Source organism: Terrapene carolina, unplaced genomic scaffold (genome assembly GCF_002925995.2).
Source record: "Terrapene carolina triunguis isolate 2854851 unplaced genomic scaffold, T_m_triunguis-2.0 Scaffold85, whole genome shotgun sequence".
In the NCBI taxonomy this organism is placed as follows: domain Eukaryota; kingdom Metazoa; phylum Chordata; order Testudines; family Emydidae; genus Terrapene; species Terrapene triunguis.
In genome coordinates, this window is record NW_020664436.1 from 59819739 (window position 1) to 59926738 (window position 107000).

The 107000-nt window shown below is 41.9% G+C and overlaps 2 protein-coding genes across 2 annotated transcripts; one reads left to right on the plus strand and one right to left on the minus strand.

Annotated features, from left to right (window-relative positions):
* Nucleotides 1–13975: 13975 nt before the first annotated feature.
* SERINC1 (serine incorporator 1) lies at nt 13976–37572 on the plus strand. The gene is made up of 10 exons (XM_024192615.3): nt 13976–14135; nt 20209–20370; nt 22067–22260; nt 27492–27571; nt 27757–27894; nt 29635–29804; nt 29932–30022; nt 32220–32361; nt 32461–32691; nt 36245–37572. Exons 1-10 carry the CDS (start codon nt 14097–14099, stop codon nt 36381–36383), a joined length of 1386 nt encoding a protein of 461 aa, XP_024048383.1. The 5' UTR covers nt 13976–14096; the 3' UTR covers nt 36384–37572.
* Nucleotides 37573–39364: 1792 nt separating this feature from the next.
* HSF2 (heat shock transcription factor 2) lies at nt 39365–82022 on the minus strand. Its single transcript, XM_024192613.3, has 13 exons — nt 81858–82022; nt 63737–63845; nt 63442–63569; nt 62478–62602; nt 56680–56755; nt 53457–53518; nt 53215–53299; nt 52371–52540; nt 50111–50380; nt 45449–45554; nt 43280–43333; nt 41916–41994; nt 39365–41474 (listed from the first exon to the last, which is right to left on the minus strand). The coding sequence occupies exons 1-13, from the start codon at nt 81969–81971 to the stop codon at nt 41185–41187; spliced, it is 1668 nt and encodes a 555-aa protein (XP_024048381.1). The 5' UTR covers nt 81972–82022; the 3' UTR covers nt 39365–41184.
* Nucleotides 82023–107000: the final 24978 nt, after the last annotated feature.

The window sequence follows — 107000 nt, forward strand, 5'->3', positions numbered from 1 at the left end:
GTCCCAGGACCCCTCCTCCTCTTTAGACCTTCCCTTCCCCATCACCCTCCCTGTTGATGATGTTTTTCATTTGACTCTCTCCTCTGATTGCTGTCTTTTAATAAAAGAATTGTTTGTTTGAAAGCAATCTTTATTCTATTATGTGAAAGCAAAAAGAGCACTGCAAAGCAACATACTATTATGTTAAGGCCACTTCTTGCATCATGTATCAGAGGGGTAGCCGTGTTAATCTGGATCTGTAAAAAGCAACAAAGAGTCCTGTGGCACCTTATAGACCAGGGGTCTCAAACTCAAATGACCACAAGGGCCACATGAGGATTAGTACATTGGCCCGAGGGCCGCATTACTGACACCTCCCCCGCGCTGCCCTTGGCCCCACCCCCACTCCACCCCTTCCATGAGGCCCTGCCCCTGCCCTGCCTCTTCCCACCCCTTCCCTGCCCCCATTCTAACCCCTTCCCCGAAATCCCCACCCCAACTCCACCCCCTCCCTGCCCCCAGAGGGTGCAGGAGAGGTGTGGGGTGCAGCAGGGGGTCAGGGCAGGGGTGAGGGGTGCAGGAGGGGTGCGGCAGGGGGCTCAGGGCAGTGGGTTGGGGTGCAGGAGGGGTGAGGCAGGGGGTCAGGGTGTAGGGTGTGGCAAGGTGCTCAGTGCAGGGGGTTCAGCTGCAGGAGAGGTTCAGGGGGCGGGCTCTGGCCCGGCACGCACTGGGGGCAGGGCAGCCTCCCTCCCTGCCTGCCCTGCCCTGCCCTGCCCTGCCCCCGCGCCGCTCTGGGAAGCGGCCGGAACCTGGGGGAGGAGGGGCGCAGGGGTGTGTGTGTGGCTGTTGCTTCAGGCACCGCCCCCAGCATCTCCCATTGGCTGGGAACGGGGAACCGCGGTCAATGGGAGCTGCTGGGGGCGGTTCCTGAAGCAACAGCCACACACACCCCCCTGCGCCCCTCCTCCCCCAGGTTCCGGCCGCTTCCCGGAGTGGCGCGGGGGCAGGGCAAGCAGGCAGGGAGCCTGCCCTGCCCCCGGTGCGCGTCGGGCCGGAGCCGCTCTAAGTAAACGCTAGGAGAGGGTGCGGGGGCCGCGAGGAGCTCGCAGGCCGCAGAAAATAACCTTGCGGGCCGCATGTTTGAGACCCCTGTTATAGACTATTGTCTGTTAGTCTATAAGGTGCCACAGGACTCTTTGTTGCTTCTTGCATCATGCGCACCAATCACCTCCTAGCATTACAAGCACTGCAATCCCGAGCATAGCAACAAATATTAGTAGCTTTCAGCTTCAAATTGCTGCCTAAAGGCATCCCTGATCCTCATGGCCCTGCGCTGTGCCCCTCTAATAGCCCTGGTTTCTGGCTGTTCAAACTCAGCCTCCAGGCACTGAGCCTCTGCGGTTCAGCTCTCAGTGAAGCTTTCACCCTTCCCTTCACAAATATTAGGGAGTGTACAGCATGCAGCTATAAGCATAGGAATATTGTCATCAGCCATGTCCAGCTTCTCATACAGGCATCGCCAGTGGGCTTTTAAATGGCCAAATGCACACTAAACAGTCATTCTGCACTTGCTCAGCCTGTTGTTGAACCGCTCCTTGTTGCTGTCAAGTTGCCCCATGTATGGCTTCATAAGCCATGACATTAAGGGGTAGACGAGGTCTCCCAGGCTCACAGTGGGCATTTTGACTTCCCCTGTGGTGATCTTCTGGTCTGGGAAGAAAGTCCCTGCTTGCAGCTTCCTGAACGGGCCAGTGTTCTGAAAGATGCGTGCATCATGCACCTTTCCGGACCAGCCTGCACTAATGTCTGTGCAACGCCCACGGTGATCCACAAGCACCTGAAGAACCATTGAGAAATACCCCTTGCAATTAATGTACTCGGTGGCTAGGTGGTCTGGTGCCAGATTTGGAATGTGCATGCCATCTATCGCCCCTCCACAGTTAGGGAAGCCCATTTGTGCAAAGCCATCTACAATGTCACGCACGTTGCCCAGAGTCATGGTCTTTCGGAGCAGGATGCTATTAATGGCCCTGCACACTTCTATCAACACGACTCCAGTGGTGGACTTTCCCACTCCGAACTGGTTAGCGACTGATCGGTAGCAGTCTGGAGTAGCCAGCTTCCACAGTGCAATAGCCAAGCACTTCTCCAACGGCAGGACAGCTCATTCTTGTGTCCTTGCACCGCAGGGCTGGGGCAAGCTCATCACACAGTCCCCTGAATGTGGCTTTCCTCATGTGAAAGTTCTGCAGCCACTGCTCGTCATCCCAGACGTGCATCACGATGTCATCCCACCACTCAGTGCTTGTTTCCCAAGACCAAAAGCAACATTCCACTATGGTCAGCACCTCTGTGAATACCACAAGCAATCTTGTGTCATAGCTACTTCGCGTGGCGAGATCAAGATCGCATTCCTCTTGCCTTTGCAGTTTAAGGAATAACTCTACTGCCACTCGTGATGTGTTGGTCAGAGCGAGCAGCATACTGGTTAGAAGTTTGGGATCCATTCCTGCAGCCCGAAAGAGGCGCACAGTACACAAACCATTGAAAGATGGTGCCAAATGTGGACAGAAGCACAGGGATTGCTGGCATGCAAAGCAATGCATCATGGGGCATTGGGACTGGACCCAGGATGCCCCGCAAACTCCTCCATGTTCCCACAAGTCTTAGCGGCAAAAGAGAAAGAGGTGTTCTGTGGGATAGTTGCCCAGAGCGCACCGCTCCACATAGCGCTGCAAGTGTGAACACACTATTGCACAGGCAGCTGTCAGTGTGAACACAAAACAGCCGTTTTCCTTCTGCACTCTCTGAGCAGTGCTGTAACTGCCGGCGCTGTAACTTTGCCAGTGTAGACGTTCCCTAACGCTCAATTGTTCCCAGCCCTGATCTGCAATTGGGAGAGGATGCAAGGAATCATTCCCTCTTCTCTGGCACAACAGCAGCCCTTGTACTCAAGGATTGCTCCACATTCATGCCACTACTACTGCTAGCCTTGCTAGAGCTGTGCAGAGCAGGCCCTCACAGATCCAAACTGCAGTAGTGGTACAGAAGCGATGTTCCTATCTGCTCCTGTAGGCATTTTGCCTTCCTGAAGATACAGGCAATGTAACTCCACATTGCCCCCTACTATTAGTTCTGCTGTAATGTAACAATTGGAACCCTTAATGCCTGTGAAAAGCTTTGGTATCCTCCAATGAAACATGCTATACAAGAGAATATTGGATGGTATTGTTAAACAACAAAGTTATTAAGTTACTTAAAGAAATTCCCTTTTAGCATTTAAAAACAAAGTAAAATATATTTTTATAGCGTTAATGCCAAGAATGTATTTATACACCTAACAGACATTAATCTAATAAACCCACTGAGAACTTCCTCTTCAACCATTACAGTAGAATGGTCCCTACCCTTTGGTGCCATGTCACTTCACCCAAAACAGCTACAGCAGTTGATGGCAAAATATTTTCTTCAGGACCTCTGAAAAATGAAATGAAAATATAAACAGGGGCCAGACCTCAGCTGGTGTAAATTGGCTTGGACTCTCTGTAACAGTTTTGTGTTTGTGTATGCATTTTTCAAGGTCTACTGTAAGAACCCAGTTTTAATAATCAACTGGCTCAGTAATCTACTATCCAGAAAACAGATTAACTCAAGCACCATCTGGTCCTGCTGCTTGCATATAACCTAGGTCTTAATTACGAGATGCAAAACTGAAAGGCCATTTAGTATTAAACTGTCTCCTTTGCAACTGGCCTATTAATCCATGGCTAAAAATAGCCAGATTCCCTGGCCTATTTTTAGATGAGACATTTAACTGCATATTTTTTGTCAAATAAAGAGCTAATTTCTATAAAAGATACAACTGATCTCACAGTACATGCTGCCTACTGCATACCAAATGCCAGATTCTCAGCTGGTGTAAATTGGCATATGTAGCTCCACTGATTTCAATAAAGTTATGTCAATTTGCACTAATGCAAACTATGTGTGTGCCTTGTACACACACACACATACACACACCTCTTTAACATCACTGCTGAGCTAACAATTTGAAATGACCAATTTAGTATTTTCCATTTTGATTTACACAAATTTGCTCACTGTTAGAAACTGAATGTGTCATGCAAACATTAATCAGCATATGGATTGCTTGCAAAATGTACTCTGCAAGCACTGTTGAATAATCAATATTTGTGATGCATTTCAGTCACCTGATTGGATGGGAGTAACTCATCAAATTGGGTTTCCAGAGCAAATATGAGTATAAATTTGAAATTCACTCTACAAATATTCTGCAGTATTGACTGAAGATTTTCTGTTTCGGCAAATTTTCTACTTAAAAATGTACATCTAGCTCATTGCCTACATCCCTGCCAGTAAACTTGCTCACTACGACATGCATAGAGAACAAACATGAGTGCAACCATACTTGATGTACGCCCCCCACCCCTTCCCCCGTGACATTCTCCAGGGCGAAGCCTTAGCTGCTGTGTCCCCTTAGCTCTGTAGCCTGGGACACTTTTTACATTGCTTTGCTAGTGAACAACAAACCTCTTCAGGTGCTGATCACTCAGTCGCCACCATGCAAAGTCAAAGTTTTCCCAGCTGAGTACATGAATGCTACGCCCAGTCATCCATGAATAGATACAGGGTTACACCCGAATAACCCTCAGTCACAGCCTTGCTCCCCAGAAATGTGCATCTTGCACCGTTCACTAGCCCACTGGACCCTACAAGCTCATAAATTAGTTTGTCATTCCAAAAAATGGTAATGCTGGTGAATTTCTGATTAGGCAGGTAATGGTCTTTTAGCACCTAGCTGGCATGTCAGTGTACCTTTGTCTTTGAGAAAATGGTCTGAGGTTGTGACCCAGAACTACAGCATATTTCAGTAACAATCATATAATAAAATCACATAGCTCCATATACAATGTTGAGACACACATTTTAAAAAGACAATGATGTTCAGTAGATTGTTTTCAAATGATACATCACAAGGCATACTTTGAACAAAATATATCACCATATAAAAGTGGTGAACCTGGGGTACAGGTGTCACATGGGTAGGGCCCTACCAAATTCATGGCCATGAAAAATGCATCATGAACCACGAAATCTGGTCTTTTGTGTGCTTTTACCCTATACTATACAGATTTCATGGGGGAGAGCAGCGTTTCTGAAACTGGGGGCCCTGACCCTAAAGGAAGTTACAGAGGAGTCACAAAGTTATTTTTGGGGGGTTGCACTATTGCCACCCTTACTTCTGCGCTACCTTCAGACCTGGGTGGCTGGAGAGCAGCAGCTGTTGGTCGGATGCCCAGCTCTAAAGGCAGCACCTCACCAGCATCAGGAATGCAGACGTAAGGGTGGCAATACCATACTATGCCATCCTTACTTCTGCGCTGCTGCTGGCAGCAGCTCTGCTTTCAGAGCTGGGATCTTGGCCAGTAGCTGCCACTCTCCAGCTGCCCAGATCTGAAGGCAGTGCCGCCGCCAGCAGCAGCACAGAAGTAAGGGCAGCAGTCCCACAAACCCCCTCCCCCCACAATAACCTTGTGGGACCCCAAATCTTTTTGGGGTCAGGACCCTTACAATTACAACACTGTGAAATTTCAGATTTAAATAGCTGAAATCATGAAATTTACAATTTTTAAAATCCTATGACCATGAAATTGACCAAAATGGACCGTGAATTTGTTGGGTCCTGCACGTGGGGTAGTCTGTGTCTCTCAAACCCCACAAAAGTGAGAACTAGGAAGTCATTTATAGCGCACATATGAAGGGCCAGATTCTGCCTTCACTTAACATGAAGGAGAAGGGGAGAACTTGTGAAACAACTGAATATCTACAGCATCAAGATGAAAACAATGGTTCCAATGCTAAGAGAAAGCTATACAGTACTGATTTAGCATGGCAGAACACTCTGATATTTTGTCAGTTGAGAAGAACATCATGCTATTAAACTGTGAAATATATTTCAAATGATGTTTAATTAAAATTTCCTTTCAGAACCTCTTGATGGCAACATCTATCTTGCTGAAAAAACAGCATGTTTTGTGATGGGTGGAAGCCCAATATAACAGACTGAAAAAACAGTTTCCATCAATTGTAGGTATGGTACTGATTATTTATTGGATTCTCAAAGCACAAATTGGAGTTATGCCCTTGAAAATCTCTCCTGTTGACATTAAATAACAGGTCAAATTCATTCCTGGCATAATTTCACTGGCATCAGTGGATTTACACCAAGGATGAATAATATAAACACAAAGGTTCAGATTGTTAAACCAGTAGCAAAGCAAAATGGGAACTGCCACAGATGATGTCCCTATCCACTAGACCATCCTTATGATTGCTGCAGAAATGCAAAATATTATTAAAACCAGTGGTTTGGCTTGGCTAAATAATGATAGTATGAATTAACATTGCTTTTAATAGCAGAGTCTTGTGCCAGCATTGAATCACATTCAAGTAAATGGGGCACCATGATGATGTCATAGTTTGTCATGAAAGTCATGACCATTAAACATTCAGTCTTAAAATTTCGTCATAGAATTGCATATACAGTAGAACCTCAGTTACGAACACCTAGGGAATGGAGGTTGTTCATAACTCTGAAATGTTTGTAATTCTGAATAAAATGTTATGTTCCTTTCAAAAGTTTATAATTGAACATTGACTTAGTACAGCTTGAAACTTTACTATGTAGAAAAAAACAATCTTAATTTAAATGAAACAAGCACAGAAACAGTTTCTTTATCTTGTCAATTTTTTTTGTAAACTTAAGTTTAACACAGTACTGTCCTGTATTTGTGTGGGGTTTTTCCTTTTTTTTTTTTTGATTGTTTTTTTGATCTTGTCTCTGCTGCTGCCTGATTGTGTACTTCAGGTTCCAAATGAGGGGTGCGGTTGACCGGTCAGTTCGTAACTCTGAGCTTCTACTGTACTTTCAATAAATCCTAGAAAATGTTCAAAAGAGCATTTGTAAAACAAAAGAAGTTTAATCAGAGAGAAGTTTCTTTAGTTACATTACGTCCCTCCCCCATTTCTTCTAACAGGCATTTCTTTCAATACTAATGTAATTCTAGGTCAGACTTTAAAAACACAGCATTTGAACTCATTTTAACTCTATAAATTTGCATCATGATTTCTTGTGTGCTCTACTTGAAACAAGAGCTTTAGTCTCTTATAATCCACTCCTCCCCCCACTATGAAGGCTTAATCCTGCATATCAATCTGTTGTCATGGAAATTATTGAATTACTACAAATGTTGGGATGAGTCTTCAATACAGGATCAAGCAAAAGGAAATGAGTTGCAGACAAGGAAGGTTCACTTAAATGTGGTTTAAATATAAGTAAGTGAACTATACAGGAGTATTGTACACACAAATTTATCCTAGAGAATATGTACTTATGGATTGCTTAAGGTGAAAAATCCCATCTTCAAATTGGCAATTGCAATTTAAATGCTGTCATCATAGTGCTGGCTCTTGTAGATGTTCCCATTTGTTACTTTACACTGACCTCTAGGGGACAGCATCCTCTGATATATTTCAGTGGCTATTTTTTATACATATAATATAGAATAGCATTGTAAAAGCTTTACTCCTTATTCATCAGGTTTGGAGTCAGGGAGAGTAATTTTTTCGATCTCAGAAACTTTACCCTGCTGCTTAGTAAGACACAGACACTGTTTTTATATGGATGTAAGAGAAATGTTGTATAATTACCTCAGCCAGTAAACCTCCTGCCACTTAAAACAACAAATTAATGAAGTTTGAGAACTCAGCTGCTGAGGGCAGGAACCAATTAATACATATATCAACTTCTTATGTAAATTATAAGGAAATGATGGCTTTTTTAACATTTAAGGGCCATATGTCCTAATAAGAAGGTGCAGAAAGAAAGCAACTCCGGAGAATCGCTAGCCTCTCCCTTTAGGGTTTCCATGTATTGATCCATCCTGACCAACTGTGAAAGTATCAAGGATACCATTCCTCTGGGGTCAGAGGCCTGCACCTGGCTGATTAGACCCATCTGCTGCACCTGAGAAAACAGCTGGACATTAATTGGCTGATGCTCATAAAAGAGGGCAACAGGAAGCAAAGGTGGGAGATAGTAATGTCTGTTGGAAAGTGGGGGGGCGGCGGGTGTCCAATTGACTGTTAGTGGAGCAACTGCAGTGAGGAATTGCTCCAGAAAACAAATGGACATCAGGGGGATGGTGTGAAGACAAGTCCTTTTATTACTGAGGCTCTGAGGTGAGAGTTAGGATGTTTTGGGTTGCTGAACTTACTGGTGTGAGGGACAGACTTGGAGAAGGGACTACTCAGCCTACACTGACTTTGAGGGAGGAATCTGTGAGGTTTTGATCTCTTTTGTTAAGAAGGCTTAAAACAAAAACTAACCCTGTTGGAAATTGCTTCTCTGGGCTCTAAGAGAGAGCTTCAGGCAGAATCACCTCAGGGAGTGAGCTGGCTCAGCAAGAGGAGGAGGGCACTATAAGATAGGTCCCAGTTTTTCACAGATGGTGCCTGAACAGGGATATGGCCTGAACTCTTCCATCAAGAAAAGCTAGAGAGGTGAATGACTAATGGTGAATCTCCTGCAGGTGGAGAATGAAAGGAACCACCAGTTCCAGGTGGCACTCCTGGGCATGCAGCAGCACCTGCAGGAAGCTGGCCAAGCATGACCAGGACAGTTTCAAGGAGAAATGGCCTACTTGCTCTCACAGCAACCACTGGGATATGGGAACAACCATGGAAGGGAGGCCTGCTCTGGAGCTTTACCCAGTCTTACCTTGACCAAGGTGGGTAGCATTATTGACCCAGAAGCTTACCTGACCATGTGCGAGCATGTCACCACCACAGTGGGCTGGGAGAGGAGGTCTTGGGGTGGTGCTACTAGCCTAGTACCTCACTGGAGAGGCCCAAGCAGCTGACCAGGCCCTGAGTGTGAATCAGGCACAAGTCTATACAATGTTAAAGGCCACCATCATGGACCACCTTGGCCTTTCTAAAGGCTTAATGAAAGAAATTTCAGTCAGAGCCATTCCTTAAGGCGGCATGCCCCTGGGCGGTAGCTCAGCAGTGCTGGGACCTGGCTACTCAATGGTTAAACCTAGAGGCTAAGACAGTGGCGGAGGTCATGGACAATATTGTTCTAGGAAAAAAACCTGCACATTTCCCCTATGGTGTTATAAACCTGGGTTCAATGGTTTTGTCCCACATCCACTGAGGAGGCAGCTGAGACAACTGAGAGGTTCTTGGAGGCTGAATTACCTAGGAGTGGGAAGGCTAGTGTCATGGTAGGCTGGCCACACTTAGAATGTTGGTGAGAGACAACCTACCAACCCAGTGAGGGTTGCTGTAATGGTCATCCTTGAACAACTGAAACTTTACCCTCATCAGAGGCCCATTGACAAAGAACAGGGGCCCTAAAGTCCCAGACTTTCAAGGGATCATCATCATCATCCTATGGTGAAAGGCCAGTGGTATATTATTGCTGTGGGCAACCTGGGCATATCCAACAGGAATGCCCTATGTTGGAATATTACTTCTTAGGATGCCTTTGACCAAATTGTGGAGAACCCAAACCAACCAACCAACAGAACTGACCCTGAGACCCTTTGTGGTCCTGTCCAAAAATAGGGCCAAACACAGTAGAGGGATTGATAGACCCGAGGTGTGGGTAAATTCTACTTCACCAGGACTTACTCACTCACAGCCCTGCATCCAGAGAAAGCCATTCAGATTTCCTGCATTTGTGGAGAAACTTCTACATACCCAATGGCTTCTGCCATTTTACAGGTAGCAGATCAGATAGGGCACCTCCGAGTAGGAGTGGCAGATCACCTATCTTGGCCAGTGACCCTGGGATGTAACTGGAAACATCTTTGGATGCTCCTGGCACGAGAATCAGTTCCCTCCATTCCCAGACCCTGTTCAGATGCAAGAAAAGAACCCCTCCCCCAAAAATGCCTCCCCATCACTCAGTCTGATCTTTTAGAAGTCTCATGAGGGTACCAGGGCTCACAAAAACAGCCAAAGAAATCTTGGAAGGGAGGACAAGCCTATGCGTGCTGGAGGCAACTCCATGGAGCCAGGAGAAAAATCTTCTGAAAGGGTAGACCCTAGGGAGGGAACATCCCAGCAATTGGTAGATTATCCCCCACACAAGGACACTGCAGAGCCCCTTCCCATTCTAGACTACAGCATCCTGAGCAACTGCTTTGATGTTGTAGCAGCTCAACCTGACAGTCAGATGCTCTGGGAATGTTTCAACCAATTCACCACAGTCAACAAGGTGGTCATATCTGTACACTCACCAGTTTCCCCACTTTGAATTATGGGATTAGATTTTATTTTTTTAACCAAGAAGAGAGACATCCCAAAACTAAAGAACCCAGTTTATCAACTCCTAGTCCCCAGGCCTGCCTGTTGGGAGCTCCTACAGCTAGCCCATGCTCTTGCCATGTCCAGACACTTACCTAAGGTGAAAACCTGAAAAAGATTGTTGGCCCAATTATTTTGGTCAGGGATAGATAAAGAAGTATCTGATTTTTGCTTATCATCCTTAACTGATATCCAAATATTGAAGCAGCCTAGTTGTATTGTGAGCTCTCTGGAAGAAAACACCACCCATAGCCAAGAGAGATCAGCTCCTATTGTCTCGCCTAAAGAAAACCCTTGAGTCATCAGTTTATCTATAAACAAATCTAGTGTTTTCCCTTGAACCATTGTATTTTTTCTACAAAAATCCCTACTCACCCTCCAGTAAGTGTTTTGATGCTTAGATCCAAAGTATGCATCAGTTCCACTGGGACTCCATCTTCTCCTGACTGATCGTGCTGGGGGCTCTGGCCTGTCTCCAGCACTCAGGACCCTCAGCTACCACCATCACCTGGGAACCCCGACCAGTTCAAGCTTCATGGAGTGGGTGAGATCCCTCTCTTTCTCTCTCTCTCTCTCTGTGTTTTTCTTTCTACCTTAGGTATTAACCTTTAATAATGCATTTTATGTTGGTTTAGCCCTCCTTGTGTAGTTATCACTATTATTCAATAAATAACTTGTATGGTTAAGTTGGTTGCTTCTCTCTCTTGCTGAACTTTACTCTTTTGTGTTTTTAGCTTCCCCCATTCACTCTACAGCAACATTTCTTTTACCTATGTTAAAGATCCCTGCAGCGCCCAAAATACTGTGAGGTTTGCTCATCAAGTAGGTTACTGCCAGTACAATTGTGATGTGAGAGTGGGGATAGGGACATGCTGAATCTGGGACTCATAAGGGTAACAGCTTGAAAGTGCTGCTTGACCCAGTCCATGGAGCCCAGGGGCATATAAGGGGTTAGCTTGACAGTTCTGATTGACCCGGTCCTCTCAGACTTGCTCTGTTAGTGTGTGTGTGTGTTCATCTGGCTCTGGGGTTGGAGAAACCCAGCCCTAGGGAACCTAGGTCCTGCAGGATAGCTCCGTTGGGAGGGGACTTTCAGAAGGGAGAAGCAGAGCTCCATATGAAAACACAAGTGACACAAGCAGTACATTGATAGAATTACAGAACCCCTCCCCCACCCCCCAGAAGAGTAATCTGAATAAATGAGCACACCCCAAAGTAATGGGCAAATCTGGTAACAGTCCATAGGCATCGAGATCAGTGATCTCTCGCTCACAGATCTTGACTATGCTGCTGATGTTGCTCTTTTAGTACAGAGCCCCAACAGGTTTCGTGAGGCACTCCAGCATATGGAGGAGGAGTCAGCTAAGATTGGTCTCCATGTTTCATGGTCAAAGACAAAACTGCAAAATCTAGGACTAGGTCCATCCGTGACTCCAGTCTCTTTGAACAATGAAACCATCAAACCAGTTTCCAGCTTTTGCTATCTGGGTTCTATACTTATCAGCTCCTCCAATTCTCACATGGAGGCTCTTCATCGGATTGGCATTGCAGCATCTGCCATGGTCCATTTACAACAGGTATGGAATCAACATCATCTTAGTACGACAACCAAATTCAGGATTTATTCGAGATGTATCCTTTCCGTACAGTTGTGAAACATGGACACTACACCGCTCAGACTGGACAAAGCTGGAGACAAAATGTCCACTTCATATATTGGGCTAAAGTGGAATGACTTCATCTGTAATGCAGATGTTTATGGTGGCTCAGGTCTACAGACTATTAGGGCCATTGTCCGCAGGTGGTGCCTTATGCTTTTTGGACATGTCGCAAGGATGCCACAAGACGTTCCAGCGAATGCCGTTCTCCAGGTGGCTTGTAACATCTGGGATAAAATTCCACTAAGCTAGGGGTGGAGGTGGCCCAGAGACAGAACCCCTATTACATGGGTTCATCAAGTCTGTTCCGATGTTGGACTCTCAGGCCATCAAAAAACTTTGTAGTTGTGCAGGAACGGACCAAATGGCAAATGATCACTACAGCCAACTGTCTGGCTAAGTTGAAAAAAGTAGTATTGCACAGCCCCGATTTCTCTCAAGAATTCATCCTACCGATGCCTCGCACGGTGCCATGGATGCAGTGCTATCCCAAACCTTCCATGTATAAGAGCACGCTATCCTTAATAAGTAGAAAACTCTTAGACCAGGAAACCTGGTACTCTGTCCTTGAGAAGGAATGCTTGTATACACTGGGCTGTAGAGGCACTGAGATACCACCTATATGTGGTAAGTGCCCTAGCAGGCCCATTCAAGATGGGTGAAAGTATAAGGGATACCATTCTTCTGGAGCCAGAGGCCTGCAGTTGGCTGGCTGATTAGTCTCACCTGCTGAATCAGAGAAATGAGCTGGAACTTAATTGGCAAATTCTCATAAAAGAGGGCAGCAGGAACAGGAGGGGGGAGATGACAATGCCATCCAGAAAGCTGAGGAGCCAGGCAATACAGGTGATATATTAAACCATATTCTTAGATTTTTAACACCAGAAAGGACCATAATGACCTCCTGCATAACACAGGCCATAGAACCTCACCCAATACTTTTTATTTGTTAGTTTTGTCTAGAGAAACATGCAACTATTCAGTAATCAATTTTTTTTTATTTTGGGGGAAAACCAAGTCACACAATGTTTATTCCCTATACAGTTCAGTACTCCGTGTTTCTAGATACTCTATTAAAAATTAAAAGATAATTCCTTCTCAACGTTTTTAACAATTAAGTAGGACAGATTTGACTTATCAATAATCAAAGAAATTTGACAAATACAAGGGTTGGTCATTTGCAGGTGCATGTAACATCAAATTTATGGTAACCAAGTATTTAACTCTGATTACAGATGAACAAACAAAGCATACACACAGTTGGGCCTTGATCCTACAGTGTGTTCGACAGTGGTGGATTTCTGGGCACATGGGGTGCTCACTGCAAGACTGGAACCTGTTTTCAATTTCCCATAACAAGAACTTCTCATGTTGTCTGAAATCAGGCTTCTCACTTTGGGCAATTTTCTTTTCCATTATTATCAATTAATTTCTCACCTGGTAGTAGGTGCTAGATGAGTGGCAGCTTAGGGAGAAGGGATAATGTCACCTCTGGTACCTGAAGGTAGGGAATAACCAGCTAGAGCAGGGCTGCTGGGCACACGTAGGAGACCGCACAGAGCTGTGCCAAGGGCAGGAACTCTCAGCTGCGGTTGATGGTTCCCTGGGATCCTCACCCCAAATTCCTCCCATATCACAGCCCACCCTCCTCCTGCAGCCCCAACCTCTTCCCAGAGCTCCTCCCCCTCTGCCCAAGCACCGCCCCTCGCTATGCCTTGCTCTGAAGCCCCGCCCTGCACAAAACTCCGCCCCTCGCTGGGGTTAGTTCTACTCTGAAGCCCGGCCCACTCCCCCGCCCACTCCTCTGAAGTCCCACCCCCTTGCGGCGCCCCTCCCGGCTCTGCACGCGATGCCCCGTCAACGCCTGCGCAGTGAGATTTCTCCTTCCGCGGAGCCTCTCGTTTTTAGTGGGTGACGCCTTCCGGAAGTGACGAATGCGCTAACGTCAAAGAGGCCGGAAGTGCCCGTCTGGAGGGTAAACAACAAGCTGACTGAGGAAGAAGCTGCGGGACTCGGGAGCCGCCTCCATCTTTAACGCGCCGGAGTCCGCCGCCCGCCTGGGAGATGGGGGGCGTCCTGGGCCTGTGCTCCATGGCGAGCTGGGTAACGTGGGGGCGGGTAGAGCGCGGTGTCTGGGCCCCGGCGCGGGGCGCGGTAATCCCCGGGCTCTGCGGGGGCCTCCAGTTCTGCCTCCGCGAGCCGCGCCTGGCCCCGAGCTCCCGCCCAATGGTCCCCACGGAGCCTTTGCCGGGGCTTTGCCCAGGCGGGATTTAATTCCCGAAAGCGGCGCTGCCGCCCCAGCGGAGCCGCGTGTCGCTGCAGGGCCGCGCTCCCTGCCTCGCCGTTACACTTCCCCTTCAGTCCTCCTCGTTACTCCGGATCGTCTCCCTCGCTGCCGCCCTCAACACAGGGAAACGGCTTAACTCGGCGCGTCAGGCTGGCCACATGCCGACCCCGTCGGCTTGGGTCTCAGCCTAAGTGCCCTGGCCGGTGATGCCGCTTGTCAGGAGATAGGAACATTTACTGCCCAGGAAAATGTGCTGGCTTTTCTTCAGATCTGCAAAAATAGTGAAAATGTAACTGATCCCAGTATTGAGTTTCACAGTGTTCTTCACCCTTACTGTGGGTACCCTGCAAAAATGCTACCTCCATCTTATTGAAATTAGACATGTCTAGTCTTTCCTCATGGCTCACTTAGCAGAAGCTGCATCCTCTGTAGCATCTTCTCTCTCACCAAGACACTTTGGTTACTGCAGCACAGTCTACAATGATGTCACCATCACACTGAGCATTGTTAGGTGCCAGAAATTAATCCTGATTACTTAAAAATATGCTACTTAAAAACAGCTCTACTTAAGACTTAAAAACTCAGTGGAAAAATACATGAACTATTACAACTCCTCTGCGTGGGAAAGATTTTTTTTCCCCTAAGATATCACCGGCTTGCTAATTATCTTGAAGTCAAGCTATGTACCACTGCAATTTAGTTGCTGTGCAAATAGGTAGAATAGGGAAAAAGAGCGGTTTTGGAGATCTTGGGTAAACATTTTTAAAAATCAATGGAACTTAGTGTCCTGAGTAACTTAGGTGCATTTAAAAAAAAATTTGCACCTTGTTTTGAATGAAATACCATTGGTTTTAAAAAAAAAATGTGATGTACAGAATTCCATTTCATTCTGAAAAAAGTAAATATATCTGCTAAGTTTAAAAATAAAGCTAATGAAAGTGAAGTGAGGGGAATACAGTAACTGTAATGAGATTCTTGTAGGACATTGGTTGTTGGTCGTTTAGTAAAATCCATTTACAATTAACTGATCTGCCATTAATTATCTCACTCATGCTTGCATGCGCAGCGCACTATCATGATGCAAAAATCAACAGTGGGTCTCCCTTATTCAGGATTAGTTAAGGAAAGTAGAAACTTTAATTTTCTAATTTCTTGTTAAATTGGTATGGTAATCATAGAATTGTTAAATTAATAAATGTAAGCTTTCTTGCTGATGTAGGTGTAAATATATTATGTTATATATACGTTATATATATTTCTAACGAGGCACAGAGATCCTTTTTAAGTGTGTGCAGTAGAAAAATGAAGTGTTAGAAAATATGTTAACTCACGTGTTAATGTGCTAAACAGCTTAGAGATGGTGACATGATTAGACATAGTCATGTTTAAAAATATGCTACGTGGTCCTGCTTAACCCTTGGGTAACACTGTTTTTAAAATGACTATATTGGCCGCTAATGGTGTTACTAACATAAATCATGCTTTAATTCAAATTTGCTAACAACTTATTTTCACAGTGTAGACTCAGCCTTTCTGACCTCTGAATTCTAGCTCTAACAAGGCCAGGATATTTAGATAAGTGTATGTAGAAAGTGACCCCTGTGCACTCTCTGCATGCAGTGTATGATGTCTTGTTAAAGTTACAGGGTTAGCTGTACCTCTCTCTGGTCTCTGTGAGACCTTTTGATGTCTTGCCTCCTGGTTTTTCCTCTCCTGTGGTAGAATCACAAATTTCTCCCACTTTTAGACCAAGTCTTGGGCTAGTGTACCCTGTGAATCAACCTGCTGACTAGCATGTCTGACTGAGGCCATGTCTAGACTTAGATTGACTCTGCTGTGATCGATGCAGCAGGGGTCAATTTAGCCGGTCTAATGAAGACCCACTGAATTGACCGCAGAGCGCTCTCTGGTCTACTCTGGTACTCACCTTAATCTTCTCGTTCCAGTAGAGTCAACGGGAGGGCATCTCCCTTTGACGCAGTGCGGTGTAGACACCGCAGTAAGTCGACCTAAGCTACGTCAACTCCAGCTACATTATTCACGTAGCTGGAGTAACGTAACATAGGTCAGCTTTCCCCAATAGTGTAGACAGGGCCTGAGTAAGAACGTGAGGCTCTCTCCTTCAGGAGCATGTGAATAGGTTAACCAGACAGCCTTTTAAACAAACGTATTGTTCAATCTTAACTGTAGGAACAAAGCATAACAAGAAGAAAATACTTTTAAAACAGTAAGCAGTCTGCATACATGTCTGTTACTTAAAGCCATACCATCCTCTTGTGGGTCCAAGACCTAACTTCTTCAGATATTTCAGCAGGTCCTGGATGTTTGTTTTTGTTCCTCTGAACAGCTCCCCAACAGTTGCCTCCCTCCTTAGAGAATCACTTTTTATCCATCCAGAGTTCTTTGGTCTCTTAGTTCCTGGGCTTTTTGGCCCTGCTGTCCAAAACCAGTTTGGTGGGCCTGAATGGGAGGTCAGTTCAGTTGTCTGGCCAATGGCTCTCCCATTGTCCTGGAACAAACCTCTGTGTTTGCTGAGGGAGAGTCATTGTTTCGCTTTCCTGTTAGTTTCACAACAGCCCTGTTGATTTAACCCAGATAGTCATATAGTAAACATCCCAATATTTAACTGCATATTGTCATATGGTAAACATTCCAATAACCAGATCAATATACAGTATACATAAATTGTTACAGAGCAGCTCCATGTCCACCACAATGACTAAATTGAGTTGTGACTGAGTTCACTTGAAGTACGGTAATTGCAGAATGAATCATAGCTGTGTGCAATGGACAAAAATTATTTTAATCCTAAATTTAGGGTATTCTTACTACATATCATAAAATGATGCAAATGGTAACGAGTTAGCTCATTTGTTGATACTTTCTTCCCAGTTATGAGTGGAATTCGGTACATGAAGCAGATACTTTGCCTGCTCAATTTGCACAAACACATTTACTTGCTAAAAACTGCTAATGGCCAATGAATTCCTTTTTGTTGTATTTCCCTGAAATAGAGTGGCCTTAAGAAGCAATTGTAATATAATCTCTTTATAAACACATAATTTGCATGTCTTCACTTTCAAGGCCCTTCACAGCCTATCCCTACCCTCCCTGTTTCCTCTTATTCAGTTTCGAAAGGTCGGCTCCCACTGCTGATTGACCAATGATGCCAACCTCCATTCCCTGCTTGTTAAATTTTCAAACAAGCACCTTCATAATTTCTCCCATGCTCCCTTTCACACTTGGGACGAGCTCAGCAGCAGCAGAGACACTCCCTGCTTCCCTTCCCTTCCCCCCCCCCCCCCCCCCCCCCCCAAGCAAGTACAGTACTTTGTTAAATGTAAACAACTAAAAAAGGGAAAGCAGCATTTTTCTTCTGCATAGTAAAGCTGTATTAAGTTAATGTTCAGTTGTAAACTTCTTGAAAGGACAACCAAAACATTTTGTTCAAAGTTATGAACATTTCAGAGTTATGAAAATATCCATTCCCAAGGTGCTCATAACTCTGAGATTCTACTGTAATGTGTATGAGTAGTGTGCTTAGGAATCTCTTGTTCTGTGATGTGCATGTGTAACTGCCATGGATGCAAGCATGAACAATGTCAGGACGTGATTTTTCAGAGTGAGGTTGTGGCCAAAAGTCACAATTTTAAAAAAAAGAAAGCATCTGCCTGTGTGATAGTCAGGCATTAGGACCCAGGGACCGAGAGAAAATTGTTCTTTATGTATGCTACTGTTTTACACTTTTGCATTCTTAGGAGCAAGCTGCAGCAGTCGCTTGAGCACTGAGTGAGTGACTTATGACAAAGGGTCCTAGTTTTCTGTGATAAAAAGCCCAAAATTCTCCAATTAAAATCAATTTTTGATTATCCGATCTGGCCCCAGTTCCAATTAGATCAGCTAAATGGAGTTCCACTGTAAATTTAAAGCACATTCAAAAATCAACCACAAGAAGTGGAGGTTGCACACAGTTGAATAAGTGACACTGGTACTTTCAGTAAAATTTAGTTAATCGTTAATGTTTTTATTTGTTCACAAAATGTGAAAACTAAAGATCTCTGTACAAACACACATTCCACTTTTTTCCATGGCAAATTGATTTCTAGGATCCCTGCTTATGACCCAGGGCTTCATCAGAGCAGTGATTCTTGCACAGATAGTCCCTGCAGCGAGACCCTAGCAACAGCTGGTGAAGCAATTCCTTCTCTGCCAAGCCCCCATTCGGCCCAGCAGCAGCCAAAAATCTTGGAAAAAGGATTCGGTGCAAATGACTCGGATATGGAAAAAATAATCTGGGTTATGGGTGTTGTTTGAGGAACAAGTTGGTTTTGGAGCATCATGTAGGGAAAGATTAAGATCTATGTTAGAGCATCAAGTGGTGGCTATATAGCTTAGGGTATGATAAACACTGGCTTATCATTGTTACCAGTCTGTTGCCTGCCATCCGTCCAAACACATCTTGAGATGTAGATTTTAGTGGAAAAATCTAGTGCAAAAGATTATTGCAGCCTTTTATGTGCGGAAGTGGAGGGGAAATGGACTAGGATTGTGCTCTCTAAGTGCTGTAACTCTCCTTCTGTGGCTTTATTTATACGCTGAAAGGTGTTTCTCTAGTAGAGTACTGTGATAGCTCTTGGCTGCTCCAACCTTGAAGAACAGCAAATACAGATGAAGAGGGTAAAAAAGATTGGGGATGACTACAAGACCACAGGAAACACTGAGCTAGCATTGAGTGATTCTGATATCGATAACCTAACATTTCCACTGAAAACTACATGACCACCAAAGTTTAGATATTAATCACCTGCCCGCACTACCTACCATAGAATAAAACAATAAGTTATTCCCTTTTAACTAAATTATGAAGAAAACTATATTTAAAAAGAAAATATCTTGGGGTGATCCATATTCCTTTCAATTGTTATCTGATTGACATTCACTTGTGCAGTCCCAACCACATTTAATGCAATCTGTGGGTGGGAGAACGCTGCTAAGAGACAAAATGTTATAGGTTTACAATGAAATAATACATATTTTCCTATTTAAGAGCAAACTGCATCCAGATGTGCTAGAGCAATGAGTGAGTTCTTTTGTCCTCAAATATAACACTTTCTCAAGATATCTGCAAAGGTAGAAAGGAATACTGTACAACTGAAAATACTTGCTAGATATGAACTAATTATATGTGTGTGTTCCATTTTTGTTTTAGTCTTGGATTTTTGAATCCTTATTGTGCAAGTTAATCAAGTAATTGGGAATTACCTGATGTGTCTTGGTTTGAATAGCTGCCAAACTCGGTCAATAAGCAATATTTTTTTAACAGAAGGATTGGACCATTTTATTTCTATTACAGAGGTGCTGAGAAATCTCAGTAACTGGCATGAATAGCTCTTAAACTTTAATGTACAGGCATATAGAAACTGACAGTCCTTCCCTAAAATATCTGAGAATATAAATAAAAAAAACCCTAGAACAGCAAAATGTTAAACAGATTTCACAGGCAGAGATTGCCTTAGCTAAATAAGAACTGACCATGGTGCAACATTTAGGGCTCCTTCTGCAGCAAAATAACCCCAAACCTGTGAACTTTCCCCCAGATAAGTTAACTAGTGTCCTTGGAAAACCAGAAGTAATCTGCCTTGTGCATTGATGCAGACTTTAACATTTGCAATGGTAGGTTTTAGGGTAGAAACCTAATTCCTTGGGACATGCACTGGGCTAGACAAAACAATGTAACATGCTATAGGGAATGATCTTGCATTGATAAGGAGGTGGGCTAGATTTTTCCATCACTAAAAATCCATACATCCTGCATAAATCTTTGAATAACGTAATAAACAGCTCATAATTGTTTAAAGTAAACTGTTCTATAATCTATCTTTCCTCCAGATACCATGTTTATGTGGCAGTGCCCCATGTCTGCTGTGCCGATGCTGCCCCAGTGGAAACAATTCCACCATAACTAGGCTGATTTATGCTTTCATCTTGCTCCTTGGAGTGAGTGTTGCCTGTGTCATGCTAATGCCAGGAATGGAGGAACAGCTGAAGAAGGTCATTATTTTTCTGCTTTCATGTTGTGCTAGAACAGATATTGCAAAATAGTTAACAGTCACATACTTTCATGGTGTCATGCTTCATGATGTGAAGTACTTGCATTGCTACTAGTAAACATGCTTGTAATATTATTTGGAGTCATCAGATAATCTTACAAGTTCTGTTTAAGTATAAGCAGCTGAATCTTGGAAGAAGGGCAGTGTTAACTGGTATGCAGTTGTCATATAAGCAGCGGCCTTCAGAAGTAAAGTTTAGTCTCTTGAATTACTACTTAGGTCCAAGAGCTGCTCCAACACAACACATTTGTATGTAGAATAATACATTTTCTGATTTAATTGTGTTCTACTTGCTAAATTTTAGCTTTTAAATCTGAGAATATATAAGGTGAAATCATTTTTCTTAGTGACACATTTTTCTTAGGTGACACATTTTTTGCTAATGGGAATCAGTAATTTGTACTGCAGTTAATTCAACTGATTAAAAGAATTGTGACTTTTCTAATATGGCTTGCTAGTCATGTATTGAACAGACTGCTGTAATTACTTCAGAGGTCCCCAAACTGGGACACCCCTCCCCCTGCTCCGGGGTGTGTGTGAAGGAACATCTGGGGGCATGGTGGGGCCCGGGCCAGCCCCCCCGGGGAATTGGGGAGGGAGCACCATTCAGCCCCGCTCCCGGCCCTGCACCTGGCCCCACCCCAGCCGCAGCCTGGCTGTGGCTCCATCCCCAGCCTTGGCTGTGGCCCCAGACCCACCCCTAGCTGCGACCCCAGCCTCAGCCTCCTTACTTCATCCATGTTGTGGATAGGGGTAAGGGGGGCGTGACCCTCAAAAGTTTGGGGACCACTGACCATTTAAATACTTAATCGATCCTAGTATCCTTCATTTTGTTGAATCTTAATTTTCCCAATTAAATGTTACACTCCTTAACCCACATCAGATGTGTATCTTGTGGTCTTGTCCTTTGTTAAAATCAAAGTGTTTGTAAATGCTCATTATGCTATGGGAGAGTAACCACTTTAGAACTTGGGGAAAGCCATTTTAACCACTTGGGAAAGATACAGTATGGCCTTGTAAAGTGTGGTTTACAGTACATCAGACTTTAAAGAGTTCTGGCTAATATCCTGATATGGACAGAAACAGACACTATCAGCTATATTTTTGTAGTTGTCCCTGGTACTTTACTCTTAATTGACTGCAGTGCCTTTTTGGAGGCTTTTATTTTTCGTGTGTCCAAATAGACCCAAGAATGTCTGCCTTTTGTTTTGTTTCATTACCATCATAATAGTTGTTGTCATCAGAAATGTACGTGACTCTGGGGCTGTTATTAGTGTTGTTTCAGACCAGCAAATGGAACTTAAGTTCCCTTGTGAGTCCCAAAAAATTGATGGTGGCTCAGTTGTGTTGTTTGAATTCTCTTGATTGTGTGTGTGTGTGATTTTTAGTAAGTTTGTTATATAATTTTAACCCACACATTAAATTAATTGTTTTTAAAGCAAACTTAATCTGTTTAGTGGACTACCTGTTTGCATAATTCATGCAGCTATGCAATGTTGTATTTTTAAGTGATGTATTGTGGTGTAAATAATTTTACAGAATTAAGTGATGTATATTTTTATTAATAAAATGAAAAATATGTATTTCTTCATCAGAAGCATCTAAGAGATCATTGAAACATTTTGTGTTAATCATAGATTCCTGGATTTTGTGATGGAGGGATTGGAACAACTATTCCTGGTGTGCATGGTCATGTGAATTGTGATGTCTTAGTCGGATACAAAGCAGTGTACCGTGTGTGCTTTGGTATGGCCATGTTCTTCCTTCTGTTCTCCTTGTTGATGATCAAAGTAAAGAGCAGCAATGATCCAAGAGCAGCAGTGCACAATGGGTAAGATATGAGAACAACAACTGTGACTGTTTGGTGTGTATGTATGATATAGTTATTTGTGAAAATAATAAGTATTAGGTAAACACTCCAGTGAGATCGACTGTGATATGAAAAAGGAATTCTTTAGCAGATGGAAGTATAATGCAGGCCAAATGAAAAATTTTAAGGAAGTGAGGGAGGAGGGAGATGAACGTGAACACACCCCTTCAGTTGTAAAAGCTTACTTTCAGAATTTGAATTACAGTTATGGAAGATCTGTAGGGGAGGGATAGCTCAGTGGTTTGAGTATTGGCCTGTTAACCCGGGGTTGTGAGTTCAATCCTTGAGGGGGCCGTTTAGGGATTTGGGGCAAAAATCTGTCTGGGGATTGGTCCTGCTTTGAGCAGGGGGTTGGACTAGATTGACCTCCTGAGGTCCCTTCCAACCCTGATATTCTATGATTCTGTTCAAAGTCGTCTTAAAATTAAAGTTGTTTCCACCCCGTTCAATAACAAGTCTGTTATTCTTCCTCTTCTTCCTTTTTTTGAGAGAAAAAATTATTTTGTACTTTTTGAACTTCCAGATGGTTTTCCCCCCATATTTTATTATATTCATATCTAGGATAACCTAACCAAACATAATTGTAAAATACTAGTTCTTTGAGAAGCTGGCTGATTCTATTGGAGGTCTTTCCATGTCTCCGCTTGTGCACAGTATAGTTGTTAAAACAGTGGAATCCAAACTGCTGTCATTGTCTTATGTGTTTTGAGCCATGTTCTAGTTTCTACAGTGCAAACTTTTAGCACCCATAGTGATAGCTGCTGAACAGAGTGTTTTCAAGATGTTTATATCGCAGAAGATGAAGATTCACCTGCTGTTACCCACAAAGAACCACATAATATGGAAAGAGTGATTCATTAAAATAGGAAAGACTTGGCAATCTCCAGGGATTGGCTGCTTGGGTTCTACTGAGCTCACTTTGACAATTTGGACTTCATTGTATAAATCTCCTGAAATTAATAAAGCTGTACAGAATTGCATTCCCATGCTGCAGGGGGAAAAGCAGTTTAGACAGACCACGACCACTTGTTTTTTTTGGTTCTTTAGATTTAAATAATAAAAAGACACTGTCAAGGCTGTATCCCCACTTTGAACTTTAGGGTACAAATGTAGGGGCCTGCGTGAAAACTTCTAAGCTTAACTACCAGCTTAGCTCTGGTCCCGCTGCCACCATTCTCACTGGATTCCCTCCCTGGGAAGCCTTGAGAAACCTCTCACCAATTCCCTGGTGAATACAGATCCAAACTCCTTGGATCTTAAACAAGGAGAAATTGACCCTTCCCCCCTCCTTCCTTTCACCAACTCCTGGTGAATACAGATCCAAACCCCCTTGGATCTTAAAACAAGGAGAAATCAATCAGGTTCTTAAAAAGAAGGCTTTTAATTAAAGAAAAAGGTAAAAATCATCTCTGTAAAATCAGTATGGAAAATAGCTTTACAGGGTAATCAAACTTAAAGAGCTCAGAGGACCCCCCTCTGTCTTAGGTTCAAAGTACAGCAAACAAAGATAAACACTCTGGTAAAAGGTACATTTACAAGTTGAGAAAACAAAGTAAATCTAAGACGCCTTGCCTGGTTTTTACTTACAATTTTGAAATGAGAGACTTGTTTAGAAAGATGGGGAGAACCTGGATTGATGTCTGGTCCCTCTCAGTCCCAAGAGCGAACAACCCCTTAAACAAAGGGCACAAAACAAAAGCCTTTCCCCCGCCAAGATTTGAAAGTATCTTGTCCCCTTATTGGTCCTTAGGGTCAGGTGTCAGCCAGGTTACCCGAGCTTCTTAACCCTTTACAGGTAAAAGGATTTGGAGTCTCTGTACACAGGAGAGCTGTTACCCTTCCCTTTATAGTTATGACAGACACCTATACAGGTTCTAGGTTCTATATTGTAAATGCAGTGGTCAGAGTAATACCCTCTGCATTAAAAAGCAAATATGAACAACAATGAGACATAAACAATAATTCAACTAAGCCAGCCATGTACAAAAATCTTTCTGCTTCCCATCATTCTTGGACCATATCCTCAAACCTCTCTAAAATAAATGGCTTTTGCAGCATGCCTTTTATATAAGCAAGAGGAGAAGAGGAGGAAGTATCCACCATGTCAGGTGATGATTTAGCATCTTTGATTTTGCATACTAATTATGGCAAACTCACACTGTGGTATAGGTACTTAGGAGTACCAACACCTGTTGCATCCCTTGAGCTGTTATCTTTCTTGCACATATATCATCTTCTGGCATGGATGAAATTGAAAAGGACACCTTTTAACAGTGCTTTTTTTTTTTTTTTTTAAAGCACTTTTCTTATTAAAAATATATACAAATTCTGCATGGTGTGAAACCTTTTAACCTAAGAGACCACTTCTCAAATAACCTGTTGTGGCAGATGTCTTTGTCCTGGAGGCTCATGTTGTCTGCTCCTGGGGCTGAAGTGTCAGATCAATTGCTGTCTCCTTTCAGTCCTACCACTGGAATTTACTCCTCTTGGTAGCCTGTCAGAGTTAGTCTAGCAAGATTCTGGGCACAAGACAAACATATCTAGAGGGTTTAACTGTTTTGTTATTACTGAAAAATTATGTAGTAATGTAGTTTTAAACATCTCTGCCAAAAGCAGTGGTGTCTTCAGTGGTACCCATTAAGGGTAGTTGCATGTAAATCATGTCTTTAATTTTGCAATTATGCATGTATCTTCAACAATGCTCTTTAAATCAGTGACAGCAAGACTGTACTGCAGAACAGAGACCTTGTATTTACCCATATATATCTGTCAATTTTTCCACACTTGTGTACAAGTTGGAACCATCAAACAATATCTAGTGGAACAGTTACTTTATTTGTGTAAATTCATAACTGCGAAATGAGTACTATCTCTGCAGTTCCTGTTTTTATCAGAGTAATCAAAACAAAAGGATAGCTCAGTGGTTTGAGCATTGGCCTGCTAAACCCAGGGTTGTGAGTTCAATCCTTGAAGGGGCCATTTAGGGAACTGGGGTAAAAATCTGTCTGGGGATTGGTCCTGATTTGAGCAGGGGGTTGAACTAGATGACCTCCCAAGGTCCCTTCCAACCCTAATATTCTATGAAAAGCCTACAGAACTCCAGCAGCCTCTGTGTAAACCAGCAGTAATCCTTGGAATGCTTAGCAATTTTAGATTGTAGGAATATAGTATTCTTCCCCAAAGTTAAACCAGGTAGGTACATATAGGTACTCTAAGCTTTTAGGTAATCTGAAAAGGATCTGGAATTAAGCATGTTATTTATACAAAGCTTGGACCTATTCTTCCTTTATTAAGGTTATTCTTCCAAGTTGTTGAGGAGGAAATCAAACTCCTCACATGGATACAGAAATTGGAACTAATGCATTATAGATTGTGTGATTAGTGCACTGAACCATCCAGATTTTAAAATAAGCTTTGCCTGCTTTTAAAACTCAAATAGAGCCCCTCTCCTTCTATGTGCTCCTCCCCCACTCAGTTTGATAATGTTAAAAAAAATCCCCCCCAAATTGAAATTTATTCCTCTATAGAACTGGATCATGTTCTCTCAAGCTGGGGTGTCAGAGAATCTCATCATGGAAAGGTGAAGAACAACTCAACTAGATTTTTACCTCTGATGTCATTGCTTTGTATGTGCATGTTGCTTTGTATGTGTTACTGGACATATACCTCTGTATTATTATTATTTATGTTACCATACTACTTAAGAACCCCAAGCATGGACCAGGATCCTATTATTTTGCTTTATCTTTTGAGCTATATTAATTTTTTATAGATGGAACTGGTAGTACTACCTATAGTTAAGGTTGCCGAACACTTCCTATTATAACAAACTGGAGACAGGATTTTATAACTTTGCCCAGCTTTGACTATTCAGACTGAAATTTTCCATGCTGGGTGTGTACCTGAGGCTGAATTTTTAAAGAAAATTTAGCAAAAGTGGTCAGCCAATTCTGAGAACAAGATTAGGGAAATACACACACACACACACAGGCAAAACAATGTGTTACAGCCATTTTGTTGAGAAGATCTAGTCCCTCCTTGCTTTGGAGTAGGGGCTTGGAATTTGGAGGGCAGTTTTCTATGTGGTTAGATGTACCTTTTGCTGTACCTGTGAAGGGGAAATACTGAAATATAGCTAAATTACAAGCCTTTCAAAAATCTGCTTGTGTATGCCCAGGAGAGACTTGCTGGTTTGGCAGCTAAATTCTTCAGATTCCATCTGCACTGAGCATGCTCCCTTCCACTCCAGGTCTGCAGGGGCTGAGAAGAACTCTCCCTATAGTTGCTATTGCTGGTTGTGGGCACAGAAACTGAGAGCAGGGAGACTTTCTGTCCTGGGAGCCAAGAGGGGAAGGGAACTGGAACTAAGGGCCATTTCGGGTGAAGACAGATTTCATGAGGTAGAGTGAGGGGATGATTGGAACTGGTTGGTCAGGGAGATTGGGTGGGGGGGATTGGGATGAGAAGCCTAGAGAGGGAGACGATCAATGGGAGCTGGTGGGGGGAGTGGGCCGCCAACATGGAGCCTATGGAGTAGAATAGAACTGTCTAGATTAGGAGTCTAGGAAACAAGTACAAAACATCCACTTTAGCAATTTAAGATTATAAAATGGCAAGACAATGTTAACCCCCCGCCCCTGCACCCCCGCCAAAACTGGCAGTGTATAAATAAAAAAAAAAACACCTTAAAAAAGGGAATCAAATAAAAGTGGATTTTTTTTTTTTAAATTAAAAACATTGTAATTTTTATCCACCCTGGATTCAACTCTATGGTACTATGGGTGGGGCATCAGAACAGGAGTTTGAACTGACATCACTCAGAAGCTGTGTATGTACCCTCGGGAGTAAGAACAAAAACTGCCTAGTCTAAACTTTTCCCTTCTTGATGCTTCTCTTTACCTCACTACAAAAGATACTTTAATTTAGTGAGCAGTATCTCCTGTGTCTTGCAGGAGTAGTTAATGAATACATTTCTCAGATGTGCACAAACAAGGAAGCAAAGATTATGTATTTGAAATGAAAGCTAAAATAGGCAAACTTTAAATCCTGTCATTTCAAATCATTAACTTTCATCTAAATTGTGCTCTTTTGAATGCTTATAAAATACATCAGTTATGTGAGCACAAACACAGATTAAAGTTTTTTTTACCCTAAATCCCTTGATGTCTTTTTGTTTTTGATTTCTTCTTTAGATTCTGGTTCTTCAAATTTGCTATAGCAGTAGCAATTAATGTTGGAGCTTTTTTCATCCCAGAGGGACCATTTACGACTGGTAAGATAGCACTGAATTACATCTTATTGTATGTGATGCAGTTATAACTTACTTTAAAATAAACCTCTTTAAATGTAGCTGCAAACCCTCTTTTTCACTATTGGTTTTTTTTCCCCCCTACCCCTAAGATTGAGCGGTAAAACTTCCATTGCTCTGAATGGATTGCATCTGATTTTTCTTTACAGTGTGGTTTTATGTCGGCATGGCTGGGGCCTTCTGCTTCATTCTTATTCAGCTGGTCTTGCTTATTGACTTTGCTCACTCTTGGAATGAATCTTGGGTTGAAAAAATGGAGGAAGGAAATTCAAGATGTTGGTATGCAGGTAACAGAACTTTTATACCATTTCGGTGTGCATTTTGAAAACCTAATGGAGGTGAGATGTACCAGTGTAGTATATAATGCCATTTTGCCAGGAATGTAATGTACAGAAGAGATTCTGCTTTCATAAACAGCATTTTCTCTCATTCCATAAATTCCAGCCCTATTGTTTATGCTATATCTGGATTTTTACCTGGTACCAAAAAAGTCTCAGTAATCAAATGTAACCTAAAATAAATCTACATTGTTGCAGAGGTTAATGTTAACTATTAAACTTTATAATGCTTTTTTAATTCACAAGCCTTGACTTTTAACACTTCACTGTTCTGTTTAGTGACTATAAAAATAAAGCAGGCTATAGCTGCTCCCTATAGATAACAAACATTATCATTAGAGTGACGAGATATCCCATTTTTATGTGGGCAGGAAGGGACAAGCTGCTTCCAGCCACAGGGGAGTGGGGTGGGGGGGAAGAGATGAGCTCTGCAAACACGGGCCAGGTCATCCCTCCCCCGCTCCCCTGTGGCTGGAAGCAGCGTTCCTTCCCTCCCGCACATTGCCAAAAGGCTGCTGCTGGCCACATTCTGGTGTGAACTCTAGCAGAAATCTGGAGGGGGGCATGTGACTCTGCGTGGTGCTGCCCACTCCCCCATCCCCCAGAGAGGTGTCCGGGAGTGTGGGTGTGTCACCTCTCCGTGTGTGTGTGTGTGTGTGTGTGTGTGTGTGTGTGTGTGTGTCCGTGTCCCCTCCCTGTGTGAACCCTAAGGCCTTAAAGATAAGGTAAATAAAAAAAAATCCAACTATGCAGTATTTCTTTTTAACACGGGCTCAGTCAACTTGATGTTAATTTGAACGTTTGTACTGCATAGTTTTGATTGATTACCGTTGATCTCACTTCAATATGAGTAATTTTACCAGGTGTCCTGTATTCAGCATAGAGAAATATGGTCACCCTAATTATCACAACTAATTTTTTTTTCTGTAAGATCTTTCCTTTTTGCCTATTTGGGTATGTATGGTGAGTGGGGCAAAATAGAGGAGACAGTTAAAATGACTGCACTGGAGTAATGAGATTGTAATAGGTGATCATAAAACTTATGATTTAGTTTATTTCAGGAGGCAAAAAATGGCCTAGTTGGCTAGTTTTCTGTTTGCCTGGCAAGTCTGCTTTTTGAAAATGTGATTTAACAGATTCTTGTAAACCTACATAATTCTACAAAAGATATGTTGAATAAGTGTATTGAGAAATAAGCTGCTTATAAATTCCTCTCCACATGTTCAGATTTTATTGATTTTTATTTGGGGACAGTGCTGTTAATTAAATTAAATGTAGATACATTGCTACAGGTTTGCCTCTCTTGCTTTAACCAACTCCTTGGTAAAGAAGCCTGTACAAATACCTAGTTGAAGTGTTGGAGCATAACTAAAGCCTCAAGTGTCTCATTGATCGTGGTATTTGTCTTTATGATAGTGCCTTGAGGCATCAGGCAGAATTGGGGCCCCATTGTGCTAGGTGCTATTCAAACAATTTAAAAAAATTATCCCTACCCTAAAGAATGTATCTAATTTAAATTTTTAAAACATTTTTCTTTAAGTTTCAGTGTTTTAAATGTGTCCATAACCATTATCTGATACAATTTTGTGGATTCTTAATATAGCAGCACAATCATAAAATATTCTTTAAAGCTAGTAACGTATCCTTCTTTTAAGCAAATTTAACTGTCTTGTTTGTCTCCCTTCACAGCTCTGCTGTCAGCTACGGCTCTAAATTACCTGCTGTCTCTGGTTGCTGTTGTCTTGTTTTATGTTTATTACACTCGTCCAGAAGACTGCTCCGAAAATAAGGCATTCATCAGTGTTAATATGTTGCTGTGTATTGGCGCCTCTGTAATGTCAATTCTGCCTAAGATCCAGGTATGCTATGTTATTCAGTGAATGTTTGGGTTTTTTAAAACCCAGAAGCATCTCTCTAGCTAACATTTTAACCGTGGACATTTTGTCAGCTGCCCAATTTAGTTTTCTCCATGTTTCTTGCATATAGGAATCTCAGCCAAGATCTGGTTTGTTGCAGTCCTCAGTGATCACAATTTATACAATGTATCTAACCTGGTCAGCTATGACCAATGAACCAGGTAAGCTTGGCAGACTTAATTTTTTTAAAAAAAAAAGGTTATATTCTTTGTAAAGATAAAGTAGCTTCTTTGTAAAGCTGTTCAAAATGGTAAATGACAGGAAGAAAATTCTAGACTAAGAAGAAAATATTCTCTATCATAGTCTTCTCTTCCTGCCTACATACACCAAAAGCCTTAACTTATATTTCTCATATATTCGGGGGACCCATTTCATAGAAATGTAAGGTTGGAATGGGTCCGTCCCTCTGCACTGAAGTAGGATAAAATATACCTACACCAATCTTCTCAGGTGTTTTTCTAACATATTCATAAATAGGGAGTCTTGGACTTCTCTAGGTAACTTTTTCTAGTACTTAACTATCCTTTACAGTTAGAAAGCTTTTCCTAAAACTGAATCTTCTTTGCTGCAAAGTAAGTACATATGTTGCCTTGTGGATTAAATAGTATATGAACATGTAATGAAAGACTATCATGCGTAAGGGCAGTTAAGATTGTTCAGGGCTTTTTCATTTCTCGACTTCCCGGAACTTCATTTTGCAACCTTAATGTTCTTTTAATGTGATGTGAAGGAAGGGAGAGCATGTATGGAATTTCCTAGTGTTCTTAAAAGAAAAACAAGAAACAAAAATTCTACCATGTTCAACTTTTGCTAGATAGCATTAAAACGCAGTATTGTGCAATATATATAGTCAGAGGCAGGACCCTTGTCTCAGTCCATGCACAACTTTCTATACCTTAGCTCCGAAGGAGTCTTATTTTCTTCAGTTTGTCTTCTTTCATATGTATCTATGCTTTATTGTGTGGAAGGATGCAGGACTCACTACAGATGTTCCTATTCTTTCTCTCAAAAAAACAGAGATCTTTGGCTAACTGTTAAGAGATCATATGACATCGTTTGTGTACATAGGAAAATTCTTTTAAAAACAAACCCAAACCTCTAGAACTTACATAAATTGCAAAATTTTACGAGAACACTAGATGGCCTCTCTCCCTGGTAAATTTTTAAGTTCCTACTTGGGTGCTACAGCTGTTTAAAAGAAGTGTCTTTTTTTATATTAATGGATAAATGCAGGGGGTTTATGCTCTTTTCAGTTTGAAACAACTGAACTCTGCTCAAACATTCAAAGATTCCACTGCAGAAAACAGATTTGAAAATCTGCCAAATATTAGCCTTCAGGGTAAAAGACAAACAAACAAAAAAACCCATGACTTTTTAGAATGTAAGGCTTATGCATCCTTAACTATAGGTATTACTTTATGCTTCATCTACGTTGGTGCCATTCGGAGACACTAGCCATGGGCTATAACTGCAATAATTACAGGAAAGTAGGAGCACATATTCACTTAGGTTTCTCTCTTCTGTGTTTTATCAGTGCTCACTGCAGTTTGGTAACTTAGTATATATAGTTGAGCTTTTAAAAACATTTATAGCATTCTTGCACGTAGCTTAAATCTTCAAAATGAGTGTATTTGAGGTAATACTGGTTAGTACTTATTGTGTAGTCTAAGGGCTAGTCTAAAAGAGCAGGAATGCGCACCACGAAAGTGTGATTTCTAAAGCGCACAAATAGATCTGTGTAGACCCTGCTGGCATGTATTAAAAGTTCCCTAGTGTGTTTTAACATAGTGTGACATAGTGTAAACATGTTAAAGTGCACTAGGGAACTTTTAATGCACGTCAGGAGGGTCTACACAGATCTATTAATGTTCTTGCACTTCAGAAATCGCACCCCCCCCTTAGCATACATGAATATTGCTGCTCTGTGTAAACAACCCCTAAATGACAGTCGTGTTTGGCTGCTGGTGGTGTAAAATTTTAGGAATTCTGAAGAAAATGCAGTGTATTTTTGCCACAGTTCAGTAAAGGAATGGAACAGGATCAGTAAAACACTTCATGCATCTTTTAAATGAAGAAACGTTAACTTCAGAATATTTCCTTCTCTCCTCTAACACCTATCTTGTATTGATGTGACATAATTATCACTAGCTTGCTTTACTTTTTTTTGTCCTATCCATGATCTTTAAGTCATTTTTTTGTTTCACAAAGTTCTGAACTTTCAAAACTTTTGCATTTACGTTGGACATGAAAATTCCTTGTATTACTGTGTGTTCAGTGTGGAAATAAAAATATTTTCCATAACCATTTATCCTGTTCTTGTTTTGTTTAATTTCTAATGTAATCTCCTTCCCAACTCAGAAAGGAAGTGCAATCCAAGCTTGCTGCGCATAATTGGCTACAACATCACCACCATTCCAAGCCAAGGTCAGGTTGTCCAGTGGTGGGATGCACAAGGAATTGTAGGACTTATTCTGTTTTTGCTGTGTGTTCTGTATTCAAGGTGAGATGAATTAATTGGGATTTAAGTGACTTGTGCTACTGCTAATAATCAGATTACTACAATTTTATTTTTATTTGTATTCATTCCCCTGAAATACAGCATCCGGACATCCAGTAACAGCCAGGTTAACAAACTGACGCTAACCAATGATGAATCAACACTGATAGAAGATGGGGTACCCAGAAGTGATGGCTCTTTGGATGATGGAGATGATAGCCACCGTGCTGTAGATAATGAAAGGGATGGAGTTACTTACAGTTATTCCTTCTTTCACTTCATGCTTTTCCTGGCCTCATTGTATATCATGATGACCCTTACCAACTGGTACAGGTACACACACTTGAGATGTTGTACTAGTAATGAATGCGCAAGATACTACAGTTTTTGGGATTCAAGTTATATTTTCAGATGTCTCAAAAGAGATGCATCCTTTAGTACATGTACCGGGTGTGACAGGAATTCTCAAGGGATAGCATTTATTGCTATGTATGAAATGAATTTGTAGCTAAAAACTAAGCTCTTATTTAATGGCAATGGTCCTCATTGTTAAGGGTGAGGTTCTGCCAACCTCAATTTAAGTGGAGTAGTCCCATTAGATCAATGGAACTTCTATTGGAGTAAGGTACTACCTGAATAAGGATGGTAGAGCCACATTTAACTTGTGACCAACTCACTGAGAGTTCATTATAACATATAGAAAACTATTAAAGGGTCTATTTTGAACAAAAGGAATTTTTTGTTTAAAAACAAACCAATTAAATTGTAGACCGTTATGTGGGATTATGGCTAAATGTTTGTCTTGGGTTTCACAGAATACTCAGAACTCAAAAAGGTGTGGGTGGGTGCGAGTGTTTAAAAAGAAAAAAGGAAAAACACAAACATACACAAACATAAATTTAATGCTAGGGAAAAGAGTAGGAAAAGAGACCGACAGAATCAGGAAGACTATAGATATCTGCACAGTGAAATAATTGTATGTATTCTGAAATTTCATTGCAAAGGGTGTGTGTGTGTGTGTGTGTGTGTGTGTGTGTGTGTGTGTATATATATATATATATATATACTTTTCTATTTATATAAATATAATTGTGAATTATGGGGCAGTAATTCCATCAACGGGATCGGCCAATATAATGTAGAAGCAATAACTAAGATTGTGCAAGAACAGCAAAGAGAAACTTAAAAAAAAAAAAATTCTAAAGAAAATAACTTGCAGTATAGTCCCACTCTGGATCTGTTGCTTCTGAGTCATTATGGGTTTGATTTGACTTACCCCAAAGTGTTCAGCATCTTTGGAACACCTTTTGAAAAGGGCAAAAGTCATCCTGCATGATTGTTGTTTCACAGCCAGTAAATACCATTCAGGTCTTGTCTGTCCACAAGTATGATCACAAGTTCCTTGCAGCTACATTTGCTTTTGTGCCTGGTTCATTTTTGCAGTTGTTTGACTAGCCTGTTGTGTTATCTTACACTCCACTGACATTCTTCAATTTTATTTCTAATTTTCTTAACTTAGATTTGAAAGCTGGGCTATGTTTGCCCCATGTGTCTAGACTGATGCACTGCTTCTGTTGATTTTCTATTTTTTATTGTTGCTGGTTGTTTTGTATTCTGTCTTGTTTCTTTGGAATTTTTTAGTTTAGGAAAGCTTCTGAGGGGTTTCAAAACGTAACTCAGTGTACAATTCGAAAATATCTGTACCTGACCAACATAACTGATATTATTTGCATCTTGAGGATGATAGAAAGTACACATGAAGATGTTGTCCCAGGCTGTCAATACCTTGGGCAAGCACTTTGCTGTCTTCCCTTGAAGTTTTTTCAGTAAATCTAAGTTGGCACTGAGTGCTTTGAAGAGTAAAGGAGACTAGCTTAATATGAGTTATCAAGAGCTTCCCATGAAGTGGTCTGTTTAAAACAGGCTTGTAGTGCCTTGAGGCATTTGAATGCTATTCTTAAGAGGAATCCGTCTGAATGGGATACCAAGACAGCTGATTCTTGCTACCTAGGAAATCAAAGTAGAATCTGGAGGTACTCCTCGGGTACTATTTCTTTTTCTCCACAAAGGAGAAGGAAGAAAAAGCTGACCCATCTTCAGGGGGCTTAAGGTTCCCACTTTTGTCCATAGGAATTCTAAGATTTTCATAGAAATTGGAAAGGTCAAATAACTCTAGGGCGGGTATCATGGGGTTTCTTGTAACTTTGATCCTCGAGGATCTGATATCCAAGCTCCTTTATCTAATCGTAGACCAGATGGTGCGGGTGTAGGATTGCACTCTGAATACAGCAGACTGCCACTTCCGAAGTACTGAGTGTAGCTGATGGGTGTTCTTTCCAACCTTCTAATGAGAGGCAAAGTAGAGAAAGTATTATCCAATTTCACTGTCTGTTTGGCATCCCTGGACCTTGCGGTTAGATGTTACCACCCAGAAGGTGGACTTATCTTTTTCAATTGGTGGTCTCAAAAACCTCTAACTACCTGCAATAGTGACTTTATAATAAGGTGGGTTTATAGTTATCATAGACTCTTGCCAGAAGGATTTTTCAGAATTTCACTCTAATCATTCCGTTAATTTTTTCATGTCTGTGCTGTTGAAACTCTTCACCATAAATGTTGATGTAAAAACACTTTTCTGATTAACTGTTGTGCACCTAGCCCCTAAATGTTCCAGCAGACAGGTTTTTTTTGACATTTTGTTGTTGAGAAAATGTCAGAGAACTGTATTTAAATAACTGGATGATGATATCCCTCATAATAGTTCTTCAGGTCTACAACTCCAAGATGGTGTAATGGCAAACTCAGTCAGAAGATGGTTGTTAGCCTCAGATCTCTTCCCATTCAGGAGATTTGTAGGGAAGCCGAATAGAGCTCTGTGCGCAGTTGACGTTTTGAAGTTTATTTGTAGTTTGTTTATAATTACAGGGATCAGATTCTTTATTTTTGAGACATCTTAATCTGAGACTATGCCTATTGTTCATTACAGTAATGCCAAGATATTATATTTGGCACATGGGGAAAGTTTATACTAGGTAACCACAAGAACATTGAACTGATACTAGGCTTTTAGGATATGTTCGCAAATCCTTTATCTGCGAATTTGCCTTGGCAAGGAATTGACTTCTATAATTAGTTGAAATTAATAATATGCTAACCTATAGGGTAAAGATACTCCAACATTATTAGTAAATATGGACAAGGGAGGCTGGGCATTTGTATGACTATTCATGACAGCCGCTCGCTCCCATAATAGGTGAGACCACCATGTAAGAGGGAGACCTGGACCATCAGACTTGTTTGGTATGCCAGGTTAGAGGGCTGGACCCCTGCCTCTTACCACCAGATCCCCAAGGGTGTAAATATATGATCTTATGTGTGAGGAATGGTTAAGATATCACCTTAATTATATTTTTGCTATCTTTTCATGTGGTTTGGAGCTTTTTTGTCTTTGCTAATTGAGCTAATAAAAGTAGTTACACTGTGGGTATAGCAAAGCTTTATCTCCGGTGTGCACGCCCAGGTTCCCAAATAGACATTGAACGTAATAACCCTGATTCTATAATGCTGATTCTTGAACTAAATCTTACAATCCCCCAGTTCTTTAAATCAGTAATAATCAATAACCACTAATGAATCAGTCTATGTTTGAAAGGAACAGGGAAAAAGCAGTTATTGGTAATGGAATTGTCATGCAGGCTTGCTTGTGCTTCCTGAAGAACAGGGAAGGTATTCTAGGGGTTTAAAACTTTGAGCTAAATCAAACCCAACCTATCATGAGCCTGAGGCACAGTGGTAATCTATTACACCAGTCTACCTTCAGAGAATAAAAATCACAGGTAAGTGACTCTCCCTGTAACTATCTTTTTTTTTTTCTTTTCTTTTTCAGTCCTGACTCTTCCTATGAGACGATGATTAGCAAATGGCCATCTGTCTGGGTGAAGATATCTTCCAGCTGGATTGGCATTGTGCTGTATGTGTGGACTCTAGTGGCTCCGCTGGTTCTTACAAACCGTGACTTCGACTGAGCTGTGCTTCTCCTTTGAACGCTTCAGTTCATTTCACCACTTGTTGAAACTAACAGTATTCCAGACTAAAATGCAGTTGTAAATATGTGCATGCTTGCTGCCCATGTAGTAGACCGTGCCTTGTTCTGCATGATTACCTTTAGATCATGTCCTCTTGCCATTTCACTAAATGACTTTTCTAGCCAAGCTCAGTGATTAATTACTATGCCATTGGTTTTCATAGGAGTACTTTAGGTTTAGTGCTGTGGGTGAGGTAGATGTAAAATCAGTCCATTTGTTGTATTCCCCTCCCTCCCCCAATGCTGTGAGTAGCAAAGGGTGCAAGAACAACTGGGTTGGAACTTTATTTAATTAGATGGAGTTAAAAACAAGGTTTTATAGGAGGAATTTTAAGCAAATTAGGGCTATTTTTGACAATTCGTGTTGCCTTGTTTTCAAAGTCAGCCTTCAGTAAGTATTGAGCATTTAGGTCAATTCAAACGGTGCATGTTACACTTCTGTCTGATATCTTGCAGCCTTTTGGCTCTGTCTTGTTTTCACTATGTAATATATATATAAATGTATTTAGCTTGAATGCTAAATTGAAGGAATTTGAACCTACACTTCTCTGAACATTCTCTTTGGAGCTAGTGTATTAGACATGCCCTATTGCTGACAAAAGGACACACAAAAAATAAACATGCTGTGAAGATTTGGCCCCAGGAGTCAAAGATGTATATTGTAAACCTGTGTCTTTAGAAAATACTTTAATACTTTATATATTGCTAAATTATACTCTGGCTCTAATCAAGCTGAGATGTTGCAGGGAAAGCAGTAAGCCTGTTTGCAAAGGATAATGAGGCACCGGCTGGGTGTGACAGCAAATGCTTATGATCAGAAGTTTGGAGAAAAAGGAGTACTGAAGTTAGTCATTAGAGACTTGCATTCTATAGCTGGCTTCTACAAAATTATTATTTAATCTTTAAGTTCAGGGTATTAGAAACTGATCTGTTTTAATATCTTATGGTACCTGTTTCTGCTGGTGTGGACATGTGCCTGGAAAATAGATGTGGGCATCAAGTTAACTAGTTGGGCTGATTTAAAAAAAAAAAAAAAAAACTTGTATACTTTTGTGCAATTCTTGAAAATTTTTAAATGCTATTGTGCTTGCTGCTTTATAATTAAATAAGCTGTGGTGTGTGTGTGTGTATGTATGTATGTATGTGTGCATGCTCTGCTGGTGGTTATGTTGAGACTGACAATCTCAGTGGGAGTGAACCCAGAGCTGTACTTCAGCAGTCATCATATAAACTACCCTATGGTGTTTCTACTGCTGTCTCATGTAGCTAATTCTTGTCTCATAAGTTTTATTTTAAATTGCTCAAACACATTGGCATAGGCTAAGTAAGACTGACTTGTTAGTCAGAGCCAGTGACATTTGGAGGCAGCTGAAGCCAATACTGTGTACAGTCATTTTGAACATATTACCTATTAATAAACAACTTCAAATAAAGATGTGGTTTTATTTTCTGATGGCTACAAATTAGTCAGGGGATGCAGTTTGTATTGAAGACTAAACTACTAGAGTAAAACAAGTGCTACAAACTGGTGTTTAGAAAGTTCATATCACCTGAAGAGCTTTTTCAACAGCAGGGTTCATGAGGGGTTCCACCCCTTTCCTGCCCCTAGTGTAGTGTGACTTGCACCCAATGGGGATAAACTGCTATAGTGCAAATTGCCTGCACTCAACATTTGGATGGGTGGTTAACTTCCTACCCCAGATAAGGCTATAGGCAGATGACACCATCTGACACTTGGTTTATAATGAAGTATGTGATTCAAGCTACAATTAACATTAAATAGTGGCAACAAACTGGGCTGCTGATTAAAGGAAGTATAAATAGAGCATTGTTAAAGCCTAACCCTTAATCATACAATGTTTAAGTCCTGAGCCACTGAAGACAGAAGCAAATGTCTTGACTCATGTTTCCTGTTATTAAACTATACTTATTGGGCTCATTTGGTTCCTTCTAGTACAGTTAGCAACAAAGGGGCAGAGCTCACTTTAATTTGGAATGACTTTTCAGTCTTTCCTTTACTGCTTCCAGGTTCAATACTCCTACCTAGCTTAATTAGCTAAGGGTTTTCTTCCCTGCACTAGTTACCTCAAGCTTTTTAGTTATACATTGAGTAATATTAAAGACATGAAAAGAACACCTGAGTTGCATTTCAGCCAGCTGTCTGTACCTTCACTACATTTGAATTAAATGTCATCTTGTACATCATCCCCTGAGGACAGGTGCCCAAACTTTGGTTTTAACCACTTCTGATGGTTTGTGAACTCAGTTCTTTAAATAGAAGGGATAGCATAAACACACCCAAAGTTAGGTGACCTTATGCAGGAGCAGTGAACAGCCTGAACACTGATCACTGTGAAAACTACTAAGCACATGCAGCTCTTCAACATGCCATGCCTAGTCTCTGGGTTGCAATGAACACTGCAGGTGGGGTTCTACCATATTTGGAGGAGGGGAATATATGTGTAATTAAAACAAATCTCTTAAATGGTCTAACCACCCTCAATATACCTTTCCATTCAATTGTTTCTTCTGGGACTGCCTTTCATTAGATACTCTAAGCCAGTGGTTCTCAAACTTTTGTACTGGTGACCCCTTTCACATAGCAAGCCTGAGTACAACCCCCCCTTATAAATTAAACACTAATATAAACACAATTATAAATGCTGGATGCAAAGTGGAATGTTGTGTGCTGTTGAAGAGCTACTTCCTTCAAACACAGAGGTGGCTGTATTTCAGTGGAGGCTGAAAACTTTCATGTGCATACTGGCTTCATATAGAGTCTCATAGTATTACAAACACCCATTGTTAGCTCAAATGCAGGTCTCTTGCCCCAGCAAGAGACTCAGTTCTCTACTCAGGCAAATATCCATTGACATCATGGGTTTGGGGTGGAGGCTGACAGCTTGTGACCTTCTCAGGGGTCCCAACCCCCACTCAGAACCACTGCTCTAAGCAGTATTTAGTGAAATTAACTTGATAAACTAGCAACTCAGCTGACCCATTAAGAATGTTTAAATAGCACATCTTTTCATGCCACAACATCAAAATTGTTTACTAGGTGAGTTCTCCTGTGGTACAACAGTACATATACCAAATAGGGGCACCCTCAACAGGTGAAGCCAGAGACCTACACAGCCAGTGGCCTCTGATAGTGAGGTGTGCTATATACTAAGCTGCTTCCATTTCAGCTGACTTATTTTTTGACTAGCTGAGAGGAAACTAAGTGCTATAAACTTTTATTTACCAGTAGGTCATAATGCATTAAGAGCACTTACTGTTATGCTTGCCAAAAGGTACTTGTTTGAATAGGATAATGCCTTCTGAATGAGTACACAGTAGTAGCTTTCTAGATACATTTTACAAATTCCATTAATGAAAATATACTCAGTTACTATGGTTACAGCTACACAGGGATAACCCCTCTCCCCATGGCTGGCCAAATCAGCTGACTCAGGCTCAGTGGAAGGTCCCAGAGCATAGGCTCCAGTCCAAACCCAATTTTTAGCCCTATGAGTTCAAGTCCACTGACCTGAGCCAACTCCAGCCATGCTATTTTATCCTTGAGCAGATGTACCCTACATCTACAATACATTTGTTTACTGGTGGTAGAGAAGATGAGTCAATGCACAAAAATTGGTGAGAATTCGAGATTTTTTTCTGCCTGATTCAAGTAGCTTGAAAACAGGTGTTTAACTGAAATGCTACAAGATCCCTACTTAACAGTGAACACAGTATTATCTGTATATAAAAACAGCATATTTCATGCTCAATGGTATCAAAACAACCTATTTTTATTACTATCTCAGCATGTTAATGTAGTAAAGTGTACATCTTTCACTTGATACATAGCTCATGTAGAGTCTGACCTGACCTCTTGAAATTTATCCTACCCAATTACTGGTTTTAAAAAAAATTGTTCTGAAACTGAAAACTAAGACTGTCTTTTATGGCATACACTAGCATGAATTAAAGTTACTTCATGTACAGTAGTTCATCTGAAAACATGTTCTAAGCATTGACTCAAAGTGTAGACAATGTAAAAGATGACCCCTAACAAAAGTCACACCTAGATAACATTTATTTTATCAAAGTGGATGGTTCAGGTTAGAACTCATGCATGCAAGTGGCTCCTGTCTTAATAAATAAAAGCTTCCATTTCTCTCCTGTCATGTATGATCACACTCACTGAAAACTAAGGCAGAACCAAAGAGTCAACTAGGTAACAGGCACTTTGTTCCCAATTCAACCAGAAAAAATACAGCTCAACTCAGGTCTTGATGCACCCCCTCCCCCCACCCAAAACGTTTTTTAAACAAAAGGTTGTAAAAATAGAAAACCAAAATACAGAAAACATTCAGAGTTCTACACAATACAGAGTTATTCTACTCAATCATACATAGAACCAAAAAGTCTAAGAGTGTAAAACAACGGTCATTCTGACATGAATTTTGATTACCTGGAATATTTTGTATTCTCTATAAATACCAAATATTTGACAGCAATTAAAAAGTTTGGTAACTTAGTTGCATATACCAAGTCATACTATGTCTATGATGTCTTGTATAAGTACACAACTACTTACACATATTCAAAGAGCAGTTTGTGGGAAGAAGGATAGGCGAGAGATTCCACAATAGCTGGTTATACTAACCGAAGTATTTACCAAAAAACCCAGAAAGATACCAAATGATATCCTAAATAAATAGTTCGTTTTGATGAATATATACAAAGTTCCTGCTATGTTAGTTATCCAAGAATGGCATATCTGTGTCCATGGGTGCAGGAGCAAGTTCACATAAATAAAACAGTGTGGCTTCACTAGCTTCCGCCTCAGTCAGTGGCTCCAGCCGCACTAACTTGCTTTGAGTTGGTTCAGGGTCCAGGCTGCTTTCCAGAAGCTCATCCACTTCTAAGGGTTTGTCTAGGGAGGACATGGTTTCAGATGTGGAATTTCCACCCTCAACAGTTGCACCTGGACTCCCATCAAGGAATGCAAGGAGTGGAAAGGCAGTGTATTGAATGAGCTGTTTATCTACAAGGGAAGAAAAATAATACTTCAGAAACTCACTATTAGTTTACATGCACAGTCCTAATTCCAAAAATTTTAGTGTACTTTTTACAAAGCAAACCACATTATAAAAATATTTTTGAACAAAAATGGTTACTTTTTAAAAAAATTGGGCATACTATTGAAGTGTTGCAAGAAGCAAAGTAAACAGTTTATTGTTCAGATTTGTCGGAAACACCAACATTAAATCAGTTTTGTCTTTGCATCTGGTGCAATGCAAATTCTTCACAGTTAACTATTTTGGTTCTTGTCATGTTATCAGCATGAAGCAATCAAGCAGATAAGACCTGACTCAGCAGGATCTTGTTTTAACAAGAACTTCACAACTTTTCCTCTTACATCTTTTCAGCTGAACAACTATGAAGCTCTTCCTGCAAAGAAAGCCATGCCATTCGCTGTACTAACCTGATTTGGGCTTAGAACTCTGTGTGTCCTGTGAAGCAGGCTGAGGTCCATTACTCTTTGTAGTTTCTATTCCTTTTGTCTCCAAATGAAAAAAGAAACTGAAGTCAAAACTTAATCTGAAATAGGCTTTAAAAAACCCAGTCTGCATAAGTAACAAAAAGGTAACAACTGACGAATCCTGACAAAGTCTAACTAACTATTAAAATAACCTGCACTAGCCTGTAAAAAGATGATGTTACAACTGTATGGCAACTATTCATGTGGCTTAATGGATGCCGGTCTAGAAAATAACATGAAGTGAAACAGTGGTACATCCAAGTAGGAACTGAGACAGATTAACATTTATGGAGGATTACTGTTCTACAGTTAGACCTCAAATCGGAGGAGCATTAGCTTCTCTTCTTGGTTCTGCTATAGGCGCTAGTTTCACTTTCCTCATCTTTAAAAATGTTTGCTGTTTCCCCTAGATACCATGGTGATAAGCATGGTATAAAACTTTTACCCACCCACCCCTCCCCCCAATTTGTGCTGTTATTCCCTTCCAGCTACAAAGCAGAATAGGAATAAATTCAACTGTAGTTTTTGCATCAAAATTAGAGGTTTCATTAAGAAAATATGAAAATGCTTTGTCACTTCAGTAATGGGCACAGCTATAGGACAAGTTGTTCACCAACCTCCAACTGTGGCCTTGGCTACACTTGTGAGTTACAGCGCAATAAAGCCACCCACAGCGCTGTACCTCACTCCCCGTACACACTGGCAAGGCACGTACAGCGCTGTCTCTCCCTGGCTACAGCGCTGCAGGTACTCCACCTCCACAAGAGGAATGAGAGATGCAGTGTAGTGGCTACAACTCCCGGGCGTCAGTGTGAACGAGGAGTTAACTTGCTGCGCTGTGATAATCCCCTTATCAAGTGGCCACTCTTTTCATTGTTGTGATCGGCTCCGGGAATGCGGAAGTGCCGTTTCAAAGCTCCATACCAGAGAGAAAAAGCAAACATTTTGCTGTTTGCTTTGAGTGAGTGAATGAGAAGCAGGGGGTGCAGGGGGGTCAGAACTTGCAAGGCAGCCTGCTGACACACAGCACCCCAAAACCCACTCTCGCCCCACACTCCCTGTCACACTCCACCCCCCACTTTTGAAAAGCACGTTGCAGCCACATGAATGCTCGGATAGTTGCCCATAATGCACCGCTCCCAATGCAGCTGCAAATGCTGCAAATGTGGCCACGCCAGTGCGGACAGACTGCAGCGCTTTCCCTACTCAGCTGTACAAAGGCGGGTTTAACTCACAGCGCTGTACAGCTGCAAGTGTAGCCATACCCTGTATTTGTATTTCTCGCTACTGTAGACTTTGGAACTTACTTTTGTATTACTGATATGATCTGTGGGATTCATCTGCACGGAGCTTGTAAAAAGCTGAACAAGACAAAACACAGTTTTAAAATTCCAAATGTTGGTATATACTAAGTATAGGTCACTAAATATATGGGTGTAAATATTTTACTATACTTTATTAATTGTTTATATTATAGGATCTGAGCAGGATTGGGTCCCCTTTTAAAAGTTTGCCATTTTGTGCAAAACGTTTGCTAAGGAAAAGCCTAATTGTGGAGAAGACCTGCTACGTTTTGAGACTGCAGGGCACTGGTAACGCCCACACCATGGCAACATCTGTACCATGTCTAGCTCAGAACATTGCTGTATGTTAGTCCTCCAGTTTCAGAAACACCAGATTCAGAAAAGTGTGAACTGCCACACAGTTGACCAGTTAAGAGAGAGGAATGATAGGTAAGAGAACTAAGGACCAGTGGACTGAAACTACAGTCACCTCATTCATTTGAATTATAAATGTGGCAAAAAAATTCCACTCTTCTCTCCCCCGCTGCTTAACTTTGAAACTTTTCATCTGGAAATTAAACCTATGAACAGTAACATAGAATTCACAATTGTACAACATCTGCCTGGGCATGCATAGGTTTTTCCCTGAACAGCACACTTTTCAATATATACGGGCGGGCACCAGCCACTAAAACTGGATCTCCAGTCCCCTTATTCCCTTCTGTTTCCTCCTCTCCAAGTGTGTCATTTTCAGGCACAATTTGGAACCATTAGAATACATACTCAGTTCAAAATTTTGTGGCCCAGAATACACTTGGCCCTTGAGCCTTGGGAGCCTGATAAAGACTCAGAGTCCCTGCTTCCCCATTTACGAAGCGGGTCCTAGAACAGTGGTTTTTTTCAAGCTTTTTTTCTGGCAACCCAGTTGAAGAAAATTGTTGATGCCCACGACCCAACGGAGCTGGGGATGAGGGCTGGGGCAGGAGGTTGGGATGCAGGAGGGGGTCAGGGCTCTGGGCTGCGAGCTCTGGGGGTGGGTCCAGGGATGAGGGGGTTTGGGTGCAGGAAAGGGCTCCAGGTTGGGGGAGGGGAGTGCTGAGGGCTGGGGATTGGGCCAAGGGCTTACCTCCGGCGGCTCCCGGTCAGCGGCGCAGCCAGCATGCAGTGGCAGGCTTCCCGCCTGTCCTGGCACCGCGGACCGCACTGCGCCCCAGAAGCAGCCAGCAGGTCTGGCTCTTAGACGGAGGCACACAAGTGGCTCCACGCAGCTCTTGCCTGCAAACACTGCCCCCCCAGCTCCCATTGGCCGGAGCCAGTGCTCAAGGCAAGGGCAGCGCATGAAGCTCTGTGGCCCCGCCTACGACCCGGACCTGCTGCTGGCCGCTTCTGGGGTGCAGTGTGGTGTCAGAACAGGTAGGGACTACTAGTTTTTACTGGCCGGCTGCCAGGGTCCCTGGGTGCTGAGCAAGGTGATCCAGTGCCTTGCATTCCACGACCCAGTACTGGGTTGCGACCCAAACTTTGAAAACCACTGTGCTAGAAAAATCTACCTCATGGATCAGGCCTGAAGCCAATCTTTGGTTCCCTTATCCACTTTTGGCCAACTTCATGGAAGTACACATGCAGTTCTAGTCAACAGCACCAGTTCTTCTACTAAACATACATAAATTGGTGTAGCAGTTAAAAGAGCGAGCACTTCAGGGGCATTTGAAGCATTACACCAGTACTGAAGCATGCACTACTCTTTGTGCTTCCTTCCGACCCCACCCCCCTTTTTTTGTTTTTTTTTTATATATAAAGGGAACAAAATTAACTGCCACATTTGTCCATGTGGCACAGCTAAAGTAATAAGCATCAGGAAATACAAGAGATTTCTACAGTAATACTAATTCGGCTATTTTGAAGACAGAACCTTTGCATAGCTGTTTCCTTGTTATAAAGGCTGTGTGTTAACATTTTTAGTATGCAATATACAGGATGAGCAATAAGACTAAATTATAACTCTAGAAATGTTTGAGTCTTCCGATTTTAAATTTTATAATTGTGCAGGCTTTATAAAAAGGTGCATGAACTTTTTGAATTAAAATTTTAAATTAAGCTTTAAGATATCCTCTTGAGAAGTGTGTATTTGCATCCTCAATGATCTTGTTCATTACAAAATAAAAAACAGAGGAAGTTGCTAGAAATACATACATCAACCAGAAGATCAGGGTCTATGCTGAACTGTCGTCCTGACAGCATGGCTTGGAAGTCCTCTAAACTGCAATCAATACTGTCAAGATAATCCAATAGCTCAACTCTGGAAGATTAGAAAAAAAAAAAAAAAAAAAAAAAAAAAAAAAAAGGGTTATGTGTTCAGAAATAGCCGCAACACTTCTCCTGACACGGTGAAAAAAAATCAAGTGAGGTGCAGGGTACCCCATGAAAGTCTGTTATAAAGATACTGTAGCGAGGCGGTGGGATACCCCACAGCCCCGCTGAGGGCCGAACCTCCCCTAATACCAACGTGGGCAGAGACACCGGGTTCAGCGCCCGCCCCTCAGAGGTCACGGCACCAACCCGGAAGTATAAAAGCCTGCCTGCAGAGCTCAGTGAAGCCCACGCCGGCGGAGAGAGCAGACGTCCTTGGCCGAGCTCCCGCTTGGGAAACAGCCGCAGGCCGCGACCGGCCTGCTGACTTACCAGGCCTGCCGAGCCTACCTCTCGCCCGGTACCCCGAGGAGGACTGGCCACGCCTGCCCCGTGCCAGCTACCCCGAGGAGGAGCCGAGCCTGCTCCGTGCCAGCTACCCCGAGGAGGAGCCGATGCTGGTGGAGAGCACCGAGGACAGTAGGACGGCCCAGGTACCATACAAGGGGAAGTGTGGAAGTAGCCCGGGGGCAGCCGACCCCAGTCTGGCTGCTACACTGCCAGAGCCGATGTCAGTGTGTTGCGGCCAGGATCCCCACTGACAGCAGCGAGTTTCCGCCGCTGCTAGGGCCCCGGGCTGGGACGCAGTGGAGTGGGAGGGCCTGCGTCCCCCCTGCCACCCACTCCTTGGGTGGCAGACTCCCCCTTTTCCCCTGGCCTAGAGGGCCTGGGCTGCTACAAACTCTGACCCAGCCCCTGCTTAAGGCTTGGGTTACTGACTGACTATTTGCTTGCTGCCCCGCCCTGACCTAGGGCCTGGGCTGCTATAGACATTGCCTCAGCCCCCGTGTAGCGAGGCGGTGGGATACCCCATAGCCCCGCTGAGGGCCGAACCCCGGCCGAGACTACTACAGATACAGAAACTTTACAATTCACCCGTTGGAATAGATATAGGCAACAGTACCATCATCACTGCTTGTTTAAAACTGCACTGGCAAGTGCTGACAGGATATTTCTCTCTGCCTGGTGTCAAACAGTTAAGAATGTCTGACAGGATTGTCAATTTATACATCTGAGATTCACAAATCAATTTTTTACATTGTGACAGCACAGGAAGGCAACAGGCTGTGACCCATTCACAAAGCTGCTGTCTCCACAATAAAGAAGAGCAGAATTCACTTTCGGTTAATTAGGATTATTTTTAAAGCTGGAAGTAGATCCTTTTATATTACAAGCTAACAGTACAAAATGAGTCAGATGGTTGCATATGGGGATGAAAAGGAAGAATGCACAAGTGATTCATAAGACAATTTAAAAAAAAACATTCCACCAGCACGTGCTGATTGCAACTAACATTGTAAATAAGTAAGTTATTTCCTCTGCTATACAATCTATACCCTAAAGACAAACAATGTAGTAGCCTTTAGCTTGTGTTTTAACTTAAACCATTTAAAAAAAACCCCCACCTTTAGAGTGCAATAATAAAAGTCTGTCAGAGGGCTTTAAAGAAAAAAAAAAAAAAAAAAAAAAGGGAGTTCATATCCAACAAAGGGTGAAAAAACAAAAACAAAAAAACCATCCTTAAGGTGACCTTGCAGGGAGGGAGGGACTGATTTTGTGCCCTTGCTTGATTTTTTTATGATACATTAAGAGGGCCTGAAAGAGCAAAATACACATTACAAAGATGTTTCACATTTAAAGATTCAGACTGTGTCTATCTAGGCTGGAAGGTTATGACCAGAGAACCAGTAAAATACCGTCATCACAAAAGTAAAGAAAGTGCAAATATAGCATTTGTAAAAAGGGAATCTTAGACTAAAACAAATAAGTTTTAAATGTCACCTATTTAACTGAAGTAACATTTTGGATAAAGGAAGTCTTTAATTTTAACAAACACCTCCACCGTTCAAATTAAGGTGAAAGAGGTAAATATCTTCAAGACCTCCCAAGAGCAGACCTCCAGCCAAAACAGGGAAGACCAGGATTCCTGATATTTCTATGATCAAACATATAGGACAATATTTAAAAATAGCTTTCAGGACTTCTTTATATATAGTATTCCGCATTTTCAGTTTTTAAACCACTTTTCACCAAGTTACCTTTTTTTTTTTTTTTTAAATTAAAGGAGTTCAGGTTTTACTGATTAACACATGTATCAATCCAATCCACTCAATTCTCCCTCCCTCCGGTACTTATTTTTGTTAAACACTAATGCTTTACACGATTGTTATGTCCTGCAGCTCTGAGATTGAAGCAGTTCTGCATGGTAAAACCCAGCACGCACACAGTGAAGGTCAGAAAAAACAATGTTAATATTGTGCTATTTCTTTGCATCTGTTTAGTGCGGCACTAAGTTTAAATAATCTATCCTCCACAGATAAAGAGAAGGTAAAAAAGGTAAACATAGGGTAAAAACAAAAATATATGCCTGAATATCAGTGCTTAGAAATTTTCAAGAAGAGTAAAGATGGAAGGGAAGAGGATGCATTGTGCTGCAAGGACTACAGTACTGAGGTCAGGGCTCATGCTGACAGAATAAAGGAGCATGTTGAAAGCGAACGACAAGAAGCTTAAAGAAAGTGAGCTTCCAGATAAACCGTCAATATCAGGAGCTTTCACCAAGGCTTCCATGAAAGAGAAGAGACAGCACAATTATGTCAATGAATTTGTGCATGCTCTTTGTTTCACTGGACAACCGCTGTTAATTGCAGAGGGGCCTGCTGGTGACTATCTGACAATACTGTCCACAGAAGCAAAAACCCTTCCTAATGCAGACAACCTCACTCGTAAGTATCTAAAAGAAAAATGACAATGCTTTAGTGTATAAACACATGGAATGAATTAATGGAAACGTGGTGTCTAGATTGATTTTTGACAAGTCTTCTGATGCTTTGGCCTATCCAATTCTTGGCTTTTTGTTTTTTTTATTTCACTGACATGTTTGAAATGTACCAACAAATGTGGGAAAATGTGGCCACAATAAACAGAGATTCTGCTTCCGACATGGCTAAGTTTGCATGGGAGATTAAACTCAATTGAAAACCGGAGCTGCTACGTATTGCCTGTCCTGCTCATCTGACTACCATTGTCCTGTCAGCAGCTACTGCTACTGAAGAAATGAAGGACGTGAAATCTTAGATCACTGGATTTGGGGCCATTTTCAAAAATGCGAACAAGCTGAAGACTTTGCTTTACATAGTGCGAAATGAGTGCAGAGCTGACTGCCGATTACCTACCCCTGCTGTACCACAGCGGTGGATGAGCTTGTGCTTCGCTGCTTGTCATGTAAATAACGTGTGGACTGTTCTAATGTGTCTTTAGATCATCCTGAGTTTGTTGGTTCTAAAGCAGACACACTGAAAAAACTGACCACCAGATTCTGTGCACCCAGGCAATGTTTGTTGTTGAAAACTTGGAATCACTGTGGGACACTCAGAAAACACTGGAGTTTTCTGCAACTACTGCCAACATGTTTGCTAATACAGATGTTTACTAGATCCTGACGATGAAAATCTCAGCTGAATTGAGCACAAAAGCTGCAGGAGAAACATACGGTGAAAAACCCTGCTGTTTCTGGAAATCCTTCTGATTCTGGAACACGAGAAAAATAAAAAAAGTTCAAAGCCTTCACAGTGCTCAGCGAGAACTGAGAGACGACCATGGCCCATAATTTGAACCCCGAAGTGTTTGGTGCCAAAGATTCTTTTTGGAATGTCATACAGGTGGTTGCACCCCTTTCTCAAGGTTAATTTTGCAATAGACTACGATCATTATGCCAGAGTGTTCCAGACATTTGCTACTAAAGATGACATTTCAAATCTGAAAGGGGACTTTACTACTGACATAAATGTGCCTACCCCTGACAGTGTGAAACTGGATGTACTGGCTTTTTGGAAAAAAGTCATCAAGACACTTCCCAACTTCAGCAAAGTGGCACGGTGAGCTTTGAGTGTGCCCCCTGGATATATTGATGAAGAGTGCTCATTTGCAAAGTTGGCCTACCTCCAAGACAGGAAGAGGCTCCACATGAGTGAGGATACTTCGAAGAAAATTATGTGAGCATGCCTAAACCAGGATTTCTGGAAAAACTACTAGTTCTGAGAAAAGCAAAAAGCATCTTTGTACATTTAAAAAGTTTCAGTTATACTGTAGTAAAATGTGCATATTATGAAAGGTTTTCTTGTTCTTGTTTTTCCCTTTCCCCAGATTTTTTTTGTTATTGTTTTTAAAAAAACAATTTCATCTCTGTTTTAATGTTTGGAAAATAAACACCCAAAAATTCCTGGAGTGTTTTTAAAAAAAAAAAAAAAAAAAAACACAACAAACTTGAAAATGTGGAACACTATTTATATACCATAAAGCAGCAAAAGAGCACAAACTCAATCTTTGAACAATCCATTGCAGGGCCTCTAAGAGTCTTTCAGTGAAAATAGTTAAAGAGGCAGTTGATATGAAGGTATCAACTTTAATTTAGTCAATTGTTTTAAAAGCATCAAAGCTACTCACTTTCCAAGAAGGTTGATGTTCTGTGAAATTACTCCATTCTCACTGAGTATGGAATCCATCATTGAGACAGGGTCTTCTGCAGTTAGAGTTGACTGGTTGTTCAGCTGAACAGCACTAGACATGAGGGGGCTTGCACTGTCACTGACAGGACTGAGGGGATCACTGGCTGGGATAGTGATTGGTTCGATATTTTTATCCCCTTGAATTACAGGGATGTTGTCATCCTCATTATCATCTTCTACAATTACAATATCAGGAGAATGACTACAGCTGCAATACATAAAACAGAGGGGTTAAACTCTGAAGAGGCAACAACTACCTCCTTCAAAGTCCTGCTGTAAGGATTAAATAGCTGCAAAGCACTTTGAATATGTAAATAGTGGCTAACTCTTTAGTTAAGGAATCTAGATTTCCATTTTAAGCCCCATTTTAACCTCTCACCATCTCCTCAAATTTTGATGGCAGTAACAAAAACATGTTTAAAATACAGTAAAAAGAATCTCAAGAAATTGGAAAAATGAAGATTAAGAAGCTAACAACCATCTTTAATCAAAAATACTTGGTTTTAAAGTTTCCCTGTTCTCTTACATTTTAATAAAACTTTCTCAGCAAAGTAGGTTAGAAGGACAATTCCAAGCTTCACATTCAGATGAAGCTTGTTAGGGGACAGTTATAGGGCATTTTCCAGGGATTAAATACTTCAAAATCATTATGGAATCTTAATTCTTATGGACTGGAACTAGAAAGGCTGAAGGTATCAGGCTAGACAAAGCCAGTTTTATTTTGAGTCATGCCTGTTTGCTACTATTTTCTGATTCTGGAGGATTAAGTTTTACAGGACCAGGAGAAAAACAAAACAAAAAAAACACTGAGAGGAACGCCAGTAGGTGGTTATGAGAGAAGGTGGGTACTAAGAATGGGAACTGAAGGGGCTGGTGAAGAAAAGCCAATCTTGTCATGGCTGATGAGCTTAATTAGGCTCAATGGGCAGTTTAAGCATTTAAGTCTCACAGATGCAAGGGCTAATAGGATCCTGGGAAGTGTACTCTTCTCCCCTTTTACTGCATTCTGATGCTCCCCTGGCCCTATGCAAAGGATCCCAGAAATGAAAAAACCCTGCCCCACAATTCTCACAATGCCCTTCTAGTACCCACAACTCATTATTATGCAGCAGGTCACAGACAATGAAACATCATTTCCCTCCATGATGCCAGGGAGAAAAACACAACTTTCACAAGTGTTTAAAGTATTAAGGAAATGCCACACTTTTAAATGGGTATTTTTTTAAAAGACTAATCTTCACTCTAAACTTACTGAATTTCTAATGCTCTTTTTAAATATAAAAAAAAAATCTTATTGTTGTAGTTTAAACCCTTAAATTACTGATGTATACTCCCACTTAATGTCATTTTTCTGTGGGGGGGTGAGGGGAGGAGTAAGCATCAATTTGCCAAAACCAAATCAGTGGTTTAAGTCTCAGACAACAAAATCTGGATTTCAAATCCATAAAGCATAAAATATACACTATTATGCAGTGTAAACCAAGGGTTACATTGGGAGACAATCCTTGAGCCAGAAGTACTGAGATTATCACCTGCTTGTACCTGAGAGTGTACTATAAAGATAGGTGTGGACAACAGGTAACGTATGTAGCACAGAATTAAGGAGTAAAATGGGGGGAATGTACACAAGACTCCTCTTGAACTATAGAACTGAGAAGGCTGGAGGACTTCCAGTCTCCAAAGGAAATCAATGATGGTGGCGGCTTGCAGTCAGCAAAAAATGACTGAAATGTTCAGAGGGCAACATTTACACTTGGCAGAGATAGCAGGACAGCTACCCTCAACAGCATTAAAAAAAAAAAAAAAAAAAAACATTAAACTAGGGGGGGTTCCAATCTTGTGCTAAGGAAGTAAAGACCAAGAAATGAGAATAGCGTACAGATGGCACTTCTAGAAAAGTAGTATATGCCCCAGTGATCCTTCATTTTTAAAAATATTTTATTTTAGCTGAATTCTCATCCTAGCCACACTAAGCTACAACTGCCAAATTGTCCTGTGAAGCCAGTGCAGAGGCCTGGAGTGCAAAGGATTTGCATATGTATAGTAACTTTCAGTAACTTGCTTCCTTTACTGAAATGGAATTATACAAGATATATCTCAACTGTATTGTGTAGATCTGAATTAGATTTTAAGGTTAGGATCTCCCTGTCTATACTGAACTGCTGAGTGCCCTCTGCACTCATACAAACATTTCTTACTTGGAAGAGTCTGACGTAGCATCCTCATTTGTTTCTGGAGTAATGGGAGCACTTTCTTCTTCACCCATAGTATTTTCTTCCTCACCAATATCATCAGTGACATCATAAATAATTATGTCATCTGAAATCTGCTCCCTCTGCTCCAGTCCCTCAGTTCTGCTGAGTGGTACCTGAGAATTATAAAAGCACAACTACTATAAAGAAAAAGAACCAAATTTCCAAACTAAAAATCAGACCCAAATACAACACTTCAATTAAGAGCCCTAACTGAATCCCTAATTTTTAAAAAAAGTTCTGGATATCCTAGGAAAACCCTTAAGACACAAGACACTTTTTCCACACAGATTTTTATTCATATTTTAATTATTTGGCATAAATAATTTTGTAACAGAATATTTAAACAATTAGGCATATAGCTGTACATTTTGCTGAGTGATGAATTTATTTTGGGAAAGTAGTTAAAGATGATTATAACAGTTATAATCCAACCAAGGATCAGACAGTGTAAAACAAAATAAGCCAAAAACCTTGGAGAGTGATACAAAAATATATCAGCACTGTAAAATCAACAAGAACAGTGTCACAACAGAAGCTGGAAATTTATACACACATTACAATGGAAACAGTTTAACTACCAATCCTAATCTGCCATTAAAGTAGTTCATTGGCATGCAGCTGCTATTCACTTCAAAACACTCTTCTCCCCCTCTTTTGCCTCACTTTTAGCTGATAAATACAGCACAACTACAGCCACTATAGGGCACTCCTGTTAATACTTGTTTACCTTTTTCCATCCCTCCAGTTGCCACATGAACAAATAATGTCCACTTCAAAATGAACTTACATGATGGTTTTTGTCAGCTGATTCTTTGACGATCTGCTGAAACATAGTGGACTTTGGAGGTCCATTGGTATTCAGAAGTAGTGGCCTAAATCAAAGGGAGGTGGGGGAGAAAAAGTCAGTTGCATGAACACTACTAAAGCATGAATAATGTTTCTAAAGAGAAAAACAGCCCAGCAAAAGAAACCTGTATTAGCTGGTTAACATTGACAACATTCCCCCCCCCCCCCCAATATTGTACTTACCGTTTACGTTTTAGACTCACTAGCTGGTTATTCTGCACCAGAGTAACAATGAACTGTACAATCTACAAGAAAAGGAAGATAAGTAAACACTACCATGCCAGGTTTTGTCAAAAAACAAAAACAAAACAACAATGGTAGCCCACAGCAGTACAAACTACAAAGTTTACCATACTTAGAATCACAGACTTACGAGGGACTGCAAAGGTCACCTAGCCTAACCTCCGGCCAAGATGCAGGATTTGTGTCTAAACCATCCAAGACAGATGGCTATCGAGCCTCCTTTTGAAAACCTCCAGTGAAGGAGCTTCCACAACCTCCCTAGGCAGTCTATTTCATTGTCTTACTGTTCTTACAGTTAGGAATTTTTTCCTGAGATTTAATCTAAATCTTCCACAAACAATTTCACAAGTTCACAGGAATGATCAGTGTTGTATAAAAGAGATCCCCACCAACAACAGGAAAGTGAGTATCTTACGGAACCACCCCCCAGTAAATGCTCTATAGGTACAACATGGCAGAAATGTGATCTCTGGATTTCAAGTTATTTTACAAGGTAGTTTCACATGAAATTTGTGAACTGGAGGTTGTCGAAGAAATTCCCAGCAAAAATATCTTCAGAAGAGAGAAGTTTTCTGTAACAAAAATGAACACAATTCACTGTCAAGTCCAAAAACCAAGAGATCCAGATGCCACATGGGAAAGAGTAAAAAAGTGAATGTTCTCTCAAATGCTCCAATATTTTACTACTCCCACAGAAACATGTGGTACAAAAAAGAAAACAGCCCAAATTTGCTCCATTTTCTGCTCTTTAAGAAACTTTTAAAATTTGCTATTTACAAAATATGTTCTTAAGAAAAGAAGCAAAACTATAAGAACATAAGAATGGCCCTACTGGGTCAGACTAAAGGTCCATTTAGCCCAGTATCCGGTCTTCCAACAGTGGCCAATGCCAGGTGCCCCAGTGGGAATGAACAGAACAGGTAATCAAGTGATCCATCCCCCGCTGCCCATTCCCAGCTTCCGGCAAACAAAGGCTAGGGACACCATTCCTGCCCATCCTAGCTAATAGCCATTGATGGACCTATCCTCCATGAACTTATCTTGTTTTTTTTTTTAACCCTGTTATGGTCTTGGCCTTCACAACATCCTCTGCTAAGGAGTTCCACAGATTGACTGTGCGTTGTGTGAAGAAATACTTCCTTTTATTTGTTTTAAACCTAATGCCTATTAATTTCTTTTGGTGACCCCTAGTTCTTGCATTATAAGTAGTAGTAAACCACACTTCCTTATCTACTTTCTCTACAACTGTCATGATTTTATAAACAATCATATCTCCCCTTAGCGGTCTCTTTTCCAACCTGAAAAGTCCCAGTCTTATTAATCTCTCCTCATACAGAAGCCGTTCCATACCCCTAATCATTTTTGTTGCCCTTTTCTGAACCTTTTCCAGTTCCAATATATCTTTTTTTGAGATGGGGCGACCACATCTGAACAGTAGTCAAGATGTGGGCATACCATGGATTTATATACAGGCAACATGATGATATTTTCTGTCCTATTATCTATCCCTTTCTTAATTATTCCCAGCATTCTGTTCGCTTTTTTGACTGCCGCTGCACATTGAGTGAATGTTTTCAGAGAACTATCCACAATAACTCCAAGATCTTTCTTGAGTGGGAACAGCTAATTTAGACCCCATCATTTTAAATGTTTAGTTTAAACATTAATGCTTTCCAATGTGCATTACTTTGCATTTATCAACATGAAATTTCATCTGCCATTTTGTTGCCCAGTCACCCAGTTTTGGGAGATCCTTTTGTAGCTCTTCGCAGTCTGCCTGGGTCTTAACTATCTTTAGTAATTTTGTATCATCTGCAAATTTTGCCACCTCACTGTTTACCCCCTTTTCCAGATCATTTATGAATATTTTGAACAGGAGTGGTCCCAGAACAGACCCTTGGGGGACACCACTATTTACCCCTCTCCATTCTGAAAACTGACCATTTATACCTACCCTCTGTTTCCTATCTTTTAACCAGTTACCAATCTATGAGAGCACTGTCCCTCTTATTCTGTGGCAGCTTACTTTGCGTAAGAGCCTTTGTTGAGGGACCTTGTCAAATGCTTTCTGAAAATCTAAGTACACTATATCCACTGGATCCCCTTGGTCCACTTGCTTGTTGACCCCCTCAAAGAATTCTAGTAGATTGGTGAGGCATTATTTCCCTTTACTAAAAATCATGTTGACTCTTCAACAAAATTATGTTCGTCTATATGTCTGACAATATTGTTCTTTATTATAGTTTCTACCAGTTAGCCTGGTACTGAAGTCAGGTTTACAGGCCTGTAATTGCCAGGATCACCTCTGGAGCCCTTTTAAAAACTTGGCATCACATTAGCTATCCTACAGTCATCTGGTACAGAAGCTGATTAAAATGGATAGGTTACAGACTACAGTTAGGCAACTGATATGCTGTAAAAATAGTCAAACAAAATACTTCGATAAAAGGATTAATGTATTTTAAAACTAAAATTTCGTAATTTAATATTTTAAAATAAAAGTTCAATAAACTATTTGCTTCTATATTCTACCTACCACCAAATCTACTGATCTTCCTCTACAAAAGCAAAAACCCTATTCCCTGAGACCTTGGAAAATCCTGTCCACCATTGTAGCTTTTTGAGTTGACAACTATGTTTTTAAATCTTTAACTACATACTATATGGCTTAATTCAAATTAACTTTTTAATTGTATTTCATTTTCAGCATCAACAAACCATGCCGTGTTGACATCAGCTAATAAGTGACCAAAAACATTACTTTGTTCCTAAAATGTATTTTAGAATTTAATCACTTGAAATGCTGCAAGTTATTCACACAGAATTCTGCTGGGGATTCTACCAATGGAGGCCATCTCCAAAACTGGGGAGGGAGGGAAGGAAGGAAGCCAATTTAGAGTTGCCCTGGAGAGGGTTTTCCTAGGAAAGTAAAGAGGCAAACATGATGTCATCCCTGTAATCCTTCCGTGTCTTTATACACTGCCACATGCTGAGTTAATGCTCATTTTACAAAGATTAAAAGATCTGGCTATTTTGAAGAAAACTAGATTTCACATAGCATAGTACTGAGGTAGTCAGAGTAAGGACAACATAAGTCATATGTGCACATAAAATATATCTAATCAGACAGAAGCAGCTGTATAATCCACAAATGAAGTCTTACCTTTCGAATAACCTGTTGCTGCTGCAAGTGTTTTGCTCTCAATTCTGCCACTTCCCTCCAAAGAGATTCATTTTCCCTGTTTCAACAAAAGTGATTTAGAAAGCTAAACTCAAACTTAAGAAGCCCTTATTTTTTGTGAAACTGTATTAATGTAATACAGGCTCAAAGACATTTCACAAAGCTATACATCCTTCCTATGAAGTACCATTGGCAGTAGCCTTGGAAGAAAGTTACATAGCACAGAACTAGGGTGACCACACAGCAAGTGTGAAAAATCGGGACAGGGTGGGAGGTAATAGGAGCCTATATAAGAAAAAGACCCAAAAGTTGGGACTGTCCCTATAAAATCGGGACATCTGGTCACCCTACACAGAACCCAAAGCAGCCCATGGGAATGGTCTGATTAGAGCTGGGCAAAATTTGAAAAAATAATTTGCCAGAAAATGCTATTTCGGTCAACAGGAAACTATTCACAAATCTGATGCAAATTACCCAAATAATTTCAGCCAGAAGCATGGGTGGCACCGATGCCTCTCCTGTAAATTTTAGCCTAGCAGTTAGGGCACTTGTCTGGGCTATTGGAGACCCCTCCAGTTCAGTTCCCCTTTCTGCCTGATGTGGATTAGGAATTTGAACTGCGGTGTGGAAGACCAGAGTAGAGTGCCCTAACCCCTGGGATACTGGACAACACGGAGTGGGCATGTCTCAACTCTCCTGTCAAAGCTGTTCCACTTTGTATAAGATACCTGAACAATCACCGGGCCAGAGACAGAGTGAGTATTCTATAGCCTGGAGGTCAGGGCACTCACATTGACGGGAGACCACGTACATGTCCCTGTTCCAATAATGAATTTATACACTGTGAAATAGCTTCAACAGGACAGACAGAGATCCACACCAGAATATGCAATAGCCTAGTGATAGAGCACTCTCCTGCAATACCCAAGACCCGGTTTCAAATTGCTTTTCCATATCAGGCTGAAGGGGAAATGAACCCATGTCTCCCAATCTTAGGTGAGTGCCCTAGCCACTGACAGCTAAAGGTTATGAGAGGCAATACCACCTTCCTCCTGTCATTCTAGCCCTTCTATTCCTTTGTTTTTATGCTAAAAGCTCCCTGGAAACCAAATGGTTCATTTCAGGACAAACACAATGTTTTATTCAACTCCAAACAAAATTTGCTGAGTTTTTCAATTTGCCAAAGTTTTTCTGGGAATTTTCAGATTCTGTTCAACCCTTTATTTCATTTCTTTGGAACTACCAGTGAACCAAAAAACAGATATCCTCCCTCATCAAATTATCTGAGTGCCTTCATTCCCTTCAGCTATTATTCTATAGTGTAATCTCTCCAAATTAATTATATCTTCAAAAGATTTAAAAAAAGAGTATGACGTCTGAGGGCTGGTCCACACTAAGCCCCCAGTTCGAACTAAGATACGCAACTTCAGCTACGTGAATAACGTAGCTGAAGTCGAAGTATCTTAGTTTGAACTTAAAGGTACCTAACGCGGGTCCACACACAGCAGGCAGGCTCCCCCGTCGACTCCGCCTACTCCTCTCGCGGAGCAGGATTACCGGCGTCGACAGCGAGCACTTCCGGGATCGATTTATCGTGTCTAGACAAGACGAGATAAATCGATCCCAGAAGATCGATTGCTTGCCGCCGAACCAGCGGGTAAGTATAGACAGCAGTCAAAGAGAATAAGAGCCCACATGAATATAAGCAGCTGTCTATCTCAAATTGCCAGTTTGCTGACTGGAATTTTACATTCACAGCCTGTGACCTGTCCATGACTTACTATGTACCCCTAACTAAAACTTGGGCTGGGGACCAGGGGTGCTTAGGGGGAGGGAGCGGGGAGAGAGACTGTCTGGGACTCCCGCAGGTGCTGGCCCGGAACCCCCACTGGTGATGGGGGAGGGGGCATTGGCGGGCTGGCAGGGGCTCTCTACCCAGCTCCGCATGTCCCTGCGGCTCCCAGCTAAAACAATCGCACTGTTAAACAATAGAAAACCATTTATTTAAATATTTTTTGATATTTTCTACATTTTCAAATATTTTTATTTCAATTACACCACAGAATACAAAGTGTACAGTGCTAACTTTACATTTATTTTTTTAAAATATTTGCATTGTAAAACAAAATAGTATTTTTCAATTCATCTAATTGAAGTACTGTAGTGCAATCTCTATCATGAAAGTTAAACTTACAAATTAGAATTATGTACAAAAAATAACTGCATTCAAAAATAAAACAATGTAAAACTTTAGAGCCTAGAAGGTCCCCTCAGTCCTAGTTCTTGTACAGCCAATCACTCAGACAAACAAGTTTGTTTACATTTGCAGGAAATAATGCTGCCCACTTCTTGTTTACAATGTCATCTGAAAGTGAGAATGGGGGTGTAGCAAGTTATTTACGTGCCAGATAAAGATTCACATGTCCCTTCATGCTTCAACCACGATTCCAGAGGACGTGTGTCCATGCTTATGACAGGTTCTGCTAGATAACAATCCAAAGCAGTGCAGACCGACATGTTCATTTTCATCATCTGACTCAGATGCCAGCAGCACAAGGTTGAGTTTCCTTTTTGGTGGTGCGGGTTCTGTAGTTTCCACATCAGAGTGTTGCGCTTTTAAGACTTTGTCCCTCTCAGGTTTTGGAAGGCACTTCAGATTCTTAAGCCTTGGGTCGACTGCTGTAGTGATCTTTAGAAATTTCACATTGGTACCTTCTTTGCATTTTGTCAAATCTGAAGTGAAAGTGTTCTTAAAATGAAGAACATGTGCTGGGTCACCATCTGAGACTGCTATAACATGAAATATATGGCAGAATGCGGGTAAAACAACAGGAAACATACAATTCTCCCCCAAGGAGTTCAGTCATAGATTTAATTAATGCATTATTTTTTGAACGAGCGTCGTCAGCATGAAAACATGTCCTCTGGAATGGTGGCCAAAGCATGAAGAGGTATAGAAATGTTTAGCCTATCTGACATGTAAATACCTTGCAATGCCAGCTACAAAAGTAGAATGTGAATGCCTGTTATCACTTTCAGGTGATGTAAATAAGAAGAGGACAGCATTATCTCCCATAAACGTAAACAAACTTGTTTCTCTTAGTGATTGGCTGAACAAGAAGTAGGACTGAGTGGACTTGTAGGCTCTAAAGTTTAACAGTTTTTTAATGCAGTTATGTAACAAAAAAAAATTGACATATGTAAATTGCACTTTCACGATAAAGAGATTATACTACAGTACTTGTATGAGGTGAACTGAAAAATACTATTTCTTTTATCTTTTACAGTACAAATACTTTAATAAAAAATATAAATGAGTACTGTACATTATGTATTGTGTTGTAATTGAAATTCATATATTTGAAAATGTAGAAAAATATTTAATACATCTCAAAAGGTATTCTACTGTTTAACAGTGTGATTAAAACTGCGATTAATAGCGATTAATTTTTTTAACTATTAAATAACTAAGAGATCAAAACAGATGCTAATGTTAGTGTTTTCACTATATATATCCTCTATGTAAGAGCTATAGTATTACATTGCATATACCCCTGAAATTACGTTTACATTATGTATACTCCAGTAATTAGCTAACCCTAGATTAAAGTGTGTGTTAATATGAAAATGTATTCAGGTGTTCAATTAATAAGAGCTAGTGAAATATCCTATTGTTTGCTGTTATACAAACATTTGCATGTATGTATAACTAACTAAATTACTAAGAGATCGTAATTCCCTCTGCAGTATCTGGCACTGGCCACTGTCCGAAGACAGGATACTGATCTTGTTCTGGATTTATGAACTTTGACTCACCTGTTATTCTATCTTACCTGCTTTAACCTCTCAATAACTCATTCTTAAAAAAAAAAAAAAAAAAAAAAAAAAAAAAAAAAAAAAAAAAAAAAAAGAGCTAATATACCTATAGTTAGTTTACTATAGAATTGGCTGCTAGCATTGTCTTTGGTGTAAGATCTGACATACCAACTGATTTGGGGTAAGTGACTGATCCTTTGTAATTGAGTAACCTGATGAGGTGTGATTTTTGGTTTATGTAACTTTTATCACTAAGTCCAGTTTGTCTGGGTGGCAAGGCTGGAGAGCGTAAGGGGACTGTCTAACTCCATGGTAAGACGGGTATAGTGATCCAGGAGTGCACATTTGTAGATTGGTGGTATGTTCTATAATTAGATTTCACCAGTTTGGAACGTCTGCCCTTGTTTTCTGACAGTCTGTCCTGAGATAGTCACTCTCAGTGATGAGCCACTCTAGAGAGGTGTCACTCACTGACATTAATAGGTGGCAGGTTTAAATAAAACATAAGGAAGAACTTCTTCACACAACGCACAATCAACCTGTAGAACTTGTTGCCAGGGGATGTTGTGAAGGCCAAAAGCATAACTGGGTTCAAAAAAGAATTAGATAAGTTCATGGAGGACAGGTCCACTAATGGCTATCAGGAAAGATGGTCAGGGATGCAACCCCACACTCTGGATGTCCCCAAGCCTCAGACTGCTAGAAGCTGGGACTCTAGATGACAGGGGATGGATCACTCGATAATTGCCCCGTTAATTCCCTCTGCAGTATCTGGCACTGGCCACTGTCCGAAGACAGGATACTGTGTTAGATGGACCATTCGTCTGACCCAGTATAGCCAGTCTTATTTTCTTAATTCCAAACAGAGCTATCCAAATCACTTTTGCCAATAATTTTTAGAGTGTAAATATCAGGTATTAAGAACTATAGTATTCCCACTCATGGTTGCTAGGGGTTTAGTAATTCTAATCTATTTTAATCTCTGTAGAAATTAACAGAAGCACCAATGACTAGTCTATTTAGAGTGAAAAGCTTTACTATTGCTAAACGGGTAGCTGAATCTTCTCAACTGTTTAAACCATAGTATCCAAATTCTAGCATGATACTAGGGGTCTCAGAAAAACTTCAGAAGGGTGTTCCGAGTCAAACTTTTTTTAAATCATCAGTAGAGCACATCTTTCTAGGAATTTAACAGTGGGGGAGTGAAATAAAAAAATTAAATAAATCACGTTCAAATAACTGGTAGGACTGTACCACAAAAATTTTGTTCCGTCTCCCAAACTGGAGCACCAGAATCACTACCTACAATATATCAGAGGGGTAGCCGTGTTAGTCTGAGTCTGTAAAAAGCAACAGAGGGTCCTGTGGCACCTTTAAGACTAACAGAAGTATTGGGAGCATAAGCTTTCGTGGGTAAGAACCTCACTTCCTCAGATGCATCTGAAGAAGTGAGGTTCTTACCCACGAAAGCTTATGCTCCCAATACTTCTGTTAGTCTTAAAGGTGCCACAGGACCCTCTGTTGCTTTTTACCTACAATATAAAACTTCATAACACTAATTTTCAAATCTTTTATTTTGAAGTCTGATTATTCATCTTAAGTATTTTAAAACTAATTATCAAGTTGTTTAATTGCCACTCTCAGACAACTGCTCAACCACCAACTCACATGGCTGATAAGTTGTGTACATTTTATTTCGGTAAAAATTCTATTTCCATTTAAACTCTCCTTCCCAAACATGAGAAATATTTAAATCTGATCTTTTTGCAAAAAAGAACTTTTATACACTGCAGCAGTGTATAAAATGCACAATCAAGCCCCAATGACACATGCAAAGAGTAGACTTTAAACACCAATGTCTTTCTTACTATATTTGCAACTTCAAACAGATCAAATTCATTTCCCTTAGTGTTATTTGTGAATATTAATGCAAGTTAACAGTACTCTCACAAAGTAATATTTACCTCTTTAAGGCAGACAGCCTGGATTCAATGGTCTCGTGTTTAATTTGCACCTTCTGAGCACTGTTTATGATTTTAGACAGGTCTTCCTGACGGATTTTATTTTCTTCAGGTCTTGAAGAGGAAACCTTTAAAAGTAAAATAACCCACTGATGCAATATGAAATTCTGAATGCTAAATGTTATTTCTCTCCTACTACTCAAAAGAAATTGGTATTTATAAAACAGGCTGGATAACCGGCACTAGAAATCACTCTTTTATTTATCCTGGAATGTCATCATATATATTTTAATAATTTCTACATCACTGGGCATGTTGAAAATTAAAATTGTAAAACTAGTATATATCTACAGTATATTCTCCCTTTTATCATACTTGACTTGTATTTAAAAAAAGTCAAAGGCTTATAAACACACAGTTCTATTCTACTCTATAGAGGTTCTTACATAGCACCGTCCAGTATCATATTAAGTGACATACATAACATCTTATCCTCTCCCCAGGGGAAGCGCTGCATGGTTTTTTAAAAAGTTAAGTAAACTGTGCTATATATTTATATTAGTGAATGCAAGATCAAAATAGTACGATTTGTAGTTGGAACAAAACAAAAACAAAACAAAAAAAGTACAACTGTTTAATAAAAAATTAAGAATAAATTTGTTTTGTAATTTTCTCACCCCTTCGGTGGGCTGCTGATTTATTATAATGAATAATAGTTAAGGAAAAATAAAAAACAGTGAATGACATATATATAAAAAACAAAAAAAAAAACAAAAAAGGGGGATTACTTGGAAGTGCAATTCGTTTCATTTTCTCTTTAAAAGTAAAATCCAAAATTCCTTTGTGACTACAGGCCTCTGTGTCAACAGTAGCCAGTTGTGACTGACTGACATGCCCACCCTATCTGTTCACAAGACTAGCTAAAAGCAGTCAATGCTCCATGTGTTTTGTATGACCTTTCACTCACCTTCCTTTTAATATGTTCCAACAAGTCATCACGGCCCTGCTTAAAGTATGGGTGCTGGAACTCCACAGGACCATCCCGTTCCAATTTGACAATACCAGAGTCAACGTGGACTACTTTACGGAAGCCATCTGAAAAACAGTTTAACCATGAAGAAAAGAAAACACTACAGAATTTAGAACTTTACTGCCGCAACCCCTCCCCCGCCCACATTTTTAAGGGTTGGGTGAAAAAAAAAAAAAAAGTAGGATATTCTTAAATAGTTTTTAAGAAAGATAGCTATGCTAAAAAAACTTACACATATTTAGCTGTCTCACAAAGCTCGCCATGTTGTTGTGCTTGAAGTACTTAGGAAGAATCTCTTTTGCAAATCTTTGTTCATCCAACACCAGGAAACTCTGGCCATTCTAAAATGAAGAGCACATTTTGTATTTAATTTTTAAAAATTTGTTTTTATTAAGGGGCACAATAGATACATAACATCTTATGAGAGGATATCCTTTCCCCCACATGACACTATGAACTTTACTATGCAAACTGCTGCATCATGAGTAAGGCTGATTTTGTCACAGATATTTTTAATAAAAGTCAGACAGGTCACGGGCAAAATAGAAACATTAATGGAAGCCATGACCTGTCCCTAACTTTTACTTAAAATATCCCTGACAAAATGGGGATCTGGGAATCCCCACACTACAAGTGGGGCAACTGCAGAGACTAGGAGCTGCCTGTAGCAGCTGGGGGCTGCGGGGTACCCCTGCAGCCTGCAGTTCCTGGCATCCCCCGCTGCTCACAGGGGCTGAGAGCTCCGGGGTTCCTGCTGTCTGTGGGGGCCAGGAGCTTGGGTTCCTCCACAGCAGCTTGGAGCTGCGCACCACCCGCAGCAACAGGGAGCTCTGGGGTTGGTCCTGGCAAAGGTGGCAGGGATACCCACAGCTTCCTGCCCTAGCGGTGGGGGACTCTGCAGCTCCTGACCACCATAGGCTGAAGTCACGGAGGCCGCTGGAAGTCACGGATTCCATGACTGCCCACCCTCCGTGACTAAATTAGAGCCTTAATCATGACTGCCTCTATGTATATGGATCCACCACTGCTGATAGGACCTGTAGCAGCCTCACACCACTCAAGGACAATGGGGAATACTTAAGATTAATGATAGTACTTAGACCATACAAGTTATGCTAAAAAAAAAAAAAAAAAAAAAAGGCAGCTACATATTTGGAAAACTAGTGTAATCTTACCCCTCTGCAGGGAATGGGGGAAGATAGGAACAGGACAAAAGAGGCCAAGGAAACAGGCGAGGTTTAAATAGTAAACCACAGAAACAGAGAGAGCCAGACAGGAAAAAAGTTGGAAAGAGAAAAGTCACACAAAACTGGAGAAGTGACTGCATGAGGGAGAGAACGATCAGCATGTAAGAGCCTGCCTGAGGCAGGGAACACCCTGCCTGCCTAGATAGCAATAGTTCCCCCCAAAAAAGAGCGAGCTAGCAAGACGCACTGTGTTAAGGATGTTTGTTGTTTTCTATTTAATCTGTACTCTCTCGTGCTTCATATGATTAACTATAAACGGCAAAAATTACTCCTGGGGGAATTCTGCACCAAAAAAGTTATAAATTCTGTGCACAATATTTTAAAATTCTGCATATTTTCTTTGTCAAAACAATAATATAATCACCCCAGTTTCAGGTTTTTTGGTAATTTATTTCAAGATACCCGTCAGCATGTATGTCTGTAACAATACAGACAAAAAGAAAGACTCAGGAAATTTTTTTTTGGCAAACGAACAGATTCCTTATGAGGCATATTAGTACAGAGCTCTAAGTAATTCATTTAAAATACAATACAGAAATATATTTCCTGCACCCCTCAGAAGCAGTGCAAAAGGCCTGGGGGAGTCAGGGGTAATGGAAGAGCTGAGGGAGAGGGAAGGAATCTGAAGGGTGGTTGGAAGTAATATAGAACAGGGTGGATTTGGGGGGGGGGGGGAGAAAGAGATTGTTAGGAAGTCTCCTCCATGCAGACCTTGGCTGACCCCTAATCTCTCCCATTCAGCTAGGCACATCTGCCTCAGTCCCTGTGTGGCCCTGCAGCCCCTTCTCTAACCCCCCCCCCCCACTAGCTCCCGAGCCCACATCCCAGTCTGTCCCCTCCACTAGCCCTTCTGAACCCCAGTCTGTGACACACACCCCCCCCAGCAGCTCCATGTGCCCTGCTCTGTCAGTCCGGTGCTTCCTCTCCTGGCTCCGCTGTGAGGAACACAGCCTCTCCAGCTAGCTGCCCTCTTTTCTGGTCCAACAGGAGCTCCTGGTCGGGGAAAGGTGTAACTGCAGCACCTCTCCAGCAGAATCTATATTCTGCAGAGAAAAAACAATCTGCAGGGGCCCTGAATTCTGCATGTGCACAGAATTGCCCCATGAGTAAAAAAATGTGTTAGACTTGGGCGAAGTGCCCGAGTGCAATAACTGCATCACAATCACTGTGTGCATCCAGAGAGAGAGAGAGAAACGGTTACCAGAAGCTTTCACTCCTCTGGCGTGGAGTTCTGGGAGAAGTTGTGTTTAGGTACAGGATTACCACTGAACCCAAGGGGACTAGGCAGCTGGCAGTGGGTTCCAGCTCTCAGAAGGAGTTGTTGGAGTGCAGGTTTGCCAATGGACTCTGAGATTGGGGCAGTGGCTAGACATCATTAAGGCTCTGGAAGTTAAAACACCTGGTGATCCATGGACACAGAGGCTTGGATTTCCTTTACAGCAAGCAAATGGGTGGCCAGCAACATGTGCCCAGCAGGATCTCTGACACCTGCTGAATATGAATAGAATCTAAAGTGATATCTTCCTGAGTGCACAGACAGTTATCTCCATTGTTTCTGCTGTTGCTCATAGCTTCCTCAAGCACCAGGAGAACAAATTACTATGATTTATCAGTTGCATTGCTCCAATATGGTTCAGCATAACTGTATAGAATCCTGTCAGTTTCATTTGCTGCTTGGGAAAGGCCTGGGAAGGAGTGAAGTCTTAGGGACCCTCTTCCTCATAGCAGCCAAGAGGTTCTGGATGGACAGAAAAGAGACCGAGAACTCTTTCTCCCCTCTAGTAGCTAGAAAAGGGTAGGAATTTCAAGTTTATCAAATACCAGTTAGCCAGAGACTAATGTAAAAGATGAAGCTGTTAAATCCAGGAACAGCAGTTTGGTAGCAATCTCTGCACTCATCATTTCCATGCAGCTGGGTGTGAGGGAGGCTAGTTTTCTCACCAGTACATTGATCCTGAACTTTGATGAAGACTTTGCTGTCACTGTCAGACCTTGTCTACAGTAGAGCATTCAGCTGTTTGTGCTTCAAATAACTGTACTGCACCAAGTGAGGCACAATGACTGAATGCATCCCAACTGATTACCTTAGTTGGTTTATTTTGCCCTTGCATACATCAGGCTTGCCCTCAATTTAAGATGCGGGCTGTCATCTTTGACAGATGTCATTGATGAAAGCTCCAGATGACAAGCCTCCACTTCTCAACACAAAAATCTCTGCAGCCAGGGTCCGTCCTAGCTTAATAGGGAGAATTGAGAGACCATTAGGAATATCATTTACCATATGTGGTTCCTCAGAATGGGATTTACAACTGGCAAATCACGAGAGGTTCCCCATCTAAGGGTACGACTATACTTACCTCCGGGTTTGGCGGTAAGCAATCGATCTTCTGGGATCGATTTATCACGTCTTGTCTAGATGCGATAAATCGATCCCGGAAGTGCTCGCCGTCGACACCGGTACTCCTGCTCCGCGAGAGGAGTACGCGGAGTCGACGGGGGAGCCTGCCTGAGTACCTTGTAGTTCGAACTAAGGTACTTCGACTTCAGCTACTTTATTCACGTAGCTGAAGTTGCGTATCTTAGTTTGAACTGGGGGGTTAGTGTGGACCAGCCCTAAGAAGTCACAGAGCTCAAATTTGGGGGCACGGCTGAGGGGCAGGGGACACTTTGCAAGGGTATGGCAGAAGGCAAAGCACAGTGTCATCACTGGCAGTGGACCTGAGGAACAGACCATGAGAAGAGACACTGGGGGCAGGAGGGGGCTTGGCTGAAAGGGACAGAGAAAGGACTCTTAGCTGGTGTAACTAAGGAGGTTCACTACCTGAGAGAGCTGTTAAAGATTACACTGACTAACAGGAACTGTGTCTATGGTGGCACTCAATCGGAGAGTCAGCTGATTGAACCACAATTCAGATCTCTACAAGTTCCAGGGTTACTTCCACCAATAGTTGCTCCCCTGAATCATTTAAAGAGCTTTTTATTCGGATGAAAAGCACACTTGAAATGATGGGAACAATTAGTGCTTAGACAGGTAAATTTCTCCTGTGTAGAAAAGGCCTTCTTTAGTATCCAGTTAGTAGGTGTCTGGAAAATTTTCCAAATCCCATTGAACCCACTGTACCTCAAAAGAAAAGTGATGTAAATATCAAAGCCTGAAACACAGCATACCAGATTTTATTCTCTACAGATCAATATCGCTACATCATATCAATGAAAATAGTCAGAACCAGAGGTTAACACAACTGTGACAATGTTGTTCTTCCATTGTTACAATAAGGGGAACAGGTATCTGTTGAAATTCACAACTATTAGTGCTGTAAAATGGGACATTAAATCAAAGGTCTGACTACTTATATCCCAATGTCTTTTTGATCAAATTCCAAATCTGATCATTAGTTTCTGCTTCGACAAACTGCCCTACACAGTTACAAATGAACAAGTTATTCTTCACTTCCAGGAAAAAATAACTAATGCAGTGTTATCTTACACTAGCTATTGTGTATCCATTTAAGAGAGGGAAGTATTGTATGTAATGTTTTAGGGATGAGTTGTACTGCATTTGGAATCCTCCTAGATAAAACATCCATTATGAATGTAAAGTGTCACAACAGTATTTCTGCTAAGAATAGAGGTCCTTAAGTTAAATTAAAACTAGACAACACTGAATGGTCAGTTAAAGCATTTAGAGTTTCCATTCTCAAACAAGGGAACTAATATTAAACAAAAAGCAAATTAACAAAAAAAAAAAAAAAATCAATTCACACCAGGTGGGATCTCCAACTCCTGTTTCTCCTACTGGAAGTTCTGGTGGAGACTATCAGTGATTCATATAATACCACAGCAAACTATATACTAAAAATCAACATTGTTTAAAGATGTTTCTGACACAGTATAAGTGCCTACAGCGCTCTATCATGAATAGGACTTGTATCTCAGTGGGAGATGACACCGTAATACTTCAGAGAGGGCCCATATAACTAGGACTAGCTGGATCAGCTTCCCTTTCAGAAAGCACTGGAAAGTTTCTGAGGCCTGGTCTACACTACATGGTTAGGTCGCCACAAGGCAGCTTACATCAACCTAGTTGTGCATGTGTCTATGCTCAAATTGCTCTCCCACCACTGTAAATTCCCCATTACGCCGACATAGTAACACCACCTCCCTGATCAGTGTACAGATATGATTGATATACATAGGCCTGGTCCACACTACCCCCCCACTTCGGACTAAGGTACGCAAATTCAGCTACGTTAATAATGTAGCTGAATTCGAAGTACCTTAGTCCGAACTTACCGCGGGTCCAGACGCTGCAGGCAGGCTCCCCCGTCGATGCCGCATACTCCTCTCGCTGAGCTGGAGTACCGGCGTCGACGGCGAGCACTTCCGGGATCGATCCGGGATTGATTTATCGCGTCTAGACAAGACGCGATAAATCGATCCCAGAACATCGATTGCCTGCTGTCGGACCCGGAGGTAAGTGTAGACGTACCCTTAGGTTGGTGGGAATGCAGACTCTGCATTACTTATTTCAACCCTAACTGTCCTCCAGCAACTGTCCCACAACTGACCTCTCTGGACATCATTTTTAATTCCTCTGGCCAGGGGTTACAGAGACCAGAAGCCCCCCTTCTAAAGCCCTGCAAATTTTTGAAATTCCTTTTCCTGATTGCCCAGCTTGGCGAGCACACCTAGCAGCTCTCCATGGTTACGTGCAACTGCCCAGCTGAACACGCCAGCTGCATGCTCCAGACACACTCCCGCCTGGAGAAGACAGGAAATATTGGCTCTCCTGGGCCTGTGGAAAGAAAAGGCTGTGCAGGCACAGCTCCAATCCAGCCTTAGAAATGTCAACACATACAAGCAGATTGTTCAGGGGATGCAGAAGGGCTACAAGAACAAGTAGCAGTGCCACTGCTCCTTGCTCTTCATGCGGCAGGCATAGCAGACAGCCAACAAATGATCCAGTGCCAAGCCGCAAACCTGCCACTTTTGCGAAGAGTGGCATGCCATAATCAGCGCAGACGTTCCCTCCCCCCGCCAAAAAAAATCCAACCCCAGCAGAACTGAGTATACCTCCGAGAAGCCCAAGTCACAAGCCCCAGCTGTGGACAGCAAGGAGGTGGTATATGGGGGACAGGTGACTGAGGGACCCAGCTGTGCAGCAAGACAGTCGGACCAGTTTTTGACTTCACCACAGTTCAGCCAGCAAGCCCGATGCAGGGGAAGGAACTTCAGGTAAATGTGTAGATACATTTTCAATTTCAGGGATGGCACCCCCCCAAAGTAGCAGGACACAATCTTTTGACTTTCCATTAATTTATTCATGCTACGAGAGCTAGTGCTACAACCGAGAGCTAGAGCTGCTATCTACTTTTCATTCCCCTCTAGGCAGGGAGGGGGGGGATGCTGAGCAGTTTATGTAGTGTAAAAATATCACTAGGAAGGACAAAAAGAATTTGAAAAACAGCTAGGCAAAGACTCAAAAATTAATAGCTTTTTTTTTTTTTTAATATAAAGTACTTCAGAAGCAGGAAGCCTGCTAAACAACCAGTGGGGCCACTGGACGATCAAGATGCTAAAGGAACACTCAAGGATGGTAAGGCCATTGCGGGGAAACTAAATGAATTTTTTGCATCTATCTTCCTGGCTGAGGATGTGAGGGAGATTCCCAAACCTGAGCCATTTGTCACCTAAAAAGAATCTGAGGACTTGTCTTCGATTGAGGTGTCATTACTGGAGGTTTTGGGTGACTACGATCTGTTCCAAAGAGTTCTGTAGGAACATATATGTGAAATTGCAGAACTACTAACTGTAGGTTGTAACCAATCATTCAAATTGGCTTCTGTACCAGATGACTGGAGGATAGCCAATGGGAGGCCAATTTTTAAAGAGGGCTCCAGAGGTGACCCCAGCAATTACAGGCCGTTAAGCCTGACTTCAGTACTGGGCAAACTGGCTGAAACTAAAGTAAAGGACAGAATTGTCAGTCACATAGATGAACCTAATTTGTTGGGGACTAGTCAAGGGAAATAATGCCTCAACAATCTACTAGAATTCTTTGAGGGGGTCAACAAGCATGTGGACAAGGGGGAATCCAGTGGATGTAGTGTACTTAGATTTTCAGAAAGCCTTTGACAAGGCCCCCTCACCAAAGGCTCTTAGGCAAAGTAAGCTGTCACGGGAAAAGAAGGAAGGTCCTCTCATGGATCAGTACCTGGTTAAAAGAGAGGAAACAAAGAGTAGGAATAAATGCTCAATTTTCAGAACGGAGAGAGGTAAATAGTGGTGTCCCCCAGGGGTCAGTACTACTCAACATTTTCATAAATGATCTGGAAAAAAGGGGTAAACAGTGAGGTAGCAAAATTTGCAGATGACATAAAACTACTCAAGATAGTTAAGTCCAAAGTAGACTGTGAAGAGCTACAAAAGGATCTCTCAGAACTGGGTGACTGGGCAACAAAATGGCACATAAAATTCAATGTTGATAAATGCAAAGTAATGCACATTGGAAAACATAATCCCAACTATACATACAAAATGATGGGGTCTAAATTAGCTGTTATAACTCAAGAAAGATCTTGGAGTCATTGAGTCTAGCTCTCTGAAAACATCCACTCAATGCGCAGCAGCAGTCAAAAAAGCTTACAATATTGGGGATCATTAAGAAAGGGATAGACAGAAAATATATTGCCTACCTAGAAATCCATGGTACGCCCACATCTACAGATGTGGGCGCCCCATCTCAAAAAAAAGATATATTTGGAATTGGAAAAGGTTCAGAAAAGGGCAACAAAAACTATTAGGGGTATGGAATGGCTTCCATAGGAGAAGAGACTAATAAGACTGGGAATTTTCAGCTTGGAAAAGAGATGACTAAGGCGTGTGTGTGGGGGATATGATAGAGGTCTATAAAATCATGACTGGGGTGGCATTATTAAGTGCCATTGCCCTATACTACTAGAATCATGCAACCGAGCAATTCCCTCATTTCCCTTTTCCCAGTGGGCCATACTCACCTCAGCTGGGGCAGTGACTGATGCTCCCCATCTATTTTAAACACTACATTCTCACTTCTGCTTGGGATTGCTTGTGGACAGCAAGGGGAGTAACTTAAGATTCTGAAGTCTTGCTTTCTGTAGTGAAATGGTACCTGTGTGTGTTTTACGTTCAGCTGCTGCCATTGCAGCCTTCGGGGTCTGCCCCTCCACACCCACAGAACACCCGAGCCAGACAAAGAGAAAAAAAGAAGACTACTTGGGATAATATGTTCCAGGAGATCCTGCAAGCCAGCGCTGCATAGGACCATGAGCACAGGGTCTGAAGGAGGAACACTGCTGACAGACTGGAGAAGGAAAGAGCAGAGAGGAGAAAGGCCCAAGAGTCCAAGCAGGAAAAGGAGAGGGAGATGCACCAGTATATAATGGGGCTTCTCAGGCAATCAGCACAGATGCTGCAGTCTGGTAGACCTGCAGGTTCAATAATCCTGAGCCTACCTTCCTCTGAAGCCCATTGAGAACTCAATATCAGAACCTCCCTACACTGCCCGCCCCACCATGCATACTCCACCCTGGGGGACGTTACAGACAATCTCAGTTTGACCCACACAGACTTGTGAAAGCCATGGTTGAAATGGACATGAAAATTCTTTCCCCTTCATAATTTCTGTTCTTAATGTATTAAGTTTTTAACATACTGTATTTATTTTAAAATTGCACAGGGTTTTTTTTTGCACTGATCGTTACAGAATAAAAAATTAATTATTTCCAAACAATATCAGAGGGGTAGCCGTGTTTGTTGCATTTTACAGATCCAGACTAAGAGTCCTGTGGCACCTTATAGACTAACAGATATATTGGAGCATAAGCTTTCGTGGATGAATACCCACTTCGTCAGACGCATGTGAGACGAAGTGGGTATTCACCCACGAAAGCTTATGCTCCAATACATCTATTAGTCTATAAGGTGCCACAGGACTCTGTTGCTTTTTCCAAACAATAGAATTTATTAGTTCAAAACATAAGCTGTGGAGTGCTCAGCAGTTCTAAAAGCAGCCAATTACCTGTTACTACACAATGTCATACAACTCATAGGATCATTCACAGACAACCTTAACAGGTGCACTGTCAATGTTATATTCCTTTACAGTAACCACCACAGGACTCCTCTCAGGCCACAAAAGAGCAGGGCCAGGTAGAGCCTACAACACCCCACACTATTCTTGCTCACTCTTAAAATGGTTTTTCAAAGCCTCCCTGAGCTCTTCTAATAGCCCTTGTATCTGGATGTTCAAATTCAGCAGATAGCTGTTCCACCTTGGCAGAAACTCCCCCTCTGCCCCTTGCTTCACATACATTATGCAGAATATAGCAAGCAGCAATAACCCCATTTGGATATTTTTCTCATTGAGGTCCAATCTTGTAAGTAAGCAATATCAGCGACCTTTCAAATGACCAAAAGCACATTCAACTGTCATTCTACACCCACTGAGCTGATAGCATCAGGGAATGATTCAACTATCAACTTCATGAGCCAAGGGGGTAAAGGGTAAGCTGGGTCTCCCAGGATCACTATTGACATTTCAACATTCCCAATAGTAATCTGGCGGTCAGGAAAGGAAGTCTATACTTGTAGCTTTTTGTAACAGTCCTGTGTTCTTAAAGCTGTAAGCATCAGGCACCTTCCCTGAGCAGCCCACACTGATGTCAGTGAAGAGGTCCCCTGCGATCCATCAGTGGTTGCATAATCATACAAAAGTAGCCCTTTCTGTTGAAGTACTCTGTGGCAAGGTGGTCTGGTGTCAAAATAGGGATATGCATCCCATCTATCACTCCACTGCAGTTCAGGAACCCCACTGCTACAAATCCATCTACTATGCCCTGCACATTGCCACTTACAGTCCTGCTTAGCAGGAAGTGATTAATTACCCTGCAGACTTACATCACAACGGCTCCCACGGTGGATTTCCTAACACCAAACGGATTTCTGACTGACTGGTGGCAATCTGGCATTGCAAGTGTCTATAGTATGATAGTCATTTGCTTCTCCACTGTCAAAGCAGCTCTCATTTTCGTGTCCCACTGCTGGAGCACTGGGGCAAGCTTGGCATACAGATCCAGGAATGTGGCCCTGAGAAACCAAAAGTTCTGCAGCCACTGATAGTCATCCCAAACCTGCATTACCACATGATCCCACCAATCAGTGCTTGTTTCTCAGGGCGAGAAACAGTGCTCCACCACCTGCAGCTGCTAAGTGAATGCCACCAACAACCTTGAACTGGTTCTCGCTATCTCCCACGACAATCTATCCCTTCAAGGGAATCATCATGTTCCTCACTGATTTGGTTCTTGTGGCTCTGCAAAGACTCCAGGATTGTGTGCCGTGTGCTTGCAATCCTCATGACAACAGTGCAGAGCTGTGCAGGCTCCACGATTCTGTCAGAGATGATGAACAAAGAGAAGGGACACACGGGTTTGTGGGATTTTGAAAAAAGGTACAAAAAACTGTGGGACACACAATATTATGCAATGGAGACAGCTGAAAACTGGGAAGTTATAAATTAATAAATAAATAAATTATAAATTAATGGAGATATCCTATCTCCTAGAACTGGAAGGGATCTTGAAAGGTCATCGAGTCCAGCCCCCTGCCTTCACTAGCAGGACCAAGTACTGATTTTGCCCCAGATCCCTAAGTGGCCCCCTCAAGGACTGAACTCACAACCCTGGGTTTAGCAGGCCAATGCTCAAACCACTGAGCTATCCCTCCCCCCCACGCCAGTCACCCCTGCACAACTTGTTTCGTCCCCATCATGCATTGCCAAAGCTTCCCAAAAGATGCACGCTGGATGGTGGCTAATTGCACAATGGTATACCTATCCATGGTGCACCGCACTCCGCATCGATACAAGCACTCTCGTGAGTATGTGCACTGTCAACACAAGGAGCAAAGTACGCATGCGCACAAGCCACATACTAACCGCGGCAGCTGTATGCTGATATAACTTAAGTTTACAACGCAGACGTGACCTAAGTTAAAATATTTGCTTAACAGTTGGCTTAACACCCATTAACAGAAAAATTACAGAACAGAAACATTTAAATTTTAAATACAGAGAGCCTGCCCTCAGTTGCATCATAAACTAGTAAATATGACCATGGACAAGTCAACGGGGCTCTAATCTTCCAGAGTGCTTCAACTTACTTAAATGAGACAACAAAATAAACTCATTTGTAAGAATGGCATCTTAACCTCTGTGACTGTTATCCCCTCTTTAAAACTGACATATTTACCTATCTTTGTAAAGTGCTTTAAACTCTATAGATTGAAAATGCTATGTAAATGCAAAACATTACTTAACTTTATGATCCACAGTAGAAAGAAATTTAGTGAAGCACAATATAGTTACCGCCCCATTCCTCTAGCAGAGGAGAAATGCTTGTCATAGTTACATTAGAGCATAAGAAAATAAGCATTGGTCTGACCCAGTATAGCCATTATCGGTCTAGCCCGGTAGTATCCTGTCTTCCAACGGGGTCCAGTGCCAGATGCTTCAGAGGGAATGAACAGAACAGGGCAATTTATCAGGTCATCCATCCTGTCATTCAGTCCCAGCTTCTGGCAGTCAGAGATTTAGGGACACATAGAGCATGGGGTTGTGTCCCCTGTGTGGCCATCATGGTCAACAGACATTGATGGACCTATCCTCCATGAACTTATCCAATTATTTTTTGAACCCAGTTATACCTTTGGCCTTCACAACATCCCCTGGCAATGAGTTCCACAGGTTGACGGTGTGTTGTGTGAAGTAGAACTTAGTAGTTTTAATCTTGCTGCCTATTACAGGTCTGTCTCATCTTACGCTGGGGTTACGTTCTGCGGTCAGCGCGTAAAGCGAAAACCGCGTATAGTCAAAATTACATTGAGTGTAATGGCAGGCGGAATCGCCCGCACTGCAGGAACAGTATTTAAATTGTTATTTCTCTTTTTTTTGTTTGTCTGTTTTTGCCAACAGCGTAAAGCTGAATTTGCACATGTTAAATGCGCGTAAGATGTGACAGACCTGCAATTTTACTGGGTGGCCCCTAGTTCTTGTATTATGTGAAGAGGTAATTAACACTTCCCCATCGTTTTCTCAATGCCACTCACAATTTTATAGACCTCTATCATAACCCGCCTTAGTCATCTCTTTTCTAAGCAGAACAGTCCCAGTCATTTAAAATCTCTCCTCACAGGGAAGCTGTTCCATACCCCAGCTCATTTTTGTTGCCTTTCTCTGTACCTTTTCGAATTCTAATTTACTTTATTGAGGTAAGGTGACCAGTACTCACAATATTCAAGGTGTGGGAGTACCACGAATTTATTTAGTGGTATTATATTTTCTGTCCTATCTATTCCTCTCCTAATGGTTCCTAGCACTACTAGCTTTTTCAACTGCTGCTGCACATTGAGCAGATGTCTTTAGAGAACTATCCATGATGACTCCAAGATCTCTTTCTTGAGCAGTTGCTAACCAGTAGTGAGTATTTTTAGACAGCATTTCTTGCTTTCTCGGTCATCACTAGTTTGTTCATGCTATAAGTTCACCTGTCCCAAATTGTTCCTACTGAAAACAAACCATCTCCTAAAAAAATCCATATGGTAATGTTAGAAGAGCTGGTCCAATGAGTCTTAGGCCTTGGCTACACTTGAGAGTTACAGCACTGTATAGCCACCCCCGTCCACACTGGCAAGGCATTTGCAGCGCTGTATCTCCGTGGTTGCAGCGCTGCATGTACTCCACCTCTCCGAGAGGAATAGCAAGTATTGCGCTGCCGCTGCAGTGCTGCGGCGCCAGTGTGGCCACCCAATGCGCTGTGAATGGCCTCCAGAATTATTCAGCAGTATCCCACAATGCCTGTTCTAGCCATGCTGGTCATCAGATCAAACTCTATTGCCCTGGCCTCAGGTAACCAACCATGTGACCCACCCTTTACATTCCCCGGGAATTTTAAAAATCCCCTTCCTGTTTGCTCAGCCTGGCGTGGCGTGGAGTGCTATCAGCGAATCTTTCCAGGTGACCATGCCTCCACGCGCCAACCGAGCCCCAGCATGGAGCAATGGCGAGTTGCTGGACCTCAGTGTTTGGGGGGAGGAAGCTGTACAGTCCCAGCTGCGCTCCAGCCGTAGGAATTACGATACCTTCGGGAAGGTATCAAAGGACATGATGGAAAGGGGCCATGACAGGGTCGCCCTGCAGTGCAGGATTAAAGTGAAGGAGCTGCGGAGTGCCTACCACAAAGCCCGTGACACAAACGGCCGCTCGGGTGCTCCCCCTGCGACCTGTCGATTCTACAAAGAGCTGGATGCAATACTTGGGGTTAACCCCACCTCCACTCCGAGCACCACCATGGACACTTCAGAACCGGTGGGGGAGGGGAGGGGAGGGGAGGAGGAGGAGGAGGAAGTAAACGGGAGTGATGGTGGTGGTGGGCCGGATGGAGACACCCCGGAATCCCTGGAGCCATGCAGCCAGGAGCTCTTCTCGAGCCAGGAGGAAGGTAGTCAGTCGCAGCAGCCGGTACTTGGTGGAGGACAAACAGAAGAGCAAGTTCCCGTTTTTTTTTTTTCGGGAAGGAATTTTTTCGGTGCGGGCTCTTTGGGAGAGGCGGGTTAGGCATGCATGCCTAGATGCGGAATAGTGCATTGATGTGGTTTATCACATCGCAGTAATCGGCCTCGGTAATCTCCTCGAATGTCTCATCCAGAACATGTGCAATGCGCTTGCACAGGTTTATCGGGAGAGCCACCGTGGTCCTTGTCCCAGCCAGGCTAACGTGTCCGCGCCACTGTGCCGCGAGGGGCGGGGGGACCATTGCTGCACACAGGCAAGCTGCATATGGGCCAGGGCGGAAGCCGTATTGCAGTAGAAGACCCTCCCTTGCTTCCCAGGTCACCCTCAGCAGCGAGATATCGTCCAGGACGAACTCCTGTGGAAAATGTTGGGACAGTGTTCAGCGTAGGCGTCCCCTGAAGCTGTTGGCTCTCCCCAAGGCACAGAAACCTAGAGGACAGTGCAGCCCTGAAACAATCAGTCCCCCTTACTCACCATTTTGAGGCTCCCGTGGGATAGGTGTGCTCTGTTTCGGATGGGAAAATTATGCTATTGTGTAGACCCTGTGTGTTTTCTACTCCTTAAGTGCGGGGGGAATCATTACTCTGTCTGGTATAAACAATGCTGCCTCTGTTAAATGTTGCATTTTGCCTATACAGCTGCATCAACCTTGAGACCTCAGACGTCCCTCTTATCGCCTGTTCAGAGGCTGCAAAGACTCAGGAAGAGACTGCGAAAAAGCAAAGAAGACATGCTGCAAGAAGTGATGCGGCAATCTATTAAAGAGAATGAGAAAGCACAGAACTGAGGGAGAGAGAAAGCAGGATCCGCCGGGAAAATGCACCGCGCACCGGCAACAAAGCACTGATCGGCTCATAAGCATCCTGGAGTGCCAAGCAGACGCTATCCAGGAGCTCATAGCCATGCAGAAAGAGGAGCAGTACCGCAAACGCCACCCCACCCCCCCACAGCCCTTGTCCCAAAACTCTTTCCGTTGTGCCCCACTGTCACCTCCAACCCACTTTCCCCAACTTCTGTGTTCTTCACGCCACTCGCTGCCTCCAACACCAGTATCTTCACCACCCAGCCCTGAAAACCATGACCCTTACCCTCTGCACTCAACCCCCATCACCATGCAGTATAGCTATCCTGAAGTGCAGCACTCCCTGCACAGCACATCAGACAGGACATACACGAATCTGTGATTGTACTGTTCCCCACTCCACCCCCTTGTTTCTTTTCAATAAATGGATTTTTTGGCTTTGAAAACATTCTTTATTATTGCATAAAGTAAGAGACTCCTTAGCCCAGGAAATAAACAGGCACTGCAAGTCTGCTTAGCAAACACTGATGCCTAAAGACTGGAACTACTGCACTTCACTCCCGTGCAGGGCACCAGATATCACTGCTGGTTTTCAGCCTCAAGTTGCTCCCTCAAGGCATCCCTAATCCTTGCAGCCCCGCGCTAGGCCCCTGTAACAGCCCTGCTCTCTGGCTGTGCAAATTCAGCCTCCAGGTGTTGAGCCTCAGAGGTCCATGCCTGAGTGAAGCTTTCACCCTTCCCTTCACAAATATTATGGAGGGCACAGCACGCAGATATAACCGCGGGGATGCTGTTTTCGGCCAAGTCCAGCTTCCCATACAGAGATCGCCAGCGGGCCTTTAAACGGCCAAAGGCACACTCCACAGTCATTCGGCACTGGCTCAGCTTGTAGTTGAACCGTTCCTTGCTGCTGTCAAGGCTCCCTGTGTAGGGTTTCATGAGCCACGGCATTAACGGGTAAGCGGGATCTCCAAGGATCACAATGGGCATTTCAACTTCCCCTACCGTGATCTTCCGCTCTGGGAAAAAGTCCCAGCCTGCATCTTCCTGAACAGCCAAGTGTTTCGAAAGATGCGGGCGTCATGCACCTTTCCGGGCCAGCCTGTGTTAATGTCAATGAAAAGCCCACGGTGATCCACAAGCGCCTGGAGAATCATAGAGAAATACCCCTTCCGATTAACGTACTCGGATCCTAGGTGGGGTGGTGCCAGAATAGGAATGTGCACCCCATCTATGGCCCCTCCACAGTTCGGGAACCCCATTTGTGCAAAGCCATCCACTATGTCCTGCACGTTACCCAGAGTCACGGTTCTTCTGAGTAGGGTGCGATTAATGGCCTTGCAAACTTGCATCAACACAATTCCAACGGTCGACTTTCCCACTCCAAACTGGTTTGCGACGACCGGTAGCTGTCTGGAGTTGCCAGCTTCCAGACTGCAATAGCCACCCGCTTCTCCACTGGCAGGGCAGCTCTCAATCTCGTGTCCTTGCGTCGCAGGGTGGGGGCAAGCTCCTCACACAGTCCCATGAAAGTTGCTTTTCTCATCTGAAAGTTCTGCAGCCACTGCTCGTCATCCCAGACTTCCATGACGATGTGATCCCACCACTCGGTGCTTGTTTCCCGAGCCCAAAAGCGGCGTTCCATGGTGCTGAGCATGGCCGTGAATGCCACAAGCAATTTCGTGTCGTACGCGTTACGCGGCTCAATAGCATCGTCGGACTCCTCACTCTCACTGTCACTTTAGATCTTAAGGAATAGTTCGACAGCCAAACGTGACGTGCTGGCGAGATAAGTCAGCATATGCCTCAGCAGTTCGGGCTCCATTTCCCGCAGACAGATCATGCTGCACAGAAACTGTTGAAAGATGGCGCCAAAGGTGGACGGAAACAAAGGGATTTCTGGGATGCGAAGCGATGCATCACGGGGCATTGGGACAGGACCCAGCATGCCCCGTACTTACGCCCCCTTCCCACAACCCACGGCGCCAGAATGGGAAGAGGTGCTCTGTGGGATAGCTGCCCATAATACACCACTCCCAATAGCGCTGCAATTGCCGCAAATGTGGCCATGACAGTGCGCTGGACAGCTGTCAGTGTGGACAGACTGCAGCACTTTCCCTACTCAGCTGCACGAAGTCAGGTTTAACTCACAGTGCTGTACATCTGCAAGTGTAACCAAGGCCTTAGTGGTAGGACTGGCAAAATGTAAAAGAACTTGAGAATAAAAGTGCTTACTGGTCCCTTAACACTCCTTTAACTCAGGGGTTCTCAAACTTAATTGCACTGTGACCCCCTTCTGACAACAAAAATTACTACACGACGGGGGGGGGGGGGAGGAAGAGATCAAAGCCTGAGCCCAGCCGCCCCAGGCCAAAGCCAGGGTAGTGGGAATCGGGCTTTGGCTTAAGCCCTGGGCTCCAGCAAGCCTAACACCAGCCCAGGTGACCCCATTAATGTGGGGTCCCAACCCACAGTTTGAGAACCGCTGCTTTAACTAAAGGGGAGCACCACCCTCATGTGATTTTTTTTTAAATTACACATCCTTCTAGTTCCTTCCTCTCATTGCCAACAAGCATCAACACTCGTATGCACTTATATGGATGACTGAAACTCTACATTTATTGATCACACACCAAAGACCATTTTCCAAGCTACTAGAGTTGACGATTATGTTTACATGTGGAAGAGATAGGACAACTAATTCCTACATCCTTATCAAGCTAAGGAGAAAAACACTTTATAAGAATAGATATTCAGTAAGTTTGTATAGGCAACCTCTCCTCCTGTGGTCCTACCCTCGCAACTGGAAGCAAAGGTGTGAATAAGCATCATCATATAATAAAATTAAAACTGCTATGGAGTAGGGACACGGAGAGAGAAAGACAGAAACCTGGAAACTCTCTAAGTTCCAGCTAAAAGTCTCTCACTAAAACATTTTAAGAAACCAAATCACCTTCAGACTCCAGTTGTGCCCCACCACCACCTATCCACCCCAGAAGAAGGCCACACAATCTCCTCTAAAAGCTCAGAGCCCCTCCCCGCCATTGTGTAGGCCACCCCTGAAAGCGGGAACCTGCTGATCTGGGGTAAGCAGCCCTTTCGTCTCCAGCCCCTCACCCCCCACCAAAACTTTAGCCTGTGGGGTGCGGGCAGGAGACTGAACCCGCTGCGGAGCGGAACTCTCCAACGCACACGCGGTGTAAATCTACTCCCTGAACAAGGCCAGGTCGGTGCCCAAAACCCAGAAACCCCCGCCCGTCCCCCGCCGAGCGGCGGCAGCTCGGGGCCGGGGAGAGGGAGCGGACACGCACGAGGAGTTTCTGGGTCACCGACAGGAAAGGAAGGGACCTGGCTTGAGGGAGGTTCCAGGTTTGGCCCCCCCGCGAGCGGGCAAGGCGCTGCGGGCCCCTCTGTGCTCGGGGCGGGGGCTCTCAGTCCAGCTACTCCTGGGGGCGGCGGCTCTGCCCCCCTCAGTGCAGGACGCACTAGGCCCGGGGGGGGGGGCACAAGGCCCTGGGGAGGGCGTCAGGCTATGGGGAGGGAGGCGCGGCCGCCCCGAGCGGCTCCTCTCCTCTGCGTGCCCGTCTCCCCAGCTCAGTCCGCCCTCTTCTTCCCGTGGGGGGGGGGGGGGGGGGGGGGCGGCCTTGCCCCCGGGGGGGGGGGGGTTCCCAGTCTCCGTGGGCGGGGGCCCTACCTGGCTCCAGGTGATGAGCTGGTTGCTGGGCGCCTCCCCCAGCAGCGCCCACAGTTTGCTCAGGAAGGCCGGGACACCCGCGCTCGCGGCCGCCAGCTGTTGCTGCTGCTTCATTGTCGTTGTACTAGGACCAGGACGGGGCTAGGCTGGAGTGGACGGGCCGCGTGCGCGCATGCGCACCTACCTCCGCAGAACACTGACCTCACACGCCTGCGCGCCTGTGTGGCGTTCCCCTATACCCCCACACGCCCTTTACATAACGGGCCCACGTGCACCGCCCTCACGTGCAACAACAGTGCCAGCCCAGCGTTCCTATTGGACGGAACGCGGAACGGCGCAGGGAATCTTTGCGACCCTCAGTGGGAGGGCGGAGCCTCAGCCTGAGATTCTATGTAAATGACGAGTCGCCCCAGCCAATCGGGAAGTGACTCTCTGCAGGGCTGGGGGAACGTGAGTGCTGTGCACGTGAGAGACAAGGCGGGGGGAGTAGCTTAGAACAGGAGTGGACGGGGCCTGGCCTAGCGGGACAAAGGCGCGGGGTTGAGGAGCAGCTGCAGGGGCTGGCAGGGTTAGGGAAGGAACCTGCTCTCCCCTGTCCCGATCAAGAAACTACCAATCTGAAGGGGCAATAAATGAACACTGGAGAGACTGCTTGCAGGAGGTGATGCAGCCATAATTGTGCCCTTATACTAGGGGTGGCAAAATATGGTCCGCAGGTCAGATCCAGCCCGTCTAACATTTCTGTCTGGCCTGCCATGACTCTAGTGGCACAGCAGGGTGCTCAGGGAGGCTGCCTGCATGCCATGGACCCATGCCACTCCTGGAAGTGGGCAGCTGCTGGTGGTATGTCTCTGTGCGCCTCTGCGGGGGAAGCAGCTCTGTGTGCTGCCCATGTCCCCAGCACCATCCTCACAGCACCCATTGACCGGAAAATGCCCAATGGGTGCTGCAGGGGCGGTGCTTGCGGGGCACAGAGATCCGCTGCCCCTTTCCCCCCAAGGTGTGCGCAGAGATGTGCCAGCAGCAGCTGCTCCCAGGAGCAGTGTGGTAAGCACCTCCCACCTAGAGCCTGCACCTTGCACCCCTTCTGACACCCCGTCCCAAGTCAGAACCCTCATCCTGCATTCAAACTCCCTCCCAGACCTTGCACCCCCTTCTGCACCCCAGGCCAGAGCCCCTTCCTGCACCAAACTCCCTCCCAGAGCCCACACCCCTCACCGTCTCCTGCACCCCACCACTCTGCACCATCCTGGAGCTCCCTCCTGCACTCGAACTCCCTCCCAGAAACCCGCACCATCTCCATTAATATAGCAGAAATGTGCGGCCCGTGATGACTTACCAAAAGTTGTGGAGTGGCATCCCTGCAAAAATTATTGCCCACCCCTGCCTTATACCTTGCAGTCAGCATTGCTACTGGACTGGTTCTTAATCTTGGCTACACTATTTCACTTATACCTTCAGATGCAGACAGCATATTTTAATCCCCCTTCTTTTCCCCTAATTTCACTGGCACTAGGGGCTCAGATGTCCACACATTCTTTTCGCTAAGACACATCACATTGGTGCTGTAGTATCACTGCTGATGGACCGTCTCCATGCCTTAGTTTTTCCTTTTGAATAAATCACCAATGGTTGGTGTTTGTTGTAAAAAGGTACAGTAACATTTTTGCAGTTAGGAGGGTAGATGGGGACTGATAAAGAGACAAAGTGGATGAGGTAATGTCATTTATTGGACCAATGGCTGTCTCTCTGACAAACAGAAGTTGGTCCAATAAATGACAAAGCAAAGTATTTATGTGAACTTGCTTCTGTACCTGTGGACACAGATATGCCATTCTTGCATAACTAGCATAACAGACTGTCTCAACAGTCCTCGCTTACAGACAACCCCCCAACCTGAAGCAAATACTCACCAGCAACTACACACCACACCACAGAAACACCAACCCAGGAACCAATCCCTGTAGCAAACCTCGTTGCCTACTCTGTCCCCATATCTATTCTGGCGACACCATCAGAGGACCCAACCACATCAGCCACACCATCAAGGGCTCATTCACCTGCACATCCACTAATGTTATATATGCCATCATGTGCCAGCAGTGCCCCTCTGCCATGTACATTGGCCAAACCGGACATCCCTCCGCAAAAGAATAAATGGACACAAACCGGACATCAGGAATGGTAACATACATAAGCCAGTAAGTGAACACTTCAATCTCCCTGGTCATTCTATTACAGATTTAAAAGTCACTATCATTGAACAAAAAAACTTCAGAAACAGACTTCAAAGAGAAACAGCAGAACTAAAATTCATTTGCAAATTCAACACCATTAATCTGGGTTTGAATAGGGACTGGCTGACTCATTACAGAAGCAGCTTTTCCTCTCCTGGAATTGACACCTCCTCATCTCTTATTGGGAGTGGACTACATCCACCCTGATTGAATTGGCCCTGTCAACACTGATTCTCCACTTGAGAAGTAACTCCCTGCTCTCCATGTGTCAGTATATAATGCCTGCATCTATAACTTTCACTCTATGCATCCGAAGAAGTGAGGCTTTTACTCACGAAAGCTTATGCCCAAATAAATCTGTTAGTCTTTAAGGTGCCGCCAGACTCCTTGTTGTTGTTGTTATAACAAAGCAGTTGTGGTAGAGAAGGTTGAATGGTTTGTTCATGCTGAGTAGCAGATTTCTTTTAAATAAATATTATTTTGTTTTCAAAGAATTACTGCTTGTGTGTCCATCCTTGAGCAGAAGGCTGTATCCAGGTCCTTTCAAGGGTTAGCAAGATTAGCTTGCTCTGGGGAGCCCTTTGTGGGATGGAGATAAGCCCCCTGGTAACACCCTGGCAATTCTTCTAGGGTGAACCACCATCTTATCACCCCTTTGGATAAAGCAAATTGCATAGTCTTAGGCAAACCATTATTGGAGTGCTTGAGGTCCATATTGTGGGGTACCAAATTGGTGTCCCTGAAAGCGTGGGCTCGAGGCACTGTTTGAATCCTGGAGCTAGTTGTAGTGTCCCATGCCAGTTTGAGAGCTAACAAATTGGCATCCCTGAATTGGTGGGCTTGAGGCACTATTTAAAACCCTAAGACTTGAAAGCATTATTTTAAGGTCTAAAAGAGGTTACAGTGCCCCCTATCGGATATGAGGAAATTGACACCAAGCAGGATTTTTTTTCTCTCTTCTTTCTTTCCTTTCTTTCTGTTTTCTTTTCTCTGTTGTTTGTTTCATGATTGTTCTAAGAACAACCAGTTTTTCGATGAAGTACATTGAAGGTAAGTGAATATAGTTATAAGATAAGCTTAGGACTTTTATTGTAGGATTTGAAAGGTACCTATTAGGAATAGTTGTTGATTATACTGATGCAGGCGCTGCAATCCTAATAGAATTAGGAAGCCCAGGTAAATGTTTTAAGCTGATGGAAGGGTCAGCAGTGCAATTGATGCTGGAGCGAATTACCCCAATAAAATCAGGGAGCTTAGAATAGGGCTGGTGGAAGGGTCAGTATAGTGTTGTAGGTTAAGTGTAAAAGATAAAATTGCAAGTGCAAATCAAGGATCGCAACCCAGATTTTGATCTGTCAGAATAGCTTGAATAAAGGTAGTTAGGCCAAAAGAATGACAATTCAGCTAAAGGAGACAAAATTGGGCACCTAAGGTCTAAGGGAGGCAGATTCTGGGGTCGGGCACCAAGGATAGGAAGGCCTTGGTAGGCAGACTTTATCCCACAAACTCAGATAAAGTCAAGCACCAACAACAGAAGCTGGAAGGAGGCAGACTTTATTCCAAGGGAATTGTAGAAACTCATTGCTGAGATCACTGGAGTCCTAGTCCTGAGCAAGGATAAGATTGGTGGTATAAGAGGCCAGAAGTGGTCGTCCAAGTAACAGGCGATCACAGCCTGTGTAAGGATTGGTGCCTGAGAGGCAGAGCTAACTTGCCGATTAACTACGATTGTAGTAAGTGAAAAAGGTAGGAACTTGGGTCAATATTTGGCTAACCGCTTGCAGCAGTACATAAATTGGTTAAAGAACTTACGATTCAGGTGTGGCTGGGATTATTCTATGCCCAAAACCATTACTTGGCAAGTAAGATTTTGAAGGACTGGGAGTGGAGTGTAAGTTTGCGAACAACTTACCACTCAGGTGTGGCCAAGGTTGTACCCGGAAACCATTACCTGGTCAGTAAGATTGGCAGCAGTTTGTGAGCTTTGAGGAAGCTTACAAACCCGGGTGACCGGGGTTGTAATTATACATTGGAGATCATTACCTGGCCAAGCGGGTAGTGTCAGCATGATGACAAAAGGGAAAACAAGGCATTATAATACTTTAGAAATAATGCTGGGAAACAGCTTAGAAGATTTTGTTAAAAAGGTAGGTCATGATCCTTGGAAGGAGAATGCATTTGTTGGGCCTGGTGCTTACCAGCAACTGTGCAGGCAATGGGAACAATGGATTCAACCCAAGAGAAATGTTTTTTTCTCAGGAGAACTAAGCAAAAAGAATTAAAAACAAGCAGCTTTACAAGGGTTACAGCTTGTGGACTGTACTACTGATGAAGAAATAGATAGATTAATAAACAAAATACAAGACCTAAAGACGGGGGGGAAAAGATGAAGAACAAGGAATTAGCTAATTTAAAAGCAGAAGCTGATATATTAAGAGCAACTGTTGACTCAAAAAGTACAGATTGTTGAGTCACAAAATGAGTTAAATAAAATAAACAAATAAATGAAAGAAGTTGAAAAATGGAAGCAGAAAGTGATGGACAGACAAGCTGCAATGAGAGTGGTACTCTCAAACAGAGAAGAAAAGAAATAACTAAATCATGCAGTTTGTAAAGACAGAACTGCGCATTAAAGGAGGAATTAAGAGCAAGCAAAGGAATAATAGCTACAATAAAAGCTGGAAATAATGAAGTGGTGGAATTGGATGAAGAGAACTTAGGTCCTCTTGGTTATGAAGATTACTCAGTCTAAAGAACACTTTCTGGAACTCTACAAACCATTAAACGAGGAGCTGGAAGAATTGCAGAAGCCACTTCCCTTAGCTCCAATTATTACCTCCACAGTAACTAAAACCACTGTGAAAGGAAACCAGAGAGCTCAAGAAGAAAGAGTAGAAGAAAGAAGATTTACCCCTGAATGGGTTAGGGCTTTGGGAACGTCTATGGGACCCTTAAATAAGAATACAGTGGTTGGTAGGTTATCCAAGACATCAGGGATGCCTGGGTTAACAAGGAGAGATCTCTCATCAGGCAGGTGTGACCAAGGTGAGAATCACGAGTAGTGAGGAATTGTGCAAGTATGAAGAAATGTGGGCTCAGTGTCCTGAAGGGAAAAGCCTTGAGCCAGCACTGGACAAGACCACACACTCCTTGGACTCACCAAATTATGAAATGTTTGATTTGTAAACAAGGTTACAATCCAGCAAGGAAGGGATTGTAATGAAGGATTTTGCTTTTGGATGCTCTAAAAGACTTTGCAACCTTGAAGAGAAACTGAAAAAGGGGTTTAAATATTGTAAAAATTTCACTTCTCCCAACTGATATAATTAAGGTGGTGACAGTATCAGGACACTTTGACTTGCATAAAACAGCAGTTAGTTTTAAGATTAAGGCTTTAGATAAATAGTAATTAGTTATAGTTTAGAGTTAGAAATCCAAAATGGTGAACTCAATAATCCTCTATGAAAGACATTGGATTAGGGTATGGAAAATTCTGTCAACTAATAGGGAATGATTCAGCATTTCTCCCAAGACCTCAAGGGGAGGAGCTAAGGCTAAATATGATGTTAGAGGAAGGAGCTCTACCCAAAATGCATCAGGGGAGGAGCTTTGCTATCTAAAAATAGGATGATGTAAGAGGGAGGAGATAGAGAGAAATAGCAATTATGGTAATATCTGGAAACTAATTGGCTGAGCCAGGCTAATTATCTATGCTAATGAGCTGACCTTAAGAAAGCAACCAGCATATAAGGCCGACAGCTAGCATTATCTATTGTATTCAATCAGTTGAAATCAGTAAATTTGACACTAAAAGTTCTCTACAAATAAATTAGGTCATCCGTGACTCAACTTGCTAGAGTAACTGATATACATAACATTTCATAAATTACTTTAGAAAACAAGTTCATTATTTAGTGCATGTTCATTAGCCTCATCAATTAGGGGATACCTACTGCATTTATCCTTCAGTTTAGTTAACTAAAGTAGTTGCAGTTTTTTTTCTATATATATATATTTTTAAAGCTGGTGTTACGGGCACATCATTGGTTGATGCAATGGACCGGCATTGTGACTCTGGAAAATTTCAGTGCAGCATGTAAATACATTTTCAGTGTTCTGAGAAGGGAATGTCATGGTGTATAATAGACTGATTGCAAACACCAAACAGATTAACAAGATTTCTCTGTTTAAAGAGAATACAGGGACTATGTCTAGAATTTCATAGAAGGGGAGTGCCAAACAAATTATATCTTTAGTTCTTTCCTGCCATTTTCCCCTAAAAATTCCTATCCCCTCTTTTTTCCCCCGCCATCTTCCATCTTGCTCCCTCAGTCTAGCAGGATAAATGTTTTTAGAATAGTTACCATCAGCTCTATCATGGGGTAACCTCCACTGACCATATTTAGCTGCCCTATTGCTGCTGACAGGATAATTCTAGCTTTATTTCCATCAGTATGTCATGCTGTAATTAATTTCTAATTTGATGGTGTAATGAATGGCTTCCAGTCCTTCAAAGTTAAGAAACAGCACATTTTGGCATATTTACATTTTCTTTGGTATCCTTACAATCTACTATCAATTTTACAACTGTCATAACTATAAAGGGAAGGGTAACAGCCCTCCTGTGTACAATACTATAAAATCCCTCCTGGCCAGAGACACCAAAATCTTTTTACCTGTAAAGGATTAAGAAGCTCAGGTAACCTGGCTGACACCTGACCCAAAGGACCAATAAGGGGACAAGATACTTTCAAATCTTGGTGGGGGAAAGGCTTTTGTTTGTGCTCTTTGTTTTGGGGGTTGTTCGCTCTTGGGACTAAGAGGGACCAGACATTAATTCATGCTCTCCAAATCTTTCTGAACAAGTCTCTCATATTTCAAACTTGTAAGTAACAGCCAGGCAAGGCATGTTAGTTTTGTCTTTGTTTTCTCAACTTGTAAATGTTCCTTTTGCTAGTGTGTTTACCTTTGTTTGCTGTAACTTTGAACCTAAGGCTAGAGGGGGTTCCTCTGGGCTCTTTGAATCTGATTACCCTGTAAAGTTATTTTCCATCCTGATTTTACAGAGATGATTTTTACTTTTCTTTCTTTAATTAAAAGCCTTCTTTTTAAGAACCTGATTGATTTTTCCTTGTGTTAAGATCCAACGGGATTGGATCTGGACTCACCAGGAATTGGTGGGGGAAAGGATGGTTAAATTCTCCTTGTGTTAAGATCCAAGGGTTTGGATCGGTGTTCACCAGGAAATTGGTGAAGAAGTCTCTCAAGGCTACCCAGGGAAGGGAGTTAGCACTTGGGAGTGGTGGCAGCAAAACCAGATCTAAACTGGTAATTCAGTTTAGGGGTTCACATGCAGGCCCCCATATCTGTACTCTAAAGTTCAGAGTGGGGAAGGAACCTTGACAACAACATACACATAAGCATAGTGGAATCTGGCCTCCACCTTCAAATAATCAATAAAATACTGGTAATGTACTTAATGCCCCTTTATGGCTATGTTTTTGTTCTCCTCTAAAATTGCACATTTTGATTGTGAATTTTGGAAATGGTACATTGCTTTTTCCACGGTTATATGTAGAAGACTGCTAGATGAGCCTTCATTCTCTGGATACCAACGATTATCCTCTTATTTCAATTTCCCTCTGTGTTCAGTTTTAGTCTGGTTTTCCAGGCTAACCTAGCTCCTAGTTTCAATCTGAAGAATATTGCCGCAAGAAAGAGATTTATTATAATTAATGCCCTCTTGAGGTACTGGGGTTATTGTCATTAAGGTTTCGTTAAGAGAAAAACAGATGTCATATATTACTGGCTTTCGTTATGTGGTAAGAACTAGGTTGAAATTGGCATGTGAGAAATCAATGATACAATTAATGAACTCAGTGCATTTTAAAATAAGTTTGAAGTAGTCTATTCTCAAATTCATCTGAATTATTTTTGTTTTTAGAACACTGCATCACAGACTTGCAGCCAAACTGTCAACTTGCCCCCAACACAGTGAAACAAGCAACCTTTACTAATGTAATCACTTTAATTTTTGTGCTGATTATACAAAGCTTCTATCCATTAACTTCTTGGAAATGATTGTGCCAGATGGTCACTGCATTGGCCTAAAAGATTAAAATCTGTTGTCCAGTGTAGAGGGCTTTGGGAACAGGATTTTGCCATGTTCAATACAGGGAGCTTTTTCTGCTTGTACATGATTTGGAATAGATTTTAGTTCACTGTGCAAAACTGTAGTTTTTAATTCACATTATGAAAGCTTTATCTTAGCAGATGATATGGTATAAAAATGTAAAATTGAAATCAGAGCTCAAATAGTTCAGGAGAAACTTTAATACTCAAACAAATGGGAAAACATCCTGGAAACTAAATACTATTTTTAAATTCACCACAAAAATAAACTTGACATTTTAAATCTTTATCGAGATCTTCCATAAAACCTCTTATTTCTTTGCTGAATCTACAGCAGGTAGCTGTTTTGACAACAAAACCCTGTTTGCTACTTATGTTGACACCAAGGACTACCCTGACGGAGGCTTGTGAATAACTATTAAAATTTTAAAATTACCCTATAAACAAAGACCACATAAAATTCAAGCTCTGTTGGAGAAAAATCATCTTGATATAACTGTTGTGAAAAGTGTGCTTATTTTTATGTTTTTTTTCAAAAGGAGGATTAACTTCCCAATCTTTTTTATTTAATACAGAACATCCCTCATCCAAATCAGTGTCTTTATTGAAATTTCAACTTTTAAATAGTTAGTTCAGGGTTGCCATGATAAACATATGGGAAAAGTAGGAAACAGAAAATTATACTGTCCAAAACCCAGCAAATAAAACCTATATGCTATATCTCTTCTAATCTGAATTGTGAAATTCTAACTGGTGCCTGTTCCTATGCACACTCCAAAAGAGAAATTTAGCCCCATTCTGTGTTTTGCAGTGGACATGCTGCCCCAGCCTTTTCTATAACTGCACCAGCAGACACACTATTGGGAATATAAATCAAAATTGGACCAATTTACACAGGCTCTTTCTATAGGTATAATCACCTCTTCACACGTATAATAATTCAGTGAGATTTTACACAATTACATTAAAAAAGCAACTTATAGAAAAATCAAGTTTCATTTTGCCAGCAGCAAACCTAAATTGTTACAATTATATTAGGGCTGTCAAGCGATTAAAAAAATTAATCACGAGATTAAAAAAATTAATCATTATTAATCACAGTTTTAATCACTGTTAAATAATAGCATACCATTTATTTAAATTTTTTTATGTTTTCTACATTTTCAAATGTATTGATTACAATTACAACACAGAATACCAAATGTACAGTGTTCGCTTTATATTTTTATTTCAAATATTTGCACTGTAAAAAAAACAAAGTATTTCAATTCACCTTATACAAGTACTGTATTGCAATCTCTTTATCGTGAAAGTACAACTTACAAATGTTGAAATTTTTTTTACATAATGCACTAAAAAATTAAACAATGTAAAACTTTAGAGCAGTGTTTCTCAAACTTTTTATGCTGGCAACTCCATTTGGACTTAAAAAATCATGGCCTGCCCACTAGAAAAAACTATGATCCCCTACTTTCAGCCTTGTGGGGCTCCAACCTTCAGCCCCCTTTGGGGCATGGGGCTGCAGCCTTCGGCCCTCCACAGGACTCAATTTTTCAGCTCCCCTGCCACTTCCAGTGATCCAGACTTCAGCCCCCCTCAGGGCTCCAGGCTTCCACCCCACTTGGGACACAGGACTCTGGGTTCCAGCCCCTCTGCGGGTGTGGAGCTCGGGGCTCCAATCTCCACACTGCCTCTGGAGTGTGATTAATGCATTAAAAAAATTAACATGTTACTTGTGCTGTGAATTAATCCTTAATTGACAGCCCTAGTGCAAAGTGAAAGGTCATGGGGACTTATCAGTTGGAAGTGACAGAGGAGGAGTAAGACCTAGGTGTATTGGTTGATGACTGAGCTGCCCATGTGATGCAGCAGATGCAGCTGTGAAAAAGGCTAATTCAATCCCTTGGATGCATCAGGCAAGGGATTTCCGTAGAGATAGGGAAGTGTTATTACCATTGTACCAGGCATTGGTGAGACCTCGTGGAATACTGAATGCAATTCTGGTCTCCCATGTTTGAAATTTAAATTGCTGTATTGCAAGTAATTTTATTTTAAATTATAAAAAATATTTAGTTTAGAGAACCAAGAAATGGTAGGCCAGCTCTTACTAATTGTTTCTTGTACAGCCAACTCAGGAATGTGGCTCCCACTGTTTTAGTCACAGGGGTTCTCTTACACACCTTAGGGGATGCCCTGATTAAAATCAAGCAGAATTAACAACCATGGCTAACTTATTAAAGAAAGGAAAAGAAAACATTAAACAAAACAACACCAATGACAGCCCACGAAAGCTTATGCTCAAATAAATTTGTTAGTCTCTAAGGTGCCACAAGTACTCCTGTTCTTATTGCTTAACTGGTTACTTCTGTTACAATCTCTGCTGTATGTCTCTCTGTGGAGAACTTCAGTAGAGATTACAATTTTGAGTAGACTGTCTCTGGAGGTATTCTTTGTTGGACAAGTTAAGACCAAAGTATATTGTTTCCCAAATTTATTGTGAGCCCAGCTTATTATTTTGTTCAATACTTAAGATGTTTTTGGGCAAATAATTTAAGGGCAGGTGAAACCCATCTAGTTATTAGTAACCAGTTCAGAATTGGGCAATGTAAACAATCTTAACTAGATCCTATGAAAATGAAGAAAACATTTTGATCAGTTACTTAGAAGAAAGAAGCCATTTAAAGGGCTGTCATGTGATAGGCCAGTCACTAACATTAAGACTCTTGTATCCAATTAAATCCCACTGTTTCTTTGTTTACCAATGTTTAGCCCCTATCTCCTCTGCAGAAACACATGATCTAACTATGTGGTGATTAACAAGAGAAACAGTTAATGTTTTAATCTACAATAATATTTCCATATCTCAATAAATTATTACAAGTGGGTTTTTTAAATCTAATTCCCTTACCAGTGTCTGTTAACTTTCTCTCACCAATCAATGCTGAAGTCTTGGAGGTTTTATTTAGGTTGGTTTCCTCTTGAGTCTTCTTTTTCGTTCGTTGCTGCCTGTGGTAGATTGTAGAGATGGACAGAATAAGTTGATGAGCATGAGTGTTTGCTGTTTAAACATAGTAGTGGGGAGAAGGATCTGTGAGAGAGAGAGAGGAGGGGTGCTCATTTCAGAATTTTTTAAATTCTCCTTTTCCTTCCTATTTCCATTAAATTAGAAGAAAACAACTCTTTCAGGCTTGTTTAAATTCAAAATTGGTCATTGTCAGCTTTTCACTGGCTCCATACTGTTGGAGGCTAGCTTAGGTGACACCTTCAGCTTCTGAATATGGAGTCTGTTTAATGAATATGCAACACTTCTAATTTCCTTTGGGATTTTTCCACCACAAGAAGAACAAACAACATTTTAAAGTTAGAGTTTAATTTTTTTTCTTTTTTATTCAATTCTTTTTCTGAGATATTCCTTCAATTTATTAGAGTTCCAGGAAATAAAATTCAGTTTTCAGAAAGTCAAATGCACCTGTTTTTTATGTAACTCTTCTGCCAGGTGGAGCCGACAGCAACCAGGGCTGCCGGGTTCAATATCTAGGGGTTCCTTCCCATCCATACAACACACGACCACTTCAGCCCCCAACCAGTAACCTGGGAAAATTACACACCACCCCTGGGTGCCTCTGAGAGGCAATACTTCCCCACTCACAAGCACAGAATCTGAGTGTAGAAAATAAACTTTTAATAAAAGGAGAGAAGTAACTCAGAATTAATTTGGGAAAACACCTCAAACAGGGTTCATAAACATAAATTATGAGCAAAAGACCACCCTCATGTAAGTTGGGCTGTGTCCTTTTCCCCTCAGGTTCTTAAGTCCAGCAATCCAAAAGTCCCTTTCACATGCCCTATACTTCTCTGCACCACACACATGGTTGTGGTTCTTGGTCAGTGCAGACCCAGGGTTCAGAGGTGCATATGCAGAATTCAACTTCCACCCTGGGTGGAGGGGAGGGTTAAGAGGCACCTTACTCACTCCACTACTGGGACGTTTGCTCGCTGCCCCTCTCTGCTAGCTACCCGATCGCTGCACCTCTCTGCCAGATGCCCTGCTGGCCAGTCACTGGCTGCTCCCACCGGCCGCCTGCTCACCATTCCTGTAACGCCTCTCTGCCAGCCGCCCCACTGGCTACTCACCACCTACTTGTTCGCCAGCTATCAGTTACCTTCTGCTGCTACCTGCCTCTCTACTAAGAGACCGACATGCAGAGGTCACAGCAATTTTCAGCTCCTTGAAGGCTGGACAGAAACACTGCCCCATCTCAAGTGATTTCAGCTCTTAATGATTGTTTAGCTCTTAGCAGGAAGGACAGAAATACATTCCTACCACAGGAGATTTCAGCTTTAAATGAGCATTTAAAATAATAAAGAAGCTCCTAAGAAAGCCTATTTAACTCTTTCTTTGAACCGGGGGGGAGGGGAAGAAAGAAAGGTTAAACCTGTCCAGGAAGGACCCCTGGGGGATAGCTCACACCTCCTGGCTAAGACACCTGTCCCCCACCCCTCTTACTTTCACAGGGCTCTGGCATTTGAGCCCCTGGCTTAACGAGGTTCTTTCAGCTGAGGGTGACCCCCTCATTTGGGACAGGTTAAGCACAGTCCTGCTTCCCTGTATTCCTGCAATAATTACAACATTGGTAACAGCATTTCACTACCCCTGCATTCAGTACTAAAAGTGATTTGTAACCCAACACCAGCCAAAGTTGATTACTTTGAGCAAAAAACTACTCTCCCTGCTGGATATCTAAGCAGAGCAGGAGCAAACTGTATTTACATAAACACCCTTTCCAAAGTCTCTACCCTTTCCAGCTAGCTGTCAGGGAAGAATTCATTCAGACCCTGCATACATTTATGTAAAAGTGTTTTAATGCTCAGAACAGTCTTTTCAAATTAAATACCTCTTAAAGTCTTAAATAGCAGTGATCCATGAAAAACTCTTTGGTCAGAGTGGTTTTCATCAGCAATTCACAAAAAAACAGCCTTTAAAAAAATCAGTCAACCACAGTCACTTTTGACTCTGTTTTCACAACACACAAAAGCTGTGTAATGTAAATGTGGCAGAATTATAGAGCTAGAGTAACCCTGTTTATCTGACTTTTCATTATCCAGCTGCCCATATTAATGAAATAACCAGCACACACAGGTCCAGAAGTGGGTGATCTCTCCAGTGGCTACTAGATGGCACTACAGCCTCACACTTTCCCATTCTCTAGTTTATCTGATTTTTTGATTTTCTGATCTGGCCCTGGTCCCCAGTTAGATCAGATTAACAGGGTTCTGCTGTATAATAAATGATGGTTGATAAAGAGTAGAAACTTTTCTTCCCCATAATGAAACAGTTAGCATATCTCAGCACCAGACCTACTTTGGGGATTTCAAAGTGTCAGCTTTGGTAACTGAAATTTGGCCACCTGCAAGATTATATAGAATAACCCCTTTCCTCACCTCACCCTCTCCATTTTATAGAGAGTTAAACTAGCAACCAAAAATTACATTAGGCTAAGAACTGCTGTACTGAACTGTCTTGAGCTAGTGAAAGGACTCAAGATGTTATCCTTTTTCTAGCTTTTCTGTTAAGATAAAGTCTTCCACAGTAAACAAGACTGAATTTCTAATGCAAAAATAATTGAGGAAAACCCCCCAGATAAAAGACCCCATCCATATCCCTTTACCTGCTCACATCTGCATTTGGATATCTCCAACCTACTCTAAATCAACCTTCTGATCAAAAGCTCAGAAGGAAAGTTGGGCTTTTCACCATGCCCCAAAACAAATCAAGGCTCTCATCCCCACTCAGGAAAATGACAGTGCTCCAGACCAGCCTCCAGCACCACAGACACACAGCGGAGCAGCAGTTAGAGTGCCGTTCGGGGGTCAGACTCCTCTTGATCCCTTATAAAAACTCTGCTGCCACTACAAAATGAAGTGGGGTAGCCATCTTTGATGAGGGCGGAAGTGTTTCTCAACATACATTACCATTCCCGTTTCCCTCAGTAAAGATGGCGGACAAGTGGGTGAATAGAGAGTCACATGACCTGGTCTCATGGTCTCCCTCTGGGGGCTGGGACTGGGAGCCAAGGTGTGTGTTGGTCCTGTTCTGGGCAGAATAGTGACCTGCGTCTAGCAGTGGCTAGCAGCAAATGGCCTGTGGGCAGGTGGTGGCAATCCTGCAATAGACTGTTATGGAAGAACCAACCCACAGGGAAGCTTCTTCCCAGCCCCAGAACATTATAGGTTCTTTGATTTTAAGGACAGGAGGGATTTTGTATGGTGCTAATCTTCTAATGAGGCTGCTGTGTGGTTCTAGGGCAAATGCTTTACAGCAGTCAGTGTCCATTATGTCCACACACTATTACTTCTATCAGCCAACATTGAAATCTCACCACAAAGCATTATCAAGTTTGTCTGACAAGATGATGAGTGTTAATTATGATGCCATCTTTTTAATTCTTTATGGTTTTCATCCTATTTCAGCCTTTCCATGATTTTATTCAAGGTTGTTATGCTAAATGATCTGTTGTTACTCACTTTAAATATTGACACATTAGCGGTTTTCCAGTCTTCTGCGACTTCCCCATATTCCAGGATTTGTTACATATACACATCAATGGCTCAGAGAGCTCTCCAGCCAATTCTATTAAAATTCTAGGTGCAAGTTATCCAGTCTTAAAAATATGAAAATGTTCAGCATTAGCATTTGTTTAACATCTTTTCTAGTTAATTATTGAAACAGAAAGTTTTTCATTATCACTGTAAGTTTTGACTATGTCATCTAGTTTCTTCCCAACTACAGAACAGAAATATTATTGAACGCATGTCTTTTCTGACAATTTTACCTTCCTTATTTAGTAACAAACCTATACCCTTTCTATGACTTTTTTGTTGTTCCTGACCTATTTAAAGAATTATTTGTTGTTGTTCTTAACTCTACTGGCCATAGTTTTTGCATTGATACCTTTAGCTTTCCTTATTAATAGTCTGCATTTCATGACTGCTAATGTATAGTCATTGCTATTAACTTTCCCTTTTTTCCATATATATAATTGTTGCTTTCTTTTCCTTTCTTAACCAGGATGGATTTTTAACTGACTAAGGCTTTTTTTGATTGCAGAATTGTGATTTTAGGACATCTATAGTAACGTTTTCTTAACCAACTACCAATTATCATATGTATTGTTTGGTTGTCTTATACCCAGAAGCTTGAAGGTCCAGTATATGCTCATTATATATTTTTATCCCATATAGTGTAAATCTGGGTGTTTTCATTATTCACATACATGCCCAATCTTTTTTTGAATCCTGCAAAGCTCTTGGACCCAGTGATATATTCTGGCAGTGAGTTCCATAATCTTTACTTTGCACAATGCGTAACAGACCTATCAGTTTTAAATGTGTTGCCTTTCAATTTCAATGCATGTACTTATTCATATATCATGAGAGAAAGTAAACCCTATGCCAACAAACATGCCTTCTCTGTATCATTCATTATTCTGGGTAAATCTTATGTCCCCTCTCATTTACCTCTTTTCTGAATTAAGCAGTCCCAATCTTTTCAACCTCTATTTTTATAGACATTTCTCCAGACCACTGTCATTCTGTTGCCCAAATCTGGACCCTTCTTATTTTTTAAATAGCTCTTTAGATGGGGTCACCAGCACTAAATCTAGTGTTCTAGGTGAGGGTGTAACATGGACCAATTTATAAAACTCAACACAACCTTAACTGTGAAGTCACAGCAAGCCCTCTATAAAAGCAAAATATTTTTTCCTGAGTGTTTAATGTTACTTCTGGAAACTGAAGATAGACTAATTCAAACTGGAAATAAGGTGCAGATTTTTAGCCATGAGGGTAATTAACCATTGGAGCATCCCTGGCAATGCTTAAATCAGGATTGGATGTTTTATTAAAAGATATGCTCCAGTTCAAACTGGAATTAATTCAGAGAAGTTCTATGGCCTGTGCTATGCAGGATGTCAGACTATTTAATCACAGTGATCCCTTCAGGCTTTATAATCTATGGCACTATGAAACTAATTTAGAACTCATTAAGATATGTGAGTAGTTCATATTATTTCTTCAGCTGAGTATTATTTTTCATTGGTCAACAATGAATTTAACCTGCCATCATACCGCCTATTCACCTAGCTTTGTTAGGGCGTGTGTAATGATCGGGCCTATACATTTACCCTAATTGTAAGCTCAATTGTAAGAAGTGGGTGAAAGTTCATAAAAGGTCACAACAACCTGTAATAATAAATATTGATAGGAAAAGGTGCAAAAGCAAGACAGAAAAGCTGAATTAGTACAAACAAAAAGGCCTATTGATCTAAGTCAAGGCCTGTGTTCAGAACATATCTGGTAAACCAGAGAAGCATGGAACCAGAAATGGATGGATCTTAACTGGTGTATTGGATTTTGCCCATTACCCCATTTTGGGATCCTTAGAAGAAAAGACTGTTGAGGGGAAATTGGGAAGCGAATCCAATAAGTTTTGATAGAAGCAGAAGCTGTTTCTCTGCAATTGCTGCAGGGACCATCATCATTGCTGCCACCCCCCACTGTTCCCTGATACCCTAGAATCCACTGTGACACCATTGGGCCTTCATCCTGAGAGATGTCCTGACCAGACCAAACCAAAGAGAGGGACCCATATGACATTGCCACTTCTACCAGCTCTGGCTAAGCACCACCTGGGATGTGAGACTTTATTGTTCCCTGCTGCTCCCACCCCCATGTGTCCTTTTCCTTCCCTGCCTTATTTCTTCTGTTTAATAAGAGTCTGGTTTATCTGGCCACGACTGTATATTTTGCAACACTTCTGTAAGCCTGTGGTGAGAAAGGCAGCTGAAAACAATGCCCAAAACAGCTTGATGCTTGTACAAGTTTGTCAGGTCTTTGAGTGACTAGTATAACCATATGCCTCGCTTGCAGGAAACACACAGAATTAACACCAGAAACAGGAATTGCATTTTCTATTTTTGCTGTTCTTTTCTTTCTCTTCTTGTGTGTTTGTGTCTTGTTTTGTCTTCTAGGAAATGGGATCACACTTTAACAACAACTCCTGCCCAGCTCACCTAACTTATTTTCTTTTCTGCAAAAAGGGCAGTTATTGCCATCTCTAATACTAGATAAAAATCAATCAAGAGTTTTTAAAAAAAATAAACACTCTACAGCTAAAGGGAACAAGGAATGTTGTTAAAATGAAAGCCTTAATACTTTACACTTCAAAAGCTTTAACTGTTTTTCTTTCTTTTTCTGTATCTGTAATAAAAGGCTAAATTAATTTTAATAGTGTTTTTGTCATAGTGCTAAGGAGGCTAAAAATCTCTGTATACCAAACTTATCTTTTACTGAACCAACTTCTGTCAGTGAGAGAGACAAACTTTTGAGCTTTCACAGAGCTCTTCTTTCTCTCATGACTACTTAGTTTCCTTAACAGTCTTTCTGGAGGAACTTTCTATCTATCTTAGGATGCTTATATGGCTCCTACTACTGTAGTAGCTGAGCACCTCCCAGTTTTTAATATTTATTCCCCACAATACCCTTGCGAGTTAGGAAAGTGCAATTAACAGACTAGAGACTGCTCTAAATGGAAGGGGGACTGGTTTAAGGAAAGAAGTCAGAAGCTGCCTGTAAGTAGGAGCAGCAGTCTGGGAGTCAGCTGGGGAGGGAAGGCCAGACAGCAGGTAGTAGGGGTACAGCCAGAACTTTCCTAAGGAGGGGACCAAGTTTACCTGCCAAGTAGCAGATGTCACAGCATGTGCTACATTCCCAAATTTCTCACGGGTGGGATCCCACTTTATGCGTGTGTTGCATTCTGAGAGGCACGCACATCTGCATGGGATTCCCGTCGCTTGTGTCCTCATCAAGCTGCCCTCTCTCCTTCTGAAGCAGGCCTGGAAGTGGAAGGGATGGAGGAGGCAGCATTAGGAGGAGATGGTGGCCTGGGAAGTACTGAGGACACCTGGGATCTCTTCCCCTCCCACTCAAGAGATTGGACAGGACATCTCCTCCTCATCCCGCAAGAGACTACTATCATTCTCTAGCAAAGGTGCGTAGGGCTGGGCTCCCTTGTCTCGCCCCTTCATTGAGGAGCTGCCCCATAGTGTGGGAGAACTGGGCCTGGAAGACTGGGAACTAGTCAGAGACATGCTGTGGCTGGTAGGGGCCAGATGTAGCTAAAAGATACAGGGCTGTGAGGGAGGTATTGTCTGTTTTGAGAAATGTTTTGTTTGTTTTTCCATGTAGAGTGAAGATAAGTGGGTATTAGGTTAGGTAAAATTAGTTAGGAAAATGTTTGCTAGATGGGCTAGGATAGTAAATAGGATAGTGCCTGGGTTTGTGATTAAATATGCTTTGGTATCCTGGGATCAGATATTTTAGAATAGGTGTGCATGCAATTAGGTTTCTGTTTACTCTGTGGTAACTTGGACCTAATGTCTGCTGCAGGGTTCCTGGATTGTGCAGCAGACTGAAAATTCTGAAGTTGTAACTTAATTTAGAATGTTAGATTGTTTTTAATTAAATGACATAATATGAAAAGAATAATGCAATTATTCCAAAGGGTCCTGAATTGTTTATTTTTAATATTAAATTTATTTTGTGCTTGTTGGAATAATTATTTATGCAGGGCATTATCATGACCCTAATTTAACAATAAATTCTTTTATTGAATCCAAAAGCCAAATAGTATTTATACAATTGCTCTAAACATGCCTAAAAAGCCTAAATAATAAGCAATTTGCTACATCCAAATAGTAACAAAACATTTATAAACATTGGATCAAGATACTTACAAACAGGCTAAACTCAGGGTGCTTAGATCCATATTGGTTAGCTCTACCATGGTCAGGCAGGTATTAGCAATGAACCTTTAAAGCATTTATTTTGTATACACTTTAACAAACAGGTGATGTTATTGCCAATTACTAACTTCAGCTAAAAACCAATTTGACACAATTCACCCTTATTTCCAGTCTTGATCCAGATAAGATTTACAACCTCCTTTCTCCCCAAAGCCTTTTTTCCTTCTCTCCCCCTTCTTGCTGAGCAACAGTTTTTCTTCTGCATCTTGTTTCACATAGGCCCTAATTTTTAAGATAACACTGGTATGTGGGGTAAGAAGGGGCAGGTATTAAGACAGAATCTCTTTGGGTACATCTACACTACGAGATTAATTCGAATTTAGATAATTCGAATTTGGGAAACAGATTGTATAAATTCGATTGTGCGCGGCCACACTAAGCACATTAATTCGGTTTTTAACCACATTAATTCGGTGGTGTGCGGCCACACTACCCCATTAATTTTAAACACATTAATTCGGTGGTGTGCGGCCACACTACCCCTAATTCGAATTAACAAAATCGATTTTGGTGCTACTCCGCTCGTCAGGGTGGAGTACAGAAATCGATTTTAAGTGCCCTTTAATTCGAAGTAACTGGCTCCGTTGTGTGGACGGGTTAAGGATTAATTCGGATTAACGCAGCTAAATCCGAATTAAAGTCGTAGTGTAGACCAGGCTTTTGTCTTATTTAAAACCATCTGCAGTCACCCCTATTGGTCAGATGCCTTCATTTTAGAAACCCTCCCTTATTTCCTTAGTTATTCTTTGAAGCAGACATTCTCCCTACTTCATTCTTTGTGGCATTATAAGTCACTATTTTCAAGGCTTTTCTTTACAACACATATTTCCTTAGCCAGACATACGTTAACCCTAAGTCTTTAATTTCATATTTATCCTACAGTGCTGTCACTACATTTTCACTTTTCAATATTCCATAGATATTTGTCATGACAATGTATAATTTCACTGTAGAAGTTGTCACAGGATGAAGGTAGAGGTTTTGTCAGCTGTGTTGGGACAGGTGGGGTTTTTATGACAAGTGGAGACATAACTAATTAAGTGGGTGTTTCTCGATAAAATAATCAGCAGTGATATAGATAAAAGTGTTGGCATTTACATTGTCTTGCTTAGGCTTCTGACTTAACCTGTTGAGGTGAATGGAGCAGTTAGCTCTCAGAATGTAGTGCTTCAGATTGTGTGCAGACTCAGTAAGACAACACTGCATCCTTTACAGTTGTTTTGTTTTCAGGATGTTCTTTGCAACCATGAAGTTTAGAAATAAATATTTTTAAAAATGGAAGTTTAGATTCTGGAACACAATTCTGCTGTGGGTTCCACAGCAAATTCCAAAGCCAAAAATTATCACATAATAAATAGGGAACTGCTGGTTATGCCTAGTTAGGGAGTTAACTACCTGATGGATGTTGCTATCTAGTTAAATAGCAGTGCAAGGATGCAGTGACACTGGCTCAGAAGAAGTAGTTCCCTCCCTACACATAGAAACAAACATCTGGATAGCATAGGAGTGTGGTGGTAGCATTGTTTTTAAAATCTGCTATTATTGAATGCCAACTGAGTAGGGCAGCAGCATAATTCAAAAGGACTCTCTCATTAACTGAATGGGTGAGAACCACCAGCAACTGTTTGTATTAAAGCCCCTACGCTGAAGAAAGAATATTCTGCTGAGCTGTGCTGGCTTGAAGAGGTCTGCCATAAGTATTTTTTTTTTGTCTCTGCATTATCACGGCATGTGCAACAGTAAGTATTTGATCCCTTGTTCTTATGCTAATAGGTGGTTGGCTACAGCATGGTTGTCACCATGTGGATCTGTGTTGTGACATCCAGCCAGTTTCCCATTTTCAGGATGGCTAGGGAGACTTGATAGTTCCCCCAAAATTTTCTTGTAGTGTCAGCTCAAATTAATTGTCTGAATGGGTATTCACCTGTCAAAAGGCATATGGGCTGGAATGAGAGAGAGAGCATAAAGGAGGCTTGAGAAGAAAATTCCAGCTAGAGGTTTTAGGGATGGAATTAGGTCAATTTTTTGTCAATCTTTCCTTAGAATGGCAGCTGAGCTTCACTGTGCTTTTGGTTGATGGAATCTTGAGCAGAACTCTGGAGAGAAACATCTTAACTGGTTGAGGTTAGTGTGGATAATGTTGTGTGTCCAATATTGTGTCATTGAAAATTACATCTTAGAAGTCACACGTTCACTAAGGAGCATAACTCTTACTACAGATCAAATTTCATTTTTAATAGCAAAGTATTTAAATTACTAACATTTTTAGATAGACTAGTAGTTATTAATATGATAAAGTGATGCAATAATAAAAGGCAAACATATATTTTAATTGAGGGAGTCTTCATAGTTAATATGGTATTTAATCTTACTTAAATGGAATATTGTGATGATGAACTTGTCTTATTGTTTTACTGAAGTCAGGTTCAATTTCCTAGAAAAGCCTGAAAGAGCTATTTTAAATAGGAAATCAATATACTTGCTTAAAAAATATTTAAAAGGTATTGATGTTGCTATCTTTGCTCTGTGTCTCATCTTTCCTTGTTGAGGGGAAGTCTCCCTTTGCCCACTGTAGTTATATATCTGAAATGAAGAACTTTTTGTTTTCTTACAATTGATTTTCTATCAGTATGATTTCTGTTCTTTATGCAAAAGAAAGTGTATTGTATTGCAATTAAAAAATACCTGTTTGAAGCTGTTGGTGCACTTTTATATCAGAAGGATCCTACAAACCCCATATGCTAAAGTGGAGCCTGATTATAATTATTAAAATAAAAAACATATAATGTATGACAACTTACAAATTTATTTCTTCAGTAGGTAAAATAAAAGTCTGGTTTTAATATTTGCCTCTAGATGGTGCTAGTGTTATTCCAGTGTCCAAAATCATAGTTGTAAGAAATGCTTCAAATGATGATAAAAACATTCTGCTTGTAGTTTTTGAATACAGCGAGACAGGTTTATTCAACATACCTTATGTTGATGGTTTGTATACAAGAAGGCCTCATGACTATAATTTCCATTGAGTGAACCACCCCAAAATCTATGTTCACATAACACTTAAAGTTTTGATTTAAACGAACAGGAGCCAGTATGTTCACAATTAGGGCTAAAACTCTATGCTTAAGGAAATGTTGAATATAAGGATTGTGGCACATGTTGGATGTAACCTACCCACTAGCTGGAGCTCCCTCTTTCCAAGCCATTAGTCTATCATATAAAAATGCATAAAGCTTATTTTTATAACAGAATTGTGCAAAAAATATTTCACATCTGTAAACCATGTTGTATGTGATGTGCCTGTTTCTGTACTATTATATATGCAATGCATTTATGCTTACTTGGTGTTTCCCTGAAGCCCTCCTGGAAACAAGATGTTGTCTCTTAAGAGGTTATCCTGGTCAGCAAAACAAACCAGAATTTATTGTATTAAAATAACTTTGTGTATAGATGTTAGTACAGAGTTGGCGAAATGGCATTGTTTCATATCAGGTGTGAAACAGTGTTTTCTACTTGTTGTTATACAGTTACCAGTAACTGTTGTTTACTTCATCCACTCTGCTTTTAAATAGTATGCCATATAGGGCTTTTGATATATTCCAGGAAGGGTTCTCCTCCTTGCCCAGCCCTCCTTCATTTTGGGCACCAATGGGCACTGCTGCTCACTGTTGATCAGTATTGGCTTTCAGATGTGGAAAAATCTTAACTCAGCTCCTCTCTGGGCCATTGTTTCTGACTAGCACATTTCTGTCTTACAGGATAGAGACTTCCATCTGAGGTTAGGCCCAGAGGGTGGGCTGCTCTGTCACCTGGTAGAGATATTCTGTATGGATCACATCTGTTGCCATTCAAGTCTCATCTGTGGTAATATACAGGACTTGCATACACACAGTGACCGTGGGTGAAATCCTGGTCCTATTGGAGACAATGGCAAAACTCCCAGGATTGCATCCACTGAATTCAGCTGAAGATCTCTACTTCCAGGGAAAACTGCAAATTTTCTATTGTAGGGACCAGATACAAAAATGGATTTAACCACTTAGTCATTTTGTCCTGTTTTAGCAGAATAGAAAGTTAATACAAGTAACTATCATTATACATAGAATATCAGGGTTTGGAAGGGACCTCAGGAGGTTATCGAATCCAACCCCCTGCTCAAAGCAGGACCAATCCCTAGACAGATTTTTACTCCAGTTCCCTAAATGGCCCCCTTAAGGATTGAGCTCACAACCCTGGGTTTAGCAGGCCAATGCTCAAACCACTGAGCTATCCCTCCCAGAACTATTTTATTGCTGTCTGGTGAGGGTTAGTTACTTAATCTTTCTCCTTCCCCACACCTCTGTGACTGATTTACTGCCCAGTGTCCCTAATGCAAACTGTCCTAGGGTATGCAATCTGTAGTCCATAAAATGTCTGTTGTCCCTTACAGCTCAAACCTGTGAGATGCTGTGCATCAATGGGAACTGAGGATGTGCAGTGCCTCCGTGGATTGATTGATTAATTTGCAAGGCAATTCAGACATGTGCGGGAAACATGGATCCTGGTCTGGTGAGCTAACCACATAGGTCACACAGATTACCCATGGCTTATGGGTAATTAACTTGCTAATTATTCACAGATCATTTTGCCATGTGGTGGTTTTCTGAAATGTCAGGAATTATTGAAGCTGAAAGAAACATTGTGGTTTTTTTTTGTTTGTTTGTTTTTTTTTACTGTTACCTCACTTTGTCAGATCACAGCCTATCCCAGCACGATGTTTTTGTATGTACGAGATAAAAGCCAAAAAACCCTAAGCTGCCCTTCCTTCCACTTGGATGCCACCTGTCATCTCAAGAAATGAGAGAGACCTCACCAAATGAAGTAAAAAATCAGTAGTATGCTTTTGAGACTGAGATACTTTTTCTTGATTCAGGTTTTAGTACCAGAATAAATTTTAGATGAGAGATAAAACTGGGATCCTGATTACTTCTGGTCTTTAAAGATCCCATAGCATTTTTTGCAAAAGTAAGGGGTCTTCACATGCTATTTCATTATTATTATTATTTTATATTTTGGCTCACATAGTTGTATCCCTCTTTTACATAGTGAAACTTGTTTCCCTGATATCATCAAAGTTCTGTGGTTGCATCTGACCTGAGTTCTGGACCACCATGTCTAGTTCCAGCTAACGTCTGTGAATGGGTGTAAACCCATCAGGCCAAAATCTTGCTTAGCAATTCACGACAGTCAATTGTGGGAAAACTAGTTTTCTTCAGCCTCAAACTTTTAGCACTTCAAACCAGACTTTTGAACTTCAGGGATTATTAATTTATAAAAATCCGCTTCAGTAACAAACAAACAACACCCCACAAACCTATTTTGAACCAAATTCATAGGTGTTCCTCAGTACTCATAGTTATGTGTTCTGCCTACTCCACTTGCAATTGAACTTGAATTGGATATTTTTCTTTATTTCCTTTGGTAAGATTTTGCATGGCTGTGTATTGTTTGTGCTGTTAGTGGCTTACCTCAGAGATAGAGATGCATTTCAATGATAGGCAAAGTGATTTGGGTACATATTATTTTTAAGGCACTTTGTGATCCTTCAGGATGGAAAAGTACTATATAAATGCAAATCATTATAAATGAAGTTAGTTTATTAAATGACTTCTCTCTTCCCGCCCTGCCTCTCCCCTCCCCCCCCACTATGTGTATGGAGCTTTGTAACTGCATATCAGTGGCAATAAACCCAGCAAATATAGAAGTTATTTGATTTTTTTTAAAATATATTTATTTATTCCCCTTCAAAATAGCAATACGACTGCAGTAGAACATCAGAGTTACGAACTGACCAGTCAACTACATACCTCTTTTGGAACCGGATGTATGTAATCAGGTAGCAGCAGAGACCAAAAAAAAAAAAAAAAAAAAAA

Coding starts and splice junctions, on each gene's coding strand:
- SERINC1 (XM_024192615.3), top strand. CDS start 14,097: ATGGGGGGCGTCCTGGGCCTGTGCTCCATGGCGAGCTGG. Junction 14,136..20,208: donor TGTGCTCCATGGCGAGCTGG/GTAACGTGGGGG, acceptor TCTTTCCTCCAG/ATACCATGTTTATGTGGCAG. Junction 22,261..27,491: donor AGAGCAGCAGTGCACAATGG/GTAAGATATGAG, acceptor TTTCTTCTTTAG/ATTCTGGTTCTTCAAATTTG.
- HSF2 (XM_024192613.3), bottom strand. CDS start 81,971: ATGAAGCAGCAGCAACAGCTGGCGGCCGCGAGCGCGGGTGTCCCGGCC. Junction 63,570..63,736: donor TGTGAGACAGCTAAATATGT/GTAAGTTTTTTT, acceptor ACTGTTTTTCAG/ATGGCTTCCGTAAAGTAGTC. Junction 53,519..56,679: donor AGCAACAGGTTATTCGAAAG/GTAAGACTTCAT, acceptor CTTTTCTTGTAG/ATTGTACAGTTCATTGTTAC.